At 35.6% G+C, this 144,179-nt stretch overlaps 1 protein-coding gene and 1 long non-coding RNA gene across 7 annotated transcripts; one reads left to right on the top strand and one right to left on the bottom strand.

Annotated features, from left to right (window-relative positions):
* The first annotated feature begins 43,581 nt into the window (after positions 1 to 43,581).
* Positions 43,582 to 109,527, top strand: LOC149577011 (uncharacterized). 6 transcript variants are annotated; one of them, XM_089821562.1, is made up of 13 exons: positions 43,582 to 43,715; positions 58,701 to 59,054; positions 61,102 to 61,171; positions 70,062 to 70,258; positions 70,458 to 70,533; positions 70,746 to 70,829; positions 70,935 to 71,014; positions 71,202 to 71,328; positions 85,664 to 85,723; positions 85,852 to 85,902; positions 86,003 to 86,161; positions 108,252 to 108,384; positions 108,871 to 109,527. In XM_089821562.1, exons 2-13 carry the CDS (start codon positions 58,804 to 58,806, stop codon positions 109,044 to 109,046), a joined length of 1,464 nt encoding a protein of 487 aa, XP_089677688.1. In that variant the 5' UTR covers positions 43,582 to 43,715; positions 58,701 to 58,803; the 3' UTR covers positions 109,047 to 109,527. The 6 variants fall into 6 exon arrangements, with proteins under 6 accessions (XP_089677688.1, XP_089677712.1, XP_089677697.1 ...); XM_089821586.1 differs by lacking the exon at positions 43,582 to 43,715 and adding an exon at positions 47,832 to 47,903; XM_089821571.1 differs by lacking the exon at positions 43,582 to 43,715 and adding an exon at positions 47,837 to 48,412.
* A 31,092-nt stretch (positions 109,528 to 140,619) lies between these two features.
* LOC149577010 (uncharacterized) lies at positions 140,620 to 140,980 on the bottom strand. Its single transcript, XR_016363682.1, has 3 exons — positions 140,958 to 140,980; positions 140,792 to 140,857; positions 140,620 to 140,704 (listed from the first exon to the last, which is right to left on the bottom strand). It is a non-coding gene; the product is annotated as an uncharacterized LOC149577010 (long non-coding RNA).
* Positions 140,981 to 144,179: the final 3,199 nt, after the last annotated feature.

Genomic DNA, 144,179 nt, shown 5'->3' with positions numbered 1-144,179 from the left:
ATGAGCATGCCCTATTACAAATACTCAAATGGTGAGAATGGGAAGGTAATGATCAGGTCCAATCCCAGACATAGCCTAAATACTTGTTTTTCAAGGAGGACTCATAACAGACTATCTACCCTTTTAAAACTCGCGAGTCTTTTGTCTGTATGTGGTTTGATTCTTGTTTGGGTTGATTTTCCTTATGTATTTCTTGAGGTTTGAATTGGTGAATTGTCTAATAGACTAGCTATTTATGATTCTTAGATTGATAGTTGATATTGATTTATTAAATTTTATTTAATTTAAAAGTGAAAAAATGTTAAAATAAGATGATCTTGCATTTTTGGAATTAAATAGATTTTTAGTTAAATTTAAAAGATTTAATTTAAAAGTCCTATTTTAGGAAAAATACATTAAAAGAATTTAGAAATTAAATATTAAATATTGTGTAACATTATTATATAATTGATAAAGATTTAAAATTTAGTTGCATTTAAATAATGCACTTAAGTTATCTTTATTAATTAAATAATGAATAAATATCTTTTTATAAAATTACTTAAAATTTAATGTTGAGAAATAAATAAAATAACAATAAATGAATATTTTAATTAAAAAGTGAATTAAGCGTGCATGAAAGAAATAATTAAGTAAAATAATTTCAATTTTAGAACTATGAAGACAGAAACCCTAAAAGGTAATTACAGTTCTATATTAAAGGGTTTTCAGGGCATTATTACACACACAGGTTTTGGAGAGCAACTGTGGGGTTTGCAAAAAGAAAGAGAATTTGAGTGGCTTGAAAGATTTTGTTGCAACAAGAATTTCACTTGGCTGCCAAACTGTTAGCATCTGTGTGAGGTAGGGTTTAAAACCCGTAATTGTATATTTCATTTGAGAAGATCTGTATTCTTCATGTCTTTTGGGTGCTTGAAATTTTATTGAAATTTTAATTCATTAGTTTGGATCTATGCCATTGAAATGGAATCTTAATATCTCAATTAAATGAATTGGAAAATTTGTTTATTATCAAATCTTTATTTGTTTTTCTACAGAAGGAAATTTAGGAAGAAAATAGATTTGATTGGCTAGGGTTTTGATGGAAAATTACATAGAGTAAACCTATAAATTTGTTTATATTCCTCTCTTTTAAAATAAATAAATAAATGTAACTGCTGAAAATTACTTCTCTTATAAGACTACAACAACTTTTTATAAATATATATTTTAAATTATATTTTAAAAAATTAACAAAAAAAGAGAGGAGATTTTAATAATGTTGGAGTTTTTTTATTACTCGTCCACACCTTCCATCATATTTATGTACAAAATGCATTGTATAACAAAAAACCAAAAAATAACAATAATTTATAAATTAGAATGGGGACCGCTTGGTAAAGTGCATCCTCCATTACCTACTCATTGTTAGGAATAAGGTGTCTCAACCTTGGATAATTCCTATTCTTATTATTTGTTTTGTAAAATGTATTTTTGCAAATAATATGTAAATGTGAGTGTACATGTCTAGTTGGCATGTTGATCACTTACATGTGTCGGCATCTTGAAGTGTGTGAAGGAGATCATGGCTGAAATGGTTATGACGAATTCCTATGACGTGTAAGAGCTATTTAAGGAATGAGCTATGACAGGTGTAAGAGCATCTTATGACATGGGGCCTATTTGGGCACCCAAGAATGAGTGGTTGGTGTGTGTAAGAGAATATTCCAAAAATAGTTTGGTATGATAGATTCCCTTACACTTCTCTTGTGACCGCTATTTTTGGCAGATTCTAGGACAATCTGTCATTGCCTATTCAATGGATGGATGCCCTTTTCTTGGTATTGCATGTACATGTGGCATTGTGCATGGTTCTTGGTGGTTAAGCCATGAAAAATGCCCAACTCCTTTGTGGGCATTTTGTTGGGTCTTAAGATGTTCATAAAAGCAGTATTCCATGTTGTAAATGCAAGAGAGAGGAAGAGGAGAGTGTGCAGGTACTAAGGTGTTGCTGGAGTCTTCTATTGTTGCTGTTAAACTTGCATTGCAAGTGTATTGTAACCTTGTGTTGAAGATAATACATTGTGCAGGTTTTGAAGGGGTGGGATTGTTTTACCGAAAGGTTTTTCCCCATCGGCAAATCTTTATGTTATGTGTTTCTTTCTCTATCTATTTTCTATATGCATGGTTGGCTGCAATATTGTTGTTTACATGATATTGAATCTGTAAGTGTAAAAGATTTTAATAGGATTTGCACCATACTTCTCTTGAGAGATTAGCGTAGGAATCTGTTTCCACACCTGAGTTTCCTTACAAGTGGTATCAGAGCCTGATCAACTTTTGATCCTAGTTGTTGGGTAGGGTTTTTTGAGCTAATTTCAAGTTGAGTGGGAGTTTTGTGCAGAGCATCCTGAATCTTATTTGCAGATTGAGATGGCGAGTTCATCATGTGGAAGAATGGAGGTGGAGAAATTTAATGGCACTAATTTCGAGTTATGGAAACTCAAGATGAAAGACATGTTGCAAGATCGTGACCTATGGGAAGTGACTTCAAATGCTATGAGACTAGCAATTGTATCTCAAGCAGATTGGGATATCAAAGACCATAAAGCTAACGGTCTCATAAGACTCTATTTAACCGATGCAGTCCTTCTAAATGTTCTAGATGAGAAAACTACATATAGTTCGTGGGAAAGACTTGGGGCTATGTATTAGGCCAAATCTTTGGTGAACAAGTTGTTCCTGAGGAAGAAGTTGTATTCTCTATGAATGGAGGAAGGTGGATCCTTAACAGATCATTTAAATGCATTTAATTTGTTGGCTGCACAGTTGACATCAACTGGTGTCAAGTTAGAGGAGGAGGATCGTTGCTACACACTTTTGTGTTCTTTACTAGATTCATGGGACCATCTTGTGATGGCTCTCAGAAGCACATTAGTCACTTTCAAAATGGATGATGTGGTATCTTCACTACTATTAGAGGAGATGCAGAGAAAGGCTTCCATTATGAAAAAAGAAGCCCTTGTTGTTCATGGGAGATCCACGGAAAGAGGAAAGAAAAATGACAATAAGTCTAACAATAAGGGTAGATCCAAATCCCGTGGGAAGTCAAAGACTTCCAATAACTCCACAGAAAAATGTTGGAACTGTGATAAACCTGGGCACTTCCATAAAGATTGCAAAGAGCTAAAGAAGAAGAAGAAAGGTTCATATTCAGCTTCAGAAAGATCTCAAGAAGATGGCGATGCATTCATCGTAGCTTTGGCAGCCCATGCATCTGATGATGTGTGGTTGGTTGACTCGGGTGCATCTTTTCACATGACCTCTCATCGAAACTAGTTCTCAAAATATGAAGAGTTCGATGGTGGAAAGGTGTACTTGGGTGATGATTCTCACCTAAAGATAGTTGGATGCGGAAGGGTCACTATCAAATTTCCTGATGGACGAGTAAAGGGAATCAATGGAGTTATGCACATTCCAGGTTTGGCATGAAACCTATTATCTATAAGTATGCTAAATGATGTAGGTGTGCAAGTTGTTTTTTCGAAAGAAGGATGAAAGATGATGAGAGGATCGATAGTGCTTGAAAGGGGTACTAGGAGAGGTACCTTATTTTAGCTAGATGCATGTATTCCTCTATGTAATAGTTCTTCATCCTCACCATCTGAATGAGCAGTGAAGAATACTGTAGTTATTAGTTCTGATGGCAATGCAAACACTTTGAAAGGTAAGCTTCCTGCAGAAAAGACAATGTTGTGGCATTTGAGATTTGGTCACATTGGTGAAAAGGGTCTCAAAACCCTAAAAAATAAAAATTTCATTGAGGGGTTAAATGATTGCAATCTCGAGTTTAACTTCTGTGAACACTGTGTCTATGGTAAACAAAATCGTGTTCAGTTTTACTCTAGTTCTCACCAATCTTCTGATGTTTTGGATCTTATTCATTCTGATGTATTTGGTCCTGTAAAAGTTCCTTCAATCTCCAAGTCTATATTTTTTGTATCTTTCATAGATGATTACAGTAGAAGGACATGGATTTATTTCCTTAAAAGTAAGACACAAGTCTTTAGTCGATTCAAGGAATTTAAAGCCCTTGTAGAGAATTAGACTAGTAAGAAGATTAAGTGTGTGAGAACTGATAATGGTGGTGAGTTTTGCTCAGTAGAGTTTGAATAGTTCTGTAAAGAACAAGGTATCGAGAGGCATAAGACAACTCCTTATACCCCATAGAAAAATGGAGTTGCAGAGAGAATGAACAGGACACTGATGGAGAAGGATAGGAGTATGCTTAGTGGAGCTAGTTTAGAACAAAGGTTTTGGGCCAAAGCTGTGGCCACTGCTTGCTATATGGTTAACAGATCTCCTACATCAGCCCTTGTTGGTAAGACACCCATGGAGGTGTGGTCTAGTAAGAAGCCTTCAATTAGACATCTTCATGTTTTTGTTCATGAAGCTTATGCACATGTTCCAAAGGAGAAAAGATCTAAGTTGGAAAACAAAGCTGTTAAATGTATTTTCATCGGGTACAATGCTGGTGTGAAAGGATACAAGCTTTGGGATCCTGTGACTAGTAAGGTGTTGTATAGTAGAAATGTTATTTTTAGAGAGCTAACATGTTCTCCTATTGCGCTACAACCAGATGAAAAAGAAAAGGAAAAAGATGTTGTTCAGTTGCCTCCTACCCCTGAGAAGACTGAACAAAGAGACCATGTTGGGTCTAATGATGAGGAGAGCTCTAGCAGCTCTGATAGTTCAGAAGAAGAGGAAGAACAACCTCAACCTTAGCCCTTGAGGAGATCCATGAGAGAAAGAAAGCAACCAGAAAGGTTTGGTTATTCTATAGCAGATTCCAGTTGTGCTTTTACTTGATTACTAACACTGATGAGCCTAGATCTATGAAAGAGGCTTTGGGCATGGAAGATGCAAGTTCCTAGATTGAGGCTATGGATGATGAGATGGCTTCATTAGAGAAAAACAAAACTTGGGACCTTGTACCTTTGCCTAAAGGGAGAAAATTTGTTGGTTGTAAATGGGTGTTCAAGAAGAAATTCTGTGCATATGGCAGTGTTGAAAGGTACAAAGCTAGATTGATTGCAAAGGGGTATTCACAGGTAGAGGGAATAGATTATGGTGAAATATTCTCTCCTATTGCAAAGTTGACATCCATTAGATATTTGTTATCTCTTGCTACATCATATGATTTAGAGATAGAATAGATGGATGTGAAGACAACTTTCCTTCATGGTGATTTCGAGGAAGAGATTTATATGTCACAGCCTAAGCACTACATTGTTAAAGGTAAAGAATCCTTAGTTTGTAGATTAACGAAACCTCTATATGGTTTGAAGCAATCTCCTAGGATGTGGTACCTTAAGTTTGATGCCTTTGTGTTGTCAATTGGATTTGTAAGATCAAAATCAGATCATTGTGTTTATTTCAGAGTTGAAAATGATTGCCTTCTTATTGTTGCATTATATGTTGATGATATGTTGTTGTTTGGGAAGGGTAAGGGTATAAATTTTTATTTTAAATCTCAGTTGTCAGCACAGTTTGAGATGAAAGATCTTAGGGTAGCTAGGTACATCTTGGGTATGGAAATCAGTAGAGACAGGTCTAACAAAAAACTTTGGTTGAGTCAGGGTAAGTATGTGAAGTCTGTGTTGGACAGGTTTAGCATGGCAGATTGTAGACCACTATGTGTTCCTATTCCTATGGGAACAAAGTTATCTGTAGATGATTGTCCAAAATCTCCTAGTGAGATGGAGGACATGAGTAGAGTACCTTATGCTAGTGCAGTTGGCAGTCTTATGTATGCTATGGTCTGTAATGGACAAGACATTGCCCAAGCAATGGGAGTCCTAAGTCAGTTTATGGCTAATCCTAGATGGGTACATTGGGATGCAGTTAAGCGAGTATTCAGATATTTGAGGGGTACATCAAATTACTCCATATGTTATTATGGTAACTCTTCTAGATCTCCGTATTCAATTTGTATTCATGGGTTTGTGGATTTAGATTGGGCAGGTGATATTGACCGCAAGAGATCCACCAGTGCTTATGTGTTCACTATGTTTGGTGTGGCCATCAGTTGGATGAGCAAGCGACAACCTGTGGTTGCTTTGTCCACTACAAAAGTTGAGTAGATGGCTGCTACTCATGCTTGTAAGGAAGCCATTTGGCTTAAGAGATTGTGTTATGATGTTGGTGTTGATGTAAAATAGATTACTATTTGATGTGATAGTCAGAGTGCTATTTGCCTTGCGAAGAATCCAACTTTCCATGCCAGAACAAAGCACATTGATGTGCAGTTTCACTTTGTGAGAGATATGGTGGAAGATGGAAAGGAAAATTTGGAGAAGGTAGATACTATGAAGAATGTTGCAGATGCATTAACGAAACTAGTGAGCACTGAGAAGTTCATATGGTGTTTGGAGTCTATGGGCCTTTTGGCCTATAGCGGTTAGTTCCTGTTATATTCTTGTTGCTCTTACAAGGTGTTCGACAAGTGGGAGAATGTTAGGAATAAGGTGTCTCAACCTTGGATAATTCCTATTCGTATTATTTGTTTTATAAAATGTATCAAATAATATGTAAATGTGAGTGTATATGTCTAGTTGGCATGTTGATCACTTACATGTGTCAGCATCTTGAAGTGTATGAAGGAGATCATGGCTGAAATGGTTATGACAGATTCCTTTGACACATAAGAGCTATTTAAGGAATGAGCTATGACATGTGTAAGAGCATCTTATGACATGGGGCCTATTTGGGTGCCCAAGAATGAGTGGTTGGTGTGTGTAAGAGAATATGCCAAAAATAGGTTGGTATGATGGATTCCCTTACACTTCTTTTGTGACCGCTATTTTTGGCAGATTCTATGACAAGCTGTCATTGCCTATTCAATGGATGGATGCCCTTTTCTTGGTATTGCATGTACATGTGGCATTGTGCATGGTTCTTGGTGGTAAAGCCATTAAAAATGCCCAACTCCTTTGTGGGCATTTTGTTGGGTCTTAAGATGTTCAGAAAAGCAGTATTGCATGTTGTAAATGCAAGAGAGAGGAAGAGGAGAGTGCGTAGGTATTGAGGTGCTGCTAGAGTCTTCTATTGTTGCTGTTAAACTTGCATTGCAAGTGTATTGTAACCTTGTGTTGAAGATAATATTGTAGACACCTAAATTTGATTACACCGCTTTGGTAATCTAATTTAGCCATCTCTAAAGGCATCATTAATTAAATTGTTATTTAATTAATCCTTTGTCATCCCCTAGCTGATTAATTTAATTAATCATCTATAGTCCTAATTGATAACTCAAATAACATATCATTTATCAATTAAATCCTATTCTCCTATCTAATTCAAAAATTCCTATTTATTAAATAAATCTATTTGATAAATAAGCCCTCAAATCTAATAAATCATAAATCCTCCATTTAGCCTAATCCACCCCATCCACCCATACTAACCAAGCTTAGCTACTAACTCACCCACCCTCATGAATGCCATCCACTTGCATATCTCTAATATCCTTAATCTAATCCTAAAACCAAGCCTAATCCACCCCCTAATGTTGTCACATTCCCTAAACAAGTTTAAGACTTTCCTAAGCCAAGCAAAATCAACAATCTCAACTCCCTCCAAAATATCCCAACCACCAAGACTCCATTGCTCTTACAAATCCATAAAGACTCTTACAAGCCCATTCATTGCTCTTACAAGCCATTTATGAGGGTCTTTAAGGCCTTGAGCCTCCTTTGTTGACTCATCCTTGCCCTTTCCTCCATCCACTCACCTTGTGACAAGTGTCACCTCCCTATTGGTGCTAAACAAGCACAATCCATGTGCTCCCCTTTGAGTGCATCCTAGCCCTCCTTAAGCTTTTATCTCTCTTTGCATCTTAACCCTCCATCCCTCAAGCCCTTGGCCTATAAATTGAATCCCCTCCCAAGCCATTTCATCACAACCTTTCAGCTAAAGTTATAATGCCATTTTAAGACCAAATTTTACAACAAAGCCATCATCCACACCCAAATCCAAATCCTCCATTGAAGCAACTTTGAAGCTTGAGCATACATCCCATAATCCTACCAAACTAATCCATTAGAATCATCCATACATCAAGAGAATAATCTCATTGAGAGAGCCATTCCATGGCTTATATTCTCATTTGAGGGTTTCTCTTTTGGTCTCTCTTATATGTTATAGTAATTTTGTTAGTTAATGCTTTGTTCTTTTAATAGATTAGTATTCCTTTGCTAACATATTTCTCATATACATTTTGGCACACCTGGTGGGACCCTGCAAGGGTCATTTTAATCTCTATTTTTCTAGTTTCACATACTTTTTCATGTTTTTACTAACCATGGGAAACTAACATTTTGTGCTTTAAGTTTTGTGTCTTTGTCTTGTGGTTTTTTCTTGCAGGGTACTATTGACCGCCATAGAAATGTGCATACAACCCTATAAGCGATTTTGGCCCAGTCAACCTTGAGAAAAAAAACCTTTTTTGCATCCCCGCGACCCTAGCAATGCAATCCTACAATGTGAGAATGCTGCTATTCTCTGATGGGAATGCGAACTCGCGATAGCGAGTTCACAGTTTGTCGACAGATAGCTACCACGTGGACTAAAACATTTCCTTTGCATCCCCGCCGATGAATCCTCCAGTGGGAACGCGCCTCAGAAATAGTGGGATCATCATTCTCACCTTGCCATTTCTTGTCTTAAACTTCTCAAAACTGTAATAAAAATTTGTCAACGAGATTGTCATTCCCGCTTGCAGGAATTTTGTAAGGGCATAAACCTACGGGATCGCTCTATCAAAAAGAGCTCTTGGGTTTTTGGCTTGCAGTTTTAATTTTTTTTTAACAGTCTTCCCTGTCATTCTCGCGATCCAGATTCGTGGCGGGATTATCATTCCTGCGAATAGGAACTCCAGCGGGATCGTCATTCTCGCAAAAAGGAACTCCAGCGAAATCGTCATTCCCGCGAACAAGAACTCCCGCAGGGTTGCCATTCTTGCGAATAGGAACTCGCAATCCTGCGACTGCAGGAACGCGTTCTTAACCCGCGAGATTGTTCTAATAGCTTCTTGGTTCAATTTTCTAACTTTTTCTAATGCATGTTTTTATTCTAACTAGTTTTCTGCAGGTTTTCTCATCATATCTTTAATCATATTTGACTTTTAGTGGTTTCATAGGAAATAGACCATTCTAAGCATTTTTACGCATATCAAAAATAACAAAAAAAGTTTTTAAAAAAATTCCCATAGTTAACCTTTCATGTTGAAAGATTTTGGTGACTAATCAAATTGCTTTTTGTCACATTGCAGGTTGGAGCAATGAACTTAATCATGTTTTTTAGGTTTTTCTTGGAATGAACTTGCATGATTAAACACATTTTTCTTTGAATGAATGTTGCCCAAACATAATCTTGAATGCCATGGATTAAAATCAATTTTTCTTGGAATGCATGACTAAAACAAACAAACTCAATCTTGAATGCAAAAGATCAACTAACCATTGCAATATCTCACACTTCAATTTTTGGGGCATAAAAAGAATCTACATTCTAGGAACTTCCTAAATTATAAAACCGAATAAAGATGCTCTAGGTGAGTTTGTAGTTGGACTCACCCTCTTTAATCATCCATTAATTTAACCATTGGTTGCAATCTCAGCGCCATCTATGGGGATGGGTCCACCTAAGAGGGTGTTAAGTGCTCCACAAAGATCAAACTTCACTTACTTGTGTTTTTTATTAGTTTTTCTAACTTAGAAAATTCTTTGAATGCACATTAGGCTCACTAACACTTCATTTGGGCATTGAAATTTGAATAAATCTTGACGTGGAGGGCCTCCGAGTGCGCGCTTGAAATAGAGTTTTACACATCTTTCTTTTTGGGCTTAAAACAAAATCACACCAACTCTTGAACGCCTTAAAAAAAATTAATCGATACTTGACGTGGAGGGCCTCCAGGCACGCGGATTTACTTTCTTGTTGACCCTAACTCTTCTTCTTGTTCACATTCTTTGACCGATTTTACTTTTGTTAATGCATTTCAAGTTGGAATTGAACATTTGCATCTTAAACATGAGTGCTTGCAAGGTCTAGATCAACACACATAAGAGTCAGTTGGTAAAGGAACAAGCATGTTTTTTAGCCCAAGGTCATCCAAGTCTTCTCTCCCCTTTTCGTCTTTCGAGGCCATCTTGGGTGCATAAGATTAGGATCCAAAACCTTGTTTCTCTTTTTAGGAGGCCTGCTTGGGGATTTCATCAGCCCTTGGACGACCTCAACTCCAGCGTTTCGACGGAGTATAAAGATCGGGAGGTGAATCCAAAGACAACTCTCTTGGAATCAAGATTTTGTCACTCGAGCTAAGCCTCAAGGAACTTTATACCCTTGAGAAGTGAAAGAGGAGAAGTGGGTTACCGCTCCTCTCGGCTGTGTGACATTGTTTTGGTTTCATCTACGGATTTGGGCCTCACATACCTTGTGTATATCGAGGACTCCCTAGCTAAAACAACTGTCAACCTTGCAGACAACCATCTAGGGTGTTAATGTGTTTGAAGTGACTAATCGAAACATTTGTAAAACATACACACTCCTTGGCGCACGTATCACATTCTGAGAATCAAAAAACTTCTATCTGGTTGTTCCTATCTATTGCTTGATTTTTTATGTTGAATGAATGTTTGCCAAACTTGGTCAATCCTAGCTTAGGGCACACTTACCGTAGTCACTGCCTATTCTAGAAGTCGAACGAGTTGAAGCAAAACAACCAAGATCTCTCAAAGCTAAGCAGATTCAGGAATTGATGTCAAAGCAACCCAAACCCAAATAGAAGTTTCACAAAGCCAAACTCAAGCCATCTTAGGCATACCAAGAACTCTCAGCCAAGAGAAAGGAAATAACACCAAGCCCTCGAATTGCCAAACTCCACAAAGCAGAAGACAAAGCTACCGATAAAGCCCTTCAAGATGCCTGGTTAGATCGCACCATCCAACTTAAGCAACATCCAGGAGTTAACTCTGCTTATGCCTTACCAACTAGGCATGATTTCTATGATTAGACCCCCTCGTTTCTCCACATCTTCTTGCATAAGCTTCACTTTAGAGTCATCCTTGTAGGTAAGCCAGCCATCCTTAGTCATCCCCTTAAGAATTTTAGCTCATCCATCTCATTTAGAACCAAACCATCTAGCCAGCAATCAAAAAATCTTCACATCCAAGCCTTCAAAATTGTTGTCACCTTGCCAAAAGTTTTCCATTCCTAACATCTTCCAAATCCACCAGCCTCACCAAGGTTATCCCTTTGACAAAGCTTTGTATAGGGTAATCTAGCTTTGTCACTTATTATCCCTCATCACCTTGAGCTAAAGGTTGGGATCCACAAGTGGTCAATCTCGTGTTCTTCCTAAAGGATCATCAATCTATCCTTAAGTTGACACAATCACCACCAAGCTTGCACATAAAAAAGTAGACCCTTCATAATTTGGCAACATATCTTTGAAGTTAGAATCCCCAACCCAATCCTCCTTAGGTTTTTTCATATAGCTTTTCCTCAACCTAGGAAATCATTTGCATAGAAAAGCCTTCCTCTTTTGCATCCATCAGCATTGTTGCATCTCATCCCTAGGAAACATTCTGCATTTTCATGCCACCTATCACTCACTTAGCTAAGAAGAAGGAAACAACGGAGCCCTATCATTTGGATCAAACAACATCGCTCCCCTTGAGCAGTCAACCATCCCTCAACCTAGAGAACACCATACTATCACCTACTAACATTGAAGCTTTCATGAACCAACTAGGAAATGCAGTATTGGTGAATGCCATTATAGACAAAAACAAGGAAACAATCATGGCTAACTTTCGAAGGGACAACATAGGAGCCTTCGACTTTGGAAGACCTCCTCCCTTATCAGATCCATCTCACCCATTGTTTGGACAACTCCCACCACCCATAGGCTCTTATGATTCAAATTATCCTCAATATGTGCCAAAAGAAGAGCCTCAACCCACCCCATATGATCCAACAGACCCAAACATACCAGCCTCCACTCAAGTTGAAATCTCCCTTCCACAAGCCAATCCAGCCACCACCACTCTAGCATTGGTCCATACCACTCCATCCCAAACCCCCTTTGCCCAAAACACCTCACCATTCACTCCTTTCACTATTGTTGTTGCTGCTCTCGAACCTAGCCTTCCAAATCCGCCCATCTCCCAAATCAGTGCTAGCATCTTTGGCCAACCTCAACAATATACAACTAGGATGCCACCCATGGGGTCAAGTAATCAACCTTTCATCACCCCTAGCTTGTTTACCTCAGCTCAGAATACAATGTCATCATTTCCACTAGGTCCTTGGAGCTCAGTGCCATCAGCCACAAATCCACAAGCTACTACCCTCACTCCACAAAGCTATCAAACCCCACAAGCTACTACCAATGTTCTGCCAAGCTCTCAAGTGACCCAAGCTCCTTCCACCACTCTACCAAGCTTTCAAATCCAGCCACCAAGCTATCAAACCCCATCAGTTCCATTCCCAAGCTTTCAATTCCCACCACCTCCACCACCAACTAATCCATTACCTCCTATCACCAACTATTTTTCTATGTCAATTCTAGGAGGAAATCCACCACCACCAACCACCAATTACTTGACCTCCTTTGCCATGCAGATACCTTCCCAAATGGGGGCACAACCCACCTATATTGGTCAAAATCCTCAAATCCAAAGTCAAGTTCCCCAAGCTTCACAACCATCTTATACCTTACCTTGACAAAGCAATCCGTTTATCCCACAGCCAGCCTACGTTCCTCAATCCCAACCTCAAATCCAATATCACTAGCAAGCCTTGCAACACATGCAGCAATATGTGCCACCTCCACCTCAGCAACCCCTCATCCACCATTCAGTTGCCCAAGCCATGTACAATCCCTACCAACCCATACCTCAAAGCCATCTATATTCCATTGCCCCATCTAGCACATACCTACCTCAGGGCACTCCTACATTGGGGGCACCCCAGCCATCACCCATTAATTCAAAATGGGAAGCCATGAAAACAGCTTTGAAGAACATCCAAGAGGGAAATGATCCAAAAACCTTCAAGTTTGAGAATGTGTGTCCTTACCCATTTGACAGAGCCATTACCATGACACCATTTCCCAAGCATTTTGAGACACCCAAGTTTGACAAATTCGGAGGAAAAGGAGACCCTGTCACACATATCAAAGAATTTTACATGCACTGCCAATAAGTGGCATACGATGATGTCCTCCTCTTGCATCTCTTTCCCAAAAGCTTGGTCGGACTAGCTCTTGAATGGTTTTATAGAATCCCCTATGGCACAATTAAAAATTTTGCTGAATTGTCTGAGGCATTTGTAGCCCAATATGCCCATCTTGTTGAAACAGAGCTATCAGTAGTTGATCTTGTCCACACTAAGCAAAAAGGTGGAGAAAGCCTTCCCAAATATCTACAAAGATGGCAAACCCTTAACACCCGCATATCTTGCACCTTGCCAGAGCGCCATTTGGTGAAAATGTTTATTGATAATGCCCATCCTAGCTTGGCTCACCACATGACCATGAACTGTTTGAAGAACTACAAAGATATAAAAGAGAAAGGAATGATCCTTGAGAAAGGACTCATTAAATATGGTGTGGTCAAGATTTACAAGGAAGCCAACCAAAATCAATCACATTCCAATGACAAGTCTAGGTATTGGAACAAAAACAAGCATGTTGCAACAGATGGCGTCACTGACACTAGACATGTGAATATTGTTGGTCCTTCTCAAAACTAGTCCAACCCACCATATCAACCAAATAATCAGCAAGCTATCAACTACCAACAATAGAATAACCAAAGCTATCAGAACCACAATCCAAGACCTAACTTTCAAGGGTCTAGCAATCAAGCTAATGCCATCAATGTAGCTGTAGGACAAAAGCCCAGATTCCAACCTGCACCTAGAAATTATACACCCCTTGGTGAACCTTTGGATGTCATTTTTGAGAAATTAGTCAAGAAAAACCTCATCAAATTTCCTCCTGCCCAGCAAATCGACCCAAGCCAATCCAAAGCTGCATGGTACAAAGATAATGAGTATTGTAAATTTCATAGGGTAAAAGGTCACACTACCCTCAGATGCATGAAACTGAAAGATTATGTGCAGGACCTCATTGATCAGAAAGAAATCATTGTTGGTGCCCAAACCTCTCCCAATGCAGGATTACAGATCTATCAAAATGCTTTTCCTCCTCACAACAACCAAAATCCTGGAAAAGCACCTATCCAAGCCAACAACAACAACAGCAACAACTGCCAGCCAAACCAATAGCATGGGAAGAACAATGACCACACTTCATCCTATATAGACTATGGTAGACTCATAGGTTGTATATCCGAGAAAGAGCCTTCTGTCAATGTTATCAATATCCAAGGACCAAACAATGAGTGTGCAATCACCACTCGAAGAGCATGATTTAACATCACAGGCCCACCAGTTTCACCAGCACCATCAGCTCCATCAAAAAGCCAGTACAATATCTTGGAACACCTTGGGAACATGCCAGCCCAAATCTCCATTTTAGACCTTCTTCGCACCGGTCCTGTGTACAAGAACATCCTTGACAGTGCTCTTATAGAATCTCGTGTCCCTTTAGATATCAACGCTACTGATTTTCGTAATCTTGTTGGACACATATCCTCCTCATGTGCCCTATCATTCAAACCCACCGACATACCTGTGGTCAAGCCAGATCACACCCTTCTGCTTCGCATAGCCATCATGGTATCCAATTTTTCCATGAAAAGAGTAATGATAGATAATGGATCAGCCTTGAATATTTGCACCCTAAAATTCATAAAACAAGCTAGGTATACTGAGGCAGATATCATCAGTGAGGTTATCACCATCAAAGCTTATGAAAACTTGGAAAGAACCACAGAAGGAACTATTTTGCTACCGATCAAGGTTAGGCCAGTCATCCAAGAAACACTATGCCATGTTATTGATCTAAACCTACCATTTAACATCCTCCTTTGTCGCCCATGGATTCATGCCATGAAAGCCGTTCCATCCACTTAGCATCAATGCATCAAATTTCCCCATTAAGGCACTGAGGTAACCATCCATGCCAATCCAGAACCCTTTGCTTACTGCAATGCGGTTGAAGCTTCATATACAAACCATTGCCCTAGAATTGATATCAGCACATCCATCGCCAACTCATCCCACACTTGTAATGACTCAGAAACCATCCTCGCCTCCACCCTGTCTACCATGAAGATCAATAACAAAGGCTGTGGAGAGTATAGTCTGTCAGATGCATTTGTTGTCGGGGCACTCCCACTTGATCCACATGCCCATGGATGACTGACATATCACAAAGCTAAGGAGATTCCACCTCCTCGATACAAACAGTTTGGCCCAACAACCTTTGTATCCTCAAAAATCCCTCTTCATGAGGAGCTCACTCTAGATATCAACAATTGGTTACATAAAGATGCACCTCAAAGAAATCAAGCACGCCTTGATCACTTTAGCTAGAAGTATCCCAAAGAACATAAGCTCATCACTGACAAATGGAACTATCAAGGTGGTGTTCTAGGACTAGAAGAAAGAGGCATGCAATGCCCCATCGATGCACACAAGTGGGAATCAAGGTCAGGTCTTGGCTTTGGCATACCCACAACTGGGGGCACCAATACGGACGGTCACACTTTTGTGAACATTCACCGTGACCTTGTTGAAATCGAAGACATTCCTGAGGAAGTTGAAAAGAGAGCCTACGACGATATCCCAGACCAAATCTCCCTCGAAGACTTTGTTCTTCAAGAACTATCCATCCACCTCATTGACCTACCACTTGCCCATCCACAACTCATAGATTGGGACCAACCAAGCATTATACACATTAATGAGTTCACATTAGAGGAAGCACTTCTGAGATTCATGGGAGCCGAAACTCCTCATAAGAAAACAAAGCCAGATTCTGCCTATATCTACAAGCTAGATCCCAAGGGGTATTTTGGAGAAAATCCCCAACCTAGTTTCGATACACCCAAAACTGGAACTAAGGTGAATCCGAGACTAGCTAAGGCAGTAAGAGAACCCCTCATCAAGAACATCCAGAGCCACAAGTAGAACATGAGGATTTAGCATTACCTCCTCAAGATAATCGACCAGAGGTGTCTTCTATTCTAATTGAGGATACTAGAGAAGTCAACATCAGTTCTTCAAAGATCCCCAGACTTGTTCACATTGTTGCATCCCTATCACAAGACCAAGCTGACCTCCTCCTTGAGGTCTTAAGAGAGAACATTGGCTGATTTGCATGGTCATATCAGGACATGCCAGGACTTGATCCAAAGCTTGTAGTTCATCATCTTGCAATCAATCCAAAGATCAAGCCCGTCAGACAAAAGCTTAGAAAAATGCACCCCAAGGTGGCATTATTGGTCAAAGCTGAATTAGAAAGAATGTTAGCTGCTAAGGTTATCTGACGTATCGACTACTCAGAGTGGATCTCCAACATGGTCCCCGTCACTAAACCTTTCGGTGACATCAGAATCTGCACTAATTTCAGAGATCTTACCAAAGCTTGTCCAAAAGATGATTTTCCCTTGCCCAACATAGATATGATTGTACATCTTATAGCTAGACATGAAATTTTGTCCCTCATGGATGGATTTTCTGGGTATAATCAAATCAAGATTGCAGAAGAGGATCAGCATAAGACAACATTCACTACCCCTTGGGGAACCTTTTGTTACAACATGATGCCTTTTGGCCTAAAGAATGCTAGGGCTACCTATCAAAGAGCTATGACAACCATTTTCCATGATCTTATCCATAGCATTTTGGAGGATTATGTGGATGATATCTTGGTTAAATCTCACACCTTCATAGATCATCTTACTAACCTGGAGAAAGTCTTTGATAGGTTAGCCAAATATCATCTCATGTTGAATCCCAAGAAATGTGTCTTTGGGGTCACATCTGGCAAGCTTCTAGGCTTTATAGTTTCTAAATGAGGTATAGAGATCGACCCCAAGAAGGTCAGGGCTATCTTAGACATGCCTCCTCCTCAGACACTGTGACAGCTTCACTCTCTTCAAGGAAAGCTTCAATCCGTCTGGCGCTTCATCTCCCAGCTTGCAGATAAGTGTACACCATTTGCACATTTACTGAAGAAGGATGAGAACTTCAAGTGGGATCCTTTATGTCAACATAGCTTCAATCAGCTCAAGCAGTATCTCACCAATCCTCCTATCTTGGTTCCACCAGTTCCTGGTCGTCCCTTGATCTTGTACATATCAGCAACGCCTACTACACTAGGGGCACTTCTAGCACAGCTTGATGACTACGATAGAGAAAGAGCCATCTACTACATCAGTAGAACCCTAGTTTGTTATGAACTCAATTATACTCCTATGGAAAAAGCTTGTTTGGCAGTTGTTTTCTCAACTCAAAAGCTTCGCCACTACATGCTAAGTCATACCATCCAACTAGTCTCCAAGATCGACCCTCTCAAGTATATGCTCCCTAGAACAGCACTTACAGGTCGTTTGGCCAAATGGGTTATGCTCCTTAGTGAATTTGACATCCAGTATGTGGATAGAAAGGCAATCAAAGGGCAAGCTATAGCAGATCACCTAGCTAATACACCTCTAATAGATGCATATCCTTTGATCACAGAATTTTCAGATGAGCATATCTGTCTAATTGAAGAACAGCCCCCATGGAAACTTTATTTTGATGGCTCATACACATCTCATAGATCAGGGGCAGGAATATTGTTGGTCACACCTCAAGGAGATTACATTCCAAAAGCCTTCAAGCTACAATTCCCTAGCACCAACAATATAGCTGAATATGAGGCTCTCATAGCAAAATTAAAGATAGTTGTGGAATGGAACATCGCTGAGTTACAAATCTTTGGTGATTCTCAGCTCATCATCAAGCAAGCCCTAAATGAATATCAAACCAAAGATGAAAAGCTATTACCCTACAAAGAGCTAGTTGATCAGCTAACCCAACATTTTACAAGGTTTTAGTTTACACAAGTGCCTCAAATATAGAACAAAGCCGCAGATGCTATGGTTACTATCGGCTCGCTCTTAGAAATTCCCCAAGCAGCTACACAGTATGAGTTTTTAGTCGAGCAGCTCCTCACACCCGCCTATGCGAATGAGGATTCAAACCGTGTTTGTATCTTGGTTGGTCCCCAATCCCCTTGGTACATGAGATTCACGCTTACCTTAACTATGGTATCATATCCCCTCGCCTCACACGTACCCAACGCCAGAACCTCATCCAAAAATCATCTCGCTATGTTATCATAGCCAATACCCTATATCATCGAGGTTATCGCGATAGTCTCTCTCGATGTTTAGATGAAAATGAGGCCACGATGGCATTAAAAGAAGTACATTTAAAACTTTGTGGTGCCCACATGAGTGGTATTATCCTAGCGTGAAAAATCCTTAGAGTAGGCTACTATTGGCCTACCATTGAAGAAGACTCCTGTGACTTTGTCAGAAAGTGTCTCCCATGTCAGCAGCATGCAAATCTTGTGCACGCTCCAGCACAGGATCTACAGCCTATTGCACCACCTTGGCCTTTCGCTTGTTGGGGCCTTGATCTAGTTGGAACTATCACACCCCTCTCATCTAATGGACATAAATGGATAATAACAACTACAGACTATTTCACTAAGTGGGTGGAAGCAGTCCCCCTAGTCTCAGCTACAGGAGTTCAGGTTTCCAAGTTCATCTTGTACTACATTGTTTGCCACTTTGGCATCCCATCCACCATCTTCACCGATCACAGAGGTAACTTTGAAAATCTCAACATGGAAGAATTATGCACTTCCCTCCGCATCCATCACCGCTTTTCTAGCCCATATTTCCCACAAGGTAACGGACAGGCAGAGGCAACTAACAAAACCCTCCTCAAAATTCTAAAGAAAGTTGTCAATGATTTCGGCTGCGATTGGCACCTACAAATAAATCCAGCTCTATGGGCCTATCGAACCTCCTTTTGTACATCCACCGGCACAACTCCATACTCTCTAGTCTATGGTGCCGAAGCAGTACTACCTATAGAGGTTGAACTTCCCTCCTTGCGCATATCTTTGCAAGGGCAAATATCAAATGAAGAATACAGAGTAGCTCAGCTCACCTAGTTAGATCTCTTAGATGAGAAGCGACAACAAACCTATGATCATTTCACAGTCTATCAAACTCATCTCCAAAGGAATTTCAACAAGAAGGTGCTTCCACGACACTTTTAGCCAGGTGACATGGTCCTCAAAGAAAACATGAAAGTCCAAGCAGATCGAGAAAAGAAAGGCAAGTTTGAACCTACCTGGCTTGGTCCTTATGTTGTCACTGCATCCTTTGGCTCTGGAGCCTATTAGCTATCTACATCGAAAGGAGAACTCTTGAATGATCCTACTAACATCATTCATCTCAAGAAGTTCTATGCTTGAAGATCCTTGGTATACCTAGCTTTTGAAAAATACAAAAAAATAGTAAAGAGAAATAAGCGTCCAATGGTGAAAACTTGGCAATTCAAGCGCCTTGGATAGGTACCTTGGTGAAAATATGGTAATTCAGGTGCCTTGTGTACTAAGACTAATCCATTATCTATTACTATCCTATCCCTCATCCATTCACCCACCATCCCATAACACACCTGCTTGTTCCCCTGGTATTCCAACCAAATATCCAAAATCTGATGAAGCTTGTAAATACCTCCTGTACAGCTTGTAAATCTTGTACCTCAGCTTGTAAATCTTGTACCCCAGCTTGTAAATCTTGTATCATAGCTTGTATATCCAAATCTTGTCCAAAGCTTGTACCATATTCTAGCTTGTAAATAAGCTTGTATCCTAGTTTGTATCCTATCACATGCACACAAAGAATCTCATTTTCCTTAAGCTTTTCGCAAACCATCTACCTATCCACCTATCAACTATTGCAGACATCCCACCCTTCACGAACATTTCCATCTCACAAAAACCAAAACATGAACCAACCTTGTACATTTGTAACATATCTTGGTCCATCAACTTGTACATCCTCTTTAGCTTAGTACCATTATATCTATCCAGCTTTCGTGTTAGTTCCTCCTTGATCAGCATCTTGCACACATTGCACAACCCTCTGTTAGCTATTCCAATGCATCCTTTAGCTAGATCTCCTGTCACCAAAGTGTTATCCTTCTTAGTTCAGCTTGCCAGATGCATCCCTCATCCAGATCCATTAGCTTAGGTGCTCTCCAATAGATCCTTGCAGGATATAGCTTTCCTCATGTCTGATCTTGGTCCATTAGTACCTCGTCCTACCCATCTCGTTGGCAAACGGTTCTCTTTTGGATTTTCGCTTTCTTTTGATTTGGAATCTTCCCTTTTGGATCTTGAAATATCTTTTCTAAGAAATCTTTTTGTTCCCTCCTCAAGGTTGCCACGATCTTCCATATCATGGTATATTGCGAGTGGGGCAATCTAGCCGTAAGGTCTTGATCAAGTCTTTTGTTTGTTTTTCTTTTCTACTTGTGGGTTACCCAGTGTCGGTTCCACTCTAATTCTTTTGAGATTCATGTGTGATGCTGGGGCAATCCTTGCGTGCTTGTTTTGAGTCAGTTTGTCAGTCCTCTGGACAGTTGGTGAAAAGGCCTTGATGTTCTTGGTAACCTTGGCAATTAACCAACCATCCTATAGCAAATCTAGTGCTCAACTACATGGTGATACTTCTATTTGGAGTATCCCCCTGCTCAAAAAGCTTCAATGGACTCCCTTCATCTCCATTATCCCCCATCCATATCTAGCACCTATCCCAGCTTATGCATCAGTATCTCTTTGAATCAATCTTCACCTTTAGCTTTAGGGATCCACAATCCTAGTCTTAGGGATCCATCAATCCAATCAATCCACCAAGCCTCATCTTTCGAGATCCACAATCCTAGTCCTAGGGATCTCTGAAACCCATCTTCCGCCAAGCCAACTCTTTGAAATCCTATTGCATCAGCTTTATCATCCCATCATCCATCTCCCTATCCTAGATTCCTTTTTTATAGTGCTTCGCTCCTTCATCCCCCCCAATCCTAGAAAGTCTTAAGCTTGTGCAGCTGATTTCTCTTTATCATTCTCCCGTAGTGAGAGTTTGAGCTAATTCAACCCCTTCTCTTTGCCAACCTGTGTCTCAGCTTGTCTCAATTTCTTGTACTTTTCAAGAAGTAGTCAAGCCTCATTTCTCTCCCTGCCGCCTTCTTGAGGGGGCATCATCTAAGTCTAGTCTCTCCTCTTCTTATTCGAGACTGGGGCAACCTTGTTGCTAAAAACATCTTCCTCGTGTCCTCTCCATTCAAACTTCTTTGAAATAGTGTTATCTCAACACTATGTCAAAAAGGGGCAAAATATAGACACCTAAATTTGATTACACTGCTTTGGTAATCTAATTTAGCCATCTCTAAAGGCATCATTAATTAAATTCTTATTTAATTAATCCTTTGCCATCCCCTAGCCGATTAATTTAATTAATCATCTATAGTCCTAATTGATAACTCAAATAACCTATCATTTATCAATTAAATCCTATTCTCCTATCTAATTCCAAAATCCCCATTTATTAAATAAATCTATTTGATAAATAAAGCCCTCAAATCTAATAAATCTTAAATCCTCCATTTAGCCTAATCTACCCCATCCACCCATACTAACCAAGCTTAGCTACTAACTCACCCACCCTCATGAATGCCATCCACTTGCATATCTCTAACATCCTTAATCTAATCCTAAAGCCAAGCCTAATCCACCCCCTAATGTTGTCACATTCCCTAAACAAGTTTAAGACTTTCCTAAGCCAAGCAAAATCAACAATCTCAACTCCCTCCAAAATATCCCAACCACCAAGCCTTCATTGCTCTTACAAAGCCATAAAGACTCTTACAAGCCCATTCATTGCTCTTACAAGCCATTTATGAGGGTCTTTAAGGCATTGAGCCTCCTTTGTTGACTCATCCTTGCCCTTTCCTCCATCCACTCACCTTGTGACAAGTGTCACCTCCCTATTGGTGCTAAACAAGCACAATCCATGTGCTCCCCTTTGAGTGCATCCTAGCCCTCCTTAAGCTTTTATCTCTCTTTGCATCTTAACCCTCCATCCCTCAAGCCCTTGGCCTATAAATTGAATCCCCTCCTAAGCCATTTCATCACAACCTTTGAGCTAAAGTTATAATGCCATTTTAAGACCAAATTTTACAACAAAGCCATCATCCACACCCAAATCCAAATCCTCCATTGAAGCAAATTTGAAGCTTGAGCATACATCCCATAATCCTACCAAACTAATCCATTAGACTCATCCATACATCAAGAGAATAATCTCATTGAGAGAGCCATTCCATGGCTCATATTCTCATTTGAGGGTTTCTCTTTTGGTCTCTCTTATATGTTATAGTAATTTTGTTAGTTAATGCTTTGATCTTTTAATAGATTAGTATTCCTTTGCTAACATATTTCTCATATACAAATACATTGTGTAGGTTTTGAAGGGGTGGCATTGTTTTATCAAAAGATTTTTCTCCACTGGCAAATCTTTGTGTTATGTGTTTCTTTCTCTATCTATTTTCTGTATGCATGGTTGGCTGCAATATTGTTGTTCACATGATATTGAATCTGTAAGTGTAAAAGATTTTAATTGTAAGTGTAAAAGATTTTAATAGAATTTGCATCATTATTCTCTTAAGAGATTAGTGTAGGAAGTTGTTTCCGCACCTAAGTTTCCTTACACTCATTTCCTATATTTAGGTACATTAAGGGAAGGGAAGTGGAAATTCATCACACCTCCTCCCTATATAAAAGTTTGTTTTTTTAAAAAGGAAAAGGTATGTTTTATAAGATGAACTTTTAAAATAGGAGGGACACGTGAACCCTCCATAAGTCATAGTCTTTTTTTATATTCATTATTGTTTAGTTTTTTTTAAAAGTCTATTTAAGTTTAGAGTTAGTCATAGACTAGCACTTGCACCAGAAGAAGGTGCAAGGGGTCAGCCGATACGTGTAGTTGTAGAAATAATGTTTAAAAAAATGTGAAATTGTGGAATGGTGGCTTGTTTCAATTAATTCTAACACATTAAACAATGTTGAAATCAAAACATGTGTAAGAAATTAAGTTGCAGACCAAAAAATGCTTTTTGAACAAGATGGAAATTAACTTGAAAAAATTGTTGTACAAGTTCTCTTAGAATATTTTATCATTTCAGTTTTTGTTAAATCATTTAATATTAGATAGATAAATTGTATGCAAATTAATATCAAATACATATGATTTTACATCTTACTAGAACAAAACGTGCATGCATAACTAAAAAATGCACCTGCATATACAATTCTCTTGTAAATTTATTATGTCAAAAAACTATAGAACTCTACTATAATATTCTTCCAAGAGAATTTTGCATAGATACATATTCTTATTGAATGAAAAGAGATAATTTTGGTAAAATGATTAGTGTTTATAGCATATACTCAGCTCCAAATCTTTATCAAACATGCTAGATTGTGATTGTAATTGCAGGTAAAGGGCAACAAGGTCAACTATTTGTTGGTGACCATAAAAGTGATGGTAAGCGTTATCCTTCAGAAGATTTTGGTGAGTTACAATAGTGTTGTGCCAAAAGTTATGGAGATTGCCCTTAAATCATTTGCTCATGATGGTTGTCTTTTGAATTCTACTATGCTATAACAACCATTGAGTTTCTTAAATCTTTACATTTTCCAATGAAAAACAAATCTAAAAATTAGTCATGCCATATCTTATTACATGCCCCTTTTACACATCTAAAGAATGGAAGGGAAGTATAGAAAGATAAAGATGACAATTCTAAAGCTTTGACCAAGAACAACTCCTAAATTATGGCTTTGTCGTGCAGTAATTAGGAATAGGAATCACTTTTGGAAGACTGATGATTACTTCATCTCCAATGATTAGCAACCAGATAAAAGATAAAAAAATTATTTCAATCGAGACACAGGTGCACAAACCCATTTGGAGTGATTTGGAGTGGCCTCTGACATCTTTTAAACCTTCTTATAAATTCATTTGATTTTATTTTGAATTTGTGTCTTAACATCTACAAATTGTTTATTCAGGTCTTCTTGACTCCATGTAGTGCCTACCCCTAGTTCACATTTTTGCTATCATTGTCAAACTCTTTTAGGGCTAGTTTTATGTTGATGATTAATAGTGGCATTGTTTTGAGATTATTAGATATTGTTTTTACATTCAGTTGATATATGATGATATTACTTGGTACTTTATATTTCATGTATGTATGATGATTATTACAGTGTTTGCAGTTATTAATGATGATTAGTAAGATGATTTATTATCATGTGTGTTTTCTTATGGATACTTACCCCATACTTGCATGTGTATGGTGTGCGTGTTTGTTTTCTTTCTATATGGCATTTCTAATGTGGTTAAGGAAGGGAGTCGTAGTCACCTACTAGTTGGAATCTACGCGATGCACCACTTTCTGCCATTGCTTGTTTAGCTTAGTATATATTGTGTATGTACATGCATGGATTTTATGTAGGTTGTAGGTATTGGGTATCGACTTCCTTGAATTGCTAGGATGAGCGTACCCTATTGTATTATCTCAATGGTAAGAGAGGGGAGATAAATTCTCAAGTCCAAATCCCAACCCTTTAAGCCATTTGTCCTAATTGAAAATTAGGACAAGTATCTGAGTCGAGTAGCCTTTGAATGCGTCGGATGATGTAATTCGTGATATTAACCCTTTTGGTTTGATTTTGTATGTGTTTTTCTATGATGGGTTTTTGTATTTTATTTTATGAGTCTTTGATGTATTTTCTATTAATTAAGTCTAATTAAAAGATTTAATTAATGATTTAATTAAATGGAAAATTAAAATGATATTTTAATATTTTATTTTATTTAATTAATTGGAAAATTAATTAAATAAAAGAATTAATTTGGAGATGGAGGTTATAAATATAAATTTAGAATGTGATGATATTTGTTTAGAGTTTATTTTTAAATAAATGCTAAATAATATTATTATTTAAGTTAATAAATATTTTATCAATTAAGTTTCGAAAATAAATTTAAAAGTGGAAAAGATGTTAAAATTATTAAAAGATTCTAGATCACATGATGCGTGCATGTGATTAAAATATATTAAAATAAAACAAGTGGATTAAATAAAGTGAGTGCATGAGATTTAAAATTAATAAATTAATTTAAAAATAGTCAAGTGAATATTAAATAAATTAATGTGCACTATTTTAATAATTATTCACATAGGAGTATGTGAGCTCTTGGGGGTTGTCATGTTGACAACATAGGAGTTTGCACTCTAATTATGCACGTGTTGTCTACACTTAGGAGTTAGCATATTATTTAAGCACATGGTGTCTACAACATTCTAGAGACCTCATCATTTTTATCTTCTTATTGTGGAACTTATGTGCTTAGTTGTCATGCTTATCTCCTAGTTCTTTCTAGACACATTCTAGATGCATCTTAGAGGCCTTTATATAGAGGCTCTCCTAGTATGCTTCTACATCTGCATATGCTTCTACAAGCTCTCCTAGTCACTCAGGGGGGTTCAGTTCTTGGAGGAATTGCAAATGTTGGAGAAGGAAGGAATTTTCAGAAAGGAGAAGGTTCTAAGAGGAGGAGCTTCTCTACAATTTTTTGAGGCATAGCGAATTAGCATCAATGTCTAGGTAGGCACTCGTGATTATTTCGCATATTTTATTACGCTCTTTCTCTTCTTGTCTTCATCGTGTTTGTTATGTGTGTCTAAATAATTCTCTATGAATGAATCTTCAATTTTGGAATTAGGGCATGCATATTGTTTCATCCAGTTATGGGAATTAAAAATATTATTGCAATCTTCCCTTAGTAGAATCAAGATTTGGAAATTGATTCGAGTTTCGGTTCAAATTAAATAGAATCTTATTATGCATTACTTTTATATGATTTATTAACTAATCTAATTAAATTTAATATAATTAAGATTAGTTAATAGTAGAAGAAGTGTAATTAATCAATTTAAGTAAATGGATTTTTAAATGAGGGCAAATTAAAAGAGATATTAATAAGTGTTTAGTGGAATTATATGATTGAATTATTATTGAGATTGATTTTACTTAAAATATATGAAGATTATTTTAAATAAATGATTGTCCTTAAGTGTTTTAAGGAAATTGTAAACTAATTATTTGAAAGTTGATAAATATTATTCTTATGATTTGAATAATGGGAGATGCTCTTGGAATTAAGGGAGTTTCATCTAATTATTAGTAACATTGATTTTAGTAAAATAATGCAATGATTTTATTAAAAGTCAATGGGAATTAGTTTGATGATTTAAATAGGTAAATAATTACCTTTTGAAAATTGTTTTAAAATAGTGGAGGGAAAATTCTATGTTTTATTCAAAAAGGTAAATGGGTTGACTTGGAGATTAAATGAATAATCTTATACACTTGAAGTATACTTGAAACGAAAACTAAAACCTCATATTTGGCTAAACCATGTGATTGCGAAAGCAAACTAAAATATGTGTTTGTATATTGTTCTTTATGCTATCCATGTTTGGGGTTTGGGTGGTCCTAAAGTGTTGACTAGTTAGGACGTCTACCAGAGGCTTGGGAGTTATGTGAATGTGATGGCATGTTGATGTTATTTGGTCTCGATCTTTTTAAAACCCAACCATGGATTATGTGATGGTATGCTTTATGAGATGTTTGTATTAGTTGTTCGTTGATGTTCATCAGTCTTCGTGTGCGAAGCTAAGATGTATGTGTATGAGACACTTGACATAACCATTTTTGAGTCATCGATCAATTATACCTAGATTACTTTTTAGTTGCCTTGATGAGACTGAAGTGTTTGTCTTGATCTTGATAATGTCATGTTGTGACATGTTTTGACTCAACCATTTTGGAGTCTTCGATCTGTATTATTTATTTTGAGATGATTTTTGCTTGCTTGGTGAGAACCGATGGATGTTGTGATTTATCATTGATATGGATATTGAGATTTATTTTGGAATACTATATGGTTGCTCGATGATGATCGATGGATATTGTGATTATCATTGATACCTTCAGTTGCCAATAGAGAACTATTGTGATCGTGATTATCAATGGATGCTTTTCAGTTGCTCGTGGAGATTTGATGTTCTTATTGTGGATTATCTTTTGGTATTTTTCCAATCGCTTGTATAGGACTGAGGTGATTTTGCGATTTGTGATTTCTTGAGCCTAGGGTAGGTTATCTACTTGTAGTGTTGGGAAGTGGCTTGCCATGGGGGCTAGGGCCCTAAGTGGCTGCCAAGGTAACTCATTGTAAGTTATTTAATAAGTGAAAAAATTTACACTAAATGGGAATTAAATGAACCTTATAAGATAATTGTATGTTCTCGCCCATGCCTCAAGTGCTAGTACAGACTAGGATGGGAGTAAAGAGAATGCTTGGTTGCAACCTTGCATTCTGTAGTATGCCTCGTCGGTACGAGAGGATACTAGTGGCCGCATAGGGATCACTAGGGGGCCAGGTTCTATTAAGAGACTACCAGGGTAACTCTAGCATGATCCGTGCAATGACACTTTCCCGCTTACATAGTAGGTCTCCTACATGTCTTTGTTGTGCCTCTGGGATTAGATGTTGGTTTGTGTTGGAACCTTTCAGTTAGTATACTTTTAGGATTCTTGGACTTATAGAGCACTTTTGTTATATGATTTGATATCTTGTTTGGGACTTGAGATTATCTCCTCAGCGCGGTGGGAGTGGGCCACTTAGGTTCCACACAGTCGAGTGGTAGTGCTTTTTCACTCTTACCATTTGGGATCCGTCTGAGACACCGTGGCTGAAGCATTCTTTGTTGGCACTTATCTTCATTATGTTCTTGGATCTTATGATGGATGTTATTTGCTGCTATGTTTCTTTATATTGATGATTAACATGAGATAGATGCTATTATCTACTTGGTAGGATCATCTTATGCTTTATTCTTGTATGTTAGATTTCTTTATGCATATGTTGTAGCATGTTAGATTTCCTTCTGCATATGTTGTAGTATGTTTAGGAGTGACATTCCTACTATGATAATACCGATGATCTCTTCGGTGACTTGGGATGTTATGTGCAGGGGATGGCTAGGGCCCACGATGGTCTAATGATGCTATTGATGGTTGGGAGGAATCACACACTTAGATTAGTTGTGTTTTATGATGTATGGATATCTTTTACGATGCTTGTTATATCTTTATTGATGGATCGATGTATCATGTATGTTAATAGTTTCTTTTACTTTATTGCACTTGTATCATGGATTCGATGAGGATGATGTATCTTTATTTTTACATATGTATATTCTTTTAAGCCTTTCGTACCATATGTCATGTACAGTGGATGATTGAGAATTCTGAATTTAATTGCCAAGAGGCATTCAGAACAAATGTGTAATATGCGCATTGGACTTTCTATTTATTCTTTCACGTGGATGTGGTAGTGGTTAGACTTAGTATTAATTAAATTTAATGTGACTCAACGTCTTGGGATCCTTAAGGAATGTAACCTGTTATGTATGCTTACAGTTGATTGTATGTTATTGTTTCCGCTACTATGTGTTGATATGAATGGTTTATCTTTCATGATTAAAAATAAATAAAAAATTGTTTGGAAAACTTAGTAAAATTTTATGTTAATTCTTTTGGATCCCTTGGCGGGCGTTACACTCCATCACATTTATTCAAAGTGAAGAGTAATAACTACAAGTTATTCCTTAAAGTTGTACGACTTTCTTTCCTCTACATAGTCATTGTGTGTGTGTGTGGATTCCTCTATTTAAGTTAGTACCAAAAACAATAATAAAATGACTTGTAAATTCCACTAAGCTAGAGTACTCTAAAGAATCTCTCATAATATGTTTAAAAGATTTTTTTCCTATAATAAATACAAAGGAAAATTTTAATAAATCTCATAATAAATTATTATTGAACCTTCTTGAGCAACGGGTGATATCGAAGGCTAAAATTATGGAAGCAAACTATGCTTCACAATTTGATGAAGTTGAGTCCTTGATCCACTTTGTGTGTGTACACCTTTGAACACTTTATCAAGTTGGAGCTATATTTTATCTCGTTCATCAAGTGTTTCCCCTATTTCATCCCATATCAAATGGAACTAGAAAGCTACGGTTTAATATATCATCGTTCACATTATGAAAATATTATAATTCATGAGTTCGGCAAGGTTAAATGCTAATTCTAACTTTTGGTGAAATAAGCAGCATAAAATATGAAATAGTAACGATAAAGTCATGAAACAAATTCTAGACTTTAAATATGGATGTTAAGAAACTAAATTCAAAAGAATCACATTGATATCTATTTTAGCAAAAAATTATGTTCTATTTAGTGAATATCACTCTTAAAAAATGTTTTTTTTGTAGTAGCTTAATAGTTTTCATGGGAGAAAGAAAAATTCATTCAAATTTATTTCCATTTCTTTAAAACTATATTTTCCAATCTAGTCACAAAATCTTAAAATAATCTAATTTACTTCATCCTCCATCTTGTTATGATTTAGTAGCCATATGTATCTCAAAGTTTTGTTTTTCTTTCAGAATGTATATTTCAATGTCTTTTCACACAAAAAAGTGTAATCCACTATTGTGGGTCCACCCCATGCACACATTCAACCATAAAAAACAATAATAAGTAGCTCTATTTGGGAAGAGAGTGGTAAATGGCATGTTAAACAAATCCTTAATACTTTACTTGTCAATGGGGGTTGAGCTTATAGGTGGCCATACAACCATATTGTCCATGTCCTTTCCTATATGTAAAGATTGACATTCATTTGGTGTGGCACTTTTTTCTAATTCTCAATTGAGAGGAATTTTATATCATGAGTAAGTATTTTGCAGGACATTTTATTCAAAGAGATCATTCCAAGGGGAACCGAGTTCAATTTGACCTGCATCTTGTTTCAATGCCAGCATGAATGCTAGCATGGAACCCCTATAAAATTGAGCAACAAATTGTATATCCCAAAGCTCACAAAGTGCACTGCATACTCATGAAGTTCAAAATATTCAACCTTTCCATTTCAATACAAAAAAAAATTAAATCTAATTAAATGTATAGTAGGACACTTACAGGGAGAACCCTCGTCCACAATCTCTGCAATCTGCCCAAATGCAAAGCAAGTCAACAGAGTGTGAAACAACCTACAAAAGATTCAACATTTACAATCATATAATTATGAGTGGATAGGAAGAGCATGAAGAATTAGAATGAATTGAGTTGTGTCGACATAGAATTACAAATGGGAATATCTATAGAGAATGGAGGACCACTCAGTGGGGCAAAGAGGGGCACATGGATAAAGTGGAAGTGGCAGCGGGTGGACATATTGTGGTTGGGGAGCTGAAGAGAAATTTTGGGTTCCTTGCATTTTGGTCCTTATTTTTAGCAGCAACTGCTACTTCTTATTTTGATTTACAAATTGCATAACTCAACCACTTCTCTACTACATGACGTTATGCAACTGTTACTTCCTCTCTCCCATCTCCTTTAGTGAAAAACTAAATCTGTTGAGTATGAGAGCACATGCCTCCACACGCAACCAGATGAATTTATTACCAACCAGACAAAGTAAATGGTAGAGAAGATAGTATATGAAAGAATTAATGTGCATGAGTAAGAAAGGTGTCTCTATCAAATGTGATTGATAGTATATAACATGTCCAAGAAGAAAAGATCGAAGTAAATGAAGTGAAAATTGTTTACAACTTTCCAAAAACCGATTTGAATTATCATTTTTGGGCATGAAATCAAAACAATAGTGGTTTGGAGTGTGCGAAAGGTTTTTCTATGTATTGTCATTCGCAAAGGTGTGATGGGAACCAGATCTTGACAACAATGGTCGAGTGCCATGCCCCCATGCCCATCAGGTGTTATGTTCATGTTTTTTGACATATTTTGCCATGTTCGTAAAATATACCAGTCACTTTACAGTCTGGACTTCACACAATGTGCTTATCATCTCATTAAGTAACTTTTTACTATCATGTTTTAATAGTAATTTTTAAGTATTTTATTCTTTACATTATATTTATACTCTTGCCTTTTAATTGTATGTTTTATTATTATTATTATTTTATGTTTCTATTGTGTTTACAAATATTTATGTTGTTTAAGTACTTAATTTTATATATTAAAGTAAAGCTTTTACTTAGTAGTATTAGTATAACTTAGTAGAATTTTAAAAATTGATATGATTATAATTTGATTGTTGTAAATTCTTAACTCTTACCACATAATTTAGAAAAAGATATCTTTTTAGTTATATTAATAAAATAAATATTATTTATTCTTTCCATAAATAAAAATTTTTTAGATATATTTTGAACAAAATTTTAAAATATTAGAGAAAATACAAAATAAGATTAATTTTATTGATTTATTACATTTATATTTATAAATCTAATCAAACAATTTTGCACTTTATTAATTAAATTCATAATACAATATAGTACATTTTAACATATTTAAGTTTTCTAATTATTGTGATAGGAAATTTTAAGAAAAAATAAAAATAAAAATAAAAATATAAAAATTAAAAATTAAGAAGGATAATAAATAAATTAATAAAATTTAGTTTCTTTGATATAATTTAATGAAAACATGTGTATCATATTTTGTGTATTTGAGTCTTGTAGTGCCCTTTATCTTGTTGATTTCTTCACATTATATATTCTACATAACATACATTAAATTTCCATAATCGATGAGTTTGTAGAATTTGTTTTTTTATTTGATTGTGTTTGAATTTTTTTATCAACATTTCGAATCACACTGTAAGAGACCTAAGAGAATGATCCAACCATAATATTGAGAAATTTGCATTTTATCTATCAACTCCACACAAAGATTTAAGAATAGATTAATTATATATATATATATACACACACACACACACACACACACACACATATATATATATATATATACACACACATATATATATATATACACACATATATGTGTATATATACACACATATATGTGTATATATATACACATATATGTGTATATATATACACATATATGTGTATATATATATACATATATATATATAGATATATATATATATACATATACATATATATATATACGCATATACATATACACATGTATACGTATATACATATACACATGTATACATATATATATATATATATATATATATACATATACATATATATATACGTATATACATATACATATATATATACGTATATACATATACACATGTATACGTATATACATATACACATGTATATGTATATGTATCTATATATATATATATATATATAATATTATTAGTCAATATTCTTTTCTTTCCAATTATAAATGATTTAATTTGAAAGTTTATAAAATTAACTATTTTTCTTTTAAAATTAACATTTCATTATCATAGAGTATTAAATGATATTTTTTCATAATTATTAACTTTAGAAATTAATTAACTTAATTAAACAAAAATTATTTAATTACTATACTAAAAATTTATGAGATAAATAAAAATATTAAAACAACAAAAATATTTGAAAATACAATATAGACATATTAATCTAATAAAAAATTACAATTAAAATAGGAGAGTAAAAAGTTTACCTTCATGAGATGACATGCATATCGTGCGAATGGTGAAGTGACTGACATATTTTACAAACATAAGTATGTGTCAGAAAACATGAACATATCATCCGATGGGCATGGGGGCATCGTGCTCGGCCAATGCAAATATGTTGCACCATAGTTGGTGTCGATCTTGACATTTATAAACATGCATAAAAATTGAGTTGTGTTGATAGCATCCTTAAAATTTATTGTGTTTGCATTTAAGGCTTCATATGATGTGGAGTATCTAAAAATCTTGATCTAGAAACCATTTTGGTACAACTGTTTACAAGTGTGAGACAACTTCCAGTTACAAGTAACCTCACAAGGAAAGCCTATCGGCTAATTAGTTTTGTTTGTAAATATTATAAAGTTAGTTAGTTTGCAAGTAAATTTAGTAATTTTAAATTTGTTTTATATTATAATTAATTTTTTTTAATATAAAGTTAAATTGTATTAAATGAAATTTGTAAATTCACTAAACTTAGTTATGTTTGAATTGACTCTTAGTTATCAATTGATTTATTTTATGAATTAGATTTTTTTTTGGTTAGAAGCATAAATAGTTTAAATAATAATTTAGTATGATTAAAATGAATTATAGTTATAATTAATACTAATATTATTATATGATCAAAAGATGGCTTATGCATTGACATGTTGTATAGTTAAATTGATGGTAGTAACACTACATATCTGAGATTGAATTGTGTTTTACCTAGTTGGGAGTATTCTTTTGTTCTATTTGGTTCTGTCTAATAGTAATTACATTGACTTTAGAAGTGATACACCAGAGACTTGAGTTTTCTTGTTAATGTTTTATTTATATCTATCTATCTATCTATCTATATGAATGTATGATTCATAATTTTCTTATGTGAAACTATTATTGTACTTATTATTTGAAAATAATCATTCTAATATTTTATGAACGAGCACATCTTTATGACCTAGATTAAATATTAGAAAAGTGATTTTCTTTATTAAAGTTTTTTGTATTTGTTTCGAGTCTTGTGATTTTTTTTTTGTATTGGTTTTCTGAGGGTTATGTAGCTAGCCAACTAGGATGTACGCCAGAGGTTGTCTTGGTGATTTCTTTCATGAAGTTTGTCTATTCCAAAAATTATGATGAGCTTGTGTTCTCAATTCAAAAGTTACATTTATGAGTTTTTTTCTATGTGGTGCATTTATGTCTACTTGGGTTGGAGAACGAATTTGTTTTTTGGTTGCTTGTTAAGGAACTGAGTTTAATCATTATGGGTGTTGTGGTATGGAACACAACTGTGTTTTATGTGCTTAGGAGAGGTTGTCTAGGTACATGTCTTTGGGAGTGGCTTGCAGTAGGGGTCTAAGACCCGAAGTGGTCAGTGCCAAGGTAACCTATTGTAAGTTATGTATTAAGTGATAATCTAGTAATTAATATTTTGGGAAACACACTAAAAAGATCAGTTAGAGATATTGCCCCGTCCATTCCTTGAGTACTTGTATAGGCTAAGGATGGGAATGGCATGATACATAGTGAAAGGTATGACTGGTTTGCCTCATCTTCTTGAGAGGGTATTTTGGTTTTGCATGTGTTACGTTGAGGGTCTAGGGTCTATTGATAGACCAGTCTAGGGTAACTCAAGTAGTTTGACCATGTGCTAACACTCCCTAGAATGTAGCTCGAGTCTCCTCTATAGTTTTTGTTTGTACCTCTGGTAGTGTACTTATTGTTGGATGTTCTTAAGGAGGTTATTTACTTTCATTGATGATGATTGGTGATTCATGGATGATGTACTTTTGATATGTGGTTCTTGACTTGAGGTGGATATCTTTGTTGACTTTATCTTATGATTTTGGTGATTTGATCTATTCTTGGTATATGTATGGTGTTGGTATTGGATTGAGTGTTCTTTCTTTTGTATTATCTTATCTTCTTGAGTAGTATGTGTTACCTTTGAGGTAGTTTTGGCTATTAGAAATTTCTTGCCTAGGAATATTTCTTGATTGATTAGCCATTTGTGGATTGTTCTTTATCTTCCCTACATGATGAGAGTGGAAGCCTGACTAGGTGACCACATGGTCAGGAGGTAGTGTCTTCTTACCATTTGGGTCCCACTCACATTGTTAGCTATTGGATGTTCATTGCAGGAGATGTACCTTTATCATTCTTATTTTGTATCTTAGAAACTTCTTTTTAGTTGATGTATCTATGTTATCATGTATTCTGATGTACTATATTCATTTTCATATACCCTGCGACATGTGCAATTGATGTTATTTATTGGATGTACTTCCATTGTATTAGTTATAATTATACATTTGCTTATGCAATTATGTACATGTTATTTCTTTATGATCATGAGACATTGTTCTTGAGACTTAAACTAATTAATATAAACTTCTTAACATAACTCAACGTGAAGGAACCCTTGAGGAATTGAAACTGTATCTATAATTGCTTATGTGTATTTGATGTGCATGTTCATATTGCTTCCACATTAATGTTATCTTGATGTTGTTTAAACTTTTTAAAAAATAGTTCAATAAACATTGCAACATGTTAGGTTTATTTCTCTTGGGTTCTCATGCGGGGTGTTACACAAGCACTCCACCAAAGGTGCCATAATTGAGTAGAAAAGGAGAAATTGAAGAATAGATGGGAGACAGACTCCTCCCCATTACCACACAAAACACAATGAGGGGCCCTAAAATTTGCATTTACAAAGGTTATCCCATGTAAGACAATGATTGTGAGCCACTAGCCACATGAAAAAATTGCACTTGGACCAAGAAAATTTATTCCAAACTTGTTTCCATCAAGGGACCTCAATATCCCCTAACAGTTGTCTAGTTATCCCTTGATAGCCAACATAGATAGAATATTTACCAAACAAGGGACCTCCCCAAGCCAAAACATCTGGTCCTAATAGAGAACAACACACCCTAGAGGCCAAAATCTGAGAAAGCTCCTTATGATCCACCTCTATGCCTCTAGGAGGTCAATCTGAAGAGTGCTTCTATCTATAACTGACAACATGTCCCAATTGATAGGGAGACTTATAATGAGCCACTTTATCCCATCCAGCAAAAAGAAAAGAATCACAGAGTCTGAAGATGAGGGTACATGGATAAGATGGAGGGGAATCCATCCCAAGCATTGGACCAAAAAAAAGCCTCAGAGCCTCCCTTACATATCCATAAAATACCCCTCTTAACTAAAAGATAACCAGTCTTGAGAGTATGCTAGACCATAGAATCACAACCTTCAAGAGGAGGTGCAAAAATAGAGCAAGAATCAACACCTCTAACATATTTATGAGTAATAATACATGCCCAAAGTTGATGTTGTCTAGAGCATCTTCACCAATAAATCTTAGCAACCAATGCTTGACTACTCAAGATAGTTGATCGAAGACCAAGACTGCCCTCCTTCTTAGGCCTGCAAATAGTCTCCCAACTAATCAAACTCCATTTAGAGCTACACAAATTACCAATCCAAAGGAATTGTTGAGAAAGAGCATCAAACTCCTTGAGAAAGTAAACATGAGTAGCCTGAACTATGCTTCCATAAATAGGAAGAGCTTGAATAACAGATTGAAGAAGGGTAGCCCAAGCAATAGTAGAGAGCCATCTATGAGTCTAATGATTTACCTTTTCCTAAAGCTTGTTAATCAAATTCTACCAGAAGAGTTGTGGCTACTTAGAAACAATAATAGGGATACTGAGATATGTGAAAGAAAGTGACCCAATCTAAAACTAGAGGATATTAGCAATCCTTTGCTGAATAGATTTAGGAGTGTTAAAAAATAAATAGAAGATTTGTGCTCATTAACTTTTTGGTCCGATGCCACCAAATAAATATCCAAAGTATGTTGAAAGGATTTAGCTTCCTTGATCCAAGAAAGTCCATGCATAAATAAAACAGTCACATGTGTGGATGTTTTATTTATGCATGCTATATTTTTATAGTAGTTTATTTTAGTCGACATATATAGGAAATAGAGAGTTAAGAAATTACATGAAAAGTTAAATTATTGATGACATGCTATACAGATAGAGTTGTTTTATGAGATTGTTGAGTTATTTGAAGTTAGTAAAAGTAGAATTGGTACATCTAGACCCAAGGATAAATGATTCACCCCCCTCTTAATTATTTTAAATCCTTATAACAATTGGTATCAGAGCTTTGGCGCTTGCAAGAAAATTTTGAAGGGACTTAAGTCAAAGATCAAGATGTACAAGAGAGAGATTCCTAAGATGGACAAGGAGAACTTTTGAACATGGAAAAGACTGATGAGATTGTACTTATCTGGTATTGGAGACTCCACATAATACTACTTGTATAAGGAATACATTGAGGTGATTAGACCTATGATAGTTGAACAAATGAAAGAGAAGTAGGGGAACAATCAAATGATGATTGAACTAGCCCTAAGTTATGCAGAATTCAATGATGTGAAGGAATGCAATACTACAAAGAAAATGTGGGACAAGTTGGAAAAAATACATGGAGGAGACAAAAACGTATCGAGGAAAAAGGCAAAAAGCTTGAGAGGAAAGTTTGATGACATGAGAACGAAAGAAGATGAGACTGTTGCATAGTATTGTGGTTGAATCAAAGAAGTAGTGAATGCCAACAGAGGAGCTAGAGGAGACATATTTGATGAGATTGTGATAAGTAAGGTATTGATGACCTTACTTCCTATATATACAATTAGATTATCTACAATTAAAGAACTAAGATGTACACTTGGTAATGATTTGACCTTGGATAGTCTAATTGGTAGACTTGTTGCATTTGAGGTGTCAAATTTTGATAATTATTCCCCTGCTAGTGTTGAATCTGCATTTAAGGCAAAACTAACCCTTGATGGATCTAAGGAAAATAAGAAAAGCAAGTATGTAGAAAGTGACATGGATCTGATGACGACCTTGATGATCTTGAAGCATTGTTGGCCAGAAGACTTCCTAGAGGAAAAGGAAAATACAAAGGTAAACTTCCTATTATCTATTTTACATGTAACAAAGTTGGTCATATTACAACTAGATGTTTTCATAGAGACAATAAGGATGAAAAGAAATACTTCAAGTACAAAGGAACGAGAGATATTAGAGACATCAAAGGTAATATATACTACAAATACTACAAGGATGAAGGTAAGAAATCTTGTTACATTGCTGAAGGAGATGGCTCTGACAATCATTCATTGATCATGATGAAGAAGTTGTTTACGTCATAATGAAAGATGATTTTGATGAAAATGAGAAAAATGAATTGATTTCACACATGAGTAAGAATGATAGATGGATTATTCATAATGGTTTCTCACATCATATGATTGGTGATACAAGTAAGTTTGAGAGGCTAGAACATTATAATGGAAGTAGTGTTAAGTTTGGTAATGATGAACCATGTTATGTGAAAGGTACAAGACCAATTAAACTAAATGATAACATCAAATGTGACAATTCATATTGGGTTGGGTTTGAAATAATGAGTGAAAGAGAAGAGACAGGTAAACAATGGGGGAGGGGGTTTAAACAACTAGGGAGAAGATTTAGGAATCAAGTGGTGAAAGTGAGTCAAAGGGTTTATATTGGACAATCTATAGTAACTTAAGAAATCCAATGAAATTGACACTTGAGAAGTGGGTAAATGCTCAGAAGAAAATGTGTTAATACTCTGAGAAAGAGAGGGCTTCAATTATGTTTGCTTTGAGGTTGAAGAAGATAGAAGGAATGTAGATGGAGTGAAGGTTACATGGTGGTCCATCTTTTCTCCTAAATCAATAGCTCAAATAATATAAACTAGATGTAGATAATAAAGAAAGAAAACCATCTATTCTCCAAACACATACTTGTTAAAAAGAGGTTACAAAAATCAACACAACGCAACGTGAGCAACAAAAAATAATTCAAAGCAAGTGAGTGACAAACAAAATAGGCTAGGGAAACCTAAAAAAGGTTAGAAGAAAACGTGCCAATACTCTGAGGAAGAGAATGCTTCAATTATATTTGCTCTGGGGTTGAAGAAGATAGAAGGAATACATGTGAAGTGAAGGTTACATGGTGGCCCATTTTTTCTCCTCAATCAATAGCTCAAATAATGTAAACTAGATGAAGATAATAAAGAAAGTAAACCATCTTTTCTCTAAATTCATACTTGTTAAGTAGTGGTGCCAAATATTAACATAAAGAAACATGAGCAAAAAAAATTAATGCAAAGCACATGAGTGGAAAACAAAATAGGTCAGGCAGACCTCAAAAAATTCCATTTCAATTATTATGTAATGCTCATTTTGGGCAATTTGAGAATTATAGCAATTCCACCTATTTAGATGGAAGACCAAATCTGTGTTTTGGGGGGGTAAATGGGGATACTGATTCTATTTTTTAATAATTTTCCAATTCTGAAATTTGCACCCCCAAACAATAGATTAGAATTTTTTAAGAATTCCAAATGCCATTTCTTTTCTAATTCTAGCAACCAAACATACCCTAAAATTCAATAAAACCACCATTATGTGTTGCCACATCAACGACATACCATTATACATGATTTAGTACATATTTAGGGTTGGTTTGGTTCATGGAATTATAGAAATCAAGATTTCTACAAATTTTGAATTAGCCAAATCAAGAATTTGTAAATCTTCAAAGTGATTCTTGGAATTTTAGTAGGTTTGTTTGGTTGACATGGAAGATGAATAGGAAGATCATTTTTCCTTTAGAACATAAGATGGAAGGTAAAATCCCACAAACATGGAAATTACACCATATCACATTCGGTTTGGAGGCATTTGACATTGGGCATTGCTCAAACCCACCTGCTAGAAAGACATTTCATATACTCCCTCCTTTCACTCTGATCATCAAGGCATTCATTTAAAAGGGGTTGATTCAAATTTGGCGCATAGATCCATGATAGTGTGCACAAGGAACATAAAAGTCAAAATTGACTTCACTTCGATTGATCTCTACTACACCCACATCCATATAGTCTCAAATCCACATCAAGTTGTGAGCACACAACTTGGTCTTCACTATGATTTGCCATCCTAGATTTGAGATGACAATGCCTTGGAAACATATTTACTACACAAAGATCCATCCATACATGGGCTTTAGTTTGCATTTTTTCTAATTTGACATCCAAGTTCCAAAACAACAACGACCCTTTGCTCAAATCAATCTACCCAATGGTGACATGACCGAAATTGCCTCTCAATTAGTGACATTTTACATTCCTAAAAAATGTGTAACCAAATTTTGATTTTCAATTCTAGGTAGCTAGTGGGAAGTTTGATAACCTAATTTTGAAGTAAAATTAGATTTTTGAAATTTTGACACAAACAAAAAAAAATTCAAATCCGATTTTTTCAAATGTCGATTCCGGTCTACTTTTATGAACCAAACGAACCCTTTTTGGGATCTTTTAGATACCTTCAAAAAAAGCTTACAATTGTGGAGTCATTTTTAACCATATATATTTTAAATAAGAAACATGACAATTAAATATCCTGATTATTTTTTTAAATATAAAATTTAGATAAACCCATACTCTATTTATAAAAATTAAATATTTTTTCACTTAAATATAACATAATAACATAATATTACTATAGTTTAATTATATAAAAATTTACACGTAAACACAATATAATAACATAGGATTACTTAGATTTTAAGTAAGAAACACGACTCATATAGATTTTAAGTAAGAAATATGACAATAAAATATCCTAAATTCTTATAAAAATATAAAATTTAGATGAAACCATATTCTAATAATAAAAATTAAATAAATTTTCACTTAAATATAACATAATAACATAATATTACTATAATTTAATTATATAAAAATTTACACGTAAACAAAATATAATAACATATGATTACTTAGATTTTAAGTAAGAAACATGACTCATATAGATTTTAAGTAAGAAATATGACAATAAAATATCCTAAATTCTTATAAACATATAAAATTTAGATGAAACCATATTCTAATAATAAAAATTAAATAATTTTTCACTTAAATATAACATAATAACATAATATTACTATAATTTAATTATATAAAAAATTACACTAACACAATATAATAACATAGAATTACTTATATTTTAAGTAAGAAACATGACAATAAAATATCCTAATTTTAAAAAAAATATAAAATTAAGATGAACCTATACTTTAATTATAAAAACTAATTATTATTTTTCACTTAAATATAACATAATGACATAGTATTACTATAATTTAATTAAATAAAAAATATACTTAAAGACAATATAATACAAGAGACGCAATGCGTCATAGTTCCTGCCAAACGCATAATGGTTGTAGAGGTGTAGATGAGTGAGAATTTAAATTAACATTGTGAATGCATTAATTTTTGCCAAGAAATGCACTTGTGATGTGATAGGATTGCTCATATTTTGTTGTTAAATTCTCGTCCTAGAAATGCGCTTGTGATTTGATAGGATAGCTCATATTTTGTTGTTAAGTTATTGTGCTATATTATTGTATCTTTGGGCATTTAAGCACAGGAATAAGAGGCCAAAGTCCCCAATATGGCACTAAGTACTTAATATCATACTACGATCAATACATATGCTTTAGACAAATTTGCACCTTCTACATTGACAACTTAATTTATGTGCAATGAGGAAAGATATCCATACCAATATTTGAATTATAGAACTTGAAAAAGTGATGAAGCATTTGGATTATCACATTATATGTTTAAGCATACCATGCATGCTACTAGAGAACCATAAGTAGTTGGAATAACTCCCCCAACTATGTATTATTCTCATCTTGATTATCAAATGAAACTCACACTATTTTTAATCATTAGCATTGGACAAAAACTAGGATAGAGATATAGATAAAGATAAATAGTAGTATACAACAATAACAACATAAACATATATGCAAAGAAAAAAAAAGATAGATAATATAGAAGAGGAAGAGGAAGAGAGATAAAATAGTAAGATAGAGTGATACCAACATAAGTTGTGTGAGAGAGAGAGTATTAAATATAATTATTTTTCTTAATAAAACAAATAGTCAAAATAAAATCATGGTTATAATAAAATAAATAAATAAATAATATTTTAATTAATGAAACTAAGAATTTAATTTTTATATTAAAACTCACATTTCTATAAGAAAAAATAAAATGTATTGAAATATAAAAATATTTTAAGAATTTAATTTTTATATTAAAATTCACATTTCTATAAGAAAAAATGAAATGTATTGAAATATAAAAATATTTTATAAGTATAACTAATTGTTTAAGTTTACACAATTAGAGAAGGTTTACTATTTAATGTTTTGTATTTCTAAATTTTTCATAAACTTAAGTAATTTTTAAGTATGAAATAATATCTATATAATTTAATATGTACATTTGTAAATAAAAAATAGATGTAATACATATAAATTTGATGTTGATGAATAAATATGATGTAATAAATAAGAAATAAAATATAACTACTTAATTTTAATACATAGTTTATAAAAACTTAATAATAATTTATATATCTTTTAGAATTGAATTATTTCTTTTTTGTGGTTATTTCTTTAGTATTTTTTTTGATATAAAATATAATTATTAATTTAATATTGAAATATATATTTAAGTTTTAAATGTATTTAAACTAAATGATAAATTGTTTAAATAAAAACTATTAATAATAATAAATGATATAATTTATAAATTGTAACACTTATCAATTATACATATTACAAACACTATTATAAAATATAATTAAAAAAATATTGTTTAATTTATTTTTATAAAATAAAATAATAGTAATAATTTAACTACTTTCATTAAAAAAATTATAAATTCAAATACAAAGATATAACATATTGAAAAAATTATATTAAAAAGACATGTTTATTAGTTATATAGTAGTAGTAGTAGTATAATTTGAACTTATGCACTACATAAGTTTTAGGAACAAGTTATATCAAATAGTTAAAAATAAACATTAATGTAAAATTAATAATAAATATATTTAAAATAAGAAACTAAAAATATTTAATAGATTGTGATAATTAATATTGATGAGGTGGAAGATAAAATGATTGAAAAAATAAAATTTTATCAACTTGTCACAAAAGATAAAGTTGTAATTAATACATTCATTAATGCAAGATGAAGTCGTAAGAAAATATTTGTATTTTTTGTTGAAAGAAATTAATTTTCTTCCCCACCAAAAATAGTATGGACCAATAGAATAGATGAAAAATGTGATTTATAAAATTAGAAAAAATTAGAAAAAGATATAAATATTTGAAATCTCATATAATCTTTTAAATTCTTTTATTTGATTGGTTAATGTTAATGTTAATGTCATATTTGCATTGACATAAACACATGAGTATTCCTGCCTTGGCAAGAACTAACATAGGATTTGTTTTTTCTAAAACAAATGCAAAATAATTTAAATTCCAAGAACTTGAAACAACTAAAATATCTCATTTGAAAACCACATTCAATCCCAACACGCAAACACACAACCCAATTACTACAAATCCACGCCGTCCTACAATTCAGTTGACATAATAATTGCTCCGCGGAAAGAGGCCGAAACTTGCGCAGAAGCCCCATAACGTCTCCCACAACTACCCTTGGAATATTCGAGGGCCCCAGCCATTCAACGTTAAAATATTTTCAAAGTTTTGCGAACAAGTCCTATGTGGCTCATTCTTTCATTACCAAACAAAAAGTGAGCGGTCTTTTTTCCTGAGGTCCGATTGGCGTGAACATCGACGGCTTTGAATGGTGGTTCAGCCCTGTGTCCAACAACAAATATCTACTCTCAATGGAACCCCACGAAATTGGGGGAAAATTTACGGAAAGAGAATACGCTGAACTTAAATTGGTCACACGCAACCTCAGATCATTTTCTTCTTTGCATTTTCAGAGATTGAAATTTGACGGCGTCTGCAACTGCCCCTGCAAGCGTGTATTAAAGTGAGTAAAATGTCTCGCCCTGTTTCTTCCTTTTAAAGATTTGTTGTGCTCGGAGAGAATTATGTGAATTTTCTTTATTGTGATTTGATTTTGGTAACTATAGCTACAAATTTTGGGACAATCAATGAGTCACTTCAACTGCAACGGCAGCGGAAGCTCTGGTTAAATTTACAAAATTTTCTGAATTCGGCGTTTTTCAAATTTCCGTAAATATGTATGGTTAAACTACTAAATTACCTATTGGATTGTTACATGACCTCATGGTTCGAAACTAGAATTTTAACTTCACTTCATCCTTTTTCCCGTTACTAGGTTATGAATTCTGCTTAAAATACAAAATTACCTAATCTTTCAACGCTCTGGCATTACATGAATTCAAATTATTCTCTGCATTAAATCGAAAAATGTATTCCGTTGATTTAGAGTGTTTTATAATCAGCTGTACATGAGTCTTTAATTTTGAAAACTCAGACTTCAAACACTGTGAAACGAAATGTCTACATTGTATTAAGTAGAGTTAAAATCACCTGTATGGTTTTCCAATATGAGAATTTAAGATTATGGTGCATTTCTGAAAATATCTTGGGCATCGACCTGTCTCAGGAAAGAGTCTTGATTTTTTCTCTACGGTGTATTTCTTACGGCTTAGTACTTTGTGTGTGTTTGGTTGTCGAAACGTGCACTTCGTTAGGAGTTGTACACTTTTTAATGGTTTTGGCTACGGGGTAATTTATATGCACCCGTAGCCAGTGTTAAATAGTGTAAAATTATATTATTTTCACTGCAATAAGGTACCACATTCTTTTTAAGGAAGAATTAGTAGAAAATTAATATTTAAAAAAAAATTGAAGTTATAATTTATATTCAAGTCTTATGAGAGATATTTCTTAGAAAAAACAGTGGCTGTTTGAAATTATTTGAAAATATTTTAAATCAAAATTTTAAGTTGTTTATGAGAATGCTTGAATAAAAAAAATAAAAAATAAAAAATATTTTCTTATTATCATTTTTGAGGGACTATTAAAGTACAAGAGGAGTTAAAATGATATTTAATTTCATATAATGAGGATTATAATGTTTTATAGGGTAATGGTTTAGAATATCATGGATAGAATTAAATGTATATTTTATATTAAGATAAATGATATTTCAAAAAATAAAAGAGTTTTTTAAGGTTCTTAAATTATAATTTTTTATTAGAGTTCGTTTTTATAGTGTTTGAGTTAAATTTATTAATCTATATGTCATGTATATTGATTCACTGAACAATTTTTTAGAACACCAATAGTTAATACCCATTGTATATATGTTTTGAAGGGTGAATAAGTGGTCAACTATTTCAATATCTCTCCATTTCAAACATACTTAAACCTATAAATAACACTTTTTTATATTTGTAAAAATGTAAAATCAAAACTCAACATAAAAATTGTTGAATAAAAAGAATTAAAACCAACATAATTTCAATAGATCAAATTAGCATTAAAAAAAATGTTAAAGTTACTAAATGATAAGAATACTTATATTCTGTAAGATTGCTTGATGATTGAACCCATTCTCCATTAAGTTTGTTGTATAGTTACTATCTAAGTATTGACTTGATTATACTAAATGTTAAGACCCTTTTCTTATAAAGATTGCAATCTTTATATTAGTAAATAAAATGTATTTTTTATTTAAGAGTGAATTCAATTTTGATTTTTTTGGTGGATTCAAATTTAGTTTGTTTTGTAATAAATATATAAGTTTTTTTTTTATCGATATAATAAATATATAAGTTAATTTCTTAATATAAATATATTAAAAAATAAAATCTAAAGTGAAGTAAAAAATTAATTTTTATATTATTTATTTATATGAAATTTAAGATGAATAATAATATAAATATTTGATTATAATTGGGATTGATCAACTATCATGATAATAATGATAGTTATTTAAGTCTTTATTCAAATATAAATAAACTTGGTTTGAAATTATTTATTATTTTAAGAAAAATATATATATGAAAAATGTTTTAGAATATACCTTTTTGTTTTGTTTCTTTGGATCAATTTCTTGAATACAAGTGTATTTTACAATTAATATTTTACTCATAGATCTAATTTTTCTTCTTCCAACTAATTTTAATAGATCTTAGTTTTACTAGATCTCAGCCTTGCAGATTGTTAATTTTGCATAAAAAATTGTGTGCATAATTAGGAGTTTGCATATGACCTCTATAATACTCCCTTTTGTCAAACCTTATAAAGATACCACTTGTCATCAAGTTAGAAAGATAGTTGATGACAACAAAGAGTTCTAGGATACACCTTAGAATGTTAATGCTACTAAATCATTTTAAACTTTGTAATGTGTATAGGAGGTGAGAATTCATAGATTGCCTAAATCACAAGTTTAAAGGTGCAAACACAAGATGTCACACTTCAAGCTAACACATAATAACTAAGTAGAGATAAAAGAAAACATCAAATTTGAATACCAAGGTCAAGAACAATTTTAGAATTGCCCAGGCAACTTAAATCTCAATTCACTATTACCATATTATATAAGATTGAAATGATAAACATTGAATGTGTCTTTTTTCTTCAAATTTGATTGATCACATCTCTTAGGAGTATAACATTTACCCACGACCACACATTTTTAAAAGCTAATAAATGAGACATTAGAACACAAACTTTGCTTTTCAATTTACATTTCAACCTTGTTCTCAAAATTAATAACCAAGTTCTAGCTATTTGTTGTTTTTGACAAGCATCATTAAATATTATTCAAGCTTCTTTCTTTTCTCCTTTAATTTGATGAGAGAGAAATATTTTATAGCTTTCTCATCTCAATGAAAGAACACAGTGTGATCTAACCATTAGAATGCTATTTAGTGTAATCTAGAAGCATGACACAAGCTGATTTTTTTTTTCTCTCGTAAGGAACATTTTCTAAAATACCAAGCTTCAAAAAGTTTGTGACATCAAATCACAAACTTTATTTATTCATTTACACTTTTCACTATATTTGAACACATTTTATTATTTTATTTATCAACTTTTATGGTTCATTTTTATTTTTAGGAAAATAATTTTTTTGTCTATTAAATAATTTTACAAATTCTTTTTATTTCCTCTTCTCTTCAATACTCAAGATACTTCCATGATATTTTACTTGGTAGCTGCATGGTAGCAATAAATAGGTACAAGTTTTGAAAATATAAAAAAAGAATAAAATATAAATATTCACGAAGATAAAAATGTTTTCTTGTCTAAATTTATTTATTTGTTGAGTTAAGATTAAAATATAAAATTTATTAATAGAAACATTAAAATCTGAGTTACTTTATGATCAAATAATCAAAATCATCTAATTTATGAATCAATATGAATAATATGAAATAAGCTAAAACAAATTTCAATATTTACTATTTTCATAGTTTTTATTTCTCTTTCTAATAGAAAATAATATAATACTTATCACATTTTAAAAAATTTCTATAATTTTAACTAAAAACTAATGAATACGAAAATTGAACCTTTAAATACAAGTAATAATATACTATTAACTTATATATGATAATATATGATTTTTTAATCTATCATATCAGTACTACTTTATATATTTTTTTTCAAGAACACATATATATCACAACAAAAGCGAAATTACAAACTAATTATATTTTTATGTATTTCTATCATACTTTTTATTTCTCTTTCTAATGATAAAAAACAATATTTATCACATTTAGAAAAAATTCTTAAATTACATTGAACCTTTAAATACAAATACTAATATACTATTAACTTATATATATATATATAATTTTTTTTATCTACCATAACAATTATGATACTACTTTATATATTTTTATTAAAAACACATATATATCACAACAAAAGAGAAATTAAAAACTAACTGTATCTTTTTTATTAAACAATAAATATATAGAAGAGATTACAAACTAATTATATTTTTTATTCGAACCTTTTTCATAAATATTCTAAAATATTTAATAAAAGTTAAATATTTGACAGAATCGTACCATACATGAAAAAATCAATATCCTCGTATCTCTACTGTATGGTCCCACTTTTTTTCCGTTAAACCCCCTTAATATTTTAGAAACGGGTAGGTCAATTCGGCTACTTATCAGAAGAAAATGGAGAGCTGCATGTTTGACACTTGCCATTTAATCTGGTATACACATACCCCCGCGTTACAGCCATCCAATGATAGAATACAACGCATTAATGAAGCAGCCTTGAATATGATGTCCGTGCTCAGCTCAATGCCAAAATTGACTTTTGTTTTCAATAAAAAAATCTTGGGAGTGTAGGAAAAAATGGTTTGACGTAGTTACTGAAGAAAACGTAAAATATACCATCTGTGGGATCTAAATTATGTAAGTATATTTGATATCTGATTTGATATCGAGCGTGAAAAGATGTCACGAAAGGCCCCGTATGCCAGACAATTGGAATCTCCCGTTTTATGGCGTCCTTGAGAAAGTCCTGCAGTTTGGGCAACAATTTGTTTTTAGCTGGGGTGAAAACGAGAAGGCCAATGTCTTAGGATGCCTGTTAACGTAGATTACACGCAAGCTTTCGGTTTGTCAGTTTGAAACCATCTTCTTAGTTTTTTACTGTTTGCAAAGATTGAGATTCGAGAGTTGTTTCCATATGCGTGTGCATCTTCAAGACTAAAAGGTTCACTTCTCTCCTAATCATATAATGATTTATTGTATATTGAAAAAATCTGGTTTGTTTCAGTTCGCGCAAGCTTTGCAAGAAAATTTCGAAACATAATGTATTTCAAGGGTGTCAACTGCAACGGCGGTTTTTCTTTTATTTTTTGAGATATTTGATCACGTCATTTAAGATGTGTATATAACGGAGCTATTTGATGCGTTCAGTTGCATTTTACAAATCAAGTAACAGTACTAAAACTAAATAAAGATTCTATCTTTTTATAAAGGTGTCTAGTTTAATTTTCGCTTTGGACTTCGTTTATTTTCAATTCATGGCTTCTTATTTAAAAAGTTTAAGATTATTTGTTCGGAAACTTATATTGGTTTTCTTTTTGAATTACCATTCAATGGCTGTATTCTGGTACACCTATGTTTTAAGACTAATGTGGTACTGAGATATTAAAATGCAAGAATGTATTCATGTGTTGCGTAAATGCTTCCTAGGAACAGGTATTCCTCAAACATTATAACAGGATTCCCCCCTAAAAATGTATGCGGAACGATGACATTGTCTGCCAGTTAAGTGTTGCATCTACTTATTCCATTCTTTAGTGGGGGCTTTCTTAGTTTGGTGCACTCTATTGGAGGAGAAGTCTGAAGCTGCACGAGTCAAACGCTTTATATCACATACATTTGGTGTTCTAAGCCCAACAAGGTTTATACCTAGCGGTGCTTTCAAGCCGACATTCGAAGCACAATTTACAACCATATTACAAGATATTTTATTTTGGCAGCTGTTTCAGCTCTAGGAAGTAATCAGGGTTCCTCTACATTGACGTCTCTGTGCCTGGTTCAGAGTCTCTGCCCAATCCTGCAACTGCTTATATGATATTTTTTCTGAAGGTTCTAACTATGCCCTAGTTTTTTCAATTCTTGAGAGTGCACATTCTTTGTGGTTGTCATTTCTTGTCTTAATTCTGTTGGGTATGTGAAGCCCAACGGTCAGACCTTTCAGCTTCTCCCATCTCTTCACTAGTCAGCTGTATATACTTCTATAAATGGTTGTATACATGTCATGTATGTAGTGTATTGGTTAAAACATTAATAAGAGATTTCCCTGATTCAAGAGTGGATGTAGGCAAGTTTTGCCGAACCACTATAATTTGCTGTGTTATGTGTTTTCTATTTTGCAATTGCTGTCTTTATATGATTGATTGTTAAGTTTATCTGCTCAATTAAAACTTACAATTGGCATCAAAGCGTTTAAGATCTGGAAGAGCAGAGCAGACTCTAAGAGGCCAAGGCAAGTAGAAGCCTGTTAAAACGGAACACTGCAGAGGAAGAATGAGATTTACCGTAAGAATAGAAAAGCCTTATTCAAGAGGTCTGAGACAACAAAAAGAGCGAACTTAGGCAGTGATCGTTTGCAGATGAAGATGCGAAATTTCCATAGCGATGAGTCTAGAAGTAGTTATGAGGAGTAGCAAGGTGTTCCGCAATGGGCGATTTTCTCTCTTCCCTAGCAAGGAGAACGAGAAACAAAGTGCACACAGAGCAATTGAAGGAAAGAATATTTCTGAGGTCAAACCCGTGACTGTTGGGATTCCTTCAAAAGAAATGGGTGAGAAGTGCCCATATACTCAGTTCAGTACGCAATACAGGGAGGCTCCAAGGTTGGAGAAGGCACAGAAAGCCATAAGGAAACCTCAAACAGAGGGCACCGACTAGGTGACTGGAAGCACTTGGACGTGAAGAGTCCAGGGTGTCTATGGAATTGAAATAGATGCGGATTTATCAGATATAAATGTGTTTTGGTTCCGAGTGCCATTTGATTGTCATCAAAGCGGCTCACGTTAGTTTTAAAAATTACTTGCAAGTCAATCCGAATCAGTGCCATTGGTGTGATCGATGAGTCGTGGTTTTATGGAGAATATTGACTCGCCTAGCAGCTCAGTGGCGGTAGCAGAGGGTATGGTGGTGCTCTGTAGAGTGATGACAGAGAGCGAATTTTACGGCAGACTCTGTATTGTTTGAATGCATTAGTGAGGTAGAGGCAACGGTTGTTTAGAGTGAACAAAGATGATCAAGGTACTCCTGTATAAGGAGACAGTTATGGGAGATTCTCAAGATTTTATTGGGAGGTGTCAATTTTTCGTTCTACTCGTCTGGATTATGGAGAAATTGCAGCTTCAGGCATCACTGTTGATTGTGTGATGATTGGTATCTTTTTTTTTTCTCAGATTTTACTTTTGAATTTTGATATCATGAAAAGTTTGGTGTCACACTGCAGAGGAGTTTTACCAGAATTTTTTTTTTTATACTGTCATGAGATGGTTCCCTCCATACGATTGGAGATGATTGTTATTGTGCCATGGTGAGCTATTTAGAGCGTTGGCATGATAGAGGTTCTCTTGACAGGTTTTGCTCCTTTGAGCATGAGTGTTGGTTTGTGGAGATCGAGTTGTCATAAGGTTTTCCCAGGTTATGCAGACGTGCAGTGGGAGTTTTGATAATTGATCTTGGTTAGTGCTCTTGGTATTGGGTACTTTGGCGGATTGACCATGGAGGTGCTGTTGAAAACTAAGAGGCTTGGGTTAGAGAACATTTGTTGAGACGGTTTCTCTAACAGCCTACACCTGTGGATGGGCACGAGTTCATTATAGACCTAGTGGAGATTGTTCTTGGAGAAGAGTCATTGAGACTTTGTGTATCCTGGAGGAGCATTCTCACTCCCCACGCTTAGTCTATTCAGCAGATTTATCTCCTTATGCATTTAGGAGATGGTTGATATTGTTCCTAATTTTGGAATGTTTGCAGTTTGATCTTCTTTTTATAGGAGCTTTCATTCATGGTGTTTGGGTGTTGTAAATGCTCTCATATGGTGAGGTAAAGGAGATCACACTTGACACAGCTGGGCACTTGATGGTGTTGGTAGAAGGATGAGTTATGATTTGCGTTAGTGTTCCTTCTAGGAGCATTTTGAGGTCATCTATTGTTGTTGTACTTCATTGTTTTTAACAACACGTGGTCTTTTTCATGAGGACTTGGAAGATGTCATTTTTGCAACAGATTGGTGGTGGTTTGCAGATCATCTCAAGTTAATGCCATGCCTTCTATGTGCTGATTGGTAGATTGAGTCAACTTATAGTTGACATTGCACATGCAATCAAAATTTCTCTATAATGGTCTTCTAGTTTTTTGCACATCAATGGATTTTTGGTGTGTTTTGTTGGAAGATGGTATATTTGGTGAGTTATTGTATGGGCTGGTTATGTGGTCATAAATCTATTGATGTTGTATCGTTAGTTGGATGTGATTAGCAATTAGCTGTGGTTGCTATTCCGGCTATGAAGATTGTCATTTGGAAATTTCTTACCATGGGATTGGTAAGGGCAAGCAGAGTTTAAGTGGGAGGTTGTTTAGATGTGAGTTTGCAGCATAAGTTGAACTTCAAGTGGGAGATTGTTGGATGTGAAGTCTAACTGTCAAGTCTGTTCATTTCACATTCTTCTAATTTGTCTCTTTGTCTTCTCTTGAAGACTAATGTATAAATATAAGGTCAAAGCCTTGTGTATGTTAAGCTGTAAGCTATAATGACTGAATAATATATAAGTCTACACAGGTGTGTGGGGGTTTGAGGGGTGGGGGACGAGTCCCTTGTAACCCTGGAAAAAGAAGAATTTGAACATGGCTGGCAATGATGAAGAAGCAAAGGCCTTCTTTAAATGTTTAGAAGCCCTACAACTTGGTTTAGTAGAGACATTAAAGGAAATTGCCCAATTGTTGAGAGGGCTTAAGCTGAACCAAAATAGCAGAAACTTTTCCAATGAGAGTGATGAAGGAAGTGGTGCTAATAAAGGATAGTCCAATAGTTAGGGTGAAGAAAACAATGTCAATGAAGTAAGATTGGTTAGGATGGAGCAACCAGATCAAACTGATGAAATGAACCACACTTTAGTGGAATATAATACATTGAGCGAGTTAATCAAGAATAACATGTTTTACCCTATGTAATACATTAAAGGAAATTGCCCAATTGTTGAGAGGGCTTAAGCTGAACCAAGATAGCAGAAACTTTTCCAATGAGAGTGATGAAGTGTTGCTAATAAAGGATAGGGTGAAGAAAGCAATGTCAATGAAGTAAGATTGGTCAGGATGGAACAACTAGATCAGATTGATGAAATGGACCACCTCTTGTGGAATATAATATATTGAGTGAGGTAATCAAGAATAACATTGAAGATAGGAGATTTCCACAATCCATGAAGTATGCAGTTGTCTTTTTGGGCCAAGGTTGTGTATAAATTTTTAACCATCAATGTTTCGGATCATATTCCATGATCCATCATCAGGATGAGAGAGTAAGAATAATATGTTTTACCCTAAGTACTATGGACTGAAATCCAAATTTGGATCGAGGAAAGAGTACAATGAATGAAAAGACATTTAGCGTTGCTTGGGTAAAATTAAGTCACCTAATTTTGATGGAACAAGTAGCACCATAACAAGATCATGGTTATAGAAGTTGGATACTTATTACTCAAGCAACCCAATGATGAAGAAGCCTTCAAATTCACCACCTTACACTTGAATAGAGTTGCTCACAAGTGGTGGTACCATGGACTTGTACATCAAGGACATGACTCAATCTCCCCCATAGAAGATTTTGGTTAGAGGCTGATTGAACGATTTGATAGAACCCACCCCAAAGTTCATTTTTGTTACTTAAACCTATTAAAACAAGAAGGTAGAGTGGAAGATTATGTATCGGAATTTAGAAACATGCGGTAATGTTGCCCGATGTGCCAGATAGGAGGCTGATAGTACTCTTTGTGGAAGGATTAATTGATCCATTAAAAGGGTTACTTAAAGCCTTAAATCCATCAACATTTCCAAACACACAATCCTCAACCTACAGGATTCAGTGGTCATGGATACTTTCAATAGTAAGAAAACATTTCAAAAAAATCCAACACTTTCTAGGATACCTCTAGCAAGGTCCAGTCAAGCGGAAGTCCATAGAAATGAGTTGAGATAGAAGAAGCTATGCTCTACATGCAAGGAACCATGGAAATTAGGGCATCAATGCTTAGCTAAAGGGAAAATACATTATATTGAGGTAATTTTTGATGACAAATGAGAAACTGAATGAGTTTATGACAAAAATGCGATATACAAAATCGAGGGAACTAAAGGTAGCACTCTTGTAGTTCTTACTGGAGAACCATGTTATAGTGCATTCTACATAAAAGGCATTTTGAAGAGACGACAGGTAATCACTCTCATTGATAGTGGAGCCACCTATAACTATGTAGATGAGGGAGTAGTGAGGAGGTTGAGTCTGAATACAACTCCGATTGAAGGGTTTGGAGTAAAGGTAGGCAATAAGACTACTCTCTTACACTCTGAAGGCTCCTTGAATGGAATTGTCTATGGGGGAATATAAATAAAAGGACAATTTTTATGTAATAGACATGGATATGAAAGTAGTTCGAGGCTGTCAATGGTTGTTTTGAATTGATAAATATGAGATTAGCTATTACAAGTTGGAAATGACTGTCCTACATGATACGAAAAATATAGTTCTGCAGGGAATATCTAACAAAATAATGGAAATATTAGCCAAAAGGATGCAGTGGGTGTTCCGTAAGAAACATGTAGGCCGGGCAGCATAATGCCTTATTACTAATGCAAATGATGGAAAGAAGGAAGATTCTAACAACATGCAGATACAAGTTATTTTGGATAACCATAATAAAGTCTTTAGAAACATAACCCTCGGGTTACCTCTTAGTAGGGGATTCCAGCATATCATTGAACTTAAAGAGAGGGAAAAACCAGTGATGATCTCTCCATATTGTCACCTGAAGGTTTACAATTAAGAAATTGAAAGGCAGTCAAAGGAATACTTGACATGAGGCATATAAAGCCTAGTTCCAGCTCTCAATAAGAAGACTATAAAGAATCATTACCTAATTCTACACATTGATGATTTTTTTGATGAATAACATTGAGCTAGCTTCTTGTCCAAAATTGATTTGCATTAAGGATATCATCTGATCAAATTTTAGGATGAAGATGTACACCAGACAACATTTTGGTGTCACTACGGGCACAATGAATCTTAGTATTGCCCTCTGGTTTAGAAAATGCTACAACTTTTCAATTATGTATGAACCATGCATTTATCCATTAGTTAGGAAAGTTCATTCTTTTGTCTTTGATGACATCTTAGTTTATAGCAAATTTCAGGAGGATCATCTAAAATACTTAAATGAGGTGCTGGAATCTTAGAATAACAATTCTTTTATGCCAAAACATCCAAATGTGAGTTTGGGCTACAAGAAATCCTATATTTAGGCTTCAAGATCAGGAAACATGGAGTTAGTATTGATGAGGATAAGATCAAAACTATTCAAGAATGGTCTAGACCCAACAACTTGACATAGTTGAGGGGATTTGTGGGGCTCTGTAGCTGGTACTGGAGGTTTGTTAGTGGATTTTCACAGTTGGTAGCCTTATTAATAAATCTAACCAAGAAAGGAGCATTTATATGGACAACATCAGTCCAACAATCTTTTGGTAAACTTGAGATAATGAGTTTGTGCCCCATCTTGACAATTCTAGACTTCTCACCCCCTTTTGTTTTAGAGTGTGATGCATGTGGGGAGGGATTGGGGGCTGTTTGATGCAAGATAAATAACCTATAGCAATTGAGAGTAGGAAGCTTAAGGAGGCTAAACATAACTACTTTATTTATGATGAGGAAATGCTAGCCATAATGCATGCATTCACCAAATTTCGACAATATATAGTTTGTAAAAAGTTGTGTGGTAAAAATTGATCAGAATAACTTAGTATATCCTTAATCAATGAGAATTGAATGATAGAGGATAGAAGTGGGTCAACAAGATCCAGGCTTGTGTTGTTGATATTGAGTATTTGAAAGGAAACAACAATTTAGTGGTGAATGCGTTATCTCAAAAGCCTCATTTGCATTAAATTTCCAATCTATCCATTTTTTGGAGAGCATTGTTTAAACAACTGAATATGTAAAAAATTAGCTGATAGTGATATATTGGAGGGCAAGGTGCAAGATAGGCATGCCATGACACTCCATTTACTGACCACGTAGGGTTCTACAAAACTTATAAATAGGTATGGGAGCATTTCTTGTGGAAAGGATTAAAGAAATATATGATGCAACATGCAAAAGATTGTAAGGAATGTCAACAAAACAAAGCTGAGCATGTTTTTCCAGTAGGGTTACTGCAGCCTCTACCTATACCCAACCAAAAATTGGAAAGCATATCTATGGATTTTATTATCAGTTTGCTGATGGCTCAATGCAAGGATTCTGTGTGTGTGGTGTTTGATTGACTCACTAAGTATGCACGCTTCTATTTTATATCAGCAAAATTGAAGGCACCTCAAATGGTAGATCTATTGCTTTATGTTCATGGGTTGCAGAAAACAATTGTGAGCAATTGGGACAACAATTTTCTTAGATTGTTTTGGCAAGAGTTATTTTGTCTAACAGGTAAGGAATTGTCACCAAGTGCCAATTATCATCTGCAAACGAAGGGACAAACATGGAGTGGACAAGTGGATTATAAGGTTATCTATGGAAGTACATAATAGGCTAGGAAACATCTTGGGTCAACGGCTACATCTTGGGAAATACTGTTATAATACAACTTATCATATGTTGATTGAGATGTCTGCCTCTAAAGCATTGCACGGCTATGATGTAACTTCCTTTGTGGATTTGATTCTAACTGATAGTAGAGTACCTACTGCTAAGGATTTCATTTAGCATGAGCCCAAAGTCGGTAGAAGTTATATGCAAATAGAAATTGAATAGAAAGAGCATTTGGAGTGGGTGATATAGTATTTTTGAGGTTACACCTTTTTAGCATTAGACAATCATCTATGAAGGGAAGTGGAAAAGAGTGTTTGAAATCACAATTTCATGGTCCTTACTGAGTGATTATAAAGGTTGGAAAGGTTGCTTATGAGGTGGAATTACCTCCCAACAAATGTATATACAATACTTCCATGTTCCATGCTTAAGGAAAGACCTTTGACACTAGATCAACCCATCCACGGAGCTCCCACCATTTGACTATGATCCCCTCACTTGAATCTCTTATGGATGTAAGGGATAAGAGCTTACATAACAAAGCTTTTCCAGAATACTTGATCAAGTGGAAGGGACTACCACTGGAAGATGCAACCTAGGAAGGAATAGAAATCATCAAACACCCAAATGTGAAACTACTTAAGGTCAAGCACTTAGGGTATGTGAGGACTGTGATGAACCCATGAAATGGAGCCACTAGGCTTGAACAGAAGTGCTGGCTGTCACATACGCATTCTTGTCTTTTTGGGAAATCAGATTTTGTTTTCTGTCTTTGTGGTGGGGTTACTGTCTTGCCCCTTCCCTTCCCCCCAGGATTGTCAGGGTCTCAGACTCAGCTTGTTCCTTCCCTTTCTCTTTTCTCGTTGCTTTTTGGTCACCGTTTGGTGCTCCTGCTGTTGGTTTTCTTTGTTGTTCCCTCAGTCCCTTTGATCCGTTTGTGGTCAATAGTTGGACATCAATAAATTTTATCTTTATCAGTGACAATCAACTTCTTGAAGGGGGCCAAATCAGATTTGCTTTTTTTTCTTCTGAGGACAAACCGCCCTAGGGTTTCACTTTGGAGGTGGTTCCCTAAACTGCCCTAAGGGAGTTAATAATGAACTGTTTTTTGGGCATGCTGAATATTTTTTTGTCCTCTGAGCAGGCAGGGAGTTAAGGCAAGAATCTCAGTGCCCAGGTGAGGAAGGATGCAACCTCTAAGGCTCTAACCCACCAATTAGTTTATTCATACCCAGTGCCATATTCATTTTGTTTTTACCCTTGAGCAAATTAAATCTTGGGACAAAAGTCCCAAGAAATCTGTATAATCTGTAAGCTTAAACTGTTGGTGTTAAGAGATTTTATGCCAGTTCTATGTATGTCTTGATTCCTGAAGTTGCAGCTTCTAAATTAAACTTGTTTAATGATCCTCTGAAATCTTGTAAGCACTATTAACTATCTGAATGACCTATCAGCAATTTGGTGACCCTCGCAGTGAAATTTTCCTTTCCTGAATCTATATTGTGCAATCAGTTTGTTTTTGAATTCAATAGTTTAAAGTAAAAACAAAACTTTATATCATACTGACCTTGAGGTCTTTACATTATCCCTCAAAATTCTGTTTTAGAATCAGAAGAAAAGAATGGGAACAAAAGAATCTGAATTTTATTTTCTAGGTTCTAGGCATTTGAAACAACAATTTTTTTCTTATTGTTTGGGACTCCTATCAGATAGGATCAGACAGACCTTAGGAAGATCCCAGACAGACTTGCAAGTTTCTGTGCAATTCAACATTGTCTTTACGAGAAATATCAATAGGAAAAAAAAATGCTTGTGAACTAGAACCTAAAAAACATCTAAATGCTTACCTACATGAAGAGGAACCAATACATGTGCAGGCTAACTTAATCAAACCACTTTCAATTTTGTACAGCAATTTATTTGTCCAAATCTCCAGCTAAAAGAAAATGTTTTCAAAGTCCACATTGTCAAATATGATGCCACAATAGTTTGCATTTTTGTGAAGGTGTCCAAAATGGTTTGAGAAAAAAGTTAGACCGATAGGTTTACTCTAACTCATGTCTGATAGCATGTTGATGTGATGATCAGTAGGTTTACTCTAAGTCACATTTGATAGTATGTTGATATGACGTCACATGATTGGTTTCTTTTTGAAAGTTAGAGGAATCTCTTTGGGGATGAGTGTTGACATTACACTTAGGGCCCATTTTTCCACCTTCTATAACATGTATTGGAACTCCTATCCACTACTGGTCCCTCTTCCCTATTCCTTGTCTGTATCTGAAAGAAATGTTGCTAATGAATGCCATTTGACTTAAATGATTAGTGTAATCATTTATGAATAGTTGATAATAGTAGTTTTTTTTCTTTTGGAAGCTATATGTTCCTTTTGTTATTTAAAGGAATGAGGTTTGCTCCTGGTGTAATTATTTTGATAATGAAATTATCTGAGAAGTCTGTAAATTTTGGTTCCTTATTTTAATTTACAGTCTGTTGAAAGCTTAAAGCTTAAATTTGCTCGTGTTTTAGCTAGGTATCATCCAAAGATATTTTTTAAAGCTTATTATTCATTTATTTTCTCAATATTGTAATATTCAGAAGCACACAACTGTCTAGAGTAAATATTTCCAGTATACATGATAAGATTTGGGATTGTTCTTCGCAGTGGTTGAAATCCAGGACAGAAATAGGACAAGTTACTGATCACCTATGCACGCTTAAATCAATTGTGGATCAACCGATCAAGTGACACCTGGGCTGAGAGCAATATGACAAACCTTTCAACATGTGAGGCTGAATCATGTTGCATTGGAGTGACTTGCAATGGCACTAATTCTGTCATACATGATAGCTCTGAGAAGAAAAATAATGCAATTATTTTCGGTAGACCTTCCAATGAACCATTGTGGAGGCGCTCCATTTTTTGCTATGGAATTGGACATATGTTGAATGATCTCACTTCAGCATGTTGGTTCACTTACCTTCTGATGTTTTTGACAGAAATTGGCTTGACTCCAAGGTGAGTTTCCTTGTGTTTCATCCAACTGATAATGTGGCTTATCCATGAAATTGTAAGGTTGTCTTTTTATTTTCAAGTAGATATTCACACATAAATGCTACTTGCAACTGTTATGGCAAGTATTCTCTCTGTTGTTAGTTGGATCCAAAATTATCAGGACTTGCAGTCCTAATAGGACAAGGGGATTAAAATCTAAAACAAGGGTATTGACGCTTAACTTTTGAAATAAAATCTGGTTTACTAAGGTCTATTAGAAGAAAAGTTGTAATATCTAGAAAATTTTGAGAGCATGGGACACTCTCACTTAGCCAACTAGTTTGAAAAATTGTCAGCAGTATATATTGCTTCAATTGAAATACTTGTCTTTGTATATGGCCATTGCCTTTTTGCCCATGCTTCTGCTTAATCAATGTGCTAGTTGTAATTGCCAATTATTTCTTGGAGATAGTATTGGATTTCCACGAGTCATTTATAAATTGACAAAGATCAGACCAAATATTTTAAGGGTTGAAACGTTTCTCGAATTCTTATAATTCTATTCCTAACTCCTATATATTGTTCCTAATAAGGGTGTTTGGATTGAACTTATCAAAAAACATTTTATAAATCTCTTAGTGCGCATGCCCACGGCACTTATTTATTACAAATATATCTATTCTAGGTGTGTAATGATAATCTATCTAATTGTTATGGCGTGCGGCAGACGGGTTTGTTAATTGAACTTATGAAAAAACAATTCGTAGATCTCTTAATGTGCATGCACACTACATTTATTTATTACAAAAATTAGGCATGAAATAACTTTCTATTCTAGATATATAATGGTAATCTATGCAATTGTAAAGGTGAAATCAGCTTATTCATATGTTCAATCCAAAGACCCTTCTTTTGGCCACATATCTCTATGCCATCCCCTATTTAGTTTTGTAAACTTGACAAGAACATCGTAATGCATTAACATTTTGACAAGTTACATTTTCTTGTGCTATGTTTGGTTGATGGTCCTATACTTACTGATCTATATTTCACTCCCATTTACACTTATTTCCATAAATTCACTATCTATTCATCCCCATTTCTTCCTCATTAGCACATATTCCATATGTTTTCTTGTAATGTCCCTTTCTAGAATTTTAGTAAAATAAGAGATTTACAATGTTAGCAACAGCATTCACTGACTAATGCAAACACAATGCCACCCAAGCTATTTCAACAACAGTAATTAATTAAACACTAACAAAATACATAAACTTGCACAATTGAATCACAACTCTTATATTGATATGAACACCACAATTGAGACTATTTTTACAGTCATTACAACAACACATTACAATAATAAAAACGTTAACAAGGTCTGGCAAAATTTGCAAACATGCCTTGAAGTTCCAATTCAATCACTAAGTGAGAATGCCCTCAAAGAACCAAAGAGTTTTCATTCTCTGATTCTAGTGAACAATGAGGTTCTGTCCACTGATCAGAGTTTCATATGTGTTTTCATTCACAGAAGATTGAATATAAGGCAACCATAAATACATAACATCCGTGATCCTTACAACTGCAAATCTTCTTAGCTTTATATTCAAGGGCTAAATTAGTAAGCCAGGAGCCAAGATAGTGCCACATTCAGAACCTTGGACTTCAGTATTGTTTATTTTCTACAACGCTTTTTCAATCCAATATTGAATTATTTTAAATTCATGCTTTTTTCTAGAACAATTATTCATACACCTTAGATTTGGATTATTGAAAGACGTCGGCAATAATTTAATGTGGGAATTAATTGGGTAGTTTGTTTTCTTTATTCAATCATGAGGTTCCTTCACCTTTTGGTGGTCTTCTGTTGGACTTTAATATCATTATCTTATCTTATCTTATCTTATCTAGTAAATGGTCTAATATTTGGAGGTTCTATCAATTAGGAACTTAGGATTTGCTTTTTTTCGGGAGTGTCAAACATTATTTAGTTTTGTCAAACCTGGTAGGATTCTTTGTATACCACAAGTTTCATTATGTCCATCACTAAATTAAATCTGTTTTCTTACAGAGATGCTGCTATTGTTATGCTCTCAGGACAGGTGGCAGATGCAGTTACAACCATTTTTGTTGGGGAACTGGTATGCTAAGTAGTTTTCTTGACATATGATGTGATATTTGTTACCAGTTTCAAATGTGGCACATCCATCTCTGCTTCGGTAATTTCTATCATAGCAACAATATAAATCTGCTCTTATGGAATTAAACCTAAGATTCATGGAATATGTTCTACATATTCAAAATGTCAGTTTTGTTTCTGATATACGCCCTTTTGTTTCTGCTTTAGTTGTTTCATTCCTTCTACATTATGTACTTTCTTTTGCAAAATTGTTGTGATACATTTTTCAAATTGCAAGTGTTTCATCAATTAAAATATAAGTGGAAATCATTTTTCCAAACTCATATATTTGATTGTTACTAAATAGATGAGGTTGATCATTGAATAATTTATATTCTTGTCCTAGTTGAAAACTTACTAAAGGCTTTAATTGGATTATTAAGCCATAAATCAAAACTTATAGCTTAGAATAAGAAAATGAAGAATGTCTATATACTAATTGTGTAAGTAAAAATAAGGATGTGTAATCTATTGCATTTGGAATCAACCAATTTTTTTTAACAGTGATTATGTTGGTGTAAATAGGTATTTACTATTTACACTTTACTTAAGTTTACTTAAGTTAGTGCATTATTTTATTATTTATTTTTATGAGACATTTAGGAGTTTGCGCACTTTTTTGAGTTGTCATGTTAACAACATAGAAGTACGCAGCTCTAATTATGCACATGGTGTCTACAACACTGGAGTTTGCATCATTCATTGAGTTGTCATGTAGACAACATAGTTATTCGCACTCCTAATTTAGCACATGTTGTCTACAACATTGATTTGTGTGTCACACCATTGTAGGCTTATCCTCTCATCATCGCACTTACTTCTGTGCTTAATGGAGGATAACCCATATCTGGTGGACATGTGCCTGGTTGTATGACTTATCATGATGCTGATTTCGAGGCATTCTAGATGCATCTCAAAGGCCTTTATATATAGGCACTCCTAGTGTACTTGTACATTGTATTGAATACTATATAGTTATTCTGATCATACTCTTGTCTAATTTGTGCTTGTGTTTTGAGTTCTTTGGTCTGGGTGAATTCTGCCCTAAGGCAGATTCTTACATGGTATTAGAGCTGAGGGAGATACTCGTCACATAGCCATTGGAGACCTCGTTGCTTCATCTCTCAAAGGGACCCGATTCAGATCCGGAGCATCTACAGCAATTTGGAGTGTCTAGAGTCAAAGCGGACCTCGCCATTGCGTCCGGAGCGACATTCGGTGAAGATTGACTATAAATTTGCCGATTTTAAGCAATAGTCGACCGTGAGGCAAATTTTTTTTGCAAATTGGAACCCGAAGGCTCGATTTGCAAAGTTGGGTACGATCTTTTATTGATCTGTTTAATTCATTTTTGGATCTGTAATTCCAAATTTTTTTCTGCTCTTTCAGAATTGTTTTTTCGTTCAAGCAGAGAAATTTTTTTTAGCACAGGCACCGGATAGTCACACCTCGGCCCTGCGCAGAGAATATTTTGTAGAATATTCTATTTTTTATTGGCAGGCATATAATCTAGCAGCAGCTCTACAAATTTCCGGCAAATATTTTTATTCCATATTCACACTACGATATCGTATTCCATTTGAAAATCTAGGGTCCACATGTTTTGCAGCACACATTGACCACTGGAAGCGAGCTTAGCCCATCACTGGCAATCTCGCTAGTTCTTTTTGAACTCTGTAGGTTTTTTGTTTTATATAACAATCTCCCCCCAGCATTGATCAATTTGGGACTAAATGAAAAGAAACCCTTGTCGCCGTTTAACATTCCATCCATTGGAATACAAAAATCGGCGCCACAATTTTCAAACTCCGCCGTCTGCAGTTGCTGCCAACCCGCCCTCCACTCGGCAAACACCAGCATTGCCACGCAGCAGAAAAGTGAAGGCGCATTCACCATCTGAGCCCTCCACGTGGAATTTCCACCTCTGTGACTGTGCCAGCTCGGACCCTACGCACGCCAGGCGATAATTAATTCGCTAAAGCCTGCACTCAAGTACACCTCAGATAGACACGTGGCAGCAGTCCAGTCGGTGAAGCCACATTAGATAAATGTACACGTCAGTTGCCAAGTCAGAGCGTATGCCACACAAGCGCCATGCCACTTGCTATACAATTGACTCGGAGTGACAAGTCATTTTTCTGTATAGGTTGTACATGTCCATACAGTTGACATCAGTAGCCGTATAGGGTGACGTCATCGCCACGTCAGTAGGGGCTTGTGTTTTCATTGACATCAGTTAAATACGAGCCTAAATTTGACAGCCGTATGATTGTCATTCAGGGGCATTTTTGAATTGCAACAACGGCCGTTTGACGGTCAAATTTAACCTAGTGTTTTTCTCTCCAAACCCCTCTTCAGATGTAGCTTTGATTTGGTAGCCCGACTTCAAGAGGCCATAACTCGGTCATCCGGACTCCAAATGAGGTGCGATTTTTTTTGATTTTATGTAAAATTTCCTGAATTTTTCAGTGGTGCAGCTGTTTTCTGATTTTGGTGCATGGATTTGTCAGAAAAAGCATTTTTTGGCAACTATACCTGTCTAATCCTACTTTTTGCAACTTCAAATGCATTGTACGGGCTCATCTGGACTAGTTTTTAAGTTCCGTTTTTTTGAAAGTGTATATTTTTTTGTCTACTTTTCAGATTTGTAGTCAGATTGTAGTCTTGTGTGGACAAAAATACCACTTTCAGAGATAGGTCCTGTTTTACATTGTATTGCTTCACAATTGTTGTATTTTTGAGCTACATTGTAAAAGTCTAGCTTTGTACTCTATACAGAGGTTGTAATTAGAAAAATCAGAAAGCTCACTTTGTCCATTTTGACAAATGGCCCATTGTAAACACACTATATATAAAGTGCCAAAATCATTCATTTGGGGGGGGATTTTTTGATTGAGTGAAAAGCAAGGGGTGTGTACTGTGTACTGTGCCTCCTTGATCTCGTGTTCTTGTATTATGGGTTTTTTTCAAAGTTAACTCCACATAATTATGCTACTTGGAAAGAAAACATTAAGGAACCATTGGCAGAAAAAGGTTTATTGCTTTATGTCACTAGTGTAGCAAAGAAACCTCCTACCGATGTTGATGAAGCTCGGAAAGAAGACTGGGAATCCAAACAAGAGATGGCCCTAGGAACCTTGTTGAAAAACATCTATGATCCTATCAAATTTCACATTAGGAAGCTTACCAATCCAATAGAGGTTTCGGCTAAACTTGAAGCTTTGTATGGGATAGTAGATGAAGACATGGCTTACACCATAGAGGATAAACTTCTTAAGTTGGATCCTAGAAATTTCGACACTATCAAAGACTATCTTACCCAAGTAGAAATGTATAGGGCACAACTTAAGGATTGTGGTGAACCCATCAAGGATGGAAAGATGATCAAGCACATCATGACTCATCTTCCATTTGAATATGGTCCTTTTGATTCTAGTTTTAATACACACAAATTAACGATGGGTAGTGCCTATGGTAAGCCTTCATTTGAGAAATTTTCAGAAATGTTGATCTTAGAACATGACAATCTAGTGGGTATGAGAATTCTCAAGTCTTCCAAGACCAAAGCGTTGGTAACAAATGAATGTAATTCAAGTGGTAAAAACTCCAACAAGAAGCAAAAGCAATGGAAGGCTAAGCAGATTGATGAATTGATCAACATAATGAGGAAACACAAAATTGATGTACCAAATGCATATAAGGATAAGGGACCTTCATCCACTTCAAAGGGTAAGGGACAAGCTTTAGTAGCTAGTACAAATAATGCTGAGGAATGGGTTCTTGATTCAAGAGCAACACATCATATGGGTGCTTCAAGGGAGCAATTTTCCTTGTTAAAACCATCTAATGTGCCTTACATCTATGTGGGCAATGATACTCGAGTGGAAGTTGAAGGGAAAGGCAATGTTGACTTGGAAAATGATGTCTTCAAGGATGTACTACATGTTCCTAACCTTAACACCAACCTTCTCTCTATCTATCAGATAACTCACTATGGATGTGGAACAAAGTAGAGTTCCTCCCCGATACAGTTGTGGTGAAAAATCTCAAAGATGATTCAATGGTGGCGGTTGGAAAGGCAAATCATGAGACAAGACTTTATTCTTTCACACATTTTGTGCCTAAGTCCACTTCTCTTGCCTTGTTGACTCATTCAAACACACAAAGTAAACTATGGCACGAGAGATTTGGACATCTTAATTGTCACTACCTTCAGCAACTCAGCAGCAAGGAAATGGCCGTTGGTCTACCTCAAGTCAAATACTCAGAGGGTGTATGTCTAGGTTGTGAAGCAGGCAAGCATCCCAAAGAGAAATATGACAAGGGGAAGTCTTGGAAGGCAACTACTGTTCTCGAATTGGTTCATAGTGATGTAGCTGGCCCATTTCCAGTACCATCTTTTGGTAAGGCCCTCTATGTTCTCACATTTATTGATGACTTTTCACGATACACTTGGGTCTTTTTCCTAGCTCATAAGAGTGAAGCATTTGATAACTTCATCACCTTCAAAGCTCAAGTTGAGAAAAAATCAGGGAAAGCCATCAAGATCCTACGAACAAATAATGGCAGGGAATATATCAACTCTAGAATTATAGACTTTTGCACACATGAGGGTATAGATCTTCAACATTCAGTTGCATACATGCCACAATAGAACGGTGTAGCTGAAAGAAAGAATAGAGCCCTTAAGGAAATGACCACTTGCATGCTTCAACATAAGTCTCTAGATCAAGTGTTTTGGGCAAAAGCCATGTGTTGTGCCAACTACATCCAAAACAGAAATCTGCATAAGGCCTTAGATGGAATAACACCTTTTGAGGCTTGGTGTGGTAGAAAACCAAGTGTTAAACACTTCAAAGTTTTTGGTTGTCTAGCATGGGCAAGGATACCTCCACAAAAGCGAAAGGCATTAGAACCACAAAGCAAACCATGCATACTTGTTGGATATCTTGACCATCTCAAAGCATACGAACTAATGGATCCAATGACTCATGAAATCTTTTATGAGAGGAGTGTTCACTTTGAAGAGACATGTCCAAGTTTGGCTTCTTCAACTCCTCCTTCCTCCTTTATGGACAGTGATCATAGTGATGATAGTGACTCGGAAGATGAGATTCCTTCAACCTTGACTCGCAGGACACCACCTTCGCAGGGTCAACAAACAATTGAGGCCATTCCTTCGTCTTCTTCCACTAAACCTCGTTGGGCACAACAAACCCTTGATGCAGTAGGTTCATTGGTGGGAAATCCTTCAGACAGTCGGAGGACTAGGTCACAACACAAGTCATTTCCACATGCATATATAGCCATTGCTTCAGATCCACTGTCATTTAAGGAAGCATCAGGGATTCCAGAATGGGACAAGGCTATGGAGGAAGAATATAATTCTTTGATGAAAAACAACACTTGGGACTTAGCTCCCCTTCCTAAGGGAAGAAAAGTGGTTTGATGTAAGTGGATCTATTGAACCAAATTTGCAGCGGATGGAAGTGTGGATAAACATAAGACTAGACTAGTTGCCAAAGGTTTCTCGTAGGTTCTAGGTATTGACTATACAGAGACTTTTGCACTAGTTGCCAAGATGAACTCCATTCGCTTGACACTAGCTATTGCTGCAGCTCAAGATTGGGTTGTACACCAGATGGATGTTAAGAGTGCTTTTTTGAATGGTGATCTTCATGAGGAAATTTATATGGAGCAGCCACAGGGGTTCGTACAGGATTCTACTATGGTTTGTAGATTGAAGAAGTCTATTTATGGTCTTAAGCAGGCTCCTCGGGCTTGGTATGCCAAAATGGATTCCTTCCTACTCTCTGCAGGATTCACTAGATGTCACTTTGATTCGAATGTATACATTCTTCAGAAAGATGACTCTCACTTGATACTAGTGCTTTATGTAAATGACTTGATCATTACAGGGAGCACTTCATCCATCATTGCCAGCGTCAAGACCTCTCTATAGGACAGATTTTCCATGACAAACTTGGGTTTGCTACATTACTTCCTTGGCATTGAGATCACATAGTCTTTAGCAGGGATATCACTTTCACAACTCAAGTATGCTCTTGACTTGCTTTCTTGGTTTCACATGAGTGGCTGCAAGCCTGCTCCTACTCCCTTCCTATTAGGTGTCAAGCTAGAGGCTAAGTGTACCACTCCACTTGTTAATGCTACATTATACAGACAGTTAGTTGGGAGCCTTATCTACTTGACACATACACTCCTTGATATTGCTTTTGCAGTTGGCATGGTTTTATGCTTTATGTAAGAACCTCATGAGCTTCATTGGAAGGCTGCCAAGCGCATTTTGCATTACATAAAGGGTACATATACACATGGGATACATTATGCAGTAGGTACAGGACTTCAGTTGGTTGGATACATAGACTCAAACTATGCAGGGGACTTAGATTCTCGCAAGTCTACTTCAGGGTACATATTTCACCTTGGTTCTAGCCCTATTTGTTGGCAAAGTAAGAAGCAAAACAATGTTGCTCTTTCTTCCATAGAGGCTGAGTATAGGAGCTGTCAATGCAGCTACAGAGGCTCTTTCGTTACAACATATCTTGGAGGAGTTTGGATTTGATCTACCTAAGCCTATAGTTATTCATTGTGACAATCAAAGTGCCATTGAGATTTCTAAGCATCTAGTTCAGCATCAGCGGACTAAGCACATTGAGGTTCATATGCACTACATCAGAGAGCTTATACATGAGTAGATCATTGCACTACAGTACTATCCTACAATAGAGCAGGTCGCTGATATCTTCACCAAACCCTTCACCGAGGTCAAGTGTATTCATTTGCGAGATCTCTTGGGGGTGCGGGATGTTGCAAAAAGGGGAGTCCCTTGACTTCTTTCTTTTTCTTCTTCTAGGAGGGATTTTTTCCTCTTATGAGGTCTTCTTCTCTCTCATCTTCTTTATTGTACTCATCTCTTTTTTTGGAGGAGGGTATTTCCCATGAGATTTTCCCTCTTTCTCCGCTTTATGAGAGATTGCATTGCATCATTCTATAGCATTGCTTTTGTACATGGGTACCTAACATGGCCTAGTAGCTGGGACCCATCATGCATTTGTGAGCTGCATTCCCCTAAGTTGCACTTAAGGGGGGGTGTTGGTGTAAATAGGTATTTTCTATTTACACTTTACTTAAGTTTACTTAGGTTAGTGCATTATTTTATTATTTTGCATTATGAGACACTTAGGAGTTTGCGCACCTTTTTGAGTTGTCATGTTGACAACATAGAAGTACACAACTCTAATTATGCACATGGTGTCTACAACATTGGAGTTTGCATCATTCACTGAGTTGTCATGTAGACAACACAGTTATTCACACTCCTAATTTAGCACATGTTGTCTACAACACTGATTTGCGTGTCACACCATTGTAGGCTTATCCTCTCATCATCGCACTTACTTCTGTGCTTAATGGAGGATAACCCATATTTGGTGGACATGTACCTGGTTGTATGACTTATCATGATGCTGATTCTGAGGCATTCTAGATGCATCTCAGAGGCCTTTATATACAGGCACTCCTAGTGTACTTGTACATCGTATTGAATACTATATAGTTATTCTGATCATACTCTGGTCTAATTTGTGCTTGTGTTTTGAGTTCCTTGCGCTTGGGTGAATTTTGCCCTAAGGCAGATTCTTACAGATTATTCTAAGTTCTAACTATTAAAAATATCCCATTAATTTGTGAAAGTTTTGTAGTACTAGCAAATCTTATAATTATTGTTGACAAGAAAAGAAAACAGACTATAGTAGAAAAAAAGTTAATTAGATATTTATAATTTAAACTAGAAATTTTCTTTTCCAGAACAAATGATGACCTGGATAAATTTTTTATCATAGAAGTGGACATAAATGTGCAAAATGAGAGATTGTAAAATTGAAAAATTCAATTCAACTTTGGAACATAAAAAGCAAGTTAACTAGAAAATGGGCAATGATAAGGCTTACTATTAATGTATTAAGCTAAATATATGATGTCTTCTAGCACTATCAATTTTACCTACAAAAGGAAGTGTGTTTATCTGAATGAAATTAGTTGCTTTGGCTGAAGGTTACATAAAATAGATGCTAAGGTCATGAATGTGCCAGGCATCTCCAATTCAGTCAAAGTCTAAACTAACAGAAACAGTACAAAAAATAAACAGTTACACAACATAATATTAATATTCAAGTGGCACTGTAATAAATCAGTGACATTTAGTTTTGTTCAAATACAGAATTATTCCAGATTTATTTAGGACCATAAGGTATGGTTTTCTTATCTTTTTCTTAGCACCACTTTTTAGTTAATGTAAGTGGGACGACTTCCTTGCTAGTGTTACTTTCAGACCAGTGTCTGAAATGAATGAACAAAATTAACATCACTAGCATCCTAGGATTCCAAGCTGCACCTATCCTTTTTGCAGTCTAGGATAATAAGTTTTATAGTGTATTGTCTGCCCATGCATGAATCTAATATTGCTTTGGATCCAATGATTATTTATTTCTTCAAGTATTTTCAATGAAGATAATGTCATGTGTCTTACATTTCTCACCAGAGCTAATTACTTGATTACTTATAATCAGATGGCTGTCTTTTTGTTTTTTCTCTTTCACTAGAAAAGTATATATCACTTCAAGTTGCTTTAAATAGGAAATACTTTTTACTCCAAGATTCATCGAGGAATGAATATTATTTATCACCATGCTGTTATTCAGTTTGAATGCTATTTTTTTGAATATAAGTTATTTGACTCTTTTAGAATTTGCCAAAGGACTAAATGAGAATCTGGTATGGTCTTCTTTGGGATGATTTATGCTATGCTTACAAACGACTACATGTTCTAGATCGATAGGTTTGGTCATTTTAAACTGTGGCATGGTGGTGGATCAGTTCTGGTTGCTGTTTCCTTTTCTTCTGTCTTTGGGGGTTGCTTGGTATGCACGATCTTCAGGACTGATTCTCTTACAGTAAGCACAATCGGATATAGTATCTTTGCTGCAATCTTCAATGTTGGATGGGCAGCCACTCAAGTCTCTCACATGTAATAAACTTTGTCATTCTTAATAGGATTGGAAATGGTGCTGTATATTCGCATTTAACCTTCAATGTCCATCAGCTTGTTTTTGCAGCAAGATGATAATTTTCTTTAGTCTTTGCAATGATTTTGTATAGAATTTTATTGGAAATTGTTAATGATTGTGTTTTTTTCTAGCTAATATATACATTTAATTGTTTCTTAGGGCAATGGTGAACTGTATTACAGCAAATTCTACTAGTAGAGTTGCACTAACAAGTTGTCGTAATGCTTTTACCATGGTATGTCTATTTTCTTTCACTTAATTTTTGATATTAAATTTTAAAGATTAGGACTTTTCCTTCCTAACTAGGATGCTCTAATTTCTGCAGGATTTGTTTTAGGACTTAACCTTTCTAACTAGGATGCTCTAATTCCCTCAAAATTTGTTTTGTTCTATAGACTCTTGCATGTATGTTCTTTATTTTCAAAATCTTGTTGATGGTGAATATAGGTTGCAAATCTTTCACTATATGCAATTGCATTCAGTGTATTCAAAGTCATCTCAGGCAATGATTCTATTGGCATTGAGAGACAGGTAGGGTATTTACCATATTGGATCTAATAGTACTGTACCAAAGATGATAATGGTTTTTCACCTCAGCATTTTTTAGAATTAATTTTTGTTTCTTATATTGGACAGTACCGCTGGATTGCAGTTATGTCAATTATTATTGGAAGCTGCTTTGTAATCATTTTTCATCTTGGTGTCAAAGAGCCAAGGTGGGTGGGCCCTTCATAAGGTTTCCTTCATTTCATATTTTTATTAATGTTATAGAAATTGGCTAGTTCATTTATAAACTTTTGACCTCTCATTTTCCCTTTATGGTGCCCAATGTATTGATGGTAACTGTTTTCATGGAGTTGATTATGTGTTGACTGAGTTCTTATTAAACTGGTTTTTCTACAGATTGCAACATCACAAACTACAAAAAGGTCAAAAAGGAATTTCGTGGTTTTACTGGTTCAAGAAGATTCTATATTACCAAGTTGCTTTGGTTTATATGCTTGCTCGACTTATAACAAATGTGTCACAGGTGAGGAGTTCTAACCATCTGTCCATCATCTCTTGGATTTACTATCTTGTACATTAGGATTGTGTGAAAGTATCATGGGATCTGGAGGTTGATTAGGCTGATTTGTAGTTAACGAAAATTGTATTGATGCTGAAATAAGAGTCCAGAGAATTTACAAATCTGGAATCTGAAACAAAGGGAAATGTTTGTGAATTTTATAATTGCTAAATTTGATTTCTCCATGAGGTCAAATCATTTTATAAATCTAGATTTTTTGAAAATCTTAGGAAATATTTCTAGAGCAATTGAAAAATGAAGACCTACAAGCATCTGAACTATATCTGACTGGCTTCTATAACTATGGTTCATATGGTGCATTCCTAGAGACTAAGGGGGCACATTTTACTATTCCTAATAGAAATGACAATATTGTTGATAAAAAGAGGTAAAAATAGTTTAGCTTGAAGAAAAGTCATAAGATGCTTAACCAACTCTTAACAACCCTCAAAACACTTGAATAACTTCAAAAACACTAGAAAATGGAATGCAATCATTTGGTAGAAAAATGAGAACCGAATAAGTCATGGAGAAGAAAACATGGAAAAGCATAGAGACAACCAAAAGTATTGTCACACAATGTGCAGTAGAGCATGGAAAGATTTTGTGGGTTTTGTTGTTTATGAATTTCAGATGTTTCAAGTTTTTCTTCATCTTGAGGTTGAGGAGGTTCACTAGACAAACACAAACATCATCTTGATTTTAGCCTTAAACAAAACTCAATCAAAGGGGTGAAAGATTGATGCTGGGAAATTGGTATTGTGATATGTAAGTAATGTAGGTGTTGGTATGGGTACTGGGTTTGGCAACTTTTTCCCTTGAGCAAAGTTATGAGATACAAATATATATTTGTATATGTAGCTATCTAATTTGTGTTTACGTGTATGAATGTGTGTATGTGTATGTGTATATGTATGTGTGTGTATGTATATTTATATATTTGTGTATGTGTATATGTATGTATGTATGTGTTTGTATGTATATACGTGCACATGCATGTATATATGTACTACAATGCATTGGCTGTAAGCTCATTGTGGCGTGATTGCCCTTTGGATACATCTAACCTATAGTACCCCTATGTCCTAGTTGATTGTGACATATAGTACCACTATTCCTTGGCTAAAAATGCCTTATAGAAACAACTTGGTAGCTAATAGAATCCTACTGCTACATAATGCCCCAAAAATGTAGCAAAACATGGGGACTTGCACCCCCCCAAAAGAAAACAAAAACAAAAAAGCCTTAAAGTATCTGTCCCCGAGACTTCCCTGCACTAGGTTCTCGGAGTACCCGAGATCCCCACCTCTTCCATTCTACAATTACGCTGCAACTAGGATAAGCACTTGAATTTCTATTTGAATTTTGATTTTTGAATGTTACTATTGGGTATGTACTATGTTACCATGTTAAATGTTCAATGGTTTTGGTTAGTATCGATTTTTCTATGTTCAAGTATTTCAGTTTATTATGTCATACAAAACATCATTTCATAAGTAGCATTTCAAGTTCTACATGTATAGTATACAAGACCCCCTTGCCCCCCCCGCCATCCCCCCACCATCTCCCCGCTATCCTGAAATTGAGGCCCTTTGTCCCCCGTCCCAGAAACCTATCCCAATGTCTTGACATACCCCAGTTTTGGTGTTACACCACAAAAATGTATTAGACTCAACACCATCGAATGCTCTTCACCATCATTAACTATAATATGGCTGAAAAACTCCAACAATTCCACTACTGGATCAATAGTCAATTGGTAACTTTTATAAAGATTAAATCATTTCAGAAGTGCATCAAATGTGAGAAATATATAGTTAAGTATATTGTGAAGATGTATAGTGGAGAAACCTATTAATAGGGAAACCTTGTCAATTTAACAAGGCTATTTGTCAATGAGTGTGGTCTTACATTTCTAGATGGTCACTAGGAAGCTACATGAGAAAATATACATCAATTGCCTATTTGTAACAAAGTTGGAGTGCCATTTATTTTTACCCCAGTATGCATCCATTGCCTATTTGTGACAAAGTTGGAGTGCCATTTATTTTTCCCCATTGCTGCGCTTCATTTGCTAGCCAACACGAACAACCCTTGTCAAGACTCCCACCTTCACAGATAAGAACACAAGAAACAAGCCACAAAAGACACTATATGCATACCATACACCCAAATAGCCTTGATATAATGCCTTCTTATATTTGGCCATAATGCTCTTAATATTCCTAGCTTGATCTTATAATCAGTTACACTTGGAGGATGTTTATCTCAATGGACCTCCATAAACAAGCTACAATCAATAAGAACTAATACCATCCATATTGAATAATTATTTAATTTAAGCATGATTAAAGTCTTCATCACCATCTTTAGCACATTCTAGGTTGTTTCCATGAAGGGACACCAACATAAGAAGCATTCATATGGGGACCTATGTTGAAATAAGCTACTCTGTTCTTGATCCAAAATTTTGCCTCTCAATAAGGAGAAGAAAATTAAAATAGTCAAACTTCCTTAGATTAGAAAAGTAAATGCTATGCTACTTCACTAGATTCAAATAGAGTTTCTCTTGAGCACAACAATTTTACTTGACCAATCCAACTATTTAACAGGGAAGAGGTTGTATATGTTAAGCTTCCACTATCAAACCAAACTTGTCGTGATCACCTATTACCGATTGCTCTACTGCTTGTTCGTGCCTTATGGAAAAATAAATTGTTGTTAAGTTCACTACTGTTCAATGCTTCTGACGTTGTCTTGCCATCTCCATGCTCAGGTAATCCATGCTGGAAATCAAAATAAAATACTCATGCCCCCACTTGATAACTTAGTAATAATTACGGAAGAAACCATACATCTGTCTCCCAACTCGTCCAAACACCTTGTGTTATGATTGTCGAAGCTCAATGTCCTTCTGATGAAGATGCCACCGATTTGCAACAATGAGCACTACCAAGTCCTGTCAACTCCTCATTGGATAACAAAACCGTCGACATCCATGACTCATCCTCTCTTGCCATCTAATAAGTTTTGGAAAACAAGACTTCAATATTTGTATCACCACACAAACCTTCTCAAAGTAACAATCTAAATATATGTATTGTTATGTATTTTAATTTTTATTAAATGCCCAAAAGAGAGAGCATTCGATAAAATTGTTTTGAGTTTAGAAATCAAGGGGGGACATTACAGTCCTCCCTTCCTTGTATTGCTTGTCCTCAAGAAATTTATTTTGGATGCAAACAAATTTGCTCACTCTCCCACGTTGCGTCTTCAACTAGTAGGTCTTTCCATTTCACTAAGTATTCCTTAATCACCCACTTCTTGAATCAGCTTCCCTTCGTCATCCAATGGTGACATTATGGCTGATGGAATTACATTATGTCCCAAGGCTTTCTTGAGCCGTGAAACATGGAAGACATTGTGCACGTTGCTGCTTGAAGGCAGCTCCAGCATATAGGCTACTTCTTTAACATACTGAATAACTCGATAAAGCCCATAGTATCTTGGCTTCAGCTTCTTAGCTGCACTCCTCTTAAGGGAAGACTATCTATAAGGCTGCAACCTTAAATATACCAAATCATTAACTTCGAATTGCCTTTCCACCTTGTGCTGGGCTGCATATTACTTTTGCTGGTTTTGGGCTTGTTGAATATTCTCCTTCAACGATTTCACAATGTCTTTGCTCTGCTGCAATAAATTTGTAACTTTTGGGTACTCTACTATCCATCAAGACCAAATCCAAAAAACTCGATGGTTCGTCTCCATAGAGAGCCATGTATGGGGACATTTTAATGGTCATATGGTATGTTGAGTTTTAGTTATACTCACTTAAGTGCAACTACTTTACCCATGCTTTCTGCTGTCCTGGAACAAAGTCCTCAAATAACCCTCCAACCATATGTTAACAATTTTAGTTTGACCATCAATTTGTGGATGGTAGCTAGTGCTGGGAGTGAGCTCACTTCCACATAGCTTGAGCAACTCTTGCCAAAAAACTCATAAATTTCCTATCCCTGCCATTTACTATATTCCAGAGCAGCCCATGAAGTCTGAAAATTTGTCTGAAAAATACATTTGCTAATTTTGCTGGTGTGTATGTAAGTTGAAATGGCAAAGAAATGTGCAAATTTAGTTAATCTATCAACCACAACATAGATGCAGTTCTTTCCTTGGACAACAAGTAGACCCGTTATGAAATCCATAGAAATACTCTCCCATTTTTTATTGGGTATAGGCAAGGGCTATAACAAACCAATAGGGTATGTATTCTCATGTTTATTTTGTTGGTATGCTGGACATTCCTGTACAAATTTTTTGAACGTCATTTTTTAATCCTTTCTAACTGAACCTCTCTCTAATCTGCTTATGTGTTCTAAAAAAACCAGGGTGACCAATTATGGGAGCATAATGAAATGATTTCAGAACTTCCAGTTTGAACTTGGAATTAGGCAGTTAAAAAGCTCTATCCTTGTAAAGTATGAGTTCATTTTGCACCGTATACCTGTCATCATCTGTATTACCTTCAAGGAGGTTTGAGGCCCAAATATCTTTTACATATTCAGTTATAATATTTTTCTTCCGATCAGCTGTTATCTCCACAATTGAACATAAATGTGGCCTCCTTGACAAAGCATCAGCCACTATATTTCTTTTCCATTTGACATCATCAATATCAAAATCGTAGGCCTGCAATTTACTCACTCACTTTTCTTGTCTCTCTCTCAAATCTTGCTGGTTCAAAAAGTATTTGAGACTATTGAGATCAATTTTGACAGTAAACTTACTAAGAACAAGACATGGTCTGAACTTCACAAGAGTATGCATTATTGCTAGCTTTTATTTGTCATAAATTGAATAACTCTTTTCAGCTCCTTTTAATTTCCTACTTTCAAAAGCAATAGGATGTTTATTTTGTGTTAAGACGACACTAATTCCTTCATCTGAGGCATCACAGTCCATCTCAAAAGATTTAGTAAAATGAGGTATAGCCAAAACAGGGCATGAACTTACCAAGTTTTTGAACTAATCAAAACATTTTTGTGCCTTATCAGACCATGCAAAAGCTCCCTTTTTAGTTAAGTGAGTCAATGGGGCAGCAACCTGTGATAAACCTTTAACAAATCTTCTATAAAATCTACGTAACTTAAAGAAACCTTTCAACTGTGTTAAATTAAATGGGGTTGGCCAATCCATGATTGCCTTGATTTTTTCAGGATTAACACTAACTTCTTTAGAGCTGTTTATATGACTAAGGTACAACAGTTCTATTAAACCAAATTCACTTTAGACTCCTTTGCATATAAAGATTCATTCTCAAGAATGCTAAGCACTTTTTTTAAATGTTTCAAGTGCTCTTCCCAAGTACTATATCAAAATGTCATGTAAAAAATATTAAAACAAACTTATGGAGCTGCTTGTTGAAAATTCGGCTCATGCAAGGTTGGAAAGTAGTTGGTGCATTAGTTGGCCCAAAGGGCATGGCTAGGAACTTGTAGTGCCTAAAATGACATCTAAAAGCTGTCTTCTCAACATCCTTCTCTCGAACCTTGATTTTGTGTATCCCAATCTTAAGTCTATCTTAGAAAAGAAGCAAGCTCCATGCAACTTACCTATTAACTCATCAATGCAAGGTATAGGATATCTATTCTAAATCATCCTCCTTTTGAAAACTCTATAGTCAATGCACATGTGCATGGTTCCATCCTTTTTTTCCACCAATAGCTAAAGAGGCAAAAGGAACCTTGCATGGTCTAATGTGTCCCATTTCCAACAGCTCTTTGATAGCCTATTCTATCTCATCTTTATGCCTTTTTGAATGCCTGTCAAGATTAGTTATAACTGGTTTAACACCCAGTTCTATTATGTGTTCAATATCTCTATCTGGTGGAATACCATGTTATATTTATTCAACAAAATCTTAATCTCAAGTTGAAAAATCCTCTTTTGCTGTCCCAAATCAGTGGGTGTGATAACACACTCTGCTGCTCACTCCACTCGATCATGCCTCATCAATCTTTCCATTCTTTTGAAAGACTATTTTTAGACTACCATTTGTCATACCTCCAAGGATAACTTTCTTCCCTTCAAATTTTATCTCCATTATCTGCAGATTCATCCTAAATTCACCAAGTGAAAGGAGCCGCTAGATACCAAACACTGCATCAGTATCTCCAATACTAACCCCATAGAAGTTGTCTTTTAATTCATACTCACCCAACATAATATATAAGTTTGGAATCTTTTGAGTACATGCGAGTGTAAATCCATCAATAATCATTACTCTAAAGCTCTTTCATTCTTTGGTCCTTAATCCCCTTCTTGCTACAATACCTTCATCTGTAAAATTGTGTGTTGCATTTGTGTCAGTATGTGATTATTCTATGCCCACACATCACACTTCTAACTCTAAAAGAACTGATTTTCTGCAAGCTGATTAGTTGTCCATGCAACTCCTCTTCCACGTTCTTTTTTTGATTCTTTTGAAGAGGAATCTCCTCCACTAGTGCCGGTTGTGGATTGCCGTTTTGAATTTTCAAAACTTTTCAGATCCAATTCTTCTCTCATATCATTGATCCAACTATCATCATTACATGCTTTATCAATATTTTTAGGTTCAACTTGAAAAATCAAACAAACTTCATCTAGAGCAATCCTTCCTCAAGCCATAACTTCATGATCTTATCATCAATAATTTGGTTTTTAATATTATTTAACTTTACATACCTTGGAGCCTTGGAGTAGTAAACTCTTGTATATCAACTTCAATTTCATTAACAATCTTTTCAATTGATTCAATTTGATTATGTTTTTTTGTGATTCTAATCTGATTGTCTTCATTATCATCATCTGATCCATAATTGCATGTTCTTTCCTGAATCTGAAATCTTTCATCTACCTTCACATTGACACATTCAACTAGATTCTTTAGTAAAAAATTGTAGCAGTGGTAGACTCCGCTCTTTGTAGACTATGCAGGAAAATCTATGACCAAACTTTCCTGGACATCATCTCTCTTAATGTAGCATTTGCTTCTAAAAATTCTGAAATATTTAACTGTAGGCACATGTCCATACCATAGCTCATAAGATGTCTTATCGGTTCCTTGCTTAATCCTAACTCTATTCAAATTATAGACAGTTGTATTAATTTCTTCTTTCCAATATTTGTGACGCAACTTTCCTTCCAACATCATAGTCCTTGCAATGTCAAGGATTGTTTTGTTCCTTTTCTCTGCTATACAATTCTATTGAGGAGTTTTAGGAGTTGACTTGTGTTTCCTTATCCCATTATCTTCACAATATGCATTGACTTCTTCAGAAGTTAGCAGCAGAAAAAGAGAAGTTAGCAGCAGAAAAAGAGCAGTTGGTTGCCGAAAAGGAGCAACTGGCAGTAGCAAAGGAAAAAGAATTAGGGGAAATTGCAGACATGATGCAGTCAGCTCTAGAGCTTCAGATGGAGGCAGAACTAGAACTGAAGGTTAGGAAAGAATAAGTCTACAAGCTGCGGGCGGAGCTGAACGAGTTGAGAGCACGGAACACTACGCCAGGGACCCATCTTGCTGTTTATTATTTATGTATTGATGTACTTGGGTTATTGGTTATTTTGAGTTTTGTTGTATTGTCATCCGGAGACGACTTTTCATTTGGGGGGGGGGGGGAGGGGGGGATGATGTCGTCGGTAAAATTGTAATTCAGCCGACAGGCTCCTTCGGGAAGGTTCTTATTATGTAGCCGACGGGCCCTTCAGTAATTGTCATGTAGCCGACGGACCCCTTCGGGAGGTTCTTCGGAAAGTACATATACACCCTTCAGGATCATTGTAATGAGGAGAAACATAATGTAATGTTTTTGGCATATGCGAATAATAAAAGGAGTACTGCTGTTGTTGTTCTTGTTCCTTGTCTGTGTGCATTAATCCATTGATCTATGCGGTAAACATCTGTCAGATCTTAGACATTTCAGCTTGAAACTTGTCTCAATCTCAACTTTAGATTTAAAGATCTTGAATTTTTCAAAAGCTTTTGATTTTTCCTTCGAAAATGCAACCCACATCATCCTAAAATAGTCATAAATGAAAAGAATGAAATATCTCTCACCATAACAAGCCCTTGTCTTAGTAGCACTACATGGATATGTATGAACCAAATCTGAAATTCCATTTGCAGTATACATCTTGTTCTTAGAAGTAGATCTTGCTTGCTTTCCCATCTTACATTTCTTACTTATTGCATCAATAGGCTTCATCAACTTAGGCATATCTCTAACATCATTAGTAGAACTACTCATCACAATGTAAATTCACATGACAAAATCTCTTATGCCATAACCAACTATCATCAATCTTAGCAACGAAACATGTCTTCTTTGCAGAGGTCAAATGAAAAACATTGCCTCTGGTCTTTGTTCCAGATGCACACTCTCTATTCCAGACTCATTTGAGATAGTGCACATTCCATCCTTGAATTAAAACCTTAAACCATTCACCATACCACAGATTTGAGCAATTAAGTGCAATGAACGAAAAATAAAACCATAACACATAACACCAGATTTTATGTTGTGGAAACCCTGTTAGGAGAAAAGCCAAAGTGGGAATCAAACCCACTAGATGTTGTACTAGCACATGTAAAACCATGGTAAAGGTTGAAGGGGAATTCATATGCATTGAGGCACTTGCATGGAGCTCACTGCTCAAATACAAAAAGGGCAACCCTGATTGACCTACATTCCAATTTACAACAAGAGAAACAATTCTGATAGAGCAACAACTCAAGGGGTGGACAATAATCCACTGTAAGAATGAACTATTGATAGCATCAACTATGCCAACACAGCTCCAATGAAACGCATGAACTCTATAAGATCTCACTCATACCTCTTCTCAAAGGTCTCTGAATTTCGGTTACTGACTTTCCTTTGTATCACAACCTTTTTTCAGATCCACATTTTCAATCTCAACTTTGCATCATAACCATCACATACATAATCATCCCTCATACAATTCACCATAACTCTCTTTTACGTTGGCCCAATATGAGTTTATTCAAAATAAATCTCATCATCCAATGTAATAATGATGAATAGGTCCAGATTAATAATCTCCACACGTTGATCCAATATAACACATTTCCTGAGTCAGACAAGAAACACTACTCTGTCATTTGTTAACAGAAACATCTGTCTTTTCTGTCTTCAATCCACGAACAAATCTAGTAGAGAGTGCATAACCATGTCTGGATAGCATCTCTAAGCTTGCATACTAAGATTGGATTCCACCAAAAATTTCCTAAGAAACTACTGTACCACTGTCCAAAACTATCTATTGTAAAACTGTCTGAAAGCAGTCTCTGATAAATTCACTATAACTTCTACAAATGAAATCATGAGTACCTACGATGACATACATATCATCTCAACAAATCTAAGAATATGATTCTATCGTTTCAAGGTCACACCCGTAGAAATGTGTCTTTACCAAATTATCAAGTGCTGATGACAACTCAGAAAACTGTCTAACACATATGTTGACATCAATGAAAAAATATTAATGCCAAACATAACCAGCAACAATTCCATCAAGAATCTTTTCCAACATCCAACAAAGATACGAACAGATATAGTGTAAGTTGAACAACTTGCAAATGTAGCAAGAAGGAGGTCTGTAAAACAATAAAAGTAACTAGAAAGGCAGTCCACCTAATTTTTGGTCTGTTTTGGCTCTAGTATGGATTGTGAATAAACCAAAGTCTATATAATGTGTCTTGTAGGAAGAATAAGTCTTGGAGAAATGCCAAAAAAGAGGTGTGGTGGCATTGTTAGTAGAATAAGACATGAGACATTATTGAAAGGAAACTCAATGGTACAAGTGGGTGTTTAAGAAGAAATCTAGAGTAGATGTTACATTGGAGAAGTACAAGGCAGGCATGGTTGCAAAGGGTATGTTCCTAGTTGCAAATCATATGAAGAGAATTTGAAAATGCATCACTCTTTGTCATTGAAGTAGTGGTATTTAAGAAGAAATCTTGAGCAAATGGTGCATTGAAGAGGTACAAGGCAAGGTTGGTGGCAAAAGGGTATGTTCCTAGTTGCAAGTCATTTTGAAGAGAATTCACAAATGCATAATTGCCTGTAATTGGAATGTATGATAAAGTAGTGCACTTTTAGCATTGTTGTGCATGCTGTGATGGTTGAGATCTTGGTGGTGTTTTAGTTGACACTCAAAGGCACCACTAACAACAATAATGAATTAGGTGTTTGTCTCTAATATTTTGATTATAGTGTAGGAAGACATTTATATGGTTAAGATAAAGTTGGTCAATAATCTTTTACAAAAAGTGAGAAGTAAAAAATTATTTTATGTAGTAACCATCCATAAAGAGAACTCATGTTTCATGTAATGTGGAGTGTACTATAATGTATGGCCATGAGATAGTTGTGTGATTGTTGATATTCTACATAGCAATTAGATAGTTATATGTACTCAATTCAAGCGAGTTTCTCTGTCCTCAAATTCTATCCCTTTTATGCAATTAGGCTATACTAGTCCTATCATATATAGCTGGTGTTCTTATCTCCATCATAGATAATTGATTTAATTACCTCCATCATAGATAACTGATCCGATTTATTTCCTTAAAATATACATTGGTCAAAGTTTGCATATGTGTTGATCTCTCTCATCTTTTATTTGTACATATCATTTATTGGACGTTGCAAAGGTCTCAAATATTCTAATTTTGGAGACTTTTGTTTTGTTCAAATTTCTTAGCACAATGTGAAGTGCCTTCGTTTTTTCTTTCTTGTTATGCCATTTCTTCAAAGCCTTAAATGAATTTATTTTGGCATGCCTTTGATCTATTCCCTTCATTTGACTTCCTTTCTTTATGGGAAATTTGAAGTTTTCCTTCTTCGTTTGCCTTTCCTTTGAAGTCCTTTTTCCTTTGCCCCCATTAGGATCTTGGACATTGATTGCTAGCCTTTGCTCCTTTTCCCTATCAAAACATTGGAGTTTGCATTTCTAGCACCCCTTTAAACCATTGTAACAAGAATCACAACGATTCACACAATTCGATTCAAGCCAAATGATTTTTCGTGAATCGGTGAATTGAATCAGCGATAAAGGGTTTATGAAATAAGTTACTAAATTTCAAGGGTTTTTTAAATTTGCCGATTCGTTTCCGATTCATGGCCGATTCACAATTTGATTCGGCCATGCTGATTCCGATTCTCGTTACTTTTCTTTAAACCTTGCTCTTTTCCTTTGCATTTGACACGGTATTGGACATTTTCTTACTAGCATGTTTTTAATTAGGACCCCAACTCCTTGATTTTTTCCACCAAGTTACCTTTCAGAGTTAGAGTTTCAACCATCTCTTTATTTGGGTACCATTTCCTTAGTATCCCTTGCCCTTGATTTTTGAATTTTTCATATGATAACTTTTTGGATTTGTGATTTGAGAATATTTCTAATGTGAGACATATTATGGTGTACTTTCAAACCCGATAGTTGACTCTTTACATTGTATTATGGTATTGCCTTAATGGGATTGCATGTTTAGATGTATTCTTTGTGTGTGTGTTAAGGGATGAATTTCTTGTCATTGTCAACTCTTAATCCCCAACTTCTTGAAAATGATGTCGGTCATTAGGTCTCCTTAAACCCTGGTCCTTGAAACTCCAAAACTTATGTTTTGCATTGTTCACTCCCACCTACTTCCTTCCATGATCTAAAATACGATTAATCGAATAAGGGCCTACATCTACCAAATTGGATATTTCCTCCCCGATAACAACTTTTCTCCTCAACAATGTTGGATTCAGATTTACTTTTGGTGATGAAGGATGGAGTCAACCATACTTTCATTAATGTAGTGGTTGGGTTCTGACTCATGTTCCTTGCACTGGACCTAAATAGTTCATCTCATGAATTTCACATGCTCTAAGCTTTCCTTACAAGCAACATCCATTATTTATCTAGGAACCAATTGAGCACCATATATGTTTGTTTGTTTTTTCAAGGTGGTCAGCCATCTTGTCCTTCTGCATGACTACAAGCCAAATGAGCTCTTAGGGATTCAACTCATTTGCTCCATCAAAGTAGTTAATATTTGTAAATGTCGAGGATTTTAATTTTATAAATGGTTCTTGTAGTTGAATGTCTCCACCAGACTTCATAATTCCTCCTAATTCATCGGTATAAATGTAATTGAAGATTATTTGAATGCAACATCATTCTAAGTTGTTATAGGCTTTGCAATGGTCTTTTCTTTATTTCTTGTGAATTTCTATTGCTTGGGATGGCTTGCCAAGTATGTTTTGTTGCTTGATATCATTGTTTATGGTGTTTTGTATGCATAGCTTATATGCTGTTGCAATTTCAATTTTTTGTTCCTAATGATGTTCTTGGACTTTGTAACCTAATGGATAAACGTTGGTCTTGGAAGCAGCAATCTACGATGCACTTTGTACTAACACATCTTTCACCAGTACATTAGATTAAGTGGTAGTCAGCATGCATTTTATGATTCAATACTCTAATCAGGGAAAACATCCTTAGTGGTCTGTAATTTTAGTCATCTTTGGAGAATCATGTTGTGCTGACCCATTTCTTGTTGTTATGCAGCGCCATTCTTATCATACTAATAGAGCTTGAAGTAGTAGGTTAATCCTCAACCTAGTGATACCTTTTGGTTTCAGGCGTACATAGTGCACTATTGCATAGCACATTTTTCTATATCTATTGTGTTTAATCCTATTTAGGGTAGGTATAGGGAAGCAACCTTGCTTGTAGTTGAGCTTGAAGGCAAAGGAGGCTGATTTTAGTTTAGGTATTTGGTACCTACAACTCTAAGCACCAACAAGTTAGATGGGAGGTATTGCATGAAGATGGCTATATCTATTTGCTTGTATAAATGGAATGAGATTCGTGAGTATAATATTGTGAGCATACTTTTAATGAGGTTGTATATTGTAGTTTGTAGAATGAACTTTGTAAAATAGACTTTTTTTAACTGGATGTAAAATTTCCTGTGAATATAATTATCTGTCCTTTTGTTGGTTGGTTTATCTTAGAAATGGTTTGCTAAGTTTTTGTCTCATCAATTTCTATGCTCTGTTTACTCTGTCACATGCTTTTGTCAATGTTGAGTAATTGAATTTTATAAAACATGCAATTGAAATTGATTACATGATCTTAAAGAGTTCCAATATTTCAGTATATTGCTCAGCTGTATTAGGGACTCATTTCCCAAGAATGGGTCTATTTCTAAAGCTTACTTCTGTAATTTGTTTATATATTTTGGCATGTTGTTCACTCTCTCTCTCTCTCTCTTTCTCTCTCTCTCTCTCACTTAGACAGCTGTTAAGAAAATCAGTAATTATGTATGTTAACTTTACAACACATAAAAAGTTTCTACCTTTGGGGGCCAGTATAATTTGATCTTGGATTAGGCCACTAATTAATTTTGGACATGGTATTTGGGATTTTGATACCAGATTTGTGACAACTCATTACTTGAAATAACATACAAATTGCAATAACATACATATTCAAAGCACTTGTTGGCCATGAGGTAAGAGATATGTATTCCACTCAGTTCTTGGTGAGGGTAAATAGCTTAGATTTTGAGGATACAATTTCAAAATCAGCTAGTAGGATTTCCATCTCAAACATATCAACAATGCACAGAAAACTCTTAAAAAAGGCACCCAAATAATAGTCAAGATTGTTAACTTGTTTACTTCATATGTTACCTGATTAGCAGTAGCACCAAAACGGTCACAATCATGAAGTCATCAGGTCTCTTTTATAAAACTCCCAGCAGAAGAGGAACTTAATGCACGCTAAATTCCTAAGGATTTAGAAGTTAATATTTATGGTTGTCATGGGAAATCTATTAGCTTCTACTTCTTTTTTCTTTTTTCTTTTATCCAAGTTTCCCAGAGAGAACTTATAGTGCACTTTGTAAAACCCAAAATTGGTTACATTTGTGGACAATATATGAGATTTTAAAAGAAAAACCCCAAAATGATCATATTTGTGGACAATATATGAAAATTAAAAGAATTGAGATGTCTAATGTAGAATTGTACATGTGGGATCTCAGTTAGCTACAAAAATTAATTTTTAGTATGCTCTGATTCAAAGACTACAAAAGAATATGCTTTGTTGTAAAAAATGGGTTTTCCTCATTTGTTCTGTTAGGCGATAATATCTACAGATGTGAGATCTTGTTTCAGTCATGGGTTTATTTTGTCGATGAGACATAATGATGTTTAATTTTGGATGTTTCATGCAGGCTCTTCTTGCTTTCTATCTTATAGACGATCTTCAGATGGTGCAGTCTTCTAAGGCAGTGGTAAATTGATGAGAAGTATTTATTTTCAACATAAAGTATTGTGCATCTCTGGTAGAATAATGATCTCTGGATTAAATTCCAGTTTTTGTAGACTGCTGATTTTCTGGTTGTTGTTATGTTATTTCCAGGTGCCTGCGATTATTTATGTTTGCAGCTTTATGACATCTATTGGTTTGCAGGTCTTAAAGCTTGTGTCTTCTGCATGCATATGCAAGTCATTATAGAAAAAATGTTTCGACTCTTCAAACACTAATTTTTTTCTATGCTTTTTTGCATCAGGAATTACAATGGACTAGCTATCGTGTTAAAGCATTTTTCACTGTTGGAGCACTTTTATGGATGTTTTCTGGGTCTGCATTATATCTTCTACCAACGAATATGTGGAGCTATATTTATTTCATATCAGTGATCATTGGTGTTGGAAATGCTTTGGTGATGGTATGTTCATGGATATCTCCAGCTACACCCTCTTTGAATCAAATCATATTAATAATTAACCAAAGTAGCTGGATACAACTCTGTGCCTCTGGGCACATGTATCTCTGTATCCGTATTGGATACAGATATGCACAGGATATGGATACATGATGGATACCGTACCCACATGTGCCCAAAGAAACCTTGATTTTCCAACCATGTCTAATACTGTTCAATTCGATTTTTTTAAAGCTCAATAAATCTTTCTAAATTTTAAAAAACTTTAATCATGCAATTTTTTATTTTTCTAATTTGGTATAAACCTCACCCTGGGGTTGTGTGACTGGGATGGGGAAATGGGTTCTGGAGACAATTTTTTTCCTCTAGAGCAGGGGATGACAATGGGGACTACTATATGAAAAATAGGAATTTTTTTAAATATATAGGGAAACAAAGACTTTTTTTATGAAAACAAAGATAAAGCATGCTTATATAGATTATAGAACCTCAACATATAACGGTTGTGTTCAATAATTTAAATTGAGAGTTCACGAGTGAAAGTCAAACAGTTAATCAAAACTCAAAACATTATTAAAATAAATTAATGGGACAGCCAAGGGACAGTTTCCAGAAGTCTCCGAGTTTCAGGGATGCCCCCATTTCCAAGACTGGTTAAATTATGCTAGAAATGTGTCCCTGGGTAATAGTGGTTCTATAAACAAACCTACATCAAATGGGGAAGACAAATGAAATGTTTGTCTATTTCAGCAACCCATTTTTTTCCGGTTATCTTCCTATGCAGCTCCACTATAGTGAATTGTTAAATCAACTTATTATTATTTATGTAGCAATTTATGTCTATGTTGCTTTTAAAGTAATGAAAATAACCTCTAATAACTTAGAAATTGTATTACATAGCTTTATTTTAATTTATTTAAATGCAAACTTAGGAAATATTAAAATTTATTCAATTGGAAAGCCAAATTCAACTGGAAAGCCAAATCAACCAAATAATTGAACAGGTCCTGTCACCTGCCTGTGACTGATGTCAGGCAATGTGGGTCAACTGGCAGTCCCATTCCTAAAAACTAGGGATGCTCCTAGAAACTAGGGAATATACCCTGTCACCTTGAAACTGAAACCGTATACTGGCCCCGAGGAGCCTCAAATCTAATCATTGCCACAACCTCCTAAATTTTAGGAAAATCCCTAAAATTAAGGAACTGCTCCGACTGGCTCTCAAATTGACTATAGAACAAACTCTGGTCACTGAGTATCTAGTATGAGTCTCTATCCACCATTGCTAGCCTATGAGACTCCAATAATAGGTCAACTCTCATGACTTTGCTAGTGTGCAACGTTTGGAGCCAAGATAGAGGTCAGTCCAAGAGTGGCATTGATAGTGGACTTTAGTAGGTAGCGGCCAATATCAACTGATTCCCAACCAGGACCCTCCTATTGAGGAAATCAGGTCTGTACACAAATCCCAAGTTTATTTCTATCAAGTTATGTTTGTACGTTGGGATGTCTTCCTATTTGAGTTAGAAGTTCCTTAAATTGTTCCCACATTTCAGTTAATATCTTCTATCAACTATTGTAATTGATACTACATATGTCAGTGCAATAAATAACGTTCTTGAGTCGCCATTAGCACAAAGCTTCTTGGAGTCATTAAGTCAATTTGTTTGGGCAGCCACTCCATAAATTTTTTAATAACAGCCATAGAAAGGATATTATAGAGGTATCAAAGCCACAAGACTAGCCAACTTGTGGGTAAACTATTGGAATTGCAGGCTAGTTAAAATAGGAAAAATGTTAGATAGGCATGAATAGGAAGCCATATAATTTTAGCCACAACCAATTTGAACAGGCAGGGTCTTCAAACTAGATTGATATTGAGGATAGTTACACAGTTGATGAGGAGTTAACCTTTGAGACAAGCATTTAGGTTGATCAGGTAAATTTCACTCAAATGGCTCACGATGCGAATGAATAGGAACAGGAAGTGAGGGAAACCTTGCATGCTATTAGAGATGGATAGAATAATATCGCTACTGCACTTCAGCAGCTTACAGGTGCTATGCAACAGCTAGCTCTGACACACAGGAGAGCACTAAGTCATCACATTGGAGGTGGTAGTGTGGTAGGATCACCCCGGGCTGCTAGGGCCCCCATACGGAACACTGATAGGCCATTGATGCCCATTTTTGCTGAGAATAATGCCAAGGAAGACGTAGCCCAACCTGCAGCAGCAGGCTTACTTCCAGATGATGTTATGGCTATGTACGATGAATGTGATTTGTTCCTTGATCTGGTTAAGCAGAATCTGACCTTTATTCAATACATGAATAAAAAAGGGAGTCGGAGAGGACAGAATAGGACATGAGGCCTACGGCACAAAATAGAGACTTGAAGCATGCCATGAACAAGTTATCTCTCCTCACTTTTGATGGCAGCAGTATGACGTTTGCTAGGGTGTGGATTCACAAGTTAGACACATTCCTAACACTCAAACCCATGTTGGAAACAAAAGCTATTAGATTTGCAACGATGCATTTAGAAGGAGTACCATATGATTGATGGCATGATGGACTAGTCACCCAGGATCATGGTCTCATCACATCTTATGAGACTTTCAGCTCTAAGCTGATCACTCATTTTGACAAGGACATTGAGGTCTACTACAAGGATTTGGCATAGTTGCAATAGGGTGGATCATTAGATGACTTCATTGATGAGTTTCAGCGGATCTCGGTTATGGTTTCGGATATGATGGAACAACGTAAGGTAATGCTATTCACAAAGGGCTTACAAGACAAGTTTAGAGGTTTGGTCAAGGTCCCTAAACCAGACGCTTTGGATGATGCTATTAAGATCGCACGATTTGGACTCTCCTTCGATACTATAGCCTCCTAAGAAACCTTATAAGGGATCTACTTCGATCCAAAAGAACAAGAATCAACATAAGACTCCCCCCCCCCTCAAATTGGACTTTGAGACACATAATGAACTAAGGAGGAAGAAGCTATGCTTCAATTGTAGGGAGCCATGGACATTGGATCAAAGATGCCTTGGCAAGGGTAAAATACATTATATCGAGGTTCTTTTGGAAGAGGAGGATGAGCAGCAGGGAGGCAGTGATGTTGATTGCAGCAATAAGGAAGAAAGTGAGGAGAAACCTCCTAAAGAAAGGAAGAAGGAATCCACCCCAGGATGGTCCCCTATCATAGCTTCCCTTTTTACCGATCCCACAGGTCACCCCTTTCATTTGAAGGACGTAGTTAGAGGGTAGCTATTGTGTGCCTTTTAGATACAGGTGCATCACATAATTTCATAAGCACATGCTGGGTATCAAAGAGAAGGTTACAGGTTGATGATATGCCCGAGTTTGAAGTTAGGGTAGCAGGAGGTGATAGATTAAGGTGCACGAGAAAAGTGCCAAGGCTTTTGATTCACTTTGATGACTATCTTCTAGAGGCAGATTTTTATGTTGTTGACTTGGATGGGTTAGACGCCATGTTGGATAGGCAATGGTTACAAACTGTCGGTAGGTACTTAGTTGATCATGGTGAGATGCAGCTAGAATTCTTACAGGATGGCTGACAAGTGATTCTCAAGGCCATGCCAGAGGGTGAACCTAGAGTGATTTCAGCTCATAGAATGGAGGCTATTATGAGAGATGATGACATTGAGTGGGCAATGCACTGTTTCATTTCCTCTAAGGTTACATTAGGTTCAGGACAACAGTTTCACTGTGACATTCAGCCAGTGCTTGATAAGCACAAGAGGGTTTTTGAAGGCATACCTCGGGTATTCCCCCAGATAGAGGGTTTGACCATATCATTGAGTTAGAGGGGGGTGCCAAACCTATTATTACCACTTCTTATCATCACCTCAGGCACTATAAAGACGAAATAGAAGGGACGATTAAGGAACTCTTAGACATGAGACATCAGACCTAGCTCCAGTCCTTGTGCTTCTTTGGTAGTTTTGGTGAAGAAGACGGATGGTACTCTTCACATGTGTATTGATTATCATGCTCTCAACAAGAGGACCATTAAGTATAGGTACCGTATTCCCCACATTGATGAGTTATTAGATGAACTACATGGGGCGGTCTATTTCTCGAAGATAGATCTTCAATCTGGATACCATCAAATACGTGTTCGGGAGGACGTGCATAAGTTAGCTTTCAGATACCACTATGACACTATGAGTTTTTGGTTATGCCATTTGGGCTCACCAATGCGCAGCCACATTTCAGTTTTGTATGAACCATATTTTCAAAAACCAGTTGCGCAAGAGCGTGTTGGTGTTCTTTGATGATATTTTGGTTTTTAGTAGGACTTGGGAGGAGCATTTGCAGCACCTAGATAAGGTACTTAGCATTATGGAGGAGCATTCATTGTTTGCAAAGGGATGGAAGTGTGAGTTCAAATTGACTGAGATTCTTTACTTTGGACACATGATTGGTGCAGATGGGGTTAAGGTACACCAGGAAAAGATACAAGCAATCCTAGATTGGCCACCTCCAAGGAATGTATCAGATTTGAGAGTTTTCCTATGTCTTGTCTCTTATTACAAGAGGTTCACTAGAGCCTTCTCTCAGACAACAACTCCCCTCACCGATCTCATACGGAAAGGGCCATTCAGATGGATGGATGATGTAGAGGTAGTCTTTGATAGGCTCAAGATAGTGATGAGCACATGCCTTGTTCCGACACTTCTCGACTTCTCTCGCCCTTTTCTCTTAGGGTATGATGCTTTGGGGAATGGAATTGGTGCAGTTTTGATGCAGGACAGACACCCGATAGCATATGAGAGTCGGAAGCTCAAGGAAAATGAGAGGTATTCCACCTATGACAAGGAGATGCTAGCCATTATGGACGCCTTAATAAAGTTTAGACAGTACTTGGTGGGTGGCAAATTCACGGTTAAGACGAACCACAATAGCTTGCGATATTTCTTATAACAAAAGGATCTCAATGAAAGACAACAAAAGTGGGTCAGCAAGATTTGGGCCTATGATTTTGACATCGAGTATGTCAAGGGTAAGAACAATATAGTTGCTTATGTGCTTTCCAAGACACCTTTAGTAGTAGAGTGTTGTGCCATTTCAGAGATATCTTGCAGATTGGAAGTCCCAGTTACTGACTGAGTATTCTAAGAATACTCAAGCTTGTTAAATCATGGATGGGCAGCTCTAGGGCAACAGGTACAAGCTAATCAATGATTTGATTTTTTATAAGGATAGGATCTACCTGTGCCAGAGTCTAAGCTTAAGGTAAAAATTATGGATACTTTTCATGATGCACCATCAGCTGGACACCTAGGTTTCTTGAAAACCTATAGGTAGGTTAGAGAAAGGTTTTCATGGAAGGGCCTCAAATCCTTCAACATGTTAGAGAATGCCAAACTTGTTAGTAGAACAAGTCAAAGCACGAGTTCCCAACCGGATTATTACAGCCTCTCCCTATTCCAATACAAAAATGGAAAAGTATCTCGATGGACTTAATTATAGGATTGTTGAGAGTGCAGGACAAAGATTCTATTTTTGTGGTTGTGGACAAATTGACTAAGTTTGCTCATTTCTACGCTATAGCGGTAGATTGGTCGGCCTCTCAGCTAGCCGGCTTGTTTTTTCGAGAGGTTTTTCTTCTACATGGTCTATCCTGGACCATTGTGAGTGACAGGGATAGCAGATTTCTCAACAGTTTTTGGTAGGAATTATTCAGATTGACAGGTACGGAATTGACACCCAGCACGAGTTACCAGCCACAAACGGATGGGCTGACTGAGATAGTAAATAAATGGGTGGAGGGTTATCTTTGGAACTATGTAGCGGGGCAACAGAGAGCTTGGATTAAATGGTTATATTTAGGGGAGTAATGCTACAACTCCTAGCACATGTCCATCCGGATGACACCATTTCGAGCTGTCTATGGCAGCAAACCTCCATCGTTCGTAGATCTGGCCTTGTAGGACAATAGAGTGCCGCTAGTTGGAGATTGGATATAGGATCAGCAAGACATTCTCAGATCTCTTTGGGAGAATATCCAATAGGCTTAGAATCAGTAGAAGATGTATGCTGATCGCCACTGGACAGAGCGGAGTTTTACCTTTGTCTCCAACCTTATAGGTAGAGCTCCTTGAAGAAGAGTGGATCCGAGAAGCTTCAGCCTAGGTTTTATGGTCCCTATCATATTACCAGGAGGGTTGGAGAGGTAGCTTATGAGGCCAGATGACAATAGAATTCATAATGTTTTTCACATGGCTTGCCTCAAGAAGGCAATTGGTCAGCATGTAGTGCCTTCCGTTGGATTGCCCCCACTTGATGTGGAAGGGAAATTGGTTTTGGTTCTAGCCAAGGTGATTGAGATTAGGGAGAGGAAGTTGCATAAGAGATCCATTAGGGAGTATTTAGTTCGCTGGAAAGATTTTCTATATGAAGATGCCACTTGGGAGGGTGAATCAATCCTACAGCATCCGGCACTCAGATTGCTTGAGGGCAAGCAATCTCAGGAAGGGAGGACTGTAATGTCCCCTTCTCTGCGCTAGGCCTTACTAGCACCTTGTTGGTCTATCTTTCCATCCGGATAGGCTAACGACATTAATCTTGAGGATGCCAGCCAATCATAGGAATCTAATTGGTTTCGTTGGGGAATATTTAAGTTGTGGAGTTTTTCTCTAGTTAAGTCACTTTATTTATAAAGTTGATTTATAAAGTTACTTTATGACTTAAAGTCATTTTATAACTAAAGTAACTTAGTGACTAGAAGATGAAATTGGCTTTTATCCCACATTGCCTAGTTGTTTGTACTTCCGCTCATATTGAGGTTATAAAAGAAATGAACCTCGTTGGGATTGACACGATGAAATATATCAATATATTGAAGATAATCTTGGTTGCTTAAATGTGAATGGTTTTCTTAAGGACAAAACCCCTTAAGGAGAATCGAGAGGCTGGACGTAGCCCCTGTATCTCACCTTACTTAAGCTGGAATTAGAGGTAGTACATTGGAATCAGCATGAAACCTTCTTGAGATTATGGTAGATAGTAAAGAGCATAGTTAGCCGAGAGAAAGGCTCTTGGATACAAGTTCATTGGTGTACAGATATCAGTAAATCGGATGGTAGTTTGAAGACGGGAGCTTGGAGGTCAGTCAGTCTAAGGCCCTCGTGACAGAGGTAACTTCCACGTCTTACCTGAAGCATTGCATTAGTATTTGGCAGAGTGGTGGTCTCCTTCTAGACTCCGGTTGTACGATAGAGTTACCGCGTGGAGATTGGTGGTCACAGTTCTATGGCTCTTACCTAATGGCCAGGAGCTCCACGTATTCCAACACTGGGACAGCTACAGAATGGTGTTTGTATGGGTAGTGTGCTCGGGCAGAGCTAGTGTGTAGCGTTTGGAGCCAAGATAGAGGTCATTCCGAGAGTGGCATTGATAGTGGACTTTAGTAGGTAGCGGCCAATGTGGACTGATTCGCAACCGCATCACCCTGCTATTGACGAAATTGGATCTGTACACAAATCCCAAGTTTATTTCTATCAAGTTATGTCTATACATTAGGATGTCTTCCTATTTGAGTTAGGAGTTCCTTTAATTGTTCCTGCATTTCAGTTAATATCTTCTATAAACTATTGTAATCGATACTACATATGTCAATGCAATAAATAATGTTCTTGAGTTGCCATTAGCACAAAGCTTCTTTGGAGTCATTAAGTCAATTTGTTTGGGCAGCCGCTGCATAATTTTTGTGATAACAGCCATAGAAAAGATATTACACGCTGACCCTTTCCTCTATCAAAAACCTGGTTCTGATCATGTTATAATTCATTCCTTTTGATCATAGTATGCTTTTCCTTTATCATTTTGGTCTGCTGCCCATATTTCAAACTTGTATTAGGTGCATCATCCTCATGGAGAATGTTTATTGGTTCCATTTGATTAATGTGGCCTTTGTTGTACGACCTCTGTCTTGCCTTTGAGAAATCATCGGGTGCACTGTGGTCCTTGCTGAGTGGAAGATTTTTATTGTTATGCATTTCATCAGTCATACAAACATCTCGATCAAGGTTTTGAACATCTCCTCGTACACAATTTGCTCCATTCCCATACTCCTGATGTCTTTTCTTCTTGCAAGAAAGTTTAAAAAATAGCTCATATCTAGGAAATATTACTTCAGTTTTATCAAGAATCTGATTAAATAGGATATTTGGAAAACTTTCAGCACTATTCTTCAACACGTTCTCCCCATTATGTCCTGTTGATATTTGATGTACTTCCCGCTCATAGGATGAACTGAAAAATGTCTCTTCTGAATGCATATCATGAGTTTCATCAACTTCAAAATTAGACTGCTATCTTCATCATGATGCTGATGGACTTGATTGCATAGAAGATTCTCTTCAAAAAATGGATTCAAAACCATAGAGAACTCGGGCATATCTCCATGAGAACTTCCATCTGAAACTTCTTCCTCAAACAATGGGTTCAACCACATAGAGAATCCAGGCATACCTTCATGAGAGCTTTTATCTGGATCATCAGGTTTTTTATCATACAAGATATCAGCAAATTGTATACTAAACTCATCCTTTTGAGAATCATCATCTTCTTGATCAACAAGACTGATATCTTCATAAGCATTTTCTCCTCAAACTTGTTTCTGTTCATATATCGTATGCAATTCTATTTCATCTCCACTATATAATTCTTGGGAATTATCATCTCCTTCATCTATCCCCTGAATATGTGCTGATCCATTAACCTATTTTTCATGGTGAATTGAGAAAAAAGTTTGACCATTTCTTTCAACATGTTTCTTATACTCCATATCTAGCAAATTTGAAATTTCTTTTATGCTTAGAGAATTCTCTTCATTTCTATATTTACTGATATTTGCTGTCATATGAGTGTCGGATCCCTCTTCAGACTGTCCAAAAATTTCTTCTCCATTAAAATCTGAAACATTATTTACTTCAGTATATGTTTCCTTGTCTTCATCATCTTCTTCTAATATCTGGACAAGAAGCTTCAAATCAAGGTCATCTATTGAGATTCTCAATTTTTTGACCTTTCTTATGAATTCTTTTCGTGAAGACATAATGTTTACAGGCATCCTCTGATACATATTTACCATCCTCAAGAATAACTGTGCAAAAGACTCCCCTTCTAAACTCTCCAAACTGAAAAAGTCATTAAGAAAGGATCTTCTTCCATGCTGCAGCCTTGGTCTTTATGCAATTCATAACACATTTTATCTTCCTCGCTTGCTTCATGAAATTCATATAGGAATCATTGTTCAAATTCTTTCCAAGATGAGATACTATGTGTAGGTAGTGATTCATATGCTTGCCTTGCATTGTCTTTTAATGTCCTGACAAATAACTTCATCAACTGATCCTCTGCGCAAATGTCATGGTCTTGTGTGAATGTATAAAACACATCCAAATGTTGAAGTATTGATTCATCCCATTCTTTGTAAAACTTTGGTACATGTTGTGAAAGCTTCAAGAACAACTTGTTAGGTCTAAAATCAAATCTCCTCAGATCCAATGGCTTGATGCCATCTGGAATAAAAGGCCTTCTTTGAAATGATCGATACATTTGAAAAATCTATATATCATTTCCTTTTGAGTCTTTTCCCTCAATAGAGTTACCAACTGAAACTTTATTGGATAGAGTCACCAACTCTTTTGAGGAATGTGTTGATCTTCTGGGTTCTTGCTTCCAACACAGTATGCTTCCAAACAAGATGATACCAACTGCTTTCCAAATCTGATCTGCGAAATCCAAAATTCTGGGTAACTTCACAACACTTGCTGTGAGCAATTCTCACCAATAGAGTCATCAATCAGTTGGTTCTTAAAACCACAGATTGGGAATCCAAGAGCTTTGCCAATTCTTCAATAGGATCATCCAATCAGTTTTGGCCAACGAATGGGAATAACCTTGATTCCCTAACACTTTAGGCTTCGCTAACCTAGGCTGGTATACCTTCACCTTAAACCTTGATTGCTTAGTTCAAAGGTTTTTCTATAGCGAATTTAAACTTCTTAAGTTCTAAGCTGGCAAAATCTTTAGACTTGTTCAAAATTGAATAGCATGAATGCTTTGATACAATGTAATGATTGAGCTGATGTTTGTAGGAAAGATATATGAAGATTTTTAACTTCGATTATAAATCCAACTACTAAACTTCAATGATTTAGAAGGCTGGTGCCTTTTCTTTTTCGGGCAACAGAATCAACTACAATAAGGATTATTACGTACAACCTTATGAGACAATATTTATTAAATATCATCAATTTCTCCTATGCACTGCAAAAGGCAAATTTTATATGCAATTCTCTATAAATCCAAAAGGGTATTATCTTCCTTGGCAGAAGTTCAATTAGACAGAGACAAGGAACACCTGTTTACTTCTCAATATCCCTGATTGTCGAACAAAGAATGCGGAACATATCTAATACATGAGCTATGCTGGAAATAATTTAATAATCTTCTTACTAATCATAAGGGACGAATCCAAATTATAATTTTAGCTTCTTTTCCTTTTAAATAAACAAAAACAAAAGGGCTTTTATTTTGTTATTGAAATATAATATTTGAATTTATATTTACCAAGCCAAGCCTCCTCATCCTTATTTCTCCTTATGAACAGTCTTAATATTTCATTTTTTTTTTCTCTCCTTCTCTTTCCAGATAATAGATTCTTTATTTATATGCCCTTATTTCTAGTAAGGATGTGTCTCTTAGCAAAAAGAGATGTCTCTTACTTAACTATTCTTTTCATAAATATTTTCTTTTACAACTTTTCTTTAAATATAACATCCACTAAACATAAGGTATTTCATTATATTGGGTTAAAGGTTATGTGTTTTCCTTTTGCTCGTTATTTACCTGCATATGCACGAAGATGATGTCAACATTTTTGAGTCTTTAGTGCACGAGCTTTTCCTGTTCTTCCGTTTTTCTTCCTTGAACTTTTGTACCAGGCAGGCCCAAAAAGTGCTGAAGGAGGTCGATCGCATTCTACTAAAGAACAATTAATGCAATTCCTTCCAAGAAGATGCTTAGAGCGGAGACTTCACGCTGCAGATTTTGTGCCAGCAAAGTCAGTATGGAGAAGCACCAAATTTCTTCCAGACTAGAAAGTCCCACTCTGAATTTTGTCTTACGTTTTTGCACCAACCACTATACCCAAGATGGTTGACCAAACTGGGTGATGAAAGCTTGCACAAAGTTTCCACAAAATAATCTTAATCACGGGGTGGTCTCAATGATATTTGCTCATTTTGGTATGCTTGTCTACAAGCATATTTTTCTAAAAGTTTACAAAGCTATCTTCAATAAATATATTTTGTGCATAACTTCCGTTCTCCATTCTAGAGGAGACACTATGCAATCAATCTTTAATTAACCATAATGGTTAGTGTTGTGCAAATATTGAAATAGAAATCGTGGACATGAATCCTCTGTTGAGTCCCATCTAAGGGTATAGGGATTACTTACTTTTAATGCCATTGATATCCTCAAAAATCACAGTGATAGTCAAAAAGCAGTACTGGTTCTCCTTCGTTGAACTCATTGTATTTACTTTTCTTGCTATTTAACCAATAGCATGTGTTCTTTAATCCACGATAGTAGGAGTCCAGTGATATTTAAATTGGTACTTGGTATAAAATCAAATCCACTGCCACCATCTTTTGTTGCCTATTTGTCTCAAATAGAAGAAATGTGCTCATCATTTGGTCACTATTGTTAATAATTGAACAAGAATTTGATTTATTTAAATACAACAATGTTGATCTGTAAATGTTGTTGCCATACTATGTTGGTAGGTGTATTTGAATAGGCCACCCTTTGAAAATCTTGAGTAACATGAATCATCCATCGTTCATTATGCATAGCTATAATACAGGAATTACATCTCTTCTAGTCCTCCTTTGGACATTGATGCTGCCACTTTTGATTTGGCTCATACTTTTGATGTTGATAGCAATATTTAATCACGAATCTCTGACATTCTCTTGATCAGTATATTGTTTGAACATAAGTAGTGGGTAAGATCTAAAAATTGATGATCGAGTGCATGCATCAAATTGCTTTTTAGGATTTAGAATGGCAGGGATATGTTTGAAAATGAGGATTTACATAGTCGCACATGATGGCATCATATTTGGGACTCAAACTTTTGCCAAAATTTTGAGTTCCATCACACCCCTTGTCAAAATCCGAAGATTGTGGCAGGAGGCGGTACCACCTGCCTCCCTATAGACACTGGGCTGTATAGTCCCGTGACATAGGTAACTTCAAGTACCATGCAACTGAGGTGTCATTGGGTACCCTTCAACATAGGTTCTATCGAATACCTGTGTTACTATAGGTTAATAAGAATATAAATTTTTTTAAACAATAAAAATAAAAACCTCCCTTATTAATATGAATTTTTGTTTAATTTTTTTTTCTGATATTTATAAATGAAGAAACAAAAGAAAAAGAAAATTATTTAAAAAATCATTTCTTTCTTGTACGGAGTGTTCATATGGGAAGGGCTTTTTCCTCAATTTGGGTGCCCAATTCCATTTTGTGAAAATAATTAGTTGATTCTAAGGCTTTTGGGCCTTTTAAATGTAATGGCAAGGGCTAATTTGCCCAAAATGCTAAAAAAATGTAGATTGCTTTTAAGATTGACAATCAACCTCCACCTTCAAATGACTCTAGATTTGGCCTCTGCCGTCGGACTTGAGCAAAACAAAAGGTGATTTTGACTTAAAATCACCTTCTAAATCCAATGGTGACCTTGGATTGACTTGGAAAGCTCTAATAGTGAACTGCAATAAAAATCCTCTCCAAGACTATGCAAGGGTGCTCCAAAAGCGCTGATATCATGTAAGAATTGCTTTGATGCAATGAATGAATTTTTCAAGATCTAGAAGCCTAATGAATAGCACAAAAGAGAGATGAAATGATACGATCAATTGGATCAATAATAATGGATTGGAATGAATTAATTTACAATGTAAATGTGCTTGCATACAAAGGCAAGGCATGGTAGCTAGGAGATAAGTCAAAGATAGTCCATCACCCACATGTCAACCAATGGTGGATCATCCTCCAATGTACAATAAAGTATGTGCAACAAAGTGAGGATTATAATGTGATAAGTGCACTAGAGGTGGATCTTGCACGTAAAGTGGAATGTGTTAACAACTAGATCACCACCTAAAGTGGAATTTCTCCTACACCATGTGCAAGAATAGATGCAAACTCCTGCGTGTCTAATATGAAAACTACTATATATGCATTATCCTAAGTAAGCTTAAGTAAAGTGTAATTAAGAATATTTAATTACAACAACACTTTTAATAACTTATGTTGAAAATTATAGCTTTATACCCTAATGGACAAAGTGATCTTAAGTTGACCTTAGTCATTTTTGGCACCCAAGACTGGCTATTCATAACCTTCTTGTGGAACTTGTAATGGTGGTTGACATTTGGTCAGTGACCTGCAAAGGAGACTCTAATCTCCAAGAAGATTAGAATTCAATACACGATTATGCTGAATTCCAGTCACATCCAAGATGCATTGAAGGATTTTTAGGCTCATTTTCCAGGCAGTAAAGATGTCTTCTAGATGATCATGAGCTGGATCTTTTCTTTTCTCTAATGTAATAAAGGTGCTTTCTTCTTGTGGACATGTTCACCCTCACAGGTCTATTTTGAAACTAAAATTGTTTATACTTTTAATAACTTACAGTGAAAATTACAGCTTTGCACTCTAAGGGACAAAGTGAGCTTAAGTTGACCTGCTGGGGCTCATTTTTGGCGCCCAAGTTTGATTATTTATAACCTTCTTGTGGAATTTGCAGTGGTGGTTGACATTTGATCAGTGAGCTATTGATTTTCAGCATTGAAGGCCTACTTTGTAACCTTCTCATCTATTCGGAGGATCACTCCAGCTGTTTTCAAATGCACTCAGTCTTGGTAGTAGTTTTTTCTACTTTGTTTCTTTAAGAGTGAGTAACTTGGTGAAAGCTGCTTAAATGAACTGTTAGTAGAGTTGTGTATAAAATCTGTGTAAGGAATATGGTGGTTCACTTGATTTTATTTATTTGCGTTGTGATCATCCTCAAACTCACACTAATGTTGTTGATGATTGTGTGAATACTAGTCATTACAATATTGGTTTATTAACTTTATTGTGATTTAAAAAAAAAAAAAAACTTTCAGAGATAAGAGATAAACTTATTATTGTCCGTTATTTTTCTGATCATTTGCTTTCAGTTTATTTTTTTCTAGAATCTTAATGTTCTTTTGATTTCTTTTTGCAGCTTAGTAGCTTTAGGGTAAGTGTATAATTATATTATGCTAGTGTAGAGTAGGCTAGATAGGTAGACCACTTGGCTGTTCCAACTCAAGCAAGACTTTGCTAAATGGAAACTTGGAGCTGTCTCCTACAAGGATCTCCCAGCTTTTCTAAGAGAAGTGGAGTGTCTATTGTTCTATTGACATTGGTTGTGCGAAAACCACTATCAATAGGACTAGTGCTAGGAGGAGGGTCACTTAATTAAACCAGACCCTTGTAAGCAGTCATTTAGTGAACCTAATAGAAGGGTCACCCATGCCTTGTCCCTCAAGGAACTAGACCACCTATTAGTCTAGTTAGGTCAACACAAAGGAATCTTGGAAACTTGGATCTGACTTTTACAAGCATCTTTCAGCTTTTGAAGAGTAAAGTGTCTAGCATTCTACTTAAAGTTGGCTGTCTAAAGCCGCCACCAACACTCTTCTCCCCTTAAACACAAGACTAAATTACCAATAGCACAAAGAGAAAGCATTAAGTTTGGCTTTAAACCTAAGATTTGTGGTTATGGTTAAAATGGTTTAACCATTGCGGATTGGGTGCACCCTTTTTCCCTATATGCCATGAACTATTCTTATGGAAGATTCAATAGCCATGTAAGGGGTAGGTGGCATGAATTTCAGTCGCCCCTACCACTAAATCTAGGCACAAATAATGGTCATTTGTTCTTTGATCTAATCAGGCAATGCACCAACCAATGTCATCTGATTTCCTCCACACCTGCGCTTGCAGCTTATAATTTTTATTGGGGGATTTGTTCATCTTCTAATGACACTTAGAGAAGACTAGGTTGACCTGCTAACCAGTTGCATATAAATTGAAAGGTTCAAAAGGAAATTTAGAGGCTTAATAAGGGTATGTTGTTTGATCAACAAAAAAGGGATACCTGAGAAGATTTCACAAGGAATTTTATAATATGATCAGATATGTGAATTTCCAACTTAAGCCAGGTTTGCAGGCCTAAGCCAAAATAAACCCCAGTCAGAATAGGACTTGGCTAAGCTCTTGACAAAATGCACCATGGACCAATTTTCAAAATTCAGAAAACAAAGCGATTTTTTACCAAATTTTTAGCATGAACTCTTCATGATTTGCATGATTTATTGTAGAAAACAACAAGAAATTGCTGTGTTTTCGCAGATCTGAGTAAAAAGAAATCACAATATTTTTGACTTTTGGTGCAGTTTTTTAGAGCTTAGGCCATGCCGTGAGAATTCACGACTAACCTTAAAATGCGTTCCAATTCAGAAAAACTTACATCAACTAAAATTTCTAGTTAAAACTCTTAAGCTCGTACATGGACAACTTTTTTCATTAAGAGGACAAAATGAGACCAGTTCTCTTCAAGAACGCTCTTCCTATTAAAACTATAACTTTCGATTCTCATACAGTCTGATTGTGCAGACTGCACATTCCTCTTAGAGCATATAAAACCATTATTAAGGCTATTAATACATTGCCCTTTGAATAGGCATGATTGGCGGTCCTTCTAGGGTGACTCTAAGTTAGCATTAGAAACATTAACAATTAGTTATGTTTGCTGTTAAATTAATCTCCTTTCTAAGCACCGATTGTGAGGAGTCTTTGTGGGCCGACCTAGATGGGGTCATGTCCCTTTAAGGGACATGCCCTTTGGTTATTATATATATGGAGGGTATTGTTGTAGTTAAAGGACACATTAAATTCACAAGTCTGCTCCTGTAAGCAACTCTGCCTCAAATCGATTCTTGCTGTGGTAAAACACATTTTCAGAAAGTCAATTAATATTAGCATCTCCTTTCAAGGTCTGACATTAAAGAAGATCAGAATAGAAGGTCTAAGAAGGTTTTATCTCAGATCTGATATTCAGAATTTGTAGAATATTTACATGGTATCAAAGCTCTGGTAGTTGAACCTAGGCTCTGCAAATTAAATAATCAGACTTGATATATATTTAGCATCATTCTCCTATCTTCAATGACATACACAATCAGACCTGAGGACAGGTTTGATAGGAAAGAACACTTTTATGCTTGGAAATTTAGAATCATGATGTAAAACAATTTGTTGATTCAACATCCAGACAACCTAATGTTGAACCTCATAAATCTATCCGGAGTAAAGGAAATAGGAAAACCATTAAGATCATATTAAATGGAGTGAAAAATGATATAGTACCCATGCTAACGAAACATCAAACAACATTTGATATGATGAATGCATTACTAAATGCATGAGGTTAACAATGCAACTAGAGTTATCACACTAAAAAGGCAACTAAATCACATACAAATAAAGAAGGGAGAATCGATGAATTCTCACTTCTAAAGGGTTACTAGCCTAAGAGATGAACTTGCAAGTATAGGAACCATCATCAATGATACAGAACTAACATTGATGGCTATAGATGGATTACCAGACTCATGGGAAACATTCACACAAGGAGTAAGTGCTAAAGATAATCTTTCTGACTTCAATAGACTTGAGGGAGATTGTCTTCAGGAAGAATCCAGAAAACTTAAGAAAGGAGGAAAATTGAAAACATAAGATGAAGAACTTTATGTTCTTAATATAAATTCCTATGAAGGCAAGAAGAAGCATTTCAAGAAGAAAAGGGGTAATTAAAAGAATGACAAACCTAAGAAAGTTCTATTAAAAATAAAATGCTTAAGATGTGGAAAGTTTGGACACTACAGATTAATTGCCTTAAGAATTCTAAACAAGTGAATTGTACAAACATTACTAGGGAAGAGGATAACTATGATCCTAAGTATTGTGTATTGTATTCGGCACTATCAAATGAAGTCTTAAGTAAAGCATGGGTGATTCATAGTGGATCATTTCGACATATTATTGGATACAAAGAAGCACTAGACTCTATATTAGATAAGGTTAATGGCAAAGTCACCATCGGTGATAATTCAACACATTCTGTCAAAGGAATTGGAAATTGCACCTTGAAACTAAAGTCAAGTAGTTCTCTACTTCTTAAAGGAGTACTCTATGTACCAGGAATAAAAAGGAATCTAATCTCGGTTACAACACTTGAAGATGATGGACATAATGTTGCATTCATGGATGGTAAAGTCATAACTTGGGCTAAGAACTCTTCAATTAAGAAAGAAAAATTGATTGGTCAAAGAAAAGGGTATTTGTATAAATTAAATTCAGAACCTAGTCGACCTATTCAAGCCTTAATTCATGAAGCCGTGGATATAAATGAAATATGGCACAAAAGGTGATGACATCTAAATTTCAAAATTTCATCAATCATGGAGAAGATGGTTACTGGTTTACCTAAACTGAATAAAGATCACTCAAGCATATGCAAAGGATGTGCTTTGGGTAAAAACACCAAAAGTCCGTTTCATGATAGCACTAGAAAAACTAACAAGGTTTTGGAATTAATCTACTCAGATTATGTGGACCTATGTCTGTTCCATCTCTTGGAGGATTCTGGTACTATATGCTTTTTATAGATGACTTCTCTAGGAAAACTTGGATTTACTTCTTAAAATGCAAAGAATGAGAAGAAATCCTAAAGAGATTTAAATAATTTAAAACCTTAACTAAAAACTTATCAGGACTTAAAATTAAAACTCTTAAAACTGATAATGGAGGGGAATACACTTGAGATTTGTTTAAAAGGTTTTGTAAAGAAACAGGAATTAAGAGGGAGTATACCATTCCTTATAACCCGCAATAAAATGAGGTAGCAAAAAGGAAAAATAAAACAATTATAGAAGTTGCAAGACCTATGATATTTGATCAAAATCTAGAATATTATCTTTTGGCAAAAGCCTCTTGTACTGCTGTCTATATTCAAAATAGAAGTCCTCACTCCTACCTTAGAGATAAAACTCCTGAAAAAGTTTTTACTAAGGTAAATTCAATCTAAGTCATCTTAAGATTTTTGGGTTCCTTTTATATATCCATGTTCCAAAAAAAAACAGCACTAAGTTAGAACCCTCTAGGAGGAAAGGTATTTTTGTAGGGTAGAAACATTTATAGCATATATTTTCATACTTGGGTAGAAAAATATTGAACTTAGTAGTGATGTAATTTTTGAAGAAGATTTAGCATTCAAAAGAGCCCTAAGTTCTGAAGAACCCTCTCCTACACTTAGTTCTGAAAGAAATACTGAAATTGAGTTGCAGAGGGAGAACATTGAAGAAATTGAAGATGAAATTCAAAATCTTAATCTTGAAGAAACTAAAAATTCTAAGAAAAGACCACTTTGGGCCATTAAGACAGTAGAGGAAGCACAAGACTTCACTGTACCATCTGGAACAATCAGAGAAAGCAGAAGACCCAAAAGATTTTCCAGTTATACAACAAACATGAATGATTTGTCTAAATCAGAACCAATCAATGTTTCAGATGCTATTAAACATATATCTTGGAAGGGTGCTATTACGGAAGAATACCAATCCATAATGAAGAATGATGTTTGGGAAATTGTTCGTAGACCTGAAGGAAAATCTGTTGTCTCTTCCAAGTGGATATTTAAAATAAAGCATGCTGCTGACAGAAGCATTGAAAAATATAAAGCCAGATTTGTAGCCAGGATTCTCTCAGAAAGAAGGGATTGATAATGAAGAAACCTTTGCTCTTGTTGCCAGATACACCTTTGTAAGAGCAGTCCTGGCTATTGTAGTATCGAAGGGATGAAAAGTACATCAGATGGATGTAAAAACAACATTTTTTAATGGAAAGATTATAGAAGACGTATATTTGGAGCAACCTGAAAGATTTGAAACTCATGATCTTAATATTTTTGTTTGCAGGCTCAAGAAAGCTTTCTCTATGGGCTTAAATAAGCTCCAAGGTTTGGTATGAAAGAATTGACAAGTATCTCACCGGCATAGGATTCTCCAAAAATGAAGCCGATCCAAATCTATATTATAAAAAGGATAAAGATGATATGATAATTTTGATACTGTATGTTGATGATTTACTAATAACAGGTGATCATTTCATAGATCAATGCAAGAAAGATCTAATTAGAGAATTTGAGATGAAAGACTTGAGACTCCTTCATTACTTTCTAGGACTAGAAGTACGACAGAATTCTGACAGCATTATACTTAGTCAAGGGAATATATATTAGATATTTTGAAGAGATTTGGAATGTGGAACTGCAAGTTTATGTCTTCTCCAATGGAGACTAATCTACATAAACTTAAAGAAGCAGCAACAAAATCACCTTCCATAGATTCTACTCTCTATAGACAAAGGATTGGGTCCCTTATGTACTTGGTAAATACAAGACCTGATATATGCTATGTTGTTAACGCCTTAAGTCAATTTATGTGTGAGCCAAAGGAGATTCACCTAATTGCAGTTAAACACATTATGAGATACTTACAAGACATTCTTAACCTTGGGCTCAAATATGAGAAAGTTGACTTGGATTTACATGGATTCACTGACTGAGATTGGGGTGGAAGTGTTAAGGATAGAAAAAGTACTTCCGGATGCTGTTTTAATGTTAGGATCAGCAATGATATCTTGGATATGTAGAAAAGAGTCTTAAGCAGCACAAAGTTCCATAGAAGAATACATTGCAGCAGCAATGGCCTCTCAGGAAGCAGTTTGGCTTAGAAAGTTACTTGTATGAACGACATTATGAGAGATGACGATCTCTTAGATAATGTGCTAAACAATAGAGTTCTACTGTAAGATCTAGATGAGTTCAAGATCACATTGTGAAGTGGACATTGCTATGTTTATAAATCACAATTTGGATAAAGGAAGAATTTTATTATTCTCTAGAGTTTATCCTGTGTTCTGGTAGGTCTTAACTCAGGATCATGTTGTGATATAGGAATACCAGTACTTATGAGTCACAACTTGGATAAATGAAGAATTTAATAATTCTTCGGATTTATCCTATATATTTTATTCTTTGCAATATTGTTATCACTAGTATCAGTGATATGTCATATCACAGGTTTAATAATATGACATTGTATCATGTGTTCAATAATACCACATGCTAAAAAGAAGATTCAAATAGATATAGAGTATCATTCTATGCTTATTCATCGTAATTGATGATGCTAGATATGTTATCTCTTAGTATGATTATCAAGTTAAGAGGGAGTGTTAAAACTATAACTTTCGATTCTCATACAGCCTGATTGTGCAGATCGCACATTCCTCTTAGAGCATATAAAACCATTTTTAAGGCTATAAATACATTGCTCTTTGAATAGGCACGATCGCCGGTCCTTTTAGGGTGACTCCAAGTTAGCATTATAAACATTAACAATTAGTTATGCTTGCTGTTAAATTAATCTCCTTTCTAGGCGCCGATTATGAGGAGTCTTTGTGGGCCGATCTAGATAGGGTCATGTCCCTTTTGGGACATGCCCTTTGGTTATTATATATATGGAGGGTATTGTTGTAGTTAAAGGACACACATTAAATTCACAAGTCTGTTCCTTTAAGCAACTCTGCCTCAAATCGATTCTTGCTGTGATAAATACATTTTCAGAGAGTCAATTAATATTATCATCTCCTTTCAAGGTCTGACATTAAAGAAGATCAGAACAGCAAGTCTAAGAAGGTTTTATCTCAGATCTGATATTCAGAATTTGCAGAATATTTACACTTCCCTCCAAATCTTGTACAAATCTTTACAAGATTTGTATTTCTAGCATAAAAGGAAATCCTTCTCTTTAGGAAATCAATTCAAATGAAATGCCAAAATGATCAGAAGACCTCTTATATGACCAATGCTGTAGTGCATCATGTGATTGTAAAGGAACATAAATCATGATCAACAAAAAGGAGAAACCCCTGTACATTAAATATATCAGAAGGATACTAGCAAATTTCACCAAGGTATCCAGGAAGACAAGTTAATAAATTAGAAGAGTGCATATGATACAATAGATAGATGTAGGTGAAGTCCTCTGTACATGCACCTGATCGTAATCATATATGGGACTAATATACTCAACAGCCTACCATGCAGCCACATATCCAAAATGTATTATGACTCGTAGGAAACTTTATGGGACCAGCATAACCGATTTTTACACCTGTTTAACATAATCTCTGTAGAGTTGATTATGTTTTATTACTTTGTTAGTGCTTGCTTGTTTGAGTTTAATCCTCTTTTATTTTGTTATTTCTAGAACTAGATCTAGATTGAGACCTAGATAGTTCTTAAGAATTGACCGCTGGAATCTTTTTAGCACTTTTGATTAGCTATTCTAACTGGGTACTTCCCTCTGACGTAATTTATTGATTCATCATCATTCGTTCTTCGAACCATCTTGATTTTCTTCTAAGCATTGCCCTAGGATACAAATGAAAAGGATGCACTGCAGAATTCATTTGTGAAAGGCGATGGAGATATTGTAAAATGGATTTTTCCTCCTTGCAAGTTGCTTACTCCTGACTTTGCAGAGGACACATGCACAGGATACGTAAAAAACTTAAGAATAACTATATCATACAGTTTTGCTATTTGAAATTTGAAGGCTTTAAAACTTCTCAAAAAATAGGATTGTCAGATTATCTTAATGTTTAAGTGGAGATACTAAGATATGCTGAATATCACAACGTAAATGAAGTCTTAAACAATGTCCTACTTTGTCATATTAGTCAGAGATATAGACCATGTACGTGTTGCAAGTGAAAATTTTAAATGTTATGTGTCATTTGTAGCAATCTCTTTTCCGCCCATGTTTTATATTTCAAATTCATTACATTTAAAAGTTCCTTTTCTCACAATCTTGGCAGGTGACTGCAATCAGCATGGAAAGCATTTTAGTTGGCGAAGATCTCAGTAGATGTGCATTTGTCTATGGCTCACTGAGTTTCTTAGAGAAACTTTCATGTGGCATTGTTCTTTACGTCATTGAAGATTTTCATAGTAAGTATTCGCTGATGCCACGTAAGCTGAATTGCTCATTTGTTATAGGGTTTATATGACAATTGGATTGAGATTTCCTACCCATAAATATCCATCTTTAAATTCTTCGGGTCTGTAATGCTTCTATTTCATTAAGCTTCAGAGATTTTTTTTTTGCGGTATAGGCTAACTACACCCATTAATTTTTTGAAATATAATAATCATCATTAAGCTGGATTCTTGGACCTTACGTCATATTGAGTAGGGAAAGCCCATTTACTGGGCATGCAGATGGAAGATTATTGGGAATTTTATCATTAGGAGGGTTGGTGTGACTAATACACGGTTCACTCGGGTGGGTCTTCTCTTGGCATTATAGCCATCGCCTATTTGGAAACTTCTCTGCACCCAGCCTTAAATCTGACTGTTTGAATGAGTATGGGTTAGCGTTTCCACTCTTAAACGTAATCTTACGATTAAAACTGATGTATTGATTTGTTTCCGCAGGCTCTGCGACTAGCTGTTTAATTTCGTCAGGTTTGGGAGCATGCCTTTCATTGACAAGAATCTCTCTAGCTGTTGTCCCTGGAGTATGTGCTCTCTTAGGCATGATAGTGACACTCACCATGGATTTAGATACAGTGAAAATGCCCTCCTCTTTGCATGAACCTTTACTTGCTTGAAGGAATCCTGAGCAGTTATTCTAATGCGGCTACTCCGAGAGGCCGGAGATATTAATTGGAGTCTAGTTATGCAAGCTAATCGGATTGACTTCAGCCTCCTAAAGACTGTTTTAGCTCCAGTCCATGTCATGGACATTGAATCGAAGTGTTACACCCACTAGTTTAGAAATCAATGATTTATTACGGGCACGGTAAAATTACCTCAATTCAAGAGGACATGATTATTCAATTTCTTATTGAATAAATGGTAAATGTCAGAATTGTAAAGATAATATTTAATTCCAAATTTGGATATTTAAGCTTAGATTTAAGTTTCACTCATGGAGAAATTTCTCCTATGAGGCAGGTATACGAATGGAAAATACCTCCCTGTAATGTAGGGATTAGAACGATTGTTCTAACATGTATTATTATTTAAAGAACATTTCAAATTTGTAATATTACTTTTATGCTTTATAAACAATAAGTTTTGAGTTCAAAATTTTAATATTACTATACTTTATAATCAAAAGTTTAATTTGAAAATTTTAATATTACTTATGCTTTATAAACAAAAGTTTATTTATTCAAGACTCCACAGTGCATAGATAACCTCTAACTGCAGTCTTAACAGTAACTGTCCCATTGATAAAAGTGGGTATCAAATGATATACAAATGTGTAAAGCTTTTGATACGCAGTACATCGAGATTATTTAAATACGATTTGCAGGATGCACCAACAGTCACTATACCCTGCGAAAGTTACGGCTACAGAAAATCCAAATGAATTTATCTTGTATTGTGAAGTTTGTATCTATATCGTTTTGCTCGAATATCTGATATTTGCGAGGATGAAAAAGCTTCCAATTTTTTTTTATTGTTTTCTCTAGATCTTGTTAGAGAAGCTCTGAATGGTGCTATTTTAATGTAGTTCGTTTGTTAGCTGTGGGCCTCGTATTATAAACATTTGGATAGGTTTTTCTAATCCTTTCAGTACAGAATAGTAAGAATTAAGAATGGTAGGAACTATTATAAGCGAATTCAACTGGCTGTACTTATAATGTTGAATCCTCTAACACGTAATTGACTCTTTTTTATTTGATAATTGGTTTTTGAATGATACGTCGGGCTTAGGTTCAATTTAAAAACAGTGCTGGCTAGAACTTCAAAGTCATCCCAATATTTCAATGCATTCTAAAGACTATTTGCACAAATTCCTTGTGCTCACATATGCCTCATACGTAATATTCACTAGTATGAAATGTGAACAATTTTGGTGAGTTTGTGAACTAAGCCCAAATTGCATTGGCTTCTCGACATGGGCAGTTCTTGTACCAAATCTACATTGATTACTTCCCATTTCTATTCTGGAATGTTACGAGGGTACAACGAGGTTATCAGATTTAAAAACATTCCATTACAAATCTTATAACATTTAGGAGAGGATCTAATATCTGAACAACTTCCCATGGTTGTGATAGCATACAATAATATCTACATTTGTCCATTTAATATTTAATATTTTTGACCAAATGGGATCAATAATTGTGACTTCATAGTTGTTTTTGTTAATGATGATTATCCATAATTGAATGAAATGCATCTCTTAGTTTAAAAAAACCAAACATGTGATGCCACATCAACTGCACGTGCGTCTGAAATGTATTAAGGTTGGTACCACTTTTTTTGGGGATTGTTTTGGATACCTTAACGAAAAAAACGTTGGTGTGGCATCACATTTGATAATGTGGCCCTAAAACTTTAGGTGTAAGTAGGGGACTTGTTAAATAAGTTATAAAGAAATGAGATTGGCTTGTAGGATTTTGATAAGCACTAAATTAGGGTGCTTGACTATAGGGTCCTCTCTTGTAATTTATTTTCAAGTTTGACAAGTGGACATTCAAACATCTCACTACAAATCTTTTAAAAAATCTATTCTATAAAAAATTATTAACTCTTAAATCCACATAATATGGGGCATAGTGATTCCTCTAGAACACAATTCCTTAAATAACTTCTTACTTTTACTTTTACAAGGTTTTCCTCTTAATCCTAGCGACTCATTCTTTTTGCTTGTCCACCCTTTTGCTTCAAATAACTCTTTTTCATTCACAAGCTAACAACCATCAATACTCAATAATTAAATGATAGCATTTTAGAGCACTTGAGCACTTTGAGCACTTAGCATTTCACATTCTAACATTTGGATTAGCATAGCATTTTGATTTTATTAGTATAGAACAATGACATCTTTACCATAGATTTTCTTTTCTTGCATTGAGTCTTAGTTATTTTTCTTAGTGGTTAATGATGTATCTTCTATATTAGCTTAACATTGCATTGCATCTCTAATTTGAAAAATCTAAAAATCTCACATTTATCATTGTTTGTGCATTCATTATCTTTTTTTCATAGATCTTGCACTTGCACATTATCTTATAAAATTTGGGGAAAGTTCCTCATACTTGTTCCCAAAAACCTCACATTAGTATTTTTTTAGTTTGTGTGCATTAGATTGCATAGTTTTGTGTTGAGAAGAGCATATCCACAAATCTTTAAAAAGATAAAATCAACAAGGTTTTGGATGCCCTTGTTCAAGTTGAATCAAAGGCTCTAGTGAATATTACTTATATTGTTGTATTTTGAAATGACTAACATATAATATGATTTTGCTTGATATCTTGGTGTTTTTAATTGCATCAAATAGGTTGATATTTTTATTGCATACATAATGAACTTTAACATTAAGCCAACAATATATATCCTTGCCAAGACTTGAGAATTTTTAAACTTTTGATCATGTTGGAGAATATTGTCATTAATGTTAACCTCTAACATACTTGTATGAAAAATTGTAAGAACCAAATTCTAGAACACATGCCACATACGCAAACAACCTCAAGATGTGGAACATAAAATTTGAAAAGTCAAATGTTGATTTCGTTCATTGTCCAATTTCTGATGAAAAACTATACATATCGACACTTAGTCGAGAAGAAAACTAGAATCACAATCGTTATTACATAACACCAAAATCTCTAAATACATTTGATAATATAATGTCGACCACATGTCGATACCATAAACAAATCAAAGCATAAATACTAAAAATGAATCATATGAACATGACATCTTTTATTAAACTATGTTGACTTGCACGTCGAACATGAATATAACATGAATACATCATATGATATAAAACATATAAAATAACATGCCATCGAACCTTAGTGTCCATCTGCATGTAGTCTTGTCTCCATGCCGTCAGAACAATGTCCATATGCTATCATGAGACAGAAGAGTGGTCCAGTCACTTTTATCGCCCAACCATGGAGTGGTTAGCTCCCCAAGGTTCTCCGATTAAGAAGAACTACCCAACCTTGGCATGAGAAGGCTAGCAACTCAGCACAATTGGATAAAAAAGATTTGGTGCAACCTTTGTGCCTAATCTACTTACACATATATCTAGTAGAAACATACACAAGGATGTGGAAGAGGGAAAATATAAATAACCAATGCATCTCAATCATATGCATAAATATTTTACCGAGCTTGGCCAAGCATTATGAACCAGTTTAATGCAAAAGATTGGTAGGTAATATATAAGGAAAATACTAACACAAGTTTTCCAACAATTTCCCTCCTCTTTGATCCCACATTCTACACCCTTCCTAGAAGTCAAATGTTATTCCCAAAACAAATTTATGTAATTCGATATACACCTATCTCAAGAATGAAACTTTTTAAAACTTGAATGTATGATCGCTACAAAACATTATGTAAATACACAAAAGAATAAAGCCCTACATACCAATAACCAAATATAATTAAATGAGTATTTTGTAATTGTGGTTTAATAATCATACATCAATATAATTGAGAGTCTACAACAAAACACTAATGCGACATTGATAAATACAAAAAAATACAACTTAAGCTACAACTAGTAAGCAAGAATAACTTATATAGTCTTTACCCATGTTTCAACCCTCGTATTCATTACTAAAGCCCTATCCCCTTGCATATGATTATATATCATATTTTTTCCCCTTATCTACTGTTATAACAATCCTAATTTTTTAGAAAACTTTGACAGTTGACTGAATCAACTAAACATATTTACATACCATTGAACCTTAGTGTCCATCTGCATGTAGTCTTGTCTCCATGCCATTGAAACAATGTCCATTCGCTATCATGAGACAAAAGAGTGGTCCAGGTGCTTTTACCGCCCAACCATGGAGTGGTTAGGTCCATGAGGTTCTCTGGTTAAGAAGAATTACCTGAACCTAGCATGAGAAAGCTAGCAACTTGGCACAATTGGATCGGAAAGATCTGGTGCAGCCTTTGTGCCTAATCTACTTACACATATGTCTAGTAGAAATATACACAAGGATATGGAAGAGAGAAAATATAAATAACCAATGCATCTCAATCATATGCATAAATATTTTACTGAGCTTGGCCAAGCATCATGAACCAATTTAGTGTAAAAGACTGGTAGGTAATATATAAGGAAAATACTAACACAAGTTTTCCAAAGATTACCCTACTCTTTGATCTCACATTCTACATCCTTCCCAGAAGTCAAATGTTATTCTCAGAACAACTTTATGTAATTCGATATACACCTATCTCAAGAATGAAACTTTTTAAAACTTGAATGTATAGTGGCTACAAAACATTATGTAAACACACAAAAGAATAAAGTCCTACATACCAATAACCAAATATAATCAAACAAGCATTCTGTAATTATGGTTTAATAATCATACAACAATATAATTGGGAGTCTACAACAAAACACTAATCTGACATTGATAAATATAAAAAATACAACTTAGTCTACATCCAGTAAGCAAGAATAACTTATATAGTCTTTACCCATGTTTCAACCCTTGTATTCATTACTAAAACCCTATCCCCTTGCATATGATTATATATCATAATTTTTCCTTATCGACTGTTATAACAATCCTAATTTTTCAGAAAACTTTGATAGTTGATTGAATCTCTTGGGAGGAGAGATTCCCCTTGATGGCCAAACCATGGTATGTGGATTTTGATACGTCTATTGAATCCTTTAACAAGATACCTCTGTGGGTAAGGCTGCCTAATCTTCCCCTTCACTTATGGCTAGATTCAGTCCTGGAGACCATGGGGGAGACACTAGGGCATTTTTTGATGGTTGACTTTGTGTCTTCCAATGTGTTTCAGACGACGTATGCTTGCATTCTTGTGGAGATTGACACCTCTAAGGGGCTTCCACAAATGATTAAATTGGCCTCTCCCAATGGCTCTTGGATTCATCTTCTAGATTATGAGGGCATTTCATTCAAATTTCAGGAATGCCATAAGATTGGCCACCTCGTAGTGTGATTCTCCTCAGGAAAGGTTAGATCGAAAAAGTCACCTTCTTGGTGGAAGGGGGTTTTGGATGATCACTACACTGTTCAGAAAGCTCCCTTTGTTGGGGGTGATTTGGTTGGTTCTTCTCAGGATTATTTGGAGGCAAATTTTGTTGCTATTCCACATGATTTAAATGTTTCTCCTATGGTGGTGGCCAATATTGCTCCTTTGAATGCTGCTATCTCTGATTCGATTGATGCTCCTCAGGTGGCTCTGGCTCCGAGGGAGATGTTGGCCCTCTTTTGTGTGGTGGTGGTACTTCTTCCCTGGCTGAGAGGGATGTGGTGGCCAATATTATTGACCCTCCTTCGAATGCTGCTATCTCTGATTCGGCTAATGTTGCTCTGGTTCCGGATGGAGCTATTGGTCCTCTTTTGTGTGGTGGTGGTACTTCTTCCCCTGCTGTGAGGGATTTGGGGGATGCTTGTGGTTTGGATGACTCTACTTGGAAGAAGGCTGTTGGGACGATGGAGGATGGATGGAAAAAAGTAAAAGGAAAAAAGGTCAAGCTCTCTTTTCCATCATTTCATATCTCTGTATGTTCTCAAAAGACAAGATCTAAAAGTAAATATTGAGGCTCGGATTTCTTTTCCAACTGCTTACCTAGTCTTTTTTGAGGCTATCCCTTTTTGTTTTGGATAACCTGGTCTCTTTGGCTTGTTGTCTTGTAGTTTGACATGGTTAAATGTCTTCTGTTGTAACCATGGGGTTGCAGGATCCCGTTTAAAACCTGTTTAGGTGGTAGTAGTGCACTATGTTATCTGTGAAGCCACCCTGGTCTCCTTGTTTTGTCAGGCAACCTGTCTCATCTAAGGTTTTTTGTATTTGAGTTTGGGCTTCATTGAAAATTATAAGATTTGTAAAGGGTTTTAGGCACCCTTCAAAACCTGTTTTCCTTAATAAAAAACTAAACATATTTCAGTCACCTCTAGTCTCCACAATTGGTCTATAGGATTAACAACAAGGACATTCCTATTTATATAGTTCCATATAAGTTTCTTTGCTTCAGCAATATTGAATAAAATTTTCTAATCATATTTAGATTTAATAAGACACACACTATCTTTATCATTTTCAAGACAATATTTTTCTGAAAGTGATTGTGATTTCACAATTTCATATTATATTTCATGGTAGAAAGAAGAATATTTGCAGTAATAAGTTAAAATAAAGAACATGGGTGTTGTTTTATCTATCTCTCGTAGTTTCTCTTTTTCACTACAACACTCTATACTACATACTTATACAAACATATTTGTTTTTACTTCCCATGATACCGTTGCCAAATACCATTTATTGTCAAGGAAGAATCCTACAATTCCAAGCTATTGGCCCATGCATCTATTCAAATATCAACTTACTTAGATACCCCATTTGATAGTAGTTTTTAAACTAATCTCAACAACAACTAGACATCTTTGTTTTTCTATGCAACATATAGCCAACATTTTCCTTAAATTATCAAAATGAATAAGCCAAGAAAAATAATTAAAACTTATTCCTTCCTACAATTCTACAAGGAAATAGAAGACATTTTCTAACTTTCAAGTGCATATATAGATGTAAAACATTTTCGAAAGTTATCATGATGGTTATACAAACAAATGGGAGAAATACACAATTTAAACAAACACATAACCCATAAGATCAAAGGCGTCTTTTGTTTTTTAAAAATTATAGCCTATCAATTTCATTAGGATGTTTTTCTTTCTGAAGAATACGATGGTTTTTGGAGCCTCCCTTCCACAGCTGACTTCTCCCACAAACTGCTGCCTCCTCCTTCTCTCTTATTGGCTAAAGGTAGATAGAGACTGGGCTTAGGAAATGAAAGATCAAAGATGCCTGTCTCCGCCAACAAATATGCGTCTTTCCTCCCAATTCTTGTATCTGCCACCAACTTAAATCCTCCTCCCTCCAATGAAATTCTCCCCAAGTTTTGGATTTATAACTCTCTGTTTAAGGTAGAATTTGAACCAAAAATCTTGGCTCCCTCTCTCACCATTGTCGATTTCACTCCCATCTTCATGCCAACCTTACTCCTCTAAAAATCACCCTCTACATTCTTCTCTTCCTTCTTCCCTTTCTTTTCTCCCGAATAAAACGTGCTTCCTCTTTTAACAGCTTCCCATCCTTAAATGCAGCCAACAATTACGTTAATTAAAGAAAGTTCAAGAAAGTTCTTTTACTTCAAGGTCCCACTGCCCACCATTAATGGGTTTCAATTTGCACTTAAAACTTACAATTAATTTGATTTCAACATTAGCTAATTCAAGACCACCATTTTCAAAATAGGAAAAACTACTAATTATCATTTCAAATTAAAACTTATAATTACTAATATAAAATAAAGTAAGAGTATATTATTTATTTTTATAAATCTACATTTTAATTATTTCAAAATAATAGACAATCTGCACAATTCATTCAATTTTTCAAAAAAAGTAATAACTAAATCTTTTCATTTAATTATTTATGCTACTCATAAATACTACAACATTTAATCCATCTAAACAAATATAAATTCAAAGCAATCGATTTAAATTCAAATAAAACTAAGTGTGTGTATGTGTGTGTGTGCGACTACACCATACAAACTTTGGACTAACCCTGCCAAGGAGCTAAACTCCTCTACCTCAACCACCCTTCTGCCTTCAGTACCTGCACACTCACAAACTCAACATCGCCCATTGCGTCACTAATGTCATCATAATAAAAATAAATAATATCTTAAATATGAATTTTAAACATTCAACATACATCATCAAATATAAACATGTAAATGAATCACAATTTTAACCATCATGTCAAAATATCATAAGATCAACATATTGCGACTATCATAATGACTATTAAATTAAATTACCCATCCAACAATTTCAACAATAAAAGTTTTCTTAAAGTATTTGACTCAAGTCGAGTCCTACATAGTCAATCATAGTCTTAGTCAAAAGTCAAATAACATACTAAGTCCTAATAAAAAAAATGTTGAAATAATGAGTTGTGACAAAAATAAATGGATTAATTCTAAATTATTTGTGTTTGATAAGATGAGAGATTATTATAGTATGTCAAACTTTGATATACTTGTATGAAAAATGGATGGAATTATTCCAATAGATTTGTGTTTTATGATGGGATATTTTTATAGTATGTCAACCTTTGATATACTTGAAAAACATAGATCAAGGATGAAAATCATGAAGGTGTTGTGTCATCTTGATATCCTTTATATTAACCTATGATATGGATATGATTGTTGAAGAAATAGTTTATTGAGTTATGAAAGTGAGTTTTTGTAGTATGATATTGGTGTCAACTCATGATTTGAGAGATAATGACAATTGAGGAGAAAAATGTATTGTCATTAATGATAACATTTAATGATCTTGTTAAAGGGACAAATATTGTAGATGATACGAACCTTTCTAGATGTTTGAAGTTCATGGTTGGTTGGACATTCATGGTTGTATGTTTCAAGTGATTGCTATCAAAGCTCATGGTTGGATGTCAAAAAAGCATTCATCGAATATTCATATCAAAAAGTTGTTTGTTCAATGTTTATGGTTGGATGCTAAATTATTATTGATTAAAATATGCCATGTTTTATCAAATAGTTCTAATTGAAAGATTTTTGTAATTGAACATCTCAAGTATTTGTAAAGCATTTTTTCAGTGTGGAATGTGTTTATATGGTTTGAAATTTAAGTTCACAAAGCTTAAAATGATATATCCAATTTTGTAGAGAAAGATAGAGATGATTGTGCATTGGACCATTTCTAGTCAAGATGAGATTTTGATAATAGAAGATAAAATGTTTATACATTTCTCAATAGTTATAAATTATCAACTCTTATAGTTTAGGGATATTTTTGTATTGTTTATATCTTACTTCCCTTAAAGTGTTAGATACTTCTACTATAGAAAAATTATGATTATAATTGCTATAGTTGAAGAATAGTTGATTGGTTAAATACAATAGTAGAGCTTTTAGTTTAAGTATGTTTGTGCCAACCGTATTGGACATGATAGTGTAAATAGAATATGATTTTTTTTTTTTATGAATGTCTTATGATGTTCCATTGCGCTTCACATGTTGTCTCCACATTTTTCTAGTGTCATTTGTTGATTGAATTGAATGACTACAAAAATTAGTGACTGTGTGGTTGATTGCAAGATTATTTTATAGTTTTCACTAGCTTAGAAACATGTTAATGTGTTTTAAGTTTTTTTTATCTCTTTCCTTGACCCACTTTTTCTTTCTCCAACAAAAAAAGTGTTTAAGATTCAATTTATTCAACCATTGCATGTTTTGTGATCATACATTTAATCATGGACAACTAGGAGAAGTTTTTAAGATTGTAGAGTATATGATTAAAAGATCAAATGAGATGGAATGTGAAAAATTTGTGGGAGACTCAACACTATGGTACAAAGGACGTGAGAAAAATTTCAATAACATAGTAGAGGTAGTGAGCTAAAGTTTTCTACACTCATATATAGAAGCTTTCTAGAAGAGATGAATAGAAGGATAATGATGGTCTAATTGTATTATAATGGATACTCAATTTCATTTCATAGTATTATGAGGTTGTATTGTATTTTTAAGTGTTATCATTCTCATGGAATAGTGATAAACTTCCTTTGGCATATCCATAATGCTATGTTTTGAAGTTGTTGTCACTTCCTCAGGTTGTGGTCCTAAATAAAAGTTGTGTAATCATGGGCACGAGGCTATTTTAGAATTTTTGTTAGCATTAGACTGAGGTAGGAATTTGAATAATCCTTTTGGAAATTCCTTTAAGAATCTTTTGAGTTCTTCGTGCCTACAAGAATGAGAAAATTACTATGATAAATTTGTGGAAAATTTACGTTGCTTGCATTTCCATAAATATGGTAGAAAGAATCTAAAACCCTCGTTGGAAAATATTTGTGAAAATTAAAATTTGAAATCCTCACTAGAATAGTTGAATTTAGAAAATAAAACCTCAACTAGGGTTTGAAAACAAAAAAGAGAATGAATTGAACAAATTTGAATACTTGAATTTATTTTCCCCATCAAGCTATTTGACAAGAATATATATATATATATATAAAATTTTTAGCTACAATTTTATTGCCGGTTAGAAAAATAAATTATCATAATTTTTTTTTAAATAAAAAATATTTCTACAAAAAAAGGGAAGCAGGGGCCATGAATCCCTTACTCCTTGGTTGCCTTAGCCAAGGCTTCCACAGAAGCAAGGATACGAAGGAAGCCAGGGCCGCCACCCCATAGTTTGGGGTTAAACTTATTTTTTTCTTTAAAAATATCAAAAAATTAAAAAAAAAACGTTATAATTATTATTATTTAATAATTAGTTTTTTAAAATTATTTATTAGAAATTTTATTATATAGTTTAAAATTAATGTATTTTAAATGAGATTGAGTTATATTTAAATTTAATTTTAGTTTGAAACATATTTAAATTGAATTAAACTTTGATTGTAATTTAATAACATCAAATTGGATTTTGTTGTTGTGGAATTAAATATTCATTAAATGCAATCAATATTTCATTTTTATAATTGAGTCCTTGAAAAGTGTTACTACATGGAAATCATATTTAAGCTATTAGACAACTATCTTGTTTGCCATGTGCTTATCATTGTACTCTTTTAAACATGTAGTTATTTGGAGACATAGGCACATTATGATATTAACATGAAACTTATGTTTTGATTGATCTAAACTTGAAACCTCCATCAATTGGACAAACTCTGACAACGAGAACTTGAAATCTTATTACCAAGTGACCTTATGAAATTATATCAAAAACAAAAGATGGCAGAATATCTACACCAATTTTAATTCATGTTGAGATGTTATGTTTGGCCTATGATAAGTTTTGGGAAACCTAGTAGTTTGGCCAAGTAGGCATGTGTACTAGAGACAGGAAGTTAAGTTGTTTTCCAGTGATAGATGTTAAATATTTGTTCTACATTTTGTAATGGCGATCAGTTCTTTTGTAGGCTCATTTTTCTTGATTCTTGTTACCATCAGTTAGAGGGTATTTGATATGTGGCCTATTTGAGATTTCTAGTCACTTGTTTAACCAAAATGTTATGGTGTTTATTATTGAGGTGCATTTTTATGGACTTAGGGTAGGTTATCTACGTGTATATTGGGAAGTGGATTGCAATTGGGGTCAAAGCCCTAAAGAGGTTGCTTGGGTAACTCATTTTAAGGGTAAGTGCACCAAGTTGTGGTGCCAAAAGGGGGGTATCAGTGGACACCTTTTTTCTGAAATCAACAATTTCTAAACTTCAACAAGAATTTGAAGATAGTTATGCTCAAAATTTTAAGATATGACGAAAACAAAAGTAGTAGTCCTTTGAATCTAGTTTCTAAACTACTAATTTTTTTTCAAAATGGTTTAGTTTTAGGTCCTCAAAAAAGGGGGCCACAAAAAGTGGTATTGTTTATTCCAAAAAAAAAAACATAGTACAAAGTGTGGCCCCCCTAAAATTTTAACTTTTTTTTGAAATTCTTTAATCACTCTGGTCAAAAGTTACTTAACAGTATGTAGTTTATCCCAGATTTTTTGAGTAATTTTATAATGTGTATTTTTCTTTACTATGAATTTTTTAACTAGACACATCCCAAAAATGTGAAATATCTGTGTGCTCACCCTATAAATGATTCAAAACTAATCTAAAATCAACTCTCTCTTTTTTTTTTTCAGTGTGTAGAATGGAGTCTAGTTTCTTAAAAACTAAGTTGTTGCAAAATTTGATGAATGAGCTAAAATCTATAGCCCAATTAGTACATGTTGGTTTTTGAGAAAAAATGGACATACATTCAAAAGAAATTATAGATGAAAGGCTTGAAATAGTTCAAATTAAAAATAAATTATATGGTTATATAGCTAACACAGAGACCTACAATGTCATGTAACTTGATCTTATCGATGCTCAACCATGAGGAATCTTGAAGGAGAGCACACAAGAAAAAGTAATCATTTTTTGTATGTTTGTAGCAAAACACGTCTCAGATTAATTTATAGACTCCAAACCTTTGGGTTGGATCTCCAAGGAAAAACCAAGCCTTAGGCTTGGTTTAATGCAAATTTTTGAATAACGTGTGTGTGCTATAGTGTGCACACACTATTTAAAGCTTTTTGAATTTAGGTCTCAATAGCACGTGTGCGCATGCACTATTGAGACCTAAATAGTGCATAGAGAGGGAAGAAGAGATGCAAAGAAGGAGAAAAAGGGAGAGGGGGGATGGCTATGTGTATGAGAGAGATAGGTAGCGAGAAAGTAGGGGATGAGAGAAGGGAGAGAGAGGAAGTGAGAGAGAGTAGGGGTGGCAGAGAGAGTACGGTATGGTAGAGAGAGGAAGTGTGTGAGAGAGTAGGGGATGGGAGAGATAGGAAGCATGAGAGAGTGAGTAGGGGTGGTAGAGAGAGCATAGGATGGGAGAGAGAGATTGAGAGTAGGGGATGCGAGAGAGAGGAAGTGTGAGAGAGTGAGTAGGGGTGGCAGAGAGAGTACATGATTTCAGAGAGAGATTGAGAGTAGGGGATGACAGAGAGAGAGTAGGTAGTGGGAGAGGGAGCGAGAGAGGGAGAGAGAGAGAGAGAGATTAGGATGGGAGTGTGTGTGAGAGAGAGCAGGGCATGGGAGAGAGTGTGATAGAGAGTAGGGGTGGAAGAGAGAGAAAGTAGGGGATGGGAGAGGGAAGAGAGAGAGTAGGGGATGGGGGAGAGAGAGTAGAGAGGGAGAGAGTGAGAGAGAGAGACAGTAGGTGGTGCAAGAGGGAGTGGGAGAGGGGGAGAGAGGGGGGATGGGAGCATGTGTGTGAGAGATCTAGAGAGTAAGGGATGAGAGAGGAGAGAGAGGGGGGATGAGAGTGTGTGAAAGAGAGAGAGTAGGAGATGGGAGAGGGGAGAGAGAGAGAGAGAGAGAGTAGGGGATGGGAGATAGAGGAAGTGTGAGAGAGAGTAGGGGTGGCAGAGAGAGAGAGAGTACAAGATGGGAGAGAGAGATTGAGAGTAGGGTATGGGGAGAGAGAGAGAGTACATGATGGGAGAGATATTGGGAGTAGGGGATGAGATGGGGGGAGAGAGAGTAGGCAGTGGGAGACAGAGTGGGAGAGGGAGAGCAAGAGAGAGGAGGATGGGAGTGCATGTGTGTGAAAGAGAGAGAGTAGGGAATGGGAGAGGAGGGAGAGAGAGAGAGAGTAGCTCAAGAGAGAGTAGGGGATGGGACAGAGAGAGTAGGCGGTGGGAGAGGGAGTGGGAGAGGGAGAGCAAGTGAGAGAAAAAGTAGGGGATGGGAGAGGAGAGAGAGGGGGGATGGGTGTGTGTGTGTGTGTGAAAGAGAGAGTAGGGAATGGGAGAGGGGAGAGAGAGATAGAGAGAGAGTAAAGGATGGGAGAGAAAGAGAGTAGGTGGTGGGAGAGAGATAGAGAGAGGGGGATGGGTGTGTGTGTAAGAGAGAGTAGGGGATGGAAGAGAGTGTGAGAGAGAGTAGGGTGGTAGAGAGAGAGTGAGAGTAGGGGATGGGGGAGAGAGAGAGAGAGAGAGAGAGTAGGCAGTGGGAGAGGGTGTGGGAGGGAGAGAGAGGGGGATGGGAGTGTGTGAGAGATCTAGAGAGTAGGGGATGGGAGAGGAGAGAGAGGGGGGATGGGAGAGGGGGAAGAGAGATTAGGGGATGGGGGAGAGAGATTAGGTGCTGGAAGAGGGAGTGGGAGAGGGAGAGAGAGGGGGAATGTGAATGTGTGTAAGAGAGATAGAGTAGGGGATGGAAGAGAGTGAGAGAGAGAGTAGGGGTTGGTAGAGAGAGCTTGTACAGGATGGGAGAGAGAGAGGGAGAGAGAGAGAGAGAGGGGGAATGGGAATGTGTGTAAGAGAGAGAGAGTAGGGGATGGGAGAGAGTGTAAGAGTGTGAGAGAGAGTAGGGGGTGGCAGAGAGAGCTTGTACAAGATGGGAGAGAGAGGGTGAGAGTAGGGGATTGGGAGAGAGTGAGAGAGAGAGAGTAGGACATGGGAGAGAGAGAGTGAGAGTAAGGCATGGGAGAGAGAGAGTAGAGAGGGAGAGAGAGAACTTGAGAGAGAGATACTAGGTGGTGGGAGAGGGAGTGGGAGAGGGAGAGAGAGGGGGGGGATGGGAGGGTGTGTGACAGTTCTAGAGAGTAGGGGACGTGAGAGAAGAAAGATAAGGGGGATGGGAGTGTGTGTGTCTATGAAAGAGAGAGAGTAGGGGATGGGAGAGGGGAGAGAGAGAGTAGGCGATGGGGGAGAGAGAGTAGGTAGTGGGAGAGGGAGAGCTAGAGGGGGAATGGGAATGTGTGTAAGAGAGAGAGTAGGGGATGGGAGAGAGTGTGAGAGTGTGAGAAAGAGTAGGGGGTGGCAGAGAGAGCTCATATGGGATGGGAGAGAGAGAGTGAGAGTAGGGGATGGGAGAGAGATAGTAGAGAGGGAGAGAGAGAGAGAGAGAGAGAGAGAGAGAGAGAGAGAGTAGGCAGTGAGAGAGAGAGAGAGTGGGAGAGGGAGAGAGAGGGGGGGGGAATGGGAGTGTATGTGAGAAATCTAGAGAGTAGGGGATGGGAGAGGAGAGAGAGAGGGGGGATAGGAGTGTGTATCTATAAAAGAGAGAGTTTAGGGGATGGGAGAGGGGAGAGAGAGAGTAGCCCAAGAGAGAGTGAGAGAGAGTAGCAGATGGGGGAGAGAGACTAGGTGGTGGGAGAGGGAGTGGGAGTGGGAGAGGGAGAGAGAGGGGGGATGAGAGTGTAAGAGAGAGAGTAGGGGGTGGTAGAGAGAGAGAGAACAAGATGGGAGAGAGAGAGTGAGAGTAGAGGATGGGAGAGAGTGTGAGAGAGAGTAGGGGGATGGGAGAGAGAGTGAGAGTAGGGTATGGAAGAGAGAGAGTAGAGAGGGAGAGAGAGTGAGAGAGAGATAGTAGGCAGTGGGAGAGGGAGAGAGAAGGGGGGATGGGAGTGTGTGTAAGATAGAGAGTAGGGGATGGGAGAGTGTGAGAGTGAGAGAGAGTAGGGGGTGGCAAAGAGAGAGAGAACAAGATGGGAGAGAGAGAGTGAGAGTAGGGGATGGGAGAGAGTTTGAGAGAGAGTAGGGGGATGGGAGAGAGAGTGAGAGTAGGGGGTGGGAGAGAGAGTATAGAGGGAGAGAGAGAGAGTGAGAAAGAGATAGTAGGTAGTGGGAGAGGGTGAGAGAGAGGGGGGATGGGAGTGTGTGTGAGAGATCTATAGAGTAGAGGATGGGAGAGGAGAGAGGGTGAGAGAGAGTAGGTAGTGGGAGAGGGAGAGAGAGAGAGTAGGTAGTGGGAGAGAGAGAGAGAGATTAGGGGATGGGAGAGAGAGGAGCTTGAGAGAGAGGGGGGATGGGAGTGTGTGAGATAGAGAGAGTAGGGGATGGGAGAGGAGAGAGGGTGAGAGAGAGTAGGTGGTGGGAGAAGGAGAGAGAGAGTATAAGGGATGGAAGAGGAGAGAGAGTGAGAGAGAGAGAGAGTAGGGGATGGGAGAGGGGAGAGAGAGAGAGCGAGAGAGAGTAGGTAATGGGAGAGGATAGAGAGTGAGAGAGTAGGGGATGGGAGAGAGAGTGAGAGAGAGTAGGCAATGGGAGAGGGAGTAGGAGAGGGAGAGTGAGAGAGAGAGTAGGGGATGGGAGAGGAGAGAGACTACGAGAGAGTACGATATGGGAGAGGAGAGAGATAGTAGGGAGAGAGAGTAGAGGATGGGGGATGGTGGGATGGGGAGAGATGTGTTTTGCAATAGTGCATACGCAGTATACTGTGTACATGCTTTATAGTGCATACATGCTATAATGTGTACACACTATGTCCAATCATCCAAAAATGGTCACAAAGCAAGTTTGGGTCCCATTTCATCCATTCTCTGCTTTTTGTTTGTTGTGCATTCTATTGTTTTGACAGAAAACACAAATTTCAAGCTATTGGAAGTTAGCAAACACTATTTGAAGACTTTTTGAAGCTAGCAAACACTAAATTCAATCATTGGATACACTATTTGAAGGCTTTTTGAATATTCTTTCTATAGAAAAGTTTAGTACAATCCTTTTTAAATATTGTTTGTTGATATATTTATATTTGATTATAATTTGACATGTTGTTTAATATATAGTGAATTCAGTGAAATTTGTATGTTTGAATGAAATATTATTTCAAAATGGTTAGAAATTTGGCAAGTTGTTTGATATATATTGTGTATTCATTGAAATAATTGTAATTTTTATATGTATTTGAATGATTTGTAATTTACACATTGTAAGTAATTTAGATATTTGAATAATTTGACATGTAGAAATCATCATCATGACAAGGAAGAAACCAAAAACTCAAACAAATGAAGATAGGGAGAGAGATTTGGCAATTGAAAGAGATAAAGTGAAACTACTACGTGAACAAAGAAAATTGCAAAGCAATAATAAAGAATTGACTTTCAAAGAGGATCAAGAACCATTGATACAAAGAAACAAAGATGAAGAATTGGAAAGAAAAAGAGAATGAATGAGACTGTTACGCTCAAGAAGACAATTGAATTGTGAAGCTAAACCATCTTCCAATGTTGGAGTCATATCATCCTCTCATGTTGAAGAGACACTAATTTGTAGATCTGACAATGTACACACTCCATCATGTCATGTTGAAGACACAACATCAACATATCAAGTAGGTGATATTCCATCTTTTGCACCTTATTGCCAAGGCACATCATCTTCAATTCAAGGTACGCAATACACTCAACCTTATGTTGACGTTCAAAATAGTGAGGGAATGGAAGAGATTATAACACCTTCTAGAATTCATTTTAGAAGACCAAAATATTTGATTGATATTGATACTAACATTTTGAAATCAATGCCTAACAAGATTAGTAAGTGTACTTGTCAAATAAAAGCTAATCGTATGTCGATATTTTTTTTGAAGAATTAAATATTATAGGTCAATGCCAATTATTTGTTAAAATGATGAGGAATTTGAAACTTAGGTCTATCATGAAGATTCTTGGGCTAAGAACGATGGACTATTCAAATGAAAAAAATATTGTAAAGAATCCAATGAGCGCTTATGACAAAGTGGGTTCTAAATCATGCACCAAAGATTATAATATCATAAGACGAGTACTTACATCGATAATAGTAAGTACCCAAATGAAGAAAGCTTGACTCATAAGAAAGACAATAAAAACATTGAAAATGGGTAGAGGTACTCTAAGGAGAGCCATGTTAAGGCGTGAGAGATTGGAAGATCCAACAAAAAATGAGTTATGGAAATTTAGTGGTAGACTACTACGAAAAGATAAAGAAATTAGTGAAGATTTAAAATTATTGATCGAAGATTTTTGAAAAAATAATACACATGTTTCCCCTAATCAAAGAAATGTTGTAAGAAGGAGGATTGGTAGCCAAAATCATGACCCACATGTGAAACATTTTTTGGACTCAACTTAGACACAATTTTTTGCAAAATTTATTGGTATGTATCCTCAAATTTGAATAAGTCAAATATTTTTTGAGATGGGTAAACCTTTTTATGTGAAGATAAATCACACACGCACAACTTGTTGTTGTAGGATACATATTGAATTTTCTAACCATTTTGATATTTTAAGGCATATATGTGTGTGTTTGCATTCTGAGTTTGTTTTGTAGGATTGTGACATGAATGAGCCACCAAGATCTAGTGCAACCTAGTAATATATATTTATATATCTTTGTAATTTCAATATATAACTTTATAACTTTTACCTAAATATTTTTTGAATTAATGACCGCATTTTGTACATTTGTCATTGCAAGCCATGTTTTTGTTGTTATTGCACCTGAAGACAATGAAGAAGGGACATATTATTATTTGTGTCATTGTGTCCAAGCCAAACAAAAATTAGATCACTTGGTTATAGATGGCGAAGGTTTAGAATACCATGTCGGTGTAGTGGTTATAACCGATACATGGCTTAGACGATATTTTATGAACCCTAACTTGTGGTTATTCGAGGATTGGCAAATAGAGAGGAAGATTATTCATTATTCAAACCTTGTTATCATATCAAATGTCTAGTTGATAAAAAATGGTGGAGAACCACATAATAATATTTTTTAGAAATTTCATGAGTTAGAGTACAAGGCAATACTTGAGACATTAAAATGTAGAGCAGATCCAATTGGCTCATTAGATTGAATAGGGAGAAAGGGAGAGAGAGAAAGAGTGATCAGTTAGATCCAAATACAATATTTCAACCTCGCCCTCAAGACTGTCCACATGACAAGGTGGGTATTGTTATTATGTGTAAGTGATGAGATAAGTTTAAATCACAGATTTTATGTTTTGATTTGTTTAGAATCTAGATACATTATTTGAATTTATATTAGATTCTTTAATAGGACTCATTTTCAGATTAGTCATTTGAATAAGTGAAATTTTAGAATTTGTTGTTTAGATCAAAATCTAATGAAAGAACCTGAAAAGTGTTAAAATGTGAATTCTTTGTAATGTAAAGTCATGATTGTGTGCATGTAACCAGAAACTTGAAACTGGTGAAAGCAAGGATACAATGGGAGAAGTTTCTAAGACTCATCAAGCCATTTATGACTAACATATTTTTATCTTTTATTTTTTTTGTCATCTGTAATTATTTTAGATAAACTCCAAAACAAATTTATATCCAAATCATAAACTTATAAAACCCATCTTATAAATTTTTCAGATTTTGTTTGTTTGGAAGCGTTAAGACCAAAGTGTATGATCTTTGGTTCACTCAAAAGATTCAAGTTGTTAGCATATGTATAGGTTTGGGGATTAAATCCTTTAAGGATGACCATAGGTTGTTATGTTTGTTTGCTCTTAGTTTGAAGATTGCAAGGTTGTGATTGTGTGGAAGAATCCACACCCTTAAGGATAATCATAGGTAGTTCATTAATGTTTGATTTGTAGCCTTCCTTTTTCCCTTTAGATGTAATCATGTTTATGTTCTCACAAGTTTTCTCAATCATATGTAGTTGATCTTTGCATCCTATTTTTCTTCCTAGAACTTTCTTCTTATTCATGCTTGGGTATCGGGGTTCATTGAAAGCCTTACAATCAGTATTAGTCACGAGTCCATTCACCCCAACTTTATTATCATCAATGAGATCTTGAATGAGGTATTTAAGTTTCATATAATTTGATGCAGAGTGCAACAATAGAAGCACAACCTTAAGACCCAACCCCAAAACCAACACTCAAGATGTTCAAAGGATTGAACAATTGGTTTGTTTCACTTCAACAAGTGTATACCTCTACAAGGAGCTACTATGAGGGTTTTAAGACTCACCATACAAAAGTATGACACAAAGCAATTTGACCCAAATCAAGCCTTTAAGGAAAAATTTCCTTAATTTGGGTAAAATAGGGATTTTATGGTTCTAGGCCTCACAAATTCCAAAAAAGGCTAGAAACTACTTAGCCACAACCCAACTAAGAAAAATACACCATTGGTTGCAGACACAACAACCCACAACACAAATTTCAAGAAAGGACCTAGAATCCTATTAGGTTTCCAATCCCTGATTTTTGCCACTAACTCCAATACTTCCTAAAGGATTTAAGGAAAAAATCACACTTTTAGATACCCTTGTTCAAGTTCTCTCAAAACTCCAAAGTTGAAGAGATTGACTCCACTCCAGCATATCATAACCCTAACTAAGTCCATAGGCCTAATTAACTAGGTTAGGCTTGGGTTTCAAAGCAAGAGGTTAGGAATGGGTACATAGAATCAAAAGTCCACTTCCAGGGTGTTTTACTTACTCAAAAAAGGACAATTTTTTTGATCACCAAGTCCTTAAACTCTCTCCATCTCTTTATCTAATTTGATCTTCTTAAAACTGGTCAAATACATGGTGATATTTGACCTAGGGCTTCCTCCCAAAATTCAATGCCTTCAATTCCTATTCAAAAACTTCAAAAATCTTATAGTGCACATCCCTAACTTGCCTCATACAAGTGGAAAATAAATTCCATCAATGGATCAACAAGTTATGGCCATTTGAATGCCAAAACCCTGAAATTGAGGGTTTCTCAAACTAGCAAGCTTATAAATTTGATTACTTTCGAAAGACAAAGGATAAAAACTTCAAACCATTTCCAAAAGCCTTAAGACACTTAGCATCAACTTTCAGATTAGAAAGGTCATCATCCACCCCTTATTCTTCTATACTGTACTTAAAAAATGTCAAGAAATTGCACTGCAATAGGTATATTTTATTGATTTGAAAGCAAGTTTAGAATTAGATCTTTCCTCTTTATCCATTTTTGAATGTCTCAAGCCTAAATAGGCCATTTCTAATCATTCTACTCAACCATCAAATGGTTTGAGCCATTGGGACTCCTACACCAAAAAGTTGCTTAGCAAATTGTAAAAGTTGTTGACAACTTTTAAGCAACTTTTGCCGCTATAGCAAGAAATGTTGTATTTAAACTTGATTAACACTTATAAACCTTGTTAGGCTTCCAAACCCCTAAGAAACACTTATAAAAGTATGAAATGACTAACATATCATCCATTAGAACCAAATGATGCCCAAGGTTTATAAACACACCAAGGGGTCTTATGTCCTTAACAAAATGGATGGGTCATGGGAAGATCATGAGATCTATCCCCTGACCTTATTACTAATTTATGATGAATTAAAGTTAGGTGCTTTACACCATAATTTTTAGTCCTATGACCCTTATTCCTATCATAGATGCAATAGTGATTGTCATTCCAAAATTTAGACTTAACCTTGGGTTCATAAGCTTTATAGTTATATGGTAGTGTAATGATCTTATTCAATATCAAAGTATTCAACACTAGTTCAAATGAGTCTCCTAGAGGTGTACAGGTGTGCTTAGATTTGGAAACCCATGATAGTTTAGCTCTTCTAGAGTCATTAGATTTGTTTGAGCCAATATTCAATTGGAGAAATATATTGTTTTGTAGTTTGAATGTCATTGGTCACTAGTCAAGTTGATGTCATTGGTCAAGTTAATCACATTAGGCTCCTTCCTCATTTCTTCAATTTGTTTCATAACAACTTCTAAAGGTGAAGGTTCCTCCTTTTGAATCAAGTTGTCAACATTGAGGTTGTGTGAAAATTTTACTCCTTGAGAGAATAAGTGCATGAAGCATTTATGTTTTTCTTATATCTAGTTGTAACTAGGATGAAAGAATATACAATAATTCATTTGGATAACTAGAATAGACTTGATTTTTAAACTAGGTTAGTAATATTTCCACTTTTCCAAAGTGATGATGTAAAAAGAGAAAAAATGCATAAAATGTTTTCCTTTTGCATTTTTCTCCATATTTTTTCATAACATCAAGAAAATAAATTAAAGATTAGGATACCCAATTCGCTTCTCTATAACATATCAAAAGATGAGGTATGTTTGTTTTGGACCAAGTCTTTGTTGTTACACTATGAGCCATTTTTTAGGCATAAAAATGAGCAATATAGGTAATTTTTCAAGAAAAAAATGATTTTTATGTTTCTTAGAAGGTTATAAAAGTCCTTAGAGTCATTAGGTTAAGTTTTAGGCATCTAGAAATTAAGATGTCAAAAATTTAAAAAAATAGCAAAAATTGTCAAAGTAAAATTGCAAAAATGCTGACAACTTTGTAGTAGTTTGGAAATTGGTGAAAGGTTGAGCATTTGAAAATAAGTTATTTTAGTGTTTCCAAACTTTTTTCAAGTCATAGAAGTGGAATCAAGTAAAAAATGTAAAAATTGCACTTTTTGTGCAAAGTTGCATTGTTGAAAGTTGTAAAAGTTGCTCAAATTTGCAACTTAGTGGAAAAAGGGTCATGGGATAGAACTGTCTATTATGTTAGCTCTAGATGTCTAGGTAAACTCTATCCCCAAGGTCATCCTATCCCGTTGAGTGCTCAAACTTTCTTGGGCATGCCGAACTAAAATGTCCCTAAGGGTCACTAAATGCCATAGGGCAACGATCTTTGACAGGGCATATCTTGGATCTTGTGTGAGGTATGGATGTGATTCTAGTTTCTATAGGACCGTGTTATGGAGACCTACAATAAAATCTCTCATTTTTCAGAGATCTTACTCCATTTTGATTTTGTGATGCCATCTTAAGTAATGCTAAAACTTGTAGTGTTGGCCAGTAAAAAGTTGCCAACTACCAAATCTCTCTCACTTTTCATCGTGGGATCAAACTATCTATTCCATTAGCTTTGGGTTGCCGGGTAAACCCTATCTCCAAGCTCATCCTATCTCATTGAGTGCTTGAACATTCTCGAGCACGCCGAACTGAAATGTCCCCAAGGGTCACTAAATGCTATAGGGTAGCAATATTTGATAGGGCATATCTCAAAGCTCATGCAAGGTATGGATGTGATTATAGTTCCTATAGGACCGTATTGCAGAGACCTACAATAACCTCTCTCACATTTTGGAGATCTTACTCCTTTTTGATTTTGTGATGCCATTTCGGTGGATGCTGAAACTTGCAGTGTTAGCTAGTAAAAAGTTGCCAACTGCCAAATCTCTCTTACCTTTCATCGTGGGATCAAACTATCTATTCCATTAGCTTCAAGTGGCTGGGTAAACCCTATCCTCAAGCTCATCTTGTTCTATTGAGTGCTCGAACATTCTCGGGCATGCTGAACCGAAACATCCCTAAGGGTCACTAAATACCATAGGGCAGCGATCTTTGATGGGGCATATCTCAGAGCTTGTGCAAGGTATGAATGCAATTCTAGTTCCTATAGGACTATGTTGCATAGACCTACAATAACCTCTCTCACTTTTTTGAGATCTTACTTCGTTTTGATTTTGCAATGCCATCTTGGGTGATGCTAAAACTTGTAGTGTTAGCCAGTACAAAGTTGCCAACTACCAAATCTCTCTCACCTTTCATTATGGGATCGAACTATCTATTTTGTTAGCTCTAGGTGGCTAGGTAAACCCTATCCCTAAACTTGTCCCATCCTGTTGAGCGCTCGAACATTCTTGGGCACACTAAACCAAAATGTTCCTAAGGGTCACTAAATGCCATAGGGAAACAATCGTTGATGAGGCATATCATGGAGCTCGTGCGAGGTATGCATGTGATTCCAATTCCTATAGGACTATGTTGCAAAGACTTATAATAACCTCTTTCACTTTGTAGAGATCTTACTCCGTTTTGATTTTGCAACACCATCTTGAGTGATGTTGAAACTTGTAGTGTTGGCTAGTACAAAGTTGCCAACTACCAAATCTCTCTCACCTTTCATCATGGGATCGAACCGTCTATTCTGTTAGCTTTGGGTGGTTGGGTAAACCCTATCCCCAAGCTCGTCCCATCCTATTGAGTGCCCGAACATTCTCAGGCATGCCAAACCGAAACATTCCTAAGGGTCACTAAATGCCATAGGGCAGTGATTTTTGATGTGGCATATCTCGGAGCTCATGCGAGGTATGGATGCGATTATAATTCCTATAGGACCATGTTGTGGAGACCTACAATAAACTCTCTTACTTTTTGGAGATCTTACTCTATTTTGATTTTACGACGCCATCTCGGGTGATGCTAAAACTTGTAATGTTGGCCAGTACAAAGTTGCCAACTGCCAAATCTCTCTCACCTTTTGTTGTGGGATCAAACTATCTATTCTGATAGCTTCAGGTGGCTAGGTAAACCTTATCCCCAAGCTCATCCCATCCCATTGAGCGCTCAAACATTCTCAGGCACACCAAACTGAAACGTCCCTAAGGGTCACTAAATGCCATAAGACAATGATATAAAATGGGGCATATATCGAAGCTTGTGCGAGGTATGGATGTAATTCTAGTTCTTATAGGACCATGTTGTGGAGACCTTAAATAACCCCTCTCACTTTTTGGATATCTTACTCTATTTTGATTTTGTGATGCCATCTCTGGTGATACTGAAACTTGTAGTGTTAGCCAGTACAAAGTTACCAACTACCAAATCTCTCTCACCTTTCATCCTAGGATCAAACTATCTATTTTGTTAGCTTTAGGTGGCTAGGTAAACCCTATCCCAAAGCTCATCCCATCCCATTGATCGCTCAGACATTCTTAGGCTTGTCGAACTGAAATGTCCCTAAGGGTCACTAAATGCCATAGGGAAATAATCTTTGGCAGAGCATATCTCAGAGCTTGTGCGAGGTATGGATGTGATTCTAGTTATTATAGGACCATGTTGTAGAGACCTACAATAACCTCTTTCTCCTTTTGGAGATCTTACTATGTTTTAATTTTGTGATGCCATCTCGGGTGATGCTAAAACTTATAGTGTTGGCTAGTACAAAGTTGCCAACTACTAAATCTCTCCCACCTTTCGTTGTGGGATCAAACTGTCTATTCCATTAGCTTCGGGTGGCTAGGTAAAACCTTTTCCCAAGCTCATCCCATGATGTTGAGTGTTCAAACTGTTAGGATAAACCACAGACAAAAATAAAAACTACATGCAAATATAACCAATAATAGAAAATAATAGAACACACAGAAATGAACACAAGGCACCAAGATTTAACATGGTTCACCCAATCCCTGGGCTACGTCCACCAAACAGCAAGTCCGATCTTATTACAATCCAGTGATTACAACCTGATTACAATCCGTAATCCCTTACAACTCAATACCGCCGCAAGAACCAATTTCGTATCACCACATATATAAATACCCAACCCTAAGCCCTTTTTATACAAGTATTAAACCGCTTTAGGGTTATAACATGTCGGCCATATGTCGGCCATAATATGTCAGCTACCATGTCAGCTACTTCCAAAAAAAAAAAATTTCGAGCCGATGCCCCGAACCCCACTATTTATGAAGTATGTACAGTACTTTCCTGATCAGTCACCACAATCTAACAATCTCCCACTTGGGGACTGATCAGGCTCCACACTAAACAACACAAACATTCTCAGGCATGCCAAACCTAAACGTCCCTAAGGGTCACTAAATGCCATAGAGAAATGATCTTTGACGAGGCATATCTCAGGGCTCGTGCGAGGTATGGATGTGATTCTAGTTTCTATAGGACCATGTTACAGAGATCTACAATAACCTCTCTTTCTTTTTAGAGATCTTACTCCATTTTGATTTTGTGATGCCATCTTGGGTGATGCTGAAACTTGTAGTGTTGGCCAATACAAAGCTGCCAACTGCCAAATCTCTCTCACCTTTCGTCGTGGGATCAAATTGTCTATCTTATTAGCTCTAGGTGGTTGAGTAAACCCTATCCCCAAGCTCATCCCATCCCATTGAGTGCTTGAATGTTCTTGGGCATGCTGAACCAAAATGTCCCTAAGGGTCACTAAATGCCATAGGGCATCGATCTTTGACGGGGCATATCTCAGAGCTTGTGTGAGGTATGGATGTGATTCTAGTTCCTATAGGACCATGTTATAGAGACCTACAATAAACCCTCTTTCTTTTTGGAGATCTTAGTCTATTTTGATTTTGCAACACCATCTTGGCTGATGCTGAAACTTGTAGTGTTGGCTAGTACAAAGTTGCCAACTGCCAAATCTCTCACACCTTTCGTCCTGGGATCAAATTGTCTATTTTGTTAGCTCTGAGTGGCTAGGTAAACCCTATCCCCAAGATCATCCCATACCATTGAATGCTCAAACATTCTCGGGCATGTCAAACCAAAATGTCCCTAAGGGTCACTAAATGCCATAGGGCAACGATCTTTAATGAGGCATATCTCGGAGCTTGTGTGAGGTATGGATGCAATTCTAGTTCTTATAGGACTGTGTTGTGAAGACCTATAATAACCTCTCTTTTTTTGGAGATCTTACTCTGTTTTGATTTTGTGATGCCATCTCAGGTAATGCTAAAACTTGTAGTGTTGGCCCGTACAAAGTTGCCAATTGCTAAATCTCTCTCACCTTTAGTCATGTGATTGAATTTTCTATTCCATTAGCTCAAGGTGGCTAGGTGTTGAGTGCTCAAACATTCTTGAGCATGCTGAACCGAAACATCCCTAAGGGTCACTAAATGCCGTAGGAAAATGATATTTGATGGGGCATATCTCAGGGATCATGCAAGGTATGGATACGATTCTAGTTCCTATAGGACCGTGTTATGGAGACCTACAATAACCTCTCTCTCTTTTTGGAGATCTTAATCTATTTTGATTTTGTGACACCATCTTAGGTGATGCTGAAACTTATAATGTTGGTCAATACAAAGTTGCCAACTGCTAAATTTCTCTCACCTTTTGTCGTGGGATCAAACTGTCTATTTCATTAGCTCTAGGTGGCCAAGTAAACCCTATCCCCAAGCTCATCCCATCTCATTCAGTACTCAAACATTCTCAAGCATGCTAAATCGAAACGTCTCTAAGGGTCACTAAATGCCATACGGCAGTGATCTTTGACTGGGCATATCTTGGAGCTCGTGTGAGGTATGGATGTGATTCTAGTTACTATAGGATTGTGTTGCAGAGACCTACAATAATCTCTCTTTATTTTTGGAGATCTTACTCCATTTTGATTTTACGATGCCATCTCGGGTGATGCTGAAACTTGTAGTGTTTCCTAGTATAAAGTTGCCAACTGCCAAATCTCTCTCACCTTTTGTCTTGGGATTGAACTGTCTATTTTGTTAGCTTCAGGTGGCTGGGTAAACCCTATCTCCAACCTCATCTTATCTTGTTGAGCACTTGAATATTCTCAAGCACGCCAAACCAAAATGTCCCGAAGGGTTACTAAATGCCATAGGGAAGCAATCTTTGATAGGGCATATCTCGGAGCTTATGTGAGGTATGGATGCAATTCTAGTTCTTATAGGACCATGTTTTGGAGACCTACAATAACCTCTCTCACTTTTTGGAGATCTTACTTTGTTTTGATTTTGTGATACCATCTTGTGTGATGCTGAAACTTGTAGTGTTGGCTAGTACAAAGTTACCAATTGCCAAATCTCTCTCACCTCTCATCCTAGGATCAAACTTTCTATTCTATTAGCTTCGAGTGGCTAGGTAAACATTAGCCCCAACCTCATCTCATCCCGTTGAGCACTCAAACATTCTCAGGCATGCCAAACCGAAATGTCCCTAAGAAAGATAATGACACATTAAGGGGCTTACAAGAGTTCATAAGTTTCTATTTATCTCCCCCGCATTGAAAATATCATGGAGAAAACATGGTGTGATGTGTAGAAGGAGAAGATTCTAAAGTGCTCATAACTTTTCCTCCTCATCATAACTCATGATCTTAAGGGTTTATTAGAGGTAGGCGTAATATGACACATATTCTAATGTGCCATAGGTTTATAAGATTATGTCAAAACGATCAAAGGAATGATAGAGATCACTATTTTGCATCATTACGAGGGTTTCTCAAGGATCTTATCTCATGCAATGTCATATTTTTGAATACCAAAGAATACATTCACTACCTCTTGCATTATCATTCAAAAATACCAATCACATTAACATGCTCCCAAGTGATAGATTTGTAAACTGTGATGTTTTTTACTTCATTGTCTTATATTGAATAATGGTTTGCATCCTTTAAATAAGTGTGCTTTTGATAGTTGTGGGTACATGTGACCCTCGCCAATGTATGATAGTTTCATGAGAGGCAATAAAAAAGAAGTTAAAGTAAATAGATATATAAAGTATGAAAGTATATTTTAGAATGACAATAAGTGAATAGACTCTACACAATGCATTGAGGATAGTTTTCCAAAGAGAGAGCCAAGAAACTCATACAATCTATGCAAATAAAGAGTAGATAATGGTAAATAAATATCAAAGTAGAGAATATTTTTTGAATATGATAGGGAATGACTATGTTTTTGTGTTACATTCCAAGTAATGATTAGTTGGGATGTATGTCATAGACAAAGGGAGATGATATTCATGAAAGGTTTCAGGTAAAAGGCTACTATAATTGTCAAAACAATGTTAATGATAATCAATGCATAAGGTAAAGGCATTATGAAGGAATGAGATCAAAGGAAAATATTCAAGGAAACAATAGTAAGTGTGATGAACAAATTTTTAAATCTTTGTAGTAGTGTAACTATCAACATCTCTAGAAAAACTCTTAAATCTCTATCAAAATGCTAATTTCCATGAAAACAATTACATGGTATTAAACTTAATATTCATGTTCATTTCTAGGGCTTTGTGGTAGGGTTAAAGAAAGTGGAATCATTTCCTATTTAGATGGGATAAGTAAAAGAATGTCAATTGGCAAAGTATGATCATGAAAATCTTTAAAATCATTCTGACTTTTCTTTCAACTAAGCACAACAATAGTGCTTGGTCCAAACAAGTGAAAAAGTACATGTGAGAAGCCTATGTAGTAGTTATGTGCAAATGGAATAGAGGTGTCCAATTGAGATCAATGATTGATCAAAGTATAATGAAAAACCTCTTAAAAGCTAGTTTACTACTATATCACATAGATTATAGTCAATGGTAAAAAGCATGGAGAACCTTTATGGTAGAGGTATATAGGAACTAATTTAATGGATCATATGATAGAGAATTTAACAAAAAATAAGACTTAGTGAGACAAAAATCTTAATAAATCTAGTAATCATCTGTAATAGAATAAAATACATTTAGTACTATTTATAGTAGGAGTTTCAAGGATATTTTAACAAAACACCTATTTTTGTACATGCAAGATGACTCACAAAAAAATACTATAATGAGTTGTAAATTTGTGAGTTAGTTCATAAAGGGATAACCACGAAGGAACAATCACAGTTCTAAAGCTATGAAGAGGAGCTCCAAATGCTATTTAGGTGGTGGTAGGTTGGTAGTTTGAGGAAACTTATTATCTACTCCTATTTTTTCAATGTTGAACTCTATTAGAATAAATTTACAAATTTCACCTAGCATGAATTGAGAATTGAACAAAGGCTTTCAAATATTTTTGCATACATGTCAATACACTAGTGATATATGGTGATTTTGAGGCTACAGTAGATCAATATATTATTATATTGTTATGAGAAATCGTGATCTGATGATTAAGAACCTAATAAATCTAGAGGTCCAAAGATGTGTAATTATCATAGCATTAAGGATAAGACATTGAAATAGTTAGGTTTTCCCTTTGGAGAGTGTGACAGTTATAGCATTATGACAATAGTAGTGTTAAAGAAGATGATAATAGGCACTCCAAAATTAATAGCCTAAATGAGCAAAGGGATTCCAAATGATGTATTATATTATGCAAGCAAGGGCCTTGAAAGTGAGTGCAAAGAATTCTTTGACCAAGCCCTAGGCGAGCTAGGCAACGCCCAGCTAGGGACTGTCAGCAAAGAAAGAGCTCTCGAGAGCAAAGCTTGAAGAATGAAGACTTGCCCTTCTGAGGGATTGAAGAGGGGTATGAGGAGGTTCTAACTTTTGGAGGAGTCTTGATGAAGTGTGGAAGGTGTCTTAAAAGTGGGGACAACAGGTAGCCAAGAAAGCCCTACCAAACCCTCAATTTTTCTATTTTTGTTGTATGATCTATACACACCCTAAGACCCTAAATATCCTTGAGAATGGGTCCTATGTATCAATTTTTCTTAAGGCCAGATGTGTTGAAACTCTAATAGAAAGGAGCTATTGGCCCTAGAAATTTGGGTAAAGGCCTAATTAGGGGCTCTCCTTGTAGCCCTTTTGTGAAGAAATCTTGAAATCGGGTACAAACCCATTGTTGTTATCCATTCAAGCATAGTACAAGTGTTCATTAACACCTTATGACATCATAGAAACCTTGGTTGGACTAGGGACTGCTATGGTACCCTAGTAGACCTATAAAACCTTTGGAGGGATACTGTTCCTAGAAGAGTAAGGGAGTGATGCTGCAAGTTTGGATCAGTTAACCTAGTGAGGAGGTTGGGAAAGGTCAATGGATGTTCTAAGTAGCAAGAGATCTTATAGACCATATAGGTGTACAGAAAACACCAAGATCCACATATAATATACAAGGTTGCACGAGGACGAGGGTACTTGGGGTACTTAGGGTATGGATATGGGTATGGGTACGTGTACAACTATTTTTTATAATAGGGGACAGGGGTACTTGGGTATGTCAAACTTTATTTTTAATTATATTTTTATATTTATAGAAAACCTAAAATTATGAGTCATGACAATGATTTTTCAAATCAAGAACAATGATAAAGTTTGCAAATGTAATGTATTGTTGTCAGTTTCATTTTTGTTATATGTTTGTAATAATAATTTATGATAAATGTTTAGATGCACAACATAGAAGGCAGGCTTTAAACATGAACAAGAAGATCATAAATCATATGACAATGACATATTACAAATGATAAATTTCTAGCTTTAACACTAATAAAGTTGATTGCTGATCAATATTGTATCAAAAATTCAAATTGATTAGGTATTGAATTAAGCTTGATAAACAAATAATAGAGAAGGAAAAATTCAAACATGAACAAGATCATAAATCATATGACAATGACATATTGGAAATGATAAACTTATGCTTAAATAGTGATAAAGTTCATTGTTAATCAATATTATATCAAAGTTTCGAACTGATTAGGTATTAAATTAAGCTTGATGAGCAATGAGCTGATACACAAACACAAAACTAAAAGAAAAATCCATAATTTCAATCAAGGTCCTTAGCTATGATGCTCTCCACTGAGTATTAAGTACTTGGGTATGTGGGTACGAGTACTAGGGTTGTGGGTACAAGTACTCATGTAACCTCATAATATATTATGATAACCAATAATGTCATACATGAATAAAAATATAATATATTATGATAACCAATAATGTCATACATGAACAAACATAAAATATATTATGTTAACCAATAATGTCATACATGAAGGAACGTATAATATATTATGATAACCAATAATGTCATACGTGAAAAAACATATATTATAAAATGATAACCAATAATGTCATACATTAACAAATACATAATATATTATGATAACCAATAATGCCGTACATGAACAAACATATCATATATTAACCAATAATGTCATGCATCAAATAAATGTCATACATCAAATATAAAATGTGATATATACATCAAATGTATATCGAATATGTCCACTGACATAAAATCCAACATATATGTCCATAATGCCTATACATGTATGTCTATCGACTATATCTTCTCCTTCCCACGAGAGGAAGGAAACAAATCTCTAGAGGTCTTTGATTGTCGTGTGAAGGGAGATGGTGGTGATGATGGGGTCTTCCTCACACACTCACTCGGCCTCTTGTTGAGGTTCTTCTCTAACTTGATCTGATACAAAAAAAGTAGATATGAATCAATAATTATTATACATTGAAATCAAATATATGTACACACAAAATTAATTAATTTTTTTACCGCCATCATATAGTCACTCTGCAAGTCCACCTTGAAGGCTCGTGGATGATCGCGTGTGACAAGACCCTACAACAATTCAATCAATATAATCACTTATAAATAACATTAGAAATTTTGATACTAACTATTATAAACAACAACTAAAATCATGAAAATTCTTTCATACCTCAGTCAATGGTTGTGAACTAGCCATAGCTGCAGCCACTCCATGATTGACAAGCTGCCGAAGATGAGGAGGAGTCTCATATGTCAAGAGATCCATGTCATACAATACACATCGCATGTAACATGAAACATGAAGCAAATATAATTAAATGAATTAAATTAACATAAAATAAATGTACCTCTATGAAGCTCATATAGCATCTAGGCTTGGAGTCCATAGTGAATGTCGATGGTCCTGTAGAGAACTGAGGCACATGAATACATTTTTTTTGTTAATCCTTCATATGATTACTTAATAAATATATGTATTAATTTAAATGATTAAATTGATACATACCTCTGGACTCATCGACATGACGAAAAATGGGGCTGGGGGATCGCTACTAGGGCTGCCAACACTCTGACCTTGAATTTTGAACAATGTCAATACATGATAATTAATTAGTCATTCACTATACATATGAAATGTGATGAAATTAGTTTATTATAATTGTAATTTACCTGTGTGTTAGTGCCAAATTTCTCATTCAGGAACTGATCAATCACTAGCCCATCATTTGCACCATCTTCAGCATGACTACCAAATGTGCATAAGGATTTGCATGATGTGCACATGTGACCGCGATGTGCAGAAGGCTCCTCCTCAACTAATGGACTCGTGCAATGAATGAGGGTCTACATCAAAGCACTAATAGTCCCTAGAGTGCTGGCCTCTACACATTCCTTCACAACTGAAGCAATAGTCACATGCTCACCTTGTGACTTGACCACAGGTGCCCTAACTACATTAGGGTCATGACATGCCCCCAACCTCTCAAATGATGAGCCCCCACCTCTACCCTAAGAGTCTAATATATCAAAATTATTGGGGATCTCACCAAGGACAAACTCATAATATAATTTCCTTAAGAAATACATTGGGACCTCATGATTATTGCAAGGAGGGGCATCAAAACCCATCCACCATCTATCCCAAAAATTATTTCTAATACCATCATGTATGCACCAATGGATGGGGAACCATTTAGTAGTCTCTCTAATAGTATCTTGTTCACTAGGCTTTCTAAATAATGCACAAATCCTACCTTTTGGTATATCTTTTTTTAACATCTTGACATGATAATTTATTTGCATAATATCTTTTTTGTTCATCCCTCTTAACCTGCCAAACATCTAACTGGTCACTAATAGAAGCTATGTGGGTCTTAATGAACTCAAGGGAGGATGCCAATTGAGCTCTCATTGGATTGGTTTGTCCAAAAGCTTTCAACCTACCAATGAGTGCTTCTAATTAATTTTTGCCTCTTTCTATTTCATTTAAAATGTTTTCTTGTGTGCCAGGAGGAGGTCTTGCAATTGGTTTAAGCTGTGAATTTTTTTTCTATTGTTGTGGAGGGTTTTGATTCTCATCTTGTTGAGGGTTTTGGTTTGGATCTTGTTGAGGGTTTTGGTTTTGATCTTCTTGGGGATTTTCCAGTTCATTATTCACATTTCCTGATAAGAAATCAATTGAAATCTAAATAAATAAACAAATTTAAAGAAAAATTGAGAAAACCTACAAAAAAATTTAAAAAACATATAAATTCAATGCAAAAATAAGGTTAGACAACATACAACATGCTTGTGATCTCAAACTTCAATTGCGAGGAGACATATTGGCAAGGCAGGTGGTGAAAACCTTCTATTCTTTTAATTCGTGTATGCATTATAAGGAGGGGAAGTAGGAAAATAGAGGAAAAATGAATGGGCTATGGATATGTAGCCCATTTATAATAATTTGGGTTTTTATAAAGTGCATACGCACTATAGCATGTACACGCTATGGCTCAAGATATGCAAGCCATAGCATGTGCATGCTATCACACATACGTGCTATTGAAAATTAGAAAAAAAAAGGTGTCACCTTTTTGGCACCACAACTTGGTGCACTTACCCTTATGTAGTATTGATAAGTGATAACATGATCATTAATGGGGTTTAAAATGAATTAGCAAGATGTTAGTTTGGTACCTTACCCATGCCTTAGTGCTAGTACAAACTAGGATGGGTGTAGTGAGGGTGCTTGGTTACAACCTTGCTTCATCGATATGCCTTGTCTACATGAAAGGATATTGATGCCACATAGAGTCACTAGGGGGCTAGGGTAACCTTAGAGTTGACTCATGTGATGACACTTTCCCTTATGCACATTAGGTTTCCTACATGTCTTGATGCCCCTGGGATTAGATGTTACCATGTGTATTTTAGAACCTTTGAGATAGACTACTTTTAGGATCTTGAGACTTAGATTCTCATTATGGCTTTTGGATTGTTATCCATTTGAGACTTGAGATTATCTCCTCACCATAGTGGGATTGGGCCACTTAGGTTCCATGAGGTCAAGAGGTAGTGATTCTTTTCCATTGAGATCTGACAGCTAGACATCGATGCTGGATATACCATTAATTTCGTTGATTAATTCTTTCGACTTGATGATTATGGTGTGAGATCATGCTTCATATTATTTATTTCAATCATTGAGATCCTATGGGATCATGTATCTTATCATCATGTATATTCTTTTAACATTTCACACCCTACAACGTGTGCTATGGATGATTATGCACCATTATGTACTTGTATATTATTTTATGATATTTTTGCATATGTGGTTAATGTGATGACATGGTTTTGATTTTTGATTAAAGACAAACCTAATTAAACTTTCAAATGCAATTCAACATTATGGAAGCCTCGAGGAATGTAAATGTTATTGTTTTGCTTATGCTATATGTGATGTGTATTTGATGTTATTGCTTCCACATTGTTATCTCTTGTATGTTTTACTCTTCCAAAAAATGTTTTTTAGCAAACTTAAAATCCTTTTAGGTTAATTTATCTTTAGTTATCTAGCGGGGTGTTACAACTATTTCCTATGACTTGTTTCCCCTTTTTCTTGAGTAAACCAACAATATTAATGGTAATGTTTGAGAAAATTTCATTCATCTATGCATGAGAATCTTTAGGAAATTAATTTGATTTGTGAGTGTTCTCATGATCAAAACCCAATTATGGAGACTTTAATATACTTTAACATTCCATACCTCAATGATGTCAATCTTTCCTCAATCTCAAATATCTGTAACAAGATGTGATTTATATTTGAAAGACATTTGTGTAATTGAACTGGCAGGTGATTAGAGCATCATAAGCTTATTGTTTCCATGAGGATCTTTGTTATCAC

This window comes from Cupressus sempervirens, chromosome 1 (genome assembly GCF_028749045.1).
Source record: "Cupressus sempervirens isolate cs-2001-9-10 chromosome 1, ASM2874904v1, whole genome shotgun sequence".
NCBI lineage: Eukaryota > Viridiplantae > Streptophyta > Pinopsida > Cupressales > Cupressaceae > Cupressus > Cupressus sempervirens.
Note: the sequence above shows the minus strand (reverse complement) of the source record. Positions and strands in the feature narration are given on the sequence as shown.

What these genes read in the sequence shown, in the direction of transcription:
- LOC149577011 (XM_089821562.1), top strand. Translation starts at nt 58,804, where the DNA reads ATGACAAACCTTTCAACATGTGAGGCTGAATCATGTTGCATTGGAGTG. An exon ending in GCCACTCAAGTCTCTCACAT is followed by an intron (nt 70,259 to 70,457) that starts GTAATAAACTTT and finishes ATTGTTTCTTAG; the next exon opens with GGCAATGGTGAACTGTATTA. An exon ending in TTGGAAATGCTTTGGTGATG is followed by an intron (nt 86,162 to 108,251) that starts GTATGTTCATGG and finishes CAATCTTGGCAG; the next exon opens with GTGACTGCAATCAGCATGGA.